This window comes from Apodemus sylvaticus, chromosome 10 (genome assembly GCF_947179515.1).
Source record: "Apodemus sylvaticus chromosome 10, mApoSyl1.1, whole genome shotgun sequence".
NCBI classification, from domain to species: Eukaryota; Metazoa; Chordata; class Mammalia; order Rodentia; family Muridae; genus Apodemus; species Apodemus sylvaticus.
This window is the reverse complement of record NC_067481.1, coordinates 29,004,615-29,147,398: the sequence shown is the minus strand read 5'-3', so window position 1 is coordinate 29,147,398 and position 142,784 is coordinate 29,004,615. Positions and strand designations below refer to the sequence as shown.

The 142,784-nt window shown below is 46.8% G+C and overlaps 3 protein-coding genes across 7 annotated transcripts; 1 reads left to right on the top strand and 2 right to left on the bottom strand.

The window, feature by feature from the left end:
* Positions 1 to 37,002: 37,002 nt before the first annotated feature.
* Positions 37,003 to 66,255, bottom strand: Luc7l3 (LUC7 like 3 pre-mRNA splicing factor). 4 transcript variants are annotated; one of them, XM_052194501.1, is made up of 12 exons: positions 65,992 to 66,254; positions 54,245 to 54,311; positions 51,765 to 51,804; positions 49,476 to 49,620; positions 47,422 to 47,496; positions 45,789 to 45,893; positions 43,862 to 44,023; positions 42,999 to 43,282; positions 41,833 to 41,993; positions 39,073 to 39,213; positions 38,862 to 38,967; positions 37,003 to 37,513 (listed from the first exon to the last, which is right to left on the bottom strand). In XM_052194501.1, the coding sequence occupies exons 1-12, from the start codon at positions 66,088 to 66,090 to the stop codon at positions 37,465 to 37,467; spliced, it is 1,434 nt and encodes a 477-aa protein (XP_052050461.1). In that variant the 5' UTR covers positions 66,091 to 66,254; the 3' UTR covers positions 37,003 to 37,464. The 4 variants fall into 4 exon arrangements, with proteins under 4 accessions (XP_052050461.1, XP_052050460.1, XP_052050462.1 ...); XM_052194500.1 differs by having other exon boundaries at positions 37,003 to 38,967; positions 65,992 to 66,255; XM_052194502.1 differs by lacking the exon at positions 38,862 to 38,967 and having other exon boundaries at positions 39,020 to 39,213; positions 65,992 to 66,251.
* A 5,788-nt stretch (positions 66,256 to 72,043) lies between these two features.
* Positions 72,044 to 85,769, top strand: LOC127694025 (ankyrin repeat domain-containing protein 40). Its single transcript, XM_052195387.1, has 5 exons — positions 72,044 to 72,438; positions 77,759 to 77,907; positions 78,235 to 78,714; positions 82,215 to 82,396; positions 83,560 to 85,769. Exons 1-5 carry the CDS (start codon positions 72,305 to 72,307, stop codon positions 83,704 to 83,706), a joined length of 1,092 nt encoding a protein of 363 aa, XP_052051347.1. The 5' UTR covers positions 72,044 to 72,304; the 3' UTR covers positions 83,707 to 85,769.
* A 1,425-nt stretch (positions 85,770 to 87,194) lies between these two features.
* Positions 87,195 to 137,022, bottom strand: Abcc3 (ATP binding cassette subfamily C member 3). 2 transcript variants are annotated; one of them, XM_052194902.1, is made up of 31 exons: positions 136,927 to 137,022; positions 119,635 to 119,811; positions 119,191 to 119,316; positions 118,845 to 118,982; positions 118,042 to 118,167; positions 117,760 to 117,821; positions 116,961 to 117,092; positions 115,496 to 115,684; positions 112,287 to 112,464; positions 112,029 to 112,190; positions 111,403 to 111,495; positions 109,479 to 109,682; positions 109,224 to 109,370; positions 108,802 to 108,889; positions 108,479 to 108,545; positions 108,129 to 108,255; positions 107,865 to 108,041; positions 105,566 to 105,733; positions 105,102 to 105,279; positions 104,099 to 104,216; positions 103,800 to 103,947; positions 103,514 to 103,721; positions 103,025 to 103,335; positions 101,221 to 101,420; positions 100,987 to 101,113; positions 98,700 to 98,801; positions 95,563 to 95,709; positions 95,287 to 95,445; positions 94,421 to 94,587; positions 89,456 to 89,650; positions 87,195 to 87,699 (listed from the first exon to the last, which is right to left on the bottom strand). In XM_052194902.1, exons 1-31 carry the CDS (start codon positions 136,969 to 136,971, stop codon positions 87,591 to 87,593), a joined length of 4,575 nt encoding a protein of 1,524 aa, XP_052050862.1. In that variant the 5' UTR covers positions 136,972 to 137,022; the 3' UTR covers positions 87,195 to 87,590. The 2 variants fall into 2 exon arrangements, with proteins under 2 accessions (XP_052050862.1, XP_052050863.1); XM_052194903.1 differs by having other exon boundaries at positions 104,099 to 104,210.
* Between the last annotated feature and the right edge of the window lie 5,762 nt (positions 137,023 to 142,784).

Here is a 142,784-nt window from a genome sequence, read left to right as displayed (position 1 = left end):
ACATTCTTACCTACTGGACCATCTTTCCAGCCCTAGGGCTCTTTTTAAAATGCTAGGGCTGTATTATTTTATTCTTTAATGGACACTAATGGTCATGATAGAAGGCTTTTAAAAATATTATTTCAATTTTTATTGTGTGTCTGTGTATGTGAACATATGTGTGTGTGCATGTATACATATGTGTGTATGCATGCATGCATGCCATGGCACATGTGTGAAAGGCTTTGGGAGCCAACTCTCTGCTTCTGGTATAGATTGGGGAATTGAACTCAGATTACTTGATTTGCCCACCAAGCACTGAGCTATCTCACTCACTCACCCAGTCACAGTGGTTCTAGAAACTTCAGGAAGCATGCACAGAAAGGAAAGCAAACCGGATAAAGCCCACTTTTCCTCTGTGGTCCTCAGGGAAGAAGGAATTGCAACATATCATAAGAAATACATTTTGGTGTCTGCAAGATGGTCCAGTGAATAAAGCACTTGCATGTATGCCTGACGACTTAAGTTCGATTCCCGGATATTACTTAAAGGTTGAAGGAAAAAACCATCTCCACGGGGTTGTCCTCTGATGCTCCTTTCCTGGCTACTTTCTTGTCACCCAGACCTGTCCCTGGGGTACATAAAGGCCATGTCCTTCCTTTCTTGCTCCTCTTGATCTCCCATCACAAGCAGAAGTTCCAGACAGCATTTGCTCTATGTTAGAATCAACAGGCAAAGTTATTAAAAAAAAAAAAAAAAGCCCCTGAGTGCCCTGCCCCTCCAATTAAATCAGGGCCCTAGAGAATTGGCCAGATGTGGCAGAGCTGAAAAGGCTCCAGATGAGTCTTGTTTTCAGCCATCATTCTGAGTCACATGTGCAGATCCCGAGACATCCAAACACAATGTCATCGCCACCCGTGTTTCCTTCTCATGTTTCCTCGTGAGCCACTCCATAGCTCAACACTGAAGTCACATGGAGCCCTGCTAATATGAATATAATCTGCATATGCAGCTCCATAACAGGCTAATGAGGAGCAGTTCTGAGACTTTAATGGAATACCAACGCAAGTTTATTGGTTTTGAGATAGGGTCTGGTTATGAATTCTAGGCTGGCTTGGAATCTGTCATCCTCCTTGTGTCAGCCTCCCAAGTGCTGAGATTATAGGTGTGGGTGAGATTACAGGCTATATTTTATTTTACTTTGTTTTGTTTTTTTTTTTTTTTGAGACAGCATTTCTTTGTGTAAAAGCCCTGGCTGCCCTGGACTCAATGTGTAGACCACACTGGCCTCGAACTCACAGAGATCTAACTGCCTGTGCCTCCCCAGTGCCGGGATTAAAGGTATGCAGCACCACAGCCAGGCTGCTATTTTTATTTTCTAATCTCTCTGGAATGCTGAACTACCTTGGCACTGGCTGCTTTCTCACTAAGTCTTCCTCCTTAAAAATAATATATATATATATATATATATATATATATATATATATATATATATATATATATATTTATATATATCCCAAGCTGATTGCGGAAGGCAGCAGGGCAACATGGTGGAGATTCACAAGGTAACTCAGTAGAGGATGAATGAGATTTACCCAGGCATCTGCAGCTGGGCAGCAGGGAAGTTCCCTGACGATACAGATGTGCGATGGATGAGGGTTCCAGGCTCTTCAGCACCGCAGAGCCTCCCTTGCTGGATGAGGACTTCATTTTCCCCTGGGAGGTTTTAAAGAAGTCACCTGATTAGTACCCAAGTCCATCTCCTGGATAATCTCGCCCATAATGTACAGTGGCTGCAAGCCCTGCCCAGTGCCCTGCCCTGTCTCTCTTCTGTGGCAAGTGGAATCGTCACCACGGGTTTGGGGAAACACAAAGGTGTAGCAGGCTTTTCCAGATCTGCATTTGTATTAGATGTCCAAGCTTACATCTGTCTGCTGTAGAGACTGGGACTGCCTTCCAGCTTATTCAAAACCAGACATGGTGTCTTAGTTAGGGTTTTAGTGCTGTAAAGGGACACTGTGACCAAGGTAACTCCTATAAAGGACAACATTTAATTGGGGGGTGACTTACCGTTTCAGAGGTCTAGTCCATTATCATCATGGTGGGGAGGACGGCAGGATCCAGGCAAATGGTGCTCTAGAAGGAGCTGACTGTTCTACATCTTGATCCTCTTCTCCGGTCAGCTGGGAGGAGGGTCTCTTCTACACTGGGTGGGGTGCTAGGAGCCCTCAAAGGCCACCTACATAACCTCCAACAAGGCCACACCTCTTCCAACAAGGCCATGTCTCCTAATAGTGCCTCTTCCCATGGGCCAAGCATATTCAAAGCACCACATGTGGAAATGTGGAAAAGTCACTCAAACGAACAGTTATTGAGCAATGAAAAGAATAAAATCACGACCCAAAGATGCAACATGAATGAGCCTTGAAAACACGCTGCGTGAGAACAGCCATGATCCACCTGCTTGCTTTTGGTGGAAATACCTCGGAGATTGTAGTGAGCCACCTTTTGTTCATCTCTATTACAAGATGGCGCTGGCCACATGCAGCTCCCTGGTAGTAAATTACTTTAGTACATGCGCAGTGTGCTGTATTCCTTATCACACTTACATGCTAATGAAGAACTACTTAGTTCACCAATGAGGAAACGTCTGGCTATCTCCCTTGGCAGACGGCGCTGAGTAGGCTATATAAGGTCAGGCTGGGAGAGAGCTCGGGCCGCCAAAAGAAGAAATAAGCTTAATTCGAGGTTTCCCGAATAAACCATAATAAGGAAGAAACTCCCTGGTGTTGCGTCCTCTTTGCTGGCGAGGGTGGACGTGACATCTTGGTAAATCCACAGAGAATGTGAAGAGAGGGATGGATATTAGGCTTGGTAAGGGGAAGTTGGATGACTGCTAACAGGGGGCAGGTTTCCTTCTGAGGCTTCCTATGGCCGCCAAAAATATAACCTTACCCATGGGACCAAGCGCAGGACCTGCCCGACCCTTTATCTTTTTCATAGTGGGTTGCCAGGGGAAGAGTGACCAGGCAACTGTGGGAAGTCACTCCCTCACGTGCGCATGGTCTCTCGATGCTCTGAGCATCTCCATCAGAAGCCCTCACCATGGAGAGGGGAGACCAGGTTTGCCTCAGCAGCCCTTTCAGAAGAGGAAGCCTTTCTCAAAGGCTCCCTCTATAGACCCCTACCAAGCCTTCTTCCTTCCTAGAAGGATGGGTTGCTAATACTCAGCTCCCTCAGCCTGAAGGAGCCCCAAAGCTTGGGTCTGCTGGTCCTAAGTTTAATCAGCAAGAAGCAAACAACGGATTTATTGTTTATCGTGTGGATTCTGCATTCTACTTACAAAAATCCCCATTCCGTGCCCAGAACAATATTTGTGCTAGCTGCCTTGGTCACACTGACTCCATGTGTGGACCACCTCACCCTACTACTGGAGAAGGGTCTGGGACTAGACAGACTCTAGGCAGCAAGGCTTGGCCCTTGGGGGACTACAATATCTGTTCTGTATGCTACATGTTCCTCTCTGAGAAAGTGAGTGATTCCAGGCTCTCCACTTCTGCCCCTCAGTTTCCCCCTCTTCCTCCTCAGCCTCATTCTGCCCAGACGGGACCATGGTGAGCTTCTTGGCTCCGCTCTAACGACTGCTGTGAGTCAAGTGCCACTCAACACTCTCGCACTTCAGTGTTGACAACCGCTTCTCCCCAAAACTAACTTGTACTGGAAAGGAAGAGGAGTGTTTTTCTTGTTTAATAAACAGCTTTGGTGTTGGCAGGGAGAAAAAAAAAAAAAAAGACCAGAATTGTGTGCAGAGTGCAACTTGAGTCTGTCTTACTGCTTCTGCCATGGTATTTGTTTACCCATTGATTCTTAACCATTTCACATGTCTCTTCCCATTCTGTCTTCATCTATAGTGAATTTTACCTTGGCAAAGATAATAAATGCTCAAGACTCATGACTTCATAATTATTTTCCTACATGCTAAGAATGAAGAATGGAAGTCAAGGTTCTATGGTTGGAAATAATGTCCCTTTTGTCAGATATTAGCAACCCCAGGGCCTGTGCAGCTGCTTGTTACCTTCTGATTCCTCCCTTTCCACCCCACTCCCCTGGAGCAGAGTTCTAAGCTACCCTGGAAGCTTTCAGTCCCTGGCAAGTGCCATACTGTAGGGAGAATTTTGGCTTCTTTAAAAACCCAGTTCTGTTATGTGACTGTGTTTACGTATCCCAGGTGTGTGATATGGAGCTGCTTCAACTTGTCCACAGCTGTTAACTATGATTTGTCTCGTGCTGTAGGCAGGGTGTGATATTGACCAGCTGAGACTCTGAAACCCTGAGATTCTGGGGAGCCCCAGGGCCCCGTGGTGACTGCTGCTGCTGCTGCTGCTGCTGCTGCCACCACTGCTGCTGCTTTTGCTATTGCTAAAATGCTGCTTTTGCTGGATTGCTGGTTGAAGATATCTTGATGATGGAGATGGGATTTGCCCCTAGGAACCTGATGGCCCTAAGCAGCAGGAAGTACTCTAAAGAGGTCTAAGCTCTTTTCCTCTCTAACCTTTCTCTCTTACCTAGTGTTAGGGGGTCGGAAGGGATTTGGGTGGAATAAGGGTTGGAAGAGTGGTAGATAATAGAACCCAATGAAGTAGCCCAAAAAGTATGCCAACACTGTACCACCCCATGTCTGCCACGTGTTGGTCTTATGCTCTTACCAGATTGCTCCTTCTGAGTCACTGCTCTGTCCTGCCTTCCAGGAAACCTTTTCGGCCTCTCTCTAGGATTCTTAAAAATGATTTATTTGATTATTTTTATGTGTATAGGTGTTTTGCATGCACGTATATGCATGCACCATGTATATGCCTGGTGAGGCCAGAAGAGGGCATCAGATCCCCTGGAACTGGAGTTGCAGATGATGAAGGGGCCACCACACGGGAGCTGGGAACCTAATTCAGATCTCAGGTCTTCTGCAAGGGTAGCAGGTGCCCTCCACCATTGAACCACCACCTCTCTAGGCCCTCTCTACAGCAATTTTGCACACTCTTGCCAGATATACTGACTCTGACCTATAATCCCAACACTGGGAGAACTAGAGGATCGCATGTTGAAGGCTATCCTGGGAGATAGATAGATAGATAGATAGGTAGATAGATAGATAGATAGTATAGCTATAGATAGATTGATAGTATAGCTATAGATAGATAGTATAGATATAGATAGATAGATAGATCCATCCTTTGTCAAAAAAAAAAAAAGTTCGAGACCTAGTTAGTGTTCTGTGGCTGTGAAGAGACACCATGACCATCACAAACTCTTATAAAGGCTTACAGTTCCAGATTAGTCCATTATCCTCACGGTGAGAAGCATGCAGACTGTTGGAGAAGGAGCAGAGTTACACCAGGATGTGCAGGCAGCAGGGAGAGACCCTGAGCTTAGCTTGGGCTTTTGAAAACCTCAAAGCCCATCCCCAGTGACTGGCTTCCTCCAACAAGGCCACCCTTCCTAATCCTTTCAAATGTGCCACTTCCTGGTGACTACGCACTTTGAGCCTATCGGGGCCATTCTTATTCAAACCACAACGCCATTGTACAATTCTGGAGATTAGCACCACCCCAGAAGGAAACTTATGCCCCATCTTCCTCTCACTGATCTCTGACAGTCTCTGATGGATTGTAAAATAGTTTATTTATGTTTTTGTGTTTGGTTTGGCTTTGAAACAGTCTCATTTAACTCTGGCTGGTTGGATTCACTTTACAGTCATGGGTGGCTTTGGACTCCTGATCCTCTTGCCTTCACAAATATACACCACAACAACTGGCTCTATTTATTTATTTTGGAGTTGATATGATATATTGTGTTGTAGCCCAAGTTGGTTTGGATCTCATAATCCTCCTGCCTCAGTTTCACTAGTGCTGAGATTATAAGCGACACTCTATCCGTTTTCTTGATTGTTTTTTTGTTTGTTATGAAAGAGGATTTCTTTGTATAGCCCTGGCTGTCCTAGAACTTGCTCTATAGATCAGGCCTGCCTCTGCCTCTGTCTCTGCCTCTGCCTCTGCCTCTGGAGTGCTGGCATTAAGGCATGCACCACCACTGGGCTCAGTTTCCTTTAAGTAAAAAATTATAAATAAACGTAAGTAATCTGCTTATGGGTCTGTAGCAAAGCAGGGACCTGATAAAGTGAGGGCAGAGAATAGAGGGACAGAGGGTGTGGGCAGGACACTTCACTGTCCTTCCAGTCCTTGGAAGACTGTGAGGGGTTATTTATTCTCTTAAAGGTCTAGAGAATGGAATTCCAAAATGAGTCTCCCAGGGCCAAAGTCAAGGGTGAGCTGTGCCTTCTGGCTGCTCTAGAGGAATTTAGTGAGGCTGTGTGGTGGCCAGCCTGGACTCCATAGGGTTTTGCCTCAAACAAAGAAAAGGAAGATTCAGCGATCATGCTGGGTTATGCTCTTCCTTCTAAAGTGTTGGTCCTCCCCTCCGTCTCCTGCTCTGGGAAGGAGCCTAGAACCCTTGACTAAAGTTACAGACCAGCAAGGGCTCTTCCCCGCTGCTCTGCCATGCGCCTCTCCTGCCCTGCCTGCTCTTACCTTCACTATCCATTCCGATCCCCTAAACTACAGCCACCTCCAAAGCCCCACAGATCTGGGACATTTTGGAGGCCATGGCCAAACTCGGAACCATCAGGACAGCAACAACAGACAACAGTCAGCTGGGCTGCAACAGAGCAAAGGAGAGGTCGATGCCTCCAGACCTTCCTGCTGCCTGGATCTCTGGCTGCTCTTTGGCCATGATCTTTTGGCCACAGCCTGGGCCTACTACAATAGAGTTTATTTTGATTTGTCCAGAGCCATCATAGGCAATCTTGCCTCTGGTTAGATGACCTGTCAGGCATGAGCAGAGTTAGCAGTCGCAGCCAATGCGTTCTGAGGGCACAGGCAGCTTTGCTCTGAACAGAGACGAAAGCAAAGTCTTAATGCTGCCTTTGGTTTTCTCTCTGCTACCTGCCACAGACAGAGCCTGTTACTGTGCCAGGGAGTCAGCCAAGGCAGAGGCGGGACAGCACAGCATCAGGGTCCTTGGAGACACCATAGAGCCGCCACCTCGCCCTCATCCTGCCTCCCTCGGGGCTTCTCCGTTAGCATCCCCACCTGAACGGTCTGTGCAGTCTGTGCACAGCAGGCCTCGGGGAGGCACCGTGCCATGGATGCTTCCTGTTGACGCATGCGCAGCTGCGGTTTTCACACGGCTGCTTGAAGCACGCCCCACCTCACCCTCAGTGATTTGGGTATTTCTCCACCACCACATGTCATTCAGTTCTGATAGGACAGAAGCCACCAGCAAGAGCCACAGAACCGAGCCGGGCGGGGTCTGTACACTGGGTGAAAAGGTTGAACTTGGACAAATCAGGGAGGAGAGTTAACTCGGATTCCTTGCTGCCAGTACAATGGAGAGTGTGCTTTAGCTGCAACTGGTCAGACAAGTGGTTCTCTCTCTCCCTTCCTTCCTCCCTCCTTCCCTCCCTCCCTTCGTCATGTCAGAGTAGTCTTCACAGCCCCTCCTATGAACAGAAGTGGTGCATGACTGAGCTGAGACATTTCCTCAATGGTCAAAAGCATCTCCCCACATGTCGGGGTGGGTTAGGACGAGCACACCCCCTCCCCGCCCCACCTCTTTCAGAGGCCACTGTGGGTGAGGCTGTGTTCTGAGGTTGAGGCCAGGCATCTGGGAGCAGTAAGGAGGGTCTGTGAGTAATAGGGAGCCAGGGGCCCCATCAACAAAGGGCCTCAGAGGATCCAAAGGGGGCACTCTGCTCATCCAGGCTGGGAAGCCTGGTCTGCAGCAAAACCCAGCCTCCCTGGGTAAGTGGCAACTGTAACTAATGCAGGCCCCTTGAAATCTTTTGAGATCAGGGTTTCAGTCAGGGTTACTGTTACTGTGGTTTAACCCCATGATTAAAAGGAAGTTAGGGAGGAGAGTTTATTTTGTTTACACTTCCACATACATCACAGTTCATCACTGAAGGAAGTCAGGATAGGGCAGGAACCTGGAGGCAGGAGCTGATGCAGAGGCTGTGGTGAAGTGACTTGTTCCCCATGGCTTGCATGGCCTGCTTTCTGATACCATTCTGTACCACCAGCCCAGGAACGGCACCGCCTATAATGGCCTGGGCCTTCCTTCATCAATCAATAATTAACAAAATGCCCTGTAGACTTGCCTGCAGCCCAATCTTATGGAAGTTTTTTCTTATTCCAGGTTCCCTCCTTTCAATGACTTTAGATTGCATCAAGTTGGCAAGACTACCCAACACAAGACCCTGGAGCGAGGCTCAAGGGCTATCTCAGACCTCGCCCTTTACCTCTCCTCCCAAACATTGACTCAATTCACGTATGTACCAGGCATGCTGGTTCATACTTACAATTCCAATGCTTGGGAGACTGAGGCAGGAAGATCACAGCAGTTCCTAGCAGTGAGACCTGGCCTCAAACCAACAAACAACAAAACCCAAGGGCTGGAAGGATGCTTCAGCAGTTAAGAGCGGTGGCCGTTCTTCCGGAGGATCTAAGTTAGGTTCCCAGCACCCCTGCTGTGCCTCACAAACACCGGTCACACCAGTTCCAAGGGATCTGACACCCTCTTATGACCCCTACTTGGGTACACACATGATACACAGACATGCATGGTTGCAAAACACAAGAAAAGTTACATACGGGTGTGTGTGTGTGTGTATGTTTATATGTAAGCATGTGTTTAAGCACATGCATTTGTGGGTTTGTTTTAATTTTAACTTAATTCTTTTTTTTTTTTTTGGCTTTTTGGATTTTTTTTTTTTTTTTTTTTTTTTTTTTTTGAGACAGAGTTTCTCTGTGTAGCCCTGGCTGTCCTGGAACTCACTCTGTAGACCAGGCTGGCTTCGAACTCAGAAATCCACCTGCCTCTGCCTCCCAGAGTGCTGGGATTACAGGCGTGCGCCACCACCGCCCGGCAATTTAATTCTTTTTTTAAAGGTTTATTTATTATGTATATGAGTACACTGTAGCTGTACAGATAGTTGTGAGCCATCGGTGGTTGCTGGGAATTGAACTCAGAACTTCTGTTCACTCAGGCCCTGCTCACTCCAGCCCAAAGTTTTATTTATTGTTAAGTCTTCAGTCACAACAGAAGAGGGAGTCAGATCTCATTACAGGTTGTGAGTCACCATGTGGTTGGTGGGATTTGAACTCAGGACCTTCGGAAGAACAGTCAGTGCTCTTAACTGCTGAGCCATCTCACCAGCCCCTTAACGTAATTCTCTAAGTCCTTGTGTGTTTTGCCTGCATGCATGTCTGTGTACCATGTGTGTGTCTGACTCCTGCCGAGTAAGCCAGCATCTCTACTGATTCCAGAAGTTTCTCATTATCCTGAAATGAAAACCCAGACTCATTAGTGTTTGCTCCTGGCAACCTCAAACCTGCTTTCTGTCTCTGTGGAGTTTTCTGTCCTGGGTGCCTCACACCAATGGAATGCATCCCTCTTGGCCTTCTGGGGCTGGCTTTTTTCGCGCAGTGGGACGTTTTCAAGGTTTATCCCCAGGAGAGTGTGAATGAATGGGCATTTTGTGCCTTTTTATGGATGAATGATATTCTACTTTATAGTATCTGCTCATTAGCTGATGGAGCTGGGTTGTCGCTTCCTTGGACTGTTTCTCTTTGGAGCCCACAGTCCCGTCTCCAGAATGGACACTCACCACGTTGTCTCTTGTTCTGTATGGCACCGACCGTGAGGCTCAGTAGCATCCTGCCTTCTATCCAGAGAGTGCCCTGGAGCAAAGGCCATCTTAAATGTCCATCATTGTATCTGGCTCGGGGTCAGTGTGCAAAACAGATTCTCTGTCTCTGGATTTTTTGGAGATTTTGTGAGGTTTCATCTCTCCCTCCATCTTCCCTCCACCTCACTTTTGAGACAGGGCCTCACTTTGCAGCCCAGGCTGGCCTGGAACTTTCTGAGATCTGCATGCCCCTGTCTCCCGAGTACTGGAATTAAAAGTGAATGCCACCCAGACTATGTCGGCAGCAGCCAGCGTCTGTTACCTGCCACCAAAGACCAGGCAGGATCCCTGGGCTGGGTTGTTACCTAGGTTGCTATCAATGTCTGAGGGCTGTGCAGAACAAGCCCCACCCCTCACCTGGGCATTGTGGGATAGCTGGCCCTGGATGCATGAAAGCAGAAGAGCTGACCCCACGCCCCAGCCAGCCTCAGTCCTTGGAGAGCAATCCTACATCTGTGTGAGTGAGAACCAGCCTGAGGATCCGAGTGTGGGAGAGCTGGTCTTGAACGAGATACCCACCTACCCCCTCAGCCCTCACCAACTGCAGCAGCAGGGAGACCTGAGCCTGGGGATCATAAGACTGGCAGAACTGGCCCTGTCCTTCACTGATTGCAACACCCAGGGGAACAAGCCCTGCACCTTGCCTGAGCAGCTAAGCAGCACTGGCCCTGGTTGCAAAGGTTTCGGGTAAGCTCGCCCCGAGGGTGAGAAAGCTGGAGGCCTTCCTGGCTGGCCAGCTCTGAGACCTCCCAGGTCTGAATCCAGGGCTTTGGATCCGACTGCCCCAGCATCTATCCCATTGATGAACTGCTAGAGTGCTGGTTGTACGGATTCGAAACTCCAGGATCTCTGTGACACAGGGTAATTAATACTGGGATATTTGAGAGGAGTCCCAGCAAGGTCCAGTATTGATAGCAGAAGCCAGAAGCCTTGAACCAGACCAACGAGTTATTGCAATAAACATTTGCAAGCAAAGAAGTGTGGACCAAAGGGTATACTGTGGGACATACTGTGACACACTACAGCTTCCACAATGAGATCCTTTTTCCTCTCTTTTGGGGGAGTGGAGAGTGGACGGGAGGGGAGGGGGAGATGAATGAGATGGGGGAAATAGAGAGATAGAGAGATGGGGGGGTAAAACGCAGAGGGAGAGGGAAACAGAGAGGGAGAACCAAAAACAAGGGGACCATCACCACCCATCACTTGTTCTGAGTGACTTGGTCTGTTTTTTTCTTAAACAAATTCTCTTTGTTGTCTCAAACCCGTGATCCTCCTGCTTCAGTTTCCCAAGTAGCTGAGATTGTAGTTTTTCACAGCCACATCCAGCTGCAACATAGATTATTTTAATGATTATTTTGCATTTTTTAAAATGTATATGTATGGGGGATGCTCCAGTGTCCTGGTACGAGTGTGGAGGTCAGTCGGTTCTCTCCTTCCACCGTGGGTACCAGGTCTAGAACTTGGGTCATTAGAATCGGTAGCAAGTGCCTTTATGTGAGCCAGCTTGTTACCTCAGAAAATGTCCAAGTGTCCCTACTGTTAGACTGCCCTGCGGCCAGCTTTCAAAATGCCCTCACTGCCCCTTCCAGGCAGAATTTCAACAGACCCCCCCCACCCCCACCCCCAAACAGGCTCCACCCGGTGGACCACACCACACAAACCACGATGTTTACATTTCAGATGTCTGCTGGGAAACAAAACAAAAAACAACAACAAAAACCAGCCACTTAAGGTAGGAGGGTGCTCCTGGGAGAGGACCTCCCAGGATTTTCAGAAAATCAAAACAGATCCTCTGCTTAGGAACAAAATAAGGGAGGGCCTGGAGCCGGGCCACTGTGGGAGAGTGGGCATCCGGAGCCACTCTCTGCTAATTGCGCCGGGTGATTTTTCCGTAAGCCACAGGCCGCAGGGCGGGGAAGAAGCAGGGAGAACTGAACGATCTCAGTCCCGGTTGATAAGAGCTCTAAGAGCTCGCCGGCAGATCTGCCCAGAGCTTCCCGGTAAAAGAATGTCAAGGGCCCTTAGAAAATGCACAAATAAAATCCAAAGCAGAGAAAAGAAAGTTAATTAAATTAATTAAGCTTTTCATTTTTAAATTGTTTACATTTTCATTTCCCCAATAAGCAGTTGTTTTGATGTTTCCTTTGACTAACAGTAGACAGATAGTAGATACAGTAGATATTAGTATTCTTTCTAAATGCCAAATGCCTCTCCTTCCTAAATCTCATTCTTTGTTATTACCTACCTATCATCTATCTATCTATTACAGATAAGGTATGATAGTTAGCTTTGTCAACTGAACACAACCTACAATAACTTGGAGTCTCAATGAGGGATTGTCCTGTGGAAGGCTGTCTCAATTGAGTTAACTGATAGTAGGAGAATCAGCCTACTGTGGGTGGTGTCATTCCCTAGGCACAGGGTCCTGACCGGTGTAAAAGTAGAAATAGCGAACTGACCACAAGAGAGCTGAGCGAGCCCTGTTTCTCTCTGCCCCTGACCTTGGATGTGATTTAACTTCCTGCCACCTGCACTACTGCTGTGATGGACTAAACCTTAGCATTGTGAACTAAAGTAAACCTTTTCTCCTCTAAAGTGTTCTTTTTTAATCAAGGTATGTTATCGCAGGAACAGAAATTAATCTAGGACTCAAGGTCCTGAATGGCTCTTCCCAGATAGCTGAGGATGGCCTTGAACTAACTCCAGATCCCCCTGTCTCCACGTCACAAGCAATGGGGTCACAAACTTGGACCAACACACCCAGTTTTATACAGTGCTGAGCCTTAAACCCTGACTTCCAGGCATCATAAACAAGCACTCTACCAACCAAGCCATGCCCTCACCCCTGCATCCTACCTCTCATCTCCTCTTCTCACCCTCCTTTGCTCCACACCACCCCTGCCACCATCCTACACATCCCTGCCAGTGTATACACTCCCAGCGTCTGTTCTCTCCCTCTTACAACTGCTCTGTTCTTGTAGCTTTCTCTGTGTAGCCCTGGCTGTCCTGGAATTCATTCTGTAGACCAGGCTAGCCTCTAACTCAAGAGATCTGCCTGCTTTTGCCTTCCAAGTGCTCAGATAAAAGGTGTGTGCCACCCCCATGCAGATAAAATCTATTCAACTCGTCTGTGTTCCGCAATCAGGACAGGGCATCTTTGAGGTGACTTCCACAGAGGCCTTGGTAGCTATGCCGCCCAGCTACCTGGAAAGACCAAGATGAAAACTGTACAGTGGGTCCCACGAAAGACACGTGCTTTATTTCCATGTTGCTCCCCCTGGTGGGACACTGGTTATCTTTGGTGAGTAACTTGGCAGCCTCTGGAGCAGGTTCTGTGAGGTCACCAGAGAAGCCTTTCACATGTGGGGCATGCTCACCATCCCACAGATGAGTCCCTCTCTGTCCTGTCTTCTGGCACCTCCATTACAGACTGGGCCCTCCAGCAGATAGGTGATTCTCCTTTGAGCCTGCCATGGAGCCTTGAAATCTGTAGTAGCCGAGTCCTTCCCTACACACACACACACACACACACACACACACACATGCTTCAGAAAGGTTACCCCCCATCAACTTCAGAAGGGAAAACAGAGAAAAGGTTGGGCTCTGGGGCTAGCTAGCTTCCTTTGCTGGGAATCTCACCATTCTGTTCTCTGTGGGCCCTGGCCCCACCCTCCAGGTCTCCATCCCCCCCCCAACTCCTTTCCAAGGCCACCCATGAGGCGGGTGCCCTTCCCGACTACTGTTCAGCTCATCCTTTTCAGACCACAGCTCCTGACGCCAGAAGTTTCAAGGCCTGAAGGTGATCTGAAGGCCCAGTGGGTCGGATAGATTTTTCTGTTTTTAGGTCTGGCTTATCGTTTATTTGATGGCACAGTTCCCTTGAAACCTGAAAAGGCGCCTTATCTGTTTGTTTCCAGTCCATTCCAGATGCCAACAACCACACACAAATGCATTTTTAGAAATAGTTTTCCTGCCTGTCTCTTGGTTCCTTCTCCCTGGGAGAACTCTAAGGGGGCAGGCAGTTCCGGGCCCAGGGAAGAACACTACCTATTCTGACCTTGGGCAAAGTTGAGGCTTAATGGTGCTTTGCTGCTTAAGAGTTTTTTGTTTTTTTTTTAATTCTTTCAAAAATATTGTGTGTGTGTTGTGTGTATGTGTGCCGTGCATGCGCGTGCATATGTGTGTGTGTGTGTGTGTGTGTGTGTGTATTACACGTGTCCTGATGCCTGAAGAGACTAGAGAGGGAGTCAGATCCCTGAGAGCTAAGGTCACAGTTCTGAGCTACCTGACCTGGGTACCGGGCGTCAGAGGCAGAACTCCAGCCCTCTGGAAAAATAGCGGGTGCTTTAAAGCACTGAGCCATTTCTTCAGCCCCCTATTCATTCTTATTTCCCTTCTTCTTTCTGTGCAAGGGCTTGAACTCAAAATCCCGAATGTTCTAACTGTGGGGTCTATCACTGGGCCACTTTACCCCCACCTCTGGGCTCTAAAGCTTACTTAATATGGTTTCCTCTCTGTTAGCATCTAGAAAGACTTGCTCTTCCCAACCAAGACCCCTGGTTTTGTGTGAAGTCTTTCTGTCATTTCTGTTCCCTGTGTAAGTCAGTCTCTTGCCTGAGCCCATCTGGTCCTTGTAAGGCTTTGTCAAACATTGTCAGTAGCCCCTCCCTTGGGTAGATGAGTAACTCTCCAGTTGGACCCAGGGAACAGGTCTAAAGCATGTGGACACCTTACTGGCTCAGCCTTTGATGTGCTCAAAACTGAACAGGCCCAATCTAGATGTTTTCAGTCTCCATCCAGTTCCCAATGTTAGTGCTATAAAAGGCCGGTGGGTGAGGCGGCACCGGAGGGTTTCTCCCCTGAAGCCCTTCTCACTCTGGGAAGTTCTTCCTTACTTCCCTTTGACAGATGTGCATTTGATCTAGTCACTTCTCGTCGGTATTTCCTTTTCCTTCTCAGTCATGAGACTGAGCCTCTGTGGCCACCAAGTGTCTGTCTGTCTTAGTGTTCTACTGCTGTGAAGAGACACTGTAGCTATGGCAACTCTTACAGAGAAATGGTTTTTGTGGTTTGATTGGTTTTCCTAGAGAGGGTTTCTTTGCTTAGTCCTGGTTGTCCTGGAACTCAATCTGTAGACCAGGCTGGCCCTGAACTCACAAAGATTCACCTGCCTCTGCCTCCCAAGTGCTGGGATTAAAGGCATGTGCCGCCACAAAATAGCTGGGATGCATTTAATTGGAGCTGGCTGTAGGAGTGGTTCTGATGTGAAGGTCCTGTTCCCCGGTTGGTTTTTGATCTGTCAGTAAAGAAGCCATGGGCCCATTGCTGGGTGGAAGGAACAGGTGTGACTTCCAGTCCCCACTGGCAGGAGATGACACAGGAAAAAGAGAAATGGAGAGTTCACCATGCTTTTGAGGAAGAAAATGTGACCAGCCATGTGAGATCTCAGGTGGAATGTGGCCTGTGGTATGCTCCTACAGGCCGGAAGTTGGAAGTGTTTAGCAGGGACTAGATGTAACTGAGCAAGTAAAGTTTAGGGCAGGCAGAGGGGGGTGGAGCTAAGAATATTGATAAGGGTGTGCTTCTCCAGGCGGGAGATAAGGAGCGCCCAGAAATTGTACCAAAAAGGCAAGTTGAAATTGAGCAATATGTGTGCCTGTGTTTTTTATCTGTGGATTCAAGGGAATCTGGGTGGGAGCGGGTAGCACAGCCTGTTCCCGGAGCTTACGCAGGGGTAGCAAAAGCTATATACAACAGCTGGTCTACAGTTCAGAGGTTCAGTCCATTATCATCATGGCGGGAAGCATGGCAGCATGCGGCAGACATGGTGCTGGAGGAGGAGCTGGGGGTTCTGTGGTTAGATCTGCAGGAAGAGAGAGACTGAGAGCCAGGCTTGAGCGCTTGAAACCCCAAATCCACCTCCAATGACACACTTCCTCCATCGATGCCACGCCCACTTCAACAAGGCCTCACTTCCTAATCTCTGTCAAGTAGCACCACGCCCTAACGACAAATCATTCAAACATTTGAGCCTATGGCCATTCCTGTTTGAACCCTCACAAAGTCTGACCATAGCTGGCACTCCTGGCTAAAATCATCAAGATCCAAGAGAGCATCCATTGCTCTCAAAGAGCCCACACAACCAATGCTAACTTTTGTTCTGAGTTAAGCGGCATAAACTTATATCAAAGAGAAGTTCCCAAATTTCAGTTGCCAGAAACAATGTGAGTTTATTTCTCACTTTGAAAAGGGAGATCCTGGACTGGAAAGATGGCTCAGCAGTTAAGAGCACTGACTGCTCTTCCTAAGGTCCTGAGTTCAAATCCCAGCAACCACACGGTGGCTCACAACCATCCATAAGGAGATCTGATGCCCTCTACTGGTGTGTCTGAAGACAGTTACTTAGATATAATAATAAATAAATCTTAAAAAAAAAAAAAAAGGCAAAAGAAAAGGGAGACCCAGTCAGATGGTTCATCAGTTAAAGGGACACACTGCCAAATCTGATGACCCGAGTTCTATCCCTGGGGCCCACATAGTGAATGGAGAGAACCCCCACAGTCATTCCTGCCCATCCCTAGTCACAAAATCAAAATAAGTAAAATGTAATGTTCTAAAATGGTGGATAAGAAAAGCTGAGATGCTTTATTGCTTCAACCACTGGGGTGGTCCGGATCCGAAGACCACCAAGGGAGGCTTTGCCATTGTCAATCACGGCCTGGGAATGGAGTCTGGACACAAACATCCAGGCAACTGAAAGAAACGAGAATCAAAGCCGGGCATGAGGGCCAGACACAGTGGCATCAGCTGCATGGTGAGTTAAAGCCAGCATGGGCATGTGAGACCCTGTTGTAAGAAAAGAGAGAAGGGCTGGAGAGATGGCTCAGTAGTTAAGAGCACTAACTGCGCTTTCAGAGGACCCAGGTTCAATTCCCAGCGCCCACATGGCGGCTCACAACTGTCTTGTCTGTAACTCCAACATCTGACATCCTCAGTTAGAGACATACAAGCAGGCAAAACACCAATGTACATTTTAAAAGCAGGAAGGAAGAAAGGGTGAGAGAGAGACAGAGAGGAAGAAGGAGAGAGGGAGGAAGAGAAGGAAAGAAAGTCAGGCATGATGTTCACGGCTCCCATCTCTCAGGAGGGTAAAACAGGAGGATGGTCATAAGTTCAGGGCCACCTTGGGCTATGGAGAGAGTACTAGCCCATCATGAGCTAGCTATAGAGTAAGACTGTACAGAGAGGGTGGGAAGAGACAGAGACAGAGAGAGACAGAGACTTCTTCTTCTTCTTCTTCTTCTTCTTCTTCTTCTTCTTCTTCTTCTTCTTCTTCTTCCTTCTTCTTCTTTGTTTGTTTTTGGTTTTTCAAAACAGGGTTTCTGTTATAGCCTGACTGTCCTGGTACTCACTCTGTAGACCAGGCTGGCCTCGAACTCAGAAATCTGCCTGCTTCTGCCTCCCAAGTGCTGGGATTAAAGGCATATGCCACTACCACCCAGCATTTTGTTGTTTTTGTTTTTGTTTTTGTTTTGTTTTGTTTTCTGAGTACCTTAAACTTCTAATCCTCCCCCGTCTATCTCTTTTGTGTTTGTTTTTGTTTTATTTTGGTTGGTTGGTTGAGTTTGTTTGTTTTTTGATACAGGGTTCCTCTGTGTAGTCCTGGCTGTCCTGGAAGTCACTCTGTAGACCAGGCTGACTTTGAACTCACAGAGATCAACCTAAAGGCATGCGTCATCAAGTCTGCCAGCCTCCATCTCTTGAGTGCCACCATTATAGGCACCCCCTGCCACGTCAGGTTTTTATTCATTTGCAGAATCGGGCAGTGGACTGAGCTTACCGTTGGCCTTGGATAGCATTAGTGTAGCCACGGTTACCTGGATCACAAAGCTTCAGGCCATGACTTCCTGTCCCATTACAGAGGAAATCTGCGGAGCCCTGGAGAGGAGGGTTGGTGGGCTGCGGGTAGAGTTTCATGAGCCAGACCTAGAAGGAGCATTATCATGCGTATCCCATTGGCTGGAACTCAGCCATCTGTCTCTGTTCTCCGTGTGTTCTCAGGAGACTTGCTGTCACTTCCTGTTCTTCCTGGGAGCCTTCCATCCCATAAACTCTGCTGCAAGTCCCACCCGGGCTCCAGTGACCTATGATCCGGCACCTTTAGATCCGATGTATTCCCCAAACCTTACATCTAAATTTCTAGCCGTGGGTGGGGCCTCTTACACTGCGGGATCCCATCCACCAAGCCTGATTTTCCCTGCCTGGCTCGGGACTCGGGAAAGAGTTCATTCTGTCAAGCGCCCAATCTATAAAACCCGGAAACGGCCCTGGCCGTCCCCAGTTCCTCCACGCATGCTCGTTAAATCATTTCCACTTCACGAATCATCCACCCTCCACCCTGTACCGACTTAGGCCAGCTCAGATTCTTGTGTTAACCCCCTCTCTAGTACCAAGGACCCTCATCTCTCCTGGAGTCATCCCACAGTTGTCTGAAGCTGCATCTTCAAACCCCGGTCTAATGAAATCACTGTGCTGTTGTCCTAAAGGGACATTAACACATTGCTTGAGGTCACCCATCTGTGCTGTGGCAGGACTGAGGTGGGGACTTTGGTTTATGAGCCCTTGGAGACCTGTGATTCCACTCCTCATTCCTTGCAGGATAAAGAACCAGAAAGCACAAAGAAAATTCTTCGCATAGCAGAAACCCTCAAAGGGAGTGGAGCCAGCCAGCCACCCCTTTTGCACACACTGAGAATCGTGCACTGGGTGGAGCAACTTTCCTCTGGGGGGGCCTACTGTCCCCCTCCCCCCACCTGTTCTGTTTCTCTGAGATTCCTAATCCCCAGAGCTTGGTAACAGGCTGTTTTCACAAGGGCAGCCTTGTCTCAGAAGATTGTTCTTGCAACCAAAAGGACCCCCACCCCCCACCCCACCTCACCCCACCCCCTACCCCACCCCACCCCACCTCACCCCCGAGGGTCACTATGGTCCACTCTGCCTTTCTTACCTTTCTGAGGATTTGTGAAAACAAATCTGCTTTAGAGGAGTCTGGGATTCAGACTTTGAGACTTTGCTTCTGCCCAACCTTGTTTCCTTGTAGGCACTCACCCGCCTTCATATAAGATGGATTTCTTTTTCTTTTTTTTTTTTTAAGATTTATTTACTATATGTAAGTACACTGTAGCTGTCTTCAGACACAGCAGAAAAGAGCATCAGATCTCATTACGGATGGTTGTGAGCCACCATGTGGTTGCTGGGATTTGAACTCAGGACCTTCAGAAGAGCAGTCAGTGCTCTTAACCATGGAGCCATCTCTCCGGCCCCCAGATGAATTTCTTTCTATGTTTGTTTAAGACAAGGTATTGTCTTACTACGCGGTCCAGGCTGGTCTTGAACTCTTGATCTCTCTGCCTTTATCTCCTGTAGTGGGGTGATAGGTACCACGCCGGCCTTTTACATGTGTTAGCTTTCTGGCTACCTGTCTCCTGACTAAAAAGTCAAGAAACAACTTGGAAAGTAGCCAAGTGTGGCTACTGTGTTTCCAGGCACTGTCTCGAGAAAGCAAGGCCACCCCTTCTCTTTAGGGTTCTCTTCTTTTCAGGGAATCCAGGCAAGTGTCTGGCTTACCACCTCTGGAGCTCACTCACGTCTTACTGAATGAATGAATGAATGAATGAGCGAGCACGGTGATAGAGATGAACCTGTGACTGGTATTCTGCTTCCTCCCCACCCCCAAACAGTGGCAGGCAGTGCTCCCCAAAGCCCCGTGACCACTCACAAACCAGCCTCTGTGTCTAGGGCCTACAAGTCCTTTCCTCTCAGCTGAACTACTGCATCTAGAACAGGGCCTTCCGGGACTGCAGGTGGCAATTCCATTGGCCCACATGTTCAGGTTCAAAGTATCAGCCACATCCCATTCCTGTCTCCTGTCCTCCCCAGCATGGGCAAACACCAGGGTCACAGAGTCCAAGTGTCTCCTGAGGGTGACCGCCAGCTTTACCTCGGTGATGGTGACATTTCCTAACTGGGCCTCTGCTTCCCTCCGCCCCTCCCTGATCCATTCTTCCTTTGCAGACAGGGACCTCCTGACAATCTCAGGCTGCTTCTCCATGGCCTATTGACTGCTTCTGACAACTATTCTTACACTTGGAAGAGAGTCCAAAGACCTCCCTGGATACTACAATATGCACACGTACATGCATGCACACATGCACACATGCACTCGCGTGAACACACATACACATGTGCACACATGCACTCATGTGAACACACACACACACACACATACGCACTTGTGCACACGGCTAGCCCGGTTGACCTGTTGACCTCTCATTCACTCTGGTCTAGCCATCTGTTTCTCAAACCCAGGTTGCTGTTCCAGGTCTTTGGCTCTTTGCACTGCCCTGACCTGGAACTTTCTTTCCCACCTGTGTCCTTGGCTCCCGCTCCTTCGTGAGATCTCAGTTCAAACACGCCAGCCAGCCCTTTCTTCGGAACACTTTTTTTGGTAGCCCTTCCCAGTGTTGGTTTTCCTGTTTATGAGTTATCATTATCTCTAAATTGTGAGTGCGGCGAGCTCAAATCCTACTGTATGCTGGCACACTCCGGGGACTAGAACTGGGAGTGGGCACATGGCAAGCAGGACCTACGCTCTATCAGGACAAAAATGAAAGGGCGCCCAACAGACATTGCTGAGGTAGATCTACTGGGCAAGAGGGAGGGGGCCGGAGCACAGGCCCTTAGGTCTTCATGGTAGCCCTCAAGTTCTCCAATCCCCCTGTCTCAGAGTATACCACCAATTCGGCTGTCTCCCAGTATGGACTCTGGCCTCAGCCATGACTTTCCTTTGGCCAGGGAAATGTTCACAGAGTTCAGGGAGATAAGCTGAGGACTTGTCAGCTCTGGCCCTCGGCCTCACCCGGAGAACATGCCTGGGCATGCCTGCAGCTGTGATGTCCAAGTGCGATCACAGGCCGGAACATCCAGTGCAAAGGTCTGACCAGCAGGTGGAGGGGCCAAGCTGTGTCCGCAGGAGCCCAGATCTAGAAGACCTGGGAGCCAGGCTGTGCAGGCAAGACTGAGCAGTGGATCATGAGACTTCATATTGCCTTGTACCTCAAAGAGACACTAGCACAGGGCCCAAGGAAATGGGGAGGCCAGCGGAGGGGGACAGGAAGAAGACACTGACGCCTGACTGCAGTGTGAGGTCCTAGCTCCTGAGGTGGGCTGAGTCAGTGATCCCACCCACCCACCCCCACACCCCACTTCCCATTCGGAACCCTCTCTCACACACCCCTTTTCTCTCCTCAGACATTCAATGCCTCTTACTTCCTGTTACAGCTTACCTACCTAATCCTTGTCATTGCGGTCAAACTTTAAAAGTAATTCTCAGGGGCCAGAGAGAGTTCAGTGGGTGAGAGTACTTGCTGAGCAAGCACAAGGACCTGAGTCTGGGACCCCTGCTCCCCCTGCTGGGCGTGGCTGTGCTTCCCCTGCTGGGCGTGGTTGTCCTCTAATGGTGACTGGTGGGAGGTAAGTGGATCCCCAGAGACCATGCCTCAAAGAAATAAAGGGAAGAGCAATCAAACAAACCATCTGTGTGTTCCTCTGGCCTCTACATGTGTGTGAGCCTTGGCACATGTATGCACACAAACACACAAACAAATAAATAAAGGTAATTCAAACAAAACAAATATAAGACCCAATGTAATCATCTACACAAAGGTCTAAACCATGCCTGAGACAGCATTCAGTGACCCATGGGGAGAAGGCCCTGGGGAGAAGGCCGGCATAGGAGTTCTCTAGAAGCACTTGACTTGTCTGGGCAGCTTCTCTGAGCTTGGTGAGGTCTCTGACCCACATCTGCAAGCCGTGCTCTGGGGAGCCAGCTGCCCACGGGAGGCAGGTTGGAGACTGCCTCTTGGCAACTGCAAATTCAGGGAAATTACAGAGGTTGGTGTTTGTTGGGTTGGGTTGCTTAGCAGCTACATACCACGGTGGGGGTTGGGCTAATCCAGAATGGGTTAGATCCCCCTGCAGCATCCCTCCGGACAAAATGCATGGGTACCGAACCTGGGCCCGCTGAGAAGCCAGGGCCATCCGAGGTGCAGTTCATTTTCTTAAGTCCCCAGCAGCACCATCCAGGGCACTTGACCCTGAGGCCGGCAGGACTGTCTTCTAGAGGTCTTCCCTGTGGCTCTACGTCAGACTCACCTGTTTCTGGACAATTTAAGAAACGGGTCTTCTAGTTTACCCGGTGATTCTGTGTACTGCTCAGTCGCCCTTCCAGAAACTCTCACTGGGCAGAATTAACCAGGCTGGTTTTCTGCCCTGTGCAACCAGTAGCTCTTCTTTCCTTTTAGCTCCCTTCCACCCCACCTCACCCCTAAAAACCACATCCATCGGCCCTGTCTCCACCCTGCATGTCACCAGGACCACAAACAACCCTGGGGTGCTGAGAAGATGAGTCAGCCTGTACCAGGGTACCTAGAAAACAGATCAAAGGTGTGACAGGCTAATGTTGGAATGGTTACCCAGGCCTCCTTCTTGGTGCATCATCCGAGCCTGTGATGTATCTAACGCCCTAGTTTATCACGGGGATACTGGGGGAGCTAGGTCTCGGCTGCGAAGCATCAGCATACAGAGTCTTGCCTCAGCAAAAACCCCAACCACGGGAGCATTCTCCTGCCCTACCCCAGCCTCAGCACCTGGGGGGTGCCACAGAACGTAGGGGACAGAGATACCAACATCCCTATGAGCATCTCCACATAAACTGGACATGGTGGATTATATGGTTTGTCTGGAAAGAGAAGGACTGAGATAGCCCAGTCCCCTATTTCCTCCTCAAGAGGCTGAGAGAAGGTTCTGGGGTCAGAAGATGCTGAGGATCAATCAGTCTGAGGCCTGGATAGACCATGGACTCTGTGGATGTGCATAGCAATGGTAGACATTGGCAACGATGTATCTGAAATAAAGACATTTGCAAAAGATGCTGGGTGAGGCCAGAGGCCTTCTTTGTAGATGTCCACTAAGAAAAGTAAGCATCCCAAACCAGGAGCTATCTCCACAGCTCTGACCCCAAGGAGGAGGAGGAGGGACACTTAGAACTTACCAAGGCAACCCTGAATTTTTTCAGAAAAATGCTTTCGTGCCATGCGACATGGAGAAAGGAGATAGAGGTTACGATTTCCATGGACAAGCTGGGCAGTGGTAGCACACGCCTGTAATCCCAGCACTTGGGAGGCAGAGGCAGGCGGATTTCTGAGTTTGAGGCCAGCCTGGTCTACAGAGTGAGTTCCAGGACAGCCAGGGCTATACAGAGAAACCCTGTCTCGAAAAAAAACAAATCAAAAAAAAAAAAAAAGATTTTCATGGACAGAAAGTAAAAACGCTCACATGATTGCCTTGTGGGCCTGAAGTCTGCATCCACTATAGAGATCTCACACAGGAAACCTTGCTGCCCCTGGTGCCTATGAAGACGACAGCCAAAGAGTTTTACAGGGAGAGTTATTGAAAGAGTTTGACACCGGGCGCCTGGGATATGCTGGACACCACGCTCAGAATGAGATGCTGCCCCACATTCACATAGTGCTCAGTGCAGTGGGAATTATTATTTTGCTAAGGAGGAAAGCGCAGTATAGGGTATTGAACGAAGGAGTCCGACTGCACGCTTCCCACATCTCAGCTCAAATCACGCAAAGTGGCTGCAAAGATAGGTTTCTGGGACAACCAGGAATACAGCTCTGGAACTTTAAACCCGAAGGTGGTGTTGGGAGAGATGGGAGGTTCCGGAGGGAAGGGATTAACTGAGGCGCAGGTTCCTGGGAAGAACTCGAGAAGGCATAGTGCGACCCCTTGTGGATGTGCGAGGAATGGCAGCCTGGCACATCCCTGTGCATGCATGAGTTGGGAGTTCAGCTGATGCTCCGAGGAAGAGAGAGGAGCATGCGTTTTGTGTGCGGTTGAAACCCAACTCAGCTCTGTGACTGTTCCAGGGGATCCAATCCTGGTCTGGGGAGGGGAATTCTGGGAAGATAGAAAGGAAACAGATCTTCACTAAGTGTTGACTACCTACGAGGAAATAAGATGCAAAAGTGAAAAACGAGGGGCTCGTCAGTTAGAGAAAGTGGCTGCCCAAGCCTGCGGCCCTGAATCTGCACCCGGGTCGGTCGGGGGCAGAACATGACAGAGGACTCCGGAAAGCTGTCCTCCGACCTCTGCAGCCACACTCACTCGGAGGCTAGAGGCTAGAACTAAAAGACTGCATGCGCACAGTCCAGCCTCAAGTTGGAGGCCAGTGGAGGACTAAGGTCTCTCTGGAAACTGCAGAGCTTCAAACTATTGCAAGCCGAATGCCTGCACCCTGCCGGCTGGAGTCATCGCTCCAGGGGCCCAGGTCCTCGGCCTCCTTCTGTAGACCATGGTGGTGAAGTCCACAGAGGAAAGCCTTCAAACACACTTGTTTTCTTCCTTCCGTGTGTGTGTGTGTGTGTGTGTGTATCTGCTTGTCCTCATGCAACATGTGAAGTCATGCAGGAGCCCTTGGACGGCAGAAGCAGGCATCAAATCCCTTGGAAGTAGAGTTACAGGCATTTGTGAACCACCGTGTAGGTGCAGGAAACAGAACACAAGCCCTCTGGAGGCGCAGAGTGTCCTTTAACTGCCGAGTCATCTCTCTTTAGCCCCCCTTTAAAGACTGACTCTCATGTAGTCCAAACTCACCACGTAACCAAGGATGAGCTTATACTTCTAATCCCCCTGCCTCCACTTAACCCTGAGTGCTGAGATTCTGGGGTAAGGGCACGTTGGCATCTATCTTTTATTTTCTAGATAATTTTTAGAAAGGAAAACATTTGTTTATTTAGAAGTTGGGTATTTGTAATTTACTGCTCCCAGGATTTTTATCCTATGTGTTCTTTTCTAACAAATTTACAACTGTGAAGTGCATTAGTTAATACTGTCAGTTTACCAGGATCTAGAATTACCAAGGGGACACATTTTGAGCATGCCAGTGAGGAAGTTTCTAGGTGGGACTAAACTAAGGTGTGGAGACCCCACCCTAAGTGTGGGTGGAGATCGCAGAGTGAATGAACGGGAGGAAGAACACTGAACAAGAGCGTTCATCTCTCTGTGTCTCATGACTGTAGATACGGTGTGACTGGCTGCGTTCTTCTGCCATTTCTTCGCTCCCACAATGGATATCACCATCAACTCATGAGCTGAAATAAGCCCTTTGCTTCCTTGAGTTGCTTTTGCCAGGTTGTTTGTAAGACAGCTCTGGCTGTCCTGGAACTGACGATGTAGATCAGACTGGCCCAAACTCACAAAGACCTACCTACCTCTGCCTCTGCTGAAATTAAAGAGGCTGTGCCGTATCTGGCTAAGAATTCTTTTTTTTTTTTCTTTTCTAAAAGAGATTTGTGAGCTGGACAGATGGTTCAATGGTTAAGGGCACGTGGTGCTCTTGCAGAAGACCCAAGTTTGAGCCTCAGAACCCTCACAGAGTGGCTCACAACTCCTATAACTCTAGCTCCAAGGGATCCAGTGCCTTTGGTCTCTGTGGATACCTAATCACATAGTTAAAAATAAAAATAAAGGTTAAAAATGTGCGTATGTGCTTCTGTGTACATGTGTGGTGATAAAAGAGGGTGTGAGTGTCTCGCTGCCCTCCTTTATAGTCTGTGCACATTCCTTTGAGGAGGAATCTCTCCCTGAACCTGGGCTTAGGAAGGATGCCAGCAAGCCTCCACAATCCACCTGTCTCTGCCCACCTCAGAGCTGCCGTTACAAGCACTCGGAATGCCTGTCTTGTTATATAAATGCTGGAGTTTAATCTATGGTCCCAAAAATTGTGAAGCATATGTTCTTAACCACAGAGCCATCTCTTCAGTCCTTGTGGTGGGGGTGGGGGAGTGGAATCAATGGGACCTTTTTAAATACATGGAAAGAAAGACAAGTGTACTGGCTGGTTTTGTATGTCAACTTGACACAGGCTGGAGTTATCACAGAAAGGAGCTTCAGGTGAGGAAATGCCTCCATGAGATCCAGCTGTGAGGCATTTTCTCAATTAGTGATCAAAGGAGGAGAGCCCCTTGTGAGTGGTGCCATCCCTGGGCTGGTAGTCTTGGGTTCTATAAGAGAGCAGGCTGAGCAAGCCAGGGGAAGCAAGCCAGTAAGAAACATCCCTCCATGGCTTCTGCATCAGCTCCTGCTTCCTAGCCTGCTTGAGTTCCAGACCTGACTTACCTTAGTGATAAACAGCAATGTGGAAGTGTAAGCTGAATAAACCCTTTCCTCCCCAGCTTGCTTCTTGGTTATGATGCTTGTGCAGGAATAGAAAACTTGACTAAGACAAGTGAAAAACACACTAAAAAGAAGACAGAGCAGAAAAGAAGATACAGACACAACCTCCATGATGTTCTGTAGGCATGGGGACCAGTGTGCCAGTCCTTCAGCCCAGCCATCTTGTGCCTAAGAATTTCCCTGTAGAGACTGACACAGGTGTTTGGGTGGACAAGGGTCTGGAAATGTGGGTTTCAATGAGGAATCGGGCAGAAAACACCAGAGTCCCACCCTGAAATACTCTGGTGCAGCCCATGAAAGAACATACAATTCTCTGCTGGGGCTGAGAGTTCCTCCTCAGAGAGAATCTGATCAGCCTGTGTAGGTTTTTCTTTAGTGAGTCTATTGGTTTTTGTGAAGGTCGGAGGACACTCAGATACTGTTTAATTGCTTTGGTCTCATATCCTAAGAGCCGGCTTTTTCTTCTTCCTTTATCTTTTCTTGTCATGGTGACAAGATACCCGAGATGAACAACTGAGGAAAAATTTCTTTTGGCATCTGGTTTCAGAGGTCACAGTCCTTGTTCATATGGCGCCACCACGTCAAGGCAGAATAGCACTGGAGAAGCAAAGGTGTCCTCATGGCTGCCCGGAAGCACAGGTAAAAGAAGCGGTCCCTCTCCCACCTCACCTCAGTGATCCTCTTCCTCCAAGGAGGCTTGTCTCCTAGTTGGCACTCTTATGGCCCAATAACCTCTCAATGGCACCACCGGCTGGAACAATGGGCCTTTTGTGGGGAGACTTCCCATCCAAACCCCAACAAGCTAGTATTTTCTGGATCCAGCCCCCAGGTTTTTCTCTCCACCCCTTCCTGTACTGTTTATCAGATAGAAAGCTGTGTCGGTCTCAGATCCACTGAAGAGGCCTTTGGGGCTAGGTGGTTTCACCACACCACTGGATCTTGTAGGGCCACAAGACTCCCCAGTTGATCTTTTCCACACGGCTTGGGTATTCAGAATGCTCTATGAGGCTGCTTACCAAGCCACTTGCTTCCATACTGACCTTGGCCATTAAAAAAGACATGAGCCGGGCATGGTGGTGCATGCCTGTAATCCCAGCACTTGGACGGCAGAAGGTAGGTGGATTTTTTGGTTCGAGGCCAGTCTGGTTTACAAAGTGAGTTCCAGGACAGCCAGAGCTACACAGAGAAGCCCTGTCTCAAAAAACAAACAAACAAACAAACAAACAAACAAAAGACGGTCCCCCATATACCATGTACCACCAGTTAAAACCACAGGGCTGCAGGCACAGCTCAGTTGGCAGTGTGCTTGTCTAGTGTGCACAAAGTCCTGGGTTCAGTCCCCAGCACCATGTAAGGCAGGTGCGCCACACTCTTGTAATTCCAGCACTTGGTGGAGGCAAGGGGGGTCTGAAGTTCAAGGTTATCCTCAACTATACAGGAAGTTGAAGGGCAGATGGGATACAGGAGACATCTCTAAGTAAATAATTAACAAGAGCTTATAGAGGCAGAACCTTGGGTATAAGAAAACAGTCTTGCAAAAGGTTTATTACTGTTCGTTTAAGCATGATGTGTGTCAAGGTCAGAGAGCAGCTTAGAGCAGTCAGTTCTTCCGCTCACGTGGGTTCCAAGGATGGAGCTCAGGTTGCAGGTTTGCATAGCAAGCACCTATATTGCTAAAGCCACCTTGCTGCCCCATTCCTGAATGAGAGAGTCAGTAGAACAGTTTCTGCTTTCCAAAGCTAACTGGCACAAACATGCTTTGAAAATTCAGTGTGGACAAAGAAAAGTCACTGTGCGCTGCTGCCAAAATGCATTTGAAGACCCATAAAGAATTGCATCCCAGGGGCTAGAGAAATGGCCCAGTAGTTAAGAGCACTGAGCGCTCTTCCAAAGGTCCTGAGTTCAAATCCCAGCAACCACATGGTGGCTCACACCCATCCGTAAAGAGATCTGACTTCCTCTTTTGGACTGTCTGAAGACAGCTATAGTGTCCTTATATATAATAAATAACTCTTAACTAGGAGCTATGAAGGGGATCTAGCTCTCCTGGCTGGGGAAATCACAGCATATTCCTCTCTAATCAAACCCATGATGTCTTAGCATGAGTTAGACCAGACAGTGGGCAGATGAGAGACAGGGAAAACAGTAAAGGTGAATCTCAAATCATCAGGCAGGCGGGGACGTTGCTGGGTGACAGGGTGACACATGGGCAGTGAGAACGGTGTGGGATGAGCAGAGCAGCTGCTCAGCTGCAGCCCCTGTCCCACTGAGCCTGGCTCAACAGGCGGGTGACTCGGGGTGCTTGTGTCCACTCACCTCGCCCTGGCAGCCGGCTGGCCAAAGTACAGTTCCACGCCCATGCCGGGTCAGGCCAGGCAGACCTACCTCCTGTCACCCCTGCCTTCCACGCATGGCAGGAAGTGATCATCAGCACAGCACGGTGGGGAGGCAGACATGCCACCCAAGTCTATTGCCAGCATGTCTAACTGGCCACATGACAGCATTTCATTTCCTTGGGACCTGTTTCCCTATTTGTTCCTTAAGCAATTTGGCCAAGTCAGTGCTTCTCCACCGTAGCTGTTCAGCACACACAGGGGACTTTAACCAGCCCTGTGCCTACACAACGCCCAGACTGTCTAAGGCAGACTCCATGTAGGGTGGCTAGGCAGCCAGTTTCTTGCACTTAGGTGTGCATATGACCAAAGACCAGCTCACTGGATCTAGTGCCCGTTTGCAGTTCTCTGCCTCAGGAATGCTAATGAATTCATGAACTGCCCATTCGCAGGATCGCAGTCTGCGCTTCGCAGCCTGCTTTTGAAAGTCTGGGAGAGCACCCTCACCTCGGACTTTGTCCAGCCCCACCCGCCCTTCCCCAAGTCTCCTGTGCCAGCCTACCTCTAGCACTTGCAATCAAGGGATCACAGTCACTAGACAGCCTGCCCAGAGGCTTCCGGCTTCTTTTCAGTCATGCATAGCAACCAAGGGAGGGGGTGGGGAGGGAATATTCAATCCTAGGAATAAAGGGTTAGACATTTCTTATCCCTGATGTAGATCAACAAATCTCTCCCAAAGAAAGCCTGGTACTCAGACCAGGGCTCCATTCCCACCCTGAATTATATCCAGGGGCCAGAGCCTAGGGGGGAGAAGCCTTGAACTTCAGTCTCTGCCATCACATGGCACACCTAAGCCTGGGTACTTAGCAATAACTATAACCTTGCCCATAGTACAGGGCCAGTAACAGAACATGCCACCTTCCTGCACGTACTTGTGCTGAGGCACTAGGAAACACTGGTTGGGTGGACTCTGATATATAACGTGAGAGGAAACACTGATCTGTCATGGAGGAGCCTGAACAAGATACCAGGGAGAAGTTGGCAGGTGAGTCTGGATCCTGTCCTCAAGGGGAGCTATGGCAGAGGGTGATGGGGAAGGTGGTGGCTACTGCCGTAGGAACAGAGGCCTGGGCCAAGGGTTCTGCCCCAGGACCAGCTAAACAATGCAAGCAGCGGCCAGCATTTGTGGCACTCACGGGGCTAAGGGCCTCCTGAGCGCTCCTCCTCATCACCCCGTGACCTAGCGCTGACTAGCCTCATTTTCCTGATTCCAGGTTCAGGGCTATCACACATCTTGCTCAAGGTATAGAAGTCAGTGTCAAGCAGGGCGGTGGTGGCGCACAACTGTAATCCCAGCACTCTGGGAGGCAGAGGCAGGCGGATCTCTGAGTTGGAGGCCAGCCTGGTCTACAGAATGAGTTCCAGGACAGCCAGGGCTACACAGAGAAACCCTGTCTGGGGGGTGTGGGGGTGTGGGGGTGGGGGCGGGGGAAGAACTCAGTGTCAAAGGATGCACTCAGACCCCAATTTGTTGCCAGTTAGATTTGGGAAAGTTCCTGGATGAGTTAGCAGAAACCCACGACCTATTGCTCTACTTAAAAATGTGAGACACTGCTTGGGACAGACTGGGAGCACTTGACACTGCTATACAAGCAAGGCTTGCATTTGGAGACACCTAAAGCATTCCTGGCTCAAAATTATTCATGTCAACGGCTACCCTGGCAAGTGCGACGCGTGCCCTTCACTCACCTGGCTGGGCACCACAGTGACCCTCCCCTTCCTGCCATCTGTCTCTTCTGTCCTGCAAAAGCTCACTCAACTCTAAAGGCTCGCTCTTCTCTTGTGGTGTTTGGAATCAAACCCAGGGACTCAGGCACGACAGACAAGCACCACACCACTGACCAGTAGATATCCTCAGCCCTCCATGTTTGTTTTTTAAAGATATATATTTATTGCATGTACATAAGTACATTGTCGCTGTCTTCAGACACACCAGAAGGGGGCACTGGATCACATTACAGATGGCTGTGAGTTACCATGTGGTTGCTGAGACTTGAACTCAGGACTTCGAGAAGAGTAGTCAGTGAGGGCACTTAACAGCTCTCTCTCCAGCCCACCCTACAAGGTTTTTAAGGAAGAGTTTCCCTGCATAACTGGAACTTTCTCCTATGTAGCTTCACTAGAGACCTGGAAACAAAACAGTGCATACCAAAAATACCAACAGAAATGTAGATTATAAATATTCCTTTCCCAGATTAGGCACCACTTTATAGACTTGGCTTCCTCTCACGATTTGGTAATTAAGAAAAAAAAAAATCACTTGAGGTTAAAACTAGGGTCCGTGGGACAGCCAGTTGCCACATAAGCCTAAGACCTGAATCCAATCCTCAGAGTCTACTTAAAAGGTTTCACAGAAGCACCATGGCATGCCCCCACCAGGAAATAAATTTATTTTAATTATTATTATTATTATTTTAAAGATTAAAACTAGCCCTTTTCCTGGCCTACCCGTGAAGGGAGAATAGGTTTGGGTAGAGGCGGAGGAAGCGCTCATCTGAACTGCCCCGCACTGGAGCCACTGCTCTCAGACCATCTTTCCTAACTCTCTCCCAGGTCAAAGTCATCAAGGCATGAACCCACAATTGCCGACCACGCCCCACGATGGCGAACCCGACCCAGCAGTCCAGGGAAGGCCTAGGCTCTTGGACCGTGTTGTAACTGCTCACCGGTGGCTCACCCAGCCTCACTTTAGTCCATAGTTCTTGAGATAGTAAACTGTCAAGACTCACATTCAGGGCCATAGTCCCACAAAATATTGAATCATCAGCTCTTAAGGGATGCTGTAAGAATCAGACCAAGTGATTGGCACTTGGCCCAGTAATACATATTTCACAGTAACTTTTGAGGCGGCCAACTAAGTATCCCAACTGCTACACTGCCCATGCCTTAAAATATCCACCGTATGTTTTCCTTTCGTATGTATGGGTGATTTTCTGCCTCTCCCTCCCAAGTGCTGGGATTAAAGGTGTGTGCCACCACTGCATTTCTCTAAGTGCTAAAAATATCACTCAGGGTACACTTGCCGTTCATGTATTTAATCCCCAGTCCTGAGAAAGGAAGACACTACATGTGGTGTGCATGCCTGCCATTCTAGGCAATAGGTACCTGTACACACACACACACACACCCCTACCTCAGTCAGACTGTGCAGCGCTCTGAAGTCTCAGCTCACAGTGCATCTACAAAAGCCTCAAGCCGCTCAATTCTTAGGACCATCTTTGCTGTAATAACTGATGTCAACAATCTTTAAAATGGTTATTTTATCTCAAAGTATTTTTAAATCACTCCATCTTTCCTATCATGTAGGACAAAGACATTCAAAGACTCCAGGACTTCCTGGAGATAGAACTCTTGGTGAAGAGTGGAGACCCTGAGTGGACCCAACACACATTATTTCATACACAGACATCGTGCTACAATTGTAATGCTGCAAAAATGACTTACTAGCTCCAGAAGGGTCTGGAATAATTTTTGTCAATAATGAGGCTAGGCCCATGTGACAATTTGGTTAACCACAATGAACTTTGGAAAATTTAATCTACAACTTCTTAGTAGGAACTGTTTGACAAGCAAGCACAGCTATGGCACCCACAAGAGGCCAGGTTTATTTTGAAGTGCTGTACCCCAATGCTGACACCTGACTGAGCTACATATGGCCAGCTTCACCACTTACCTATACACTGTAATGACTTATGAGCTGAGTAAATTAACTCCTCCAGACTGAGACAACTTGTGAAAACAGCTCCTGTCACTGCTGTGAGTGGCAGCTTTGCTAGCTTAACTCAAAGGCTGGCAGTCACATTCCAAGCTGCTCTTCTTGAGCCCACTTTGGGTAGATATTAAGAACTGTCACTTTAGAAGCACTTGCACCATTCTTTACATAGCCACTGCTCCCTGACTAGGGTCCTCTCTGAGCCCTATGAAGTGGGGGCCCCTCATAGACCAAGGCTCTCTATCTGCATTCCTAGCCACTGAGATTAGAGAGACGGTCCAGGACTCACAGTAGGCATTACCCATACCCAACTACTGTTGGGAGGGCCTTTAAACAGTGGCTCAACAGCTGATTGTGACTGGGCAGGATGGATCCTCAAGTGAAACTCCCTTGGGTTTCACTTTCAATAGGAAAATGTAGGCAGGAGCTCAAGGTTGCTTAGGTTAATTAATAGCTAGAAATCATTATTTGTAAAATGCTGAAGATTGTTTTCAATTAGTCAATTCTAACTGAAAAACAAATTAGTCAAGAGGCTAACGTTAGCCTCTGTCCTAATGGCAGAATCTAGGTGCTATCCAGTGCCTAGTTACAGTGCAAACAGTAATCCCATCATAAAGCTAAGGAGCAAGTTCTTACCTGCTCTAATACGCATACTCCAAACCAGAACGGGATGGGGAGGTGGGCTGGGGCTGAGGATCTCTTAGCTCAGAGGGCTTAGACTTTCTGTGTAGTAGGGGGAATGACCCCAACCTCCCACACACTGGGATTACAGATGCACAGACCCTTTTTTTTTGTCTTAAGACAAAACCTGGGGGTTCTAGAGGATGCACAATTAGGCTTAATTCATATCTTAAATGTACATACAATCTCTGCACAGGGAACAAGTCCATTAAACAATTCCCAGACTGCCTTAAGTGAAATGAACCAGGCAGCACGATCAATGTTAGACTAAGATGCCCCAGTTAGAATAAAGTTGGCACTTCGGATTGCTAGCTGCTCACTACTTGCTTACTGACAACTGAGACTGGAGTAATGCACTTCCCTTGGTACTGAGCTACTGGCAGGCATCCTGGTGCAGCAACAGCTGCAATGTTGTACTGAGAAGAGGGCAGCAGGCAACGGGGGAGGGAGCTGTACCTCTTCTCTTTATGGACCAAACCCAGTATCAAGACCTGTGCCTGCATGTGTGCTGAGCTCATCCCTAGCTCCCCTTGAAGGGACTGAGCCTCACTGAGCAGGGTGTGGGGGGAAAGACACTACAGTAACTAACGCTTGCATATGTGAACCCCACACATCTGCTGGGGCTTTTCAAGTCCTAATCACTTTTCAAAAAGAATAGATGTTTTTGTTAACCTTTCCTTGGAAAGCTGCATATAAGTACCCATTCCCTACCTGCCATCTAAACGGAAAAGATACCACATGTGTATGCCTTGTCTATATAGTGTTCAGGATTCTAAGTCTGGCCAAGTATGGTAATATACTCATAACCCAAGCAATGATGGTAAGATTCCCAAGTTCCAGACTAGGCTGGGCTATACAGTGAGACCATCAAGACTAAAAGGAGAAAGTGTACTTTTAAAATCTGTATGTATTGATACATGCCAGCATGTTTATCAGTCACTACCTACACCAAGACCTCATCCCACTTAAAAAACTTTTATTAAGAAATAGCATATACACAAAAGAACACAAACATACAGTTCAAAAAGAAAAAAGCCCATCCAGTTAGAGAAAGAGCGGTGGCCATTCCTCTGAAAACCCCTTTGCCCTCCAAGGTCGTTCTCAAAACAGCCGCTAAGCGTGATCTGTTATGTCAACTGTTTGTTTCACCGTGTATTTTTTACAGCCTGTTTTGACCTTTACCAAAATGAATCATAATGGATAAATTCTTCTGTGGCTTGATTTTTGGGGACATTATTGAGTCGTGCGTCATCCATGGTCAGATGTGGAGCTGAAGTTCATTCATCTTCACGCCCGTGGAATTCCATGGTGGGGACAGGTCAAGCTAGTTATCCACACAAATGCTGATGGGATCCTCCCAGGGTTTTGTTGGTTTGGGTTTTCTTTTCTTCATTACACAAGATGACATTAAGATATTTGTTCATCATTCTCCTGGCAACATGTAAGAGTTTTTCAAGTATGTACCTAGGGCTGACACTTAACTGTGCTGAACCGTTTCCAAAGTTGCTCCTAAACAAACCTGTTGACAGAAAACTGATCTACTTGAGATGGCTGAGGGAAAGAAATAGATCAACTGTGAAACTTGGGAAATGCATTTAAAAAGAAAATCCATCATTCTGACACAATGAAAATGCCATTTACCCTGTTTCAGCTTACTTGAACCGCACTTTTTAAAAGCAACACGTACAACTTCAAAGTGCTGTGTCCTGTATCTCAAGATAAATGTTTCCAAATATGGTAACTGAAAATGGCAAATTCAGAACATATATGATGGACACCATCATATATAAAAAGACATCTACATATATTTTATTCTCACCTCCCACTTCCTGCCCCCTTCCCTAGTACTTGGAAGGAACAGACAACATCAGGATCTTGATCCTGGATCTAGAAAGGAGCAGTCAGGGAGGGGTAAGGGAAGACAGATGGCTGAATACGTTGCTGTTGCTTTTAAACCAAGAACAAGCATTACAATTGCAGTTATCAAACAAGTTAAAATGCAAAGCCATCCAGGAGGGTTCCTTCACAAATAAACAGAAACCAGTCAGAACGAAGCTCACAAGCCAACCCTGAATGAAGTGTCCCCTCAGTAGCCGGCATCGACAGCATACTCAGACCACATATCAACAATGCATCTATCCACCACTAGATGGGGAGTCAAAGCCTTCTGATTGTACAGCCCTAAAGACTTTAATTTGGTGGTTCAGCTCAAAGAGTATGAGGGTGCGTGTCCTTAGACCTTGGAATGGCCTCTGATCTTCTATGATACGCCTGCAGTCAAGGTGAGAACTGCTATAGAAGAAATTAGGGACACGTGGTTTCAAATCTAACTGAGGTATAGCTGGAGTCTGCTGCAGAGGCTGCCTGTCTAGTCAGTCTACACTCTATAGGAGAGGCCTAAGAGCAGGCTCCAAGTCTCCACCCTCTTGAGAGATACAAAGTAAAGAGCTATCAGTCTGAGAATTACTGAGTAAAAGCTCAGATTTTACAAAGGGAACCCCTCTTTCAGACATAGGTTATATAGCATAACTGAGACCTGCTTGAGAATACATTAAGAGTACACATGCACACACATAAAATACACCCGTGCAAGCCCCCTCCCAATACACGCTGAATACATGCACACACATGAGACTAGCTATAGCTATGAGTATTACTGGAGATAAGTTAACAGAGATTGATTATACTGTCATACTTTCATGTAGTAAAAAAGTTCCCAAAAGGCATTTTTAAAAAGATCAACTAACTGCTTGCCCTGATTTCAAAATTAAGACTGGCTCTCCAAAAAGATGTGACACATAGACACTCACTCACTCTCTCTCTCACTCACTCTCTCTCTCTCCAAATGACAGAGTCAGCTATTTGGTCTACAGAACAGAAATGCATTTCTCATAGTACGTTTCCTAGCCTCTATACTGGATACCCTAAGGAGCAAAGTCTCTCGAATCTTTTATCTGCATCTAAATGTCCAGAAGATGCCTTTTCACAGGAGCCCAATTTGCTGCACCTCATTTATATCCACTGTCAGAGTCTAGAGGAGGCAGAAGCAAGCAGTCTGGTATTTTACTACTTGAACAGACTTCTTTAATCTGCCTGCCTCTGCCTCCCAAGTGCTGGGATTACAGGCGTGCACCACCACCGCCCGGCTTATGTTTCATTCATAATACAACAATGTCATCAGCAACAGAGCAGAGCTTAGAGCTGGATGACTTGGTGCTTGCCAGACTGTTGCTAACAATTAACGTCATGTTTGCCTGCCTCATCTCTCACATCTTCAGAGACAGTTTCCCCACCTACTGCTGCATCTCTAGATAAGCCGGGGAAGCCAGACAGGCTCTTTCCCCAATGACATGTTCTCATACAGTGCTTCTAAAAGTGATGGCTTCATGATTCGTTTAGTAGAGAGTATTTTATTTAACAAATTCTGTGATGACCCCTAACACACACTAGAAGGAGCACAGCAGCACTACAGTTAGAACAGAGAGAGCAGAGAGACCCAGGCTCTGTGCCCTCACAATGATCGACACGAGGCCATTTCCTAGATAAGCCACTTGCTCAGTTTCTTCACCTATAAACTGATGGCAGTATTGAAAAACTACGTCACAAGGAACTGCTATGATATATAACCATTTGTGGCCAGGGATAATCCTTTAATCAGTCGATGGGGCTAGATATAAACATGCTGCTACTTCCATGTGAAATACCTGCTTTATTTCTCAAATACCCTTATTATATACACTACATACTACAAACACAGAAATATATACATTTATAACCAAATAAGACTGGGTTAAAAGAAATTACTGGTATAGGATTTAAAGGAAAAGAAGAAAACAGCTGGAAGTTTCTGCATGTCTGCCGAAATCCTTTTCATAGGTTGCCAGAGGAAGACACTGTGAGGTTATTTAGAACCTTTTACTACTAAAGAAACCTCATGGGTGTAAAAATATATTCCAGTTCACTGTACACCTTTGCTATCAAAAGGAAATCCAAATTTATTCATAACCAGCCAAGATTGAAGCACCATTAAAACATCAAACAGGAAGCTGTATAAAAAAGTATCCTTCAACAGGACAGGCTAGGGAAAGTGTTCACTACACCTGCATTACTAGTGTACCTGTATTTAAAAACAAGGGAGCAGTTGGAGTCGGTCACTTTATTAGAAAAAGAGCAACACTAAAGCCTTTCAATGACACAGACAATCAACTTTGTAACAGAAAGTCAGAGATACTTTATTTTCACTTCTAAATCCAAAGGCTAAGTGTAGCAGAAGTGTAAAAATGGAATCCCAGTCTGCTTCACATGAATACTAAGTTTAATCCTGTTTTCAAAGTCCAAGACTGAAAACTTGCAAGTAAACACTGAGCAAGCCACATGTTTAGGTAATATTTCTTAGAAAGTCTTAAAGAAAAAATATGATACAGGACCTAAGTTTTCAAAGTGGCATATGTGCTATTAACACATGTTCTGAAATCTGGTAGGTCACAACAGTCCTGAATTAATTTTTAATAATAATAAAAAAAACCAAATAACTAACTGAGCTTTATACTTTTTCTACGCCACTATAGCTTTCTTTCACCTCATTTTAATGTTGATCTTCACTTTATTCCGTTTTCAGTATTCTTCAAAAACTCTTCAACAGTAGTCCTACAATGCAAAATTTGGGGAAAATTGATAATTAGACAGCATATACAAGGTAAAATTTTATGACTAAGTGTTGGCCCGGTTGCTAATTGCTAACCATGATACACATGTATGTAAATGTCTGTACTGTTTTCACATCAAGGCATAGGTGTGGCTCTCAAGAGCCATGTGCCTGTGAGTGCTGCCTCTGTGTGAACCGTTCACAGTCATAACTACACTGCCTTTCTAAAACAGGAGCGCCACCAGTAAATCAACTAATTGGTACTTCCTTTCATTAGGAATATTTCATCCCACACCACTAGCCCGAAGACTGAAGTTAGAGGTTTTAAGAACACCTATAAAACCTAGCTTTCAACAGTTCTTTAAGAACCCAACCTCATCCGATAATCAATCAGTTCTTTGTGTCACTGATCCAAGTGTCTGTCCTTGCTAGATGCTGCTGTTTTCAATGAATGTCTCAGCCAGTGATTATTCCTCTGTACTATGGCTGACTGCAAATTCTCCTACACAGTAGGAAACATTAAACACATACCTCTTAAAGACTTGAGAACTGCACTGAATGTAACAAGGCGGGTAATATGAAGTGTTTATTGTATTTAAAATTCTTTAAAGATATCTAATTCTGGGCATCACTGCATCCCTACATACAGTTGAAAAAAAATTCCATTCTGTTAACATAGGATTTGTAAGATTTCACGCAATACACAAAAAACCCCTCTGTGCTTCTTGTATAGAACAAAAAGGATACACAACAGTTAAGCGTAAAGGTCACAGGCAATAGCATTCAAACACGATGTGGGTAGAGAAAGGAGTACCTGGCATGAATACCTGCTTAGTTTGACTGAATCCTTGATTTCTAATTTGGCTTTTCATGGGCCGCTCACAACACCAACGCTGTGTGAGGTATGGTAGTCAGCTGCAATAATTCATAAACCCTACACTTCCATCAATCCAATGCTACTGGCTCTCGAGTTACAGAACAAACTGCATTAGAATGCAAGGCAATAAAGCAAAAAACTAGAAACATCCTGGACAAATAAATACTAGCAGTTTAATTAAAACAAAGTAGTCCAACATGTGCCTCAGAAATAGTTAAGTTTTAAAGCATATGTTTCTGCCAATGTACCAACACAAGATGGACTTAATACCAAAAAGAAAAAAAAAACAGTTCAACCTTTTTATTAAAAAAAAAAAAAAAAGAAAAAGAAAGAAATGACAGCGAAATCCCTAAAAAAAGGATAATTAACTTTTCAATGGCGACTATATTACATACGTGGACAGTAATTTCCAAAGAGGCACACTAATGGGGGCACGAAGTCTGCTACAAAATAGCTGAGACAAAACAATGTACCTCAAAATGTTTTGCAGGACTACACTGTCTTTTCCTTCAGAAGAGGCTTTTGTATGTCTTCTTACTCGGCTTAGCTCCATCTTCATCTGTGCATACTTACGCTGCACTGTCAAACAGTAACAAAAAGCCCTAATCAAAGTGAGAAACAATACACTTACCTCTGTCTGATCTGAGGTCTTATCAGATCAGTTTTAATTGGACTGAGTGTCACCTTCAGATTTAATGTCTTCACTGGTCCCATTGACCTCATTCTTAGTGTCACTTTCCTTCGATTCAGGGTTTGTGTCTTCACTCTGTTTTTCTCGACTACTGGACTTCACACTACTCTTTTTATCATCAGATCCCTTCTTTTCTGCCATAAAAGAAGACATTGACCATGGAATTTAGAGTGAAATACAACAAATCCATCACTATTTAAAACGGGAAACATTGAAAGCACAGAACCATTTCCCAGGGCCCGTGAGAACCGGTCTGCAGAGCCCAGTGCCGTCAGCTGTAGATTGCAGAGGGAAAGAGCAAGAGGACCAAAAGAAACAGAAAGTCCCTCAAACGTGATCAAGTCACCTTATAATTTAATAACTTCAGTAAATTTCATTCTAGATAAAAACCATCTAAAGGCAACAAGAAAGGTACAAAAGACAATAAATACACACAGCTATTAACATGGGTTAATTAAGCTGCAAAGGCAAAATGGCACCCAGAAAGAAATTTCACATTTAAATGACACATTTATTAAAAGAATGTTTATGTATATTTAAATATCCAAGAGGGGGCACATCTAATAAGAAAATGGGATCTTCAAAAATAATCCAAGAACCCAAATTTCTGTTTTCTGTAATGAAATGTAAGAGGCTTTTTTTTCCTAAAGGAAAAATTAAAGCTCAGTTTGGGGAAGAAAGAAAAGAAAGAAAAAAGCAGTTTCCAGCTTTCCCTATAGTTGCATTAGAAAGTTAAAAAAAAGTCCACTTGAGGAGAAGTGTTTATCTGCCTTCCAGATGTACACGTCCCTCTAAAAAAGGATTCTGCAGAAAATATTAAACACACCTTCCATAAAAGCTATTTTCCCCCCTTAAAACTAAGAATAACTAACTAGTCTGGCAAAGCAGGTCATGAAGGGAAGCTGTCTGGAGAGAGGCACTCTTCATGGACAGCCCTTACAGACAATCCCACACACCTGGAAGAAGATCTGAGTGCAAACGCAGTGCTATAAACCTGCATCTTACATAATGGAGTGTGCATCAGGTCCAGCATTTGTAAAACAAGCAGAGCAATGTCTAAGCGGTTAACCGTAAGACTTGCTTCACATCTGTCTGTCCACCTGTGGAGACTAGGCTCTAACTGACCTTGTGGGAAAGTCCTCCCTTTGAGCCTTATGGGCTTCTCCGGTGCACAGGTAGCTTCAATGAGGAAGAGTCGTCTTGTTGCTCCGTAGAGGACTAGTAGTCCAAAAATCTTATCTTCTGGCCTATGTAAATATGGTAGATCTTAATAGTCCTACGGATATCCATGTGTGCTGGATTTTAGAGTTATGGATTAAACAGAAACTCTGAACAGAGTATAGATAGCTATGGGTAGAAGATTACTTCCCCTCTGTGGAATTCTGTTAGGTGCTTCTGTTAAATCCCCTGGAGCAGTGAACAGTCTTATTCATCTGCCATTATTAAATGTTTGTTAGTACAGATGCCTGACGCTCACAGGCCTGGATGCTATCATTTGTATAATCAAAGTGTCTACTACAACTTCCATTAGCCAATACTCATCACTTCTAGAAGTCATTCTAAAATTTAAGTTAATGCTATAATGGCATGCCCAACCAAAAGAGGCCTGCTAAGTTTTTTCAGTATCCAGTCTTTTCCCTAGTCTCACCAGGAAATTTCAGAGTTTTACTAAATTCATCTTGTCACAAGTCAGTAATTCAGGACACCATTTTTGCTTCAACACAAACTTATACAAATGTGTCTATTTAAGTGGCAAGACTGGAAAAGAACAATAAAATAGAAATAAGTAATCAAAAGCCTCACAAAACATGGGTGATTGATTTGATCTGATACAAGAGTGACTCTTCAAAACTTATCTCACTTAAAATAGACCAAAGCCTTTCTAAACAAAACATAGTACAAGAGACTTCTCAAATAAAAGCATTAGCCCTTTAACAACAACTGCATTTTAAATCACAGAAACAATGTCTGAATTATAATAAGCAGAGGCCAAAATAAAAAAAGGGCCCATCTCCCCACTCAGCCCAGGAAAGCCCACTGGTGAGTGAAGTGAAGCAGCTGTGACCCAGCAGCCAAGGACAGACGTGGAGAAAGGACAGGATGGATCCAGGAATGGAGACCAGGCCCTTCCTCTCATTCTTAAAACCATACAAAGCAAAACAGCCCAAATAATAGAAAAACCAAAGATGCCAAATTAAAATTAAGTTTTAAAAGGAGACCTTGATGATTAAAAACATCATCCTCCAATAAAGGCTAAAAGAGATAATTTTATGAAAATAGGCCAAGGGCCAACTTTACAGTCCATTAATACCACTAACACAATAACGCAACAGCTACTGAGAGCTACAGACCCCGGAAGAAAGCAGACAGGAACAGCATGAGGATACAACACAAACACTGCTAAGACACAGTGGGGTGTCCACCTTCTGGGAACACAGAAGCTAGCTCCTGAGTTAATGACTGCTGCACAGTAGGAACAACAAATGATGTGCATGCATTTTGGGAGACATTATGGAATATTGCAGCTTAAAATAAATGTAGCCAAATAAAAGTTAATCATCCTCAAAGGTAACACAAACTCAGAAGAGTCTATACAAAAACCCTACAGGTTACCAACTGAATAATAAGGCCAGCTTCTACTTTCACACATCAGAGCAGGAAGAGAAAGAAAGAGAGCTTAAAACTGAGCTCTGTCCTGGAGCACAGCAGGTAGGGATCCGCGCTATTGCCAGCACCTCTCAGAATAAACCAACCTTTCTCCTTGGACTTTCTATCTTGTTCTCTGTCCCGACTTTTGCTCCTGTGTTTATATGACTTTCGATCTCGGCTTTTTGACCGTCTTCGATCCCGACTTCGAGATCTATGTTTTCTTTCTGATCTGTCATGGCTTCTGCTTCTTCGCCGATCTCTACTTCTTAATAATTTAAAGAAAAAGAAAACATTTCAGCTGATATTACTAAAAGGGTTCAGAGAATCACATATATTACTATTCAATAATAATTTAAAAAATTTAAGTGAAAAATTTCCTTAAACAAACAGGCAGTCGGGCGGTGGTGGTGTACGCCTGTAATCCCAGCACTCTAGGAGGCAGAGGCAGGTGGATTTCTGAGTTCCAGGCCAGCCTGGTCTACAGAGTGAGTTCCAAGGATATCTCCAAGGACACAGAGTCCCTGTCTGGAATAATTTAAAAAGAAAAAATAGCAAAGCACTTTACATTAGATATCTCAAGGATGAAATTATTGAAAATCTTGCTGCTAATCCCAGCAATCTGGAAGCAGAGGCAGGCAGATCCCAGTGAGTTTGAGACCAGCCTGATCTTACACAGCAAACTCCAGGCCAGTCACAGATACGGAAATACTCTGTTTTGAAATAAAACAAGTCAATACCCGACAAGACAAGACAAGACAAGACAAGAGAGATATACTATCTGGTAGACTGAGTCCCTGGAAAGATTACCTCAAACCCAAAATGGAAGAAGAGTCCGTGAAGATGGAAGCTCACCTTTCAACACTTACAAATCTATCTAGCACATAAACATGCAGAGTCTTTTATTAATGGTTCAACAAAATAATCTGATTTTATGATACAACAAAGGTGATATACATCCATCAATCACTTTATTTCAAATTTAGGATTTTAATCACTACTTAGACTAGCAATGCATGCTCTACATACATCCTGATTCTGGGTGGCAACAATCATTCACAGTTCTCCATCAGCTATGTGTTCAATAAGGAGAAGTCACCATCTGTGCTATGAGATTCACTCAACAACAATGCATTTTCTTCAACTTACAACAGTTTCAATTATAACATTACATGAGAGCCCCACCATGATATAAAGCCATTTACTATTTTTTGCTCATAATTAAGCACTACAGTGTTATCATGAACCACACAAAGTCAGCAGATTTGCATACCTGCTCCGCCTTCTGTCTCTACTCCGTGATCTCTTGTGGTCCCGAGACCTGCTGCATCTCCGGTCAGAAGTTCGGCTTGAGTGTCTACTCCGTGAACGACTTCTCTTTCTCCTTTCTCTGTCACGAGCTCTTTCTTTTTCTCTTTCCTCCTCCTCTCTTCGTCTTTTCCTTTCCCGTTCTTCCCTTTCTCTCTCTCGCTCTTTTTCTCTTTCCTCTCTTTCTTGCTTCTCTTTTTTGAGACGTTCATCCCGATCAGGTTCCTCTGTTCTTTTTCTTAACTTTTCCTAAGGCAATCAAATTGGATTTTTAATTGTTGTAGTCCTGGATCAGCCAGAAGGCCTTGAGAATCCTAGGCAAGTCTCATTACATTAATTAATCTTCTCATTAAGCCACCTCCCTAGCTCGAGATAATTTTATAGATTTTAAGACATTTTCAAGCACTCTACGGACTAACTTGTTTATGGCGCCATATCCTGGGGGAATGCAGAAACCATGGCACCATGTATACAGATACAAGACCATCATTTGAATAATCCTTTAAGTTTCAATTTCTGGTATTTGAAAACGAAGTTAATAAAATACTTTGAAATCTTGGTAAATAACAAATTGTCCCAGGAATCATCACTGCATTCCTTCTTTGTACTTTCAGCACTAGAGATCAAACCTAGAGCTGGGTTCTAAACGAGCGAGCTACAGTCTGAACACATCACTGCTTGAAATACAAACATCAACAAAATGCCACTTGAGGTTTCTGGTTTTTGAACAAATTTTAGCTATATAAAATACAGCATTTTTAGTATTAGTTATTAGAAATTACACATTATGTGCGTGTGAATATATATGGATGCTTATGAAAAACTTACTTTTAATTCTTCCACAGTGGCTTTAATTTTGGCATAGCCCATGTGTTGCTTTCCCATCAGATGGTCATCTACCCGGGACTGGGCATCTCCTACTATCAAAAAGGCTCCACACACTTCACAAACTTCCATCTGTTTTTCTTGGGCAGCAAAACTTTCTATAGTCTGAAATGAGAAGCCAGTTGCTATGAGTCTCTGAGGAAGAGAAAATAAACAAGCTCCAAATGGAACTTGGCATCTACCTTCCATCTCTCCAGCCATAAATGAACACCAACTGTTCAAGTTTGAAAGGAAAGGCGGGAAAAGAGCAGCCAACCTGACCTAACTGCTAAGCACCAAATCACCTTGAAAAAGGTAAACTTTCAGAAAGTTAACGTAATAGAAGTACGAGTAGGGCAGTGATGGCGCATGCCTTTAATCCCAGCACTTGGGAAGCAGAGGCAGGTGGATTTCTGAGTTCGAGGCCAGCCTGGTCTACAGAGTTCCAGGACAGTCAGGGCTACACAGAGAAACCCTGTCCCGAAAAAACAAAAAACAACAACAACAAAAGTACAGAGTAAATGGGGAAAATTTTTTTATATATATATATCTCAAGCTCACATAGGCATTTACAATTTAAGGCAAGGCTCAGCAAGTATAGGTTCTTGCCACGATGCTAGATGACACAAAACATTCACATGGAAGGAGAGAACTAAGGCTTCAAGTCGTCCTCATCTCAACATACATGCTGTGACAGGACTACACATAGACATTGAATAAATAAATGTAAAAATTATAGAATGCAGCCTGTTTGTAGTGAGGTAACATGCAGTAATTATTTCTATCCATTGCTCCTTAGTTTCTAACCTTCCTTCACCTTGGTGACTTGGAGCAGACCAAGAAATTTACTGATCGACTTGTCTGATCACAAGGTCCCTATGTTAAAGGGATTCTGCACAACAGACATGGTAAAGATTCTGGGGTGGGGTGGGGTGGGGGTGTCATAAAAAGATCTGGGCAGGCAGGTGGCTGGGTCCCCACTTGGTCTACTGCACTGTATCCTATTCGTTTTGTCTGCTCACATTTCTACCCAGCTGTCCATGTTTCCATAATGCTTATAGAATTAAGTCTCCAATTTGACCCAGAAAAGGGCCCGAGAGCTTCCAGATACCTGAATACATGGAGGTTCCTAGAAGGTGGTGAACCTGAAGAGAAGATGGAAGCTTCGCAACCCTTCTCCCATACCTATGCATCTCTTCTTCATCTGCATCCTTTGTAATATCCTTTATAATAAGCTGGTAAACGTGTTTCAGAGATCTGTGAGGTACGGGAGCAAATGAATTGAACCCGAGGTGAGGGTTTGTGAAAGCTCTCAATTGTTAACGTTAGTCAGAAGCACAGGCAAAACCTGGGACGTGAGTGACATCTGACATACATGTGTCTGGGACTGTATGTGCGCACAGGATGAGAAGGGAAAGGGAAAAGGAGAAGAAGGAAGCCAGAGCAAACACAAGCTCCCAGCATGTTAACTCTAACACTATCTCCATATAAACTGCAGGTACTCAGCTAGTGTCTGGTACTGAGACATTTCCTGCTTGGTTCCAGAGTGAAATCACTAGCCTGGGAAAGAGCTCAGAGATTAAGAGTACTTGTCCGACAAGCACAGCACCCTGTTTGGTACTCAGCACTGCATGTGTGCTGGTGAGTGTTGGTGGGGGTGGGGAACATGGAACACACCAGTGCAAGCTAATTTTGGGGGTTTTGGTTGTTGTTCTGTATCTTTGTGTTGTCTGAGAATACCTTTGATGGAAGGCAGGGCATAACCTATTTAGAAAATGCTTGATCAAGACTAAACTTTGAACAACAGAAAAAGGTATGCCAAGATTCTCTAAGAACAGATTCCATGTAATAAATAACAGGCTTCTTAAGAATATAACAGGTTAAAACTTACCGAGGTTGTAGATCTTAGTAATTCTCTCTCTTCCTTTAACTGTTCAACCAATTTCATCATTCCCTGGGCTTCTTCTACCTTTCCTTCAGATCCTAACTCTTCAATCTAAGACAGAAACACAAAGTCAAAGTTTCCTTTCTGATCAAGCAAAGAATTTGACAGCCACCGTGCTTCATTATGTTCAGTAGATTTGAGCCATTCTGCTTGCTAACATTTGACCCTTGTGATTTTTATTTTATAGCTTAGATGATGTAGATTTTAAGTTCACAAAGATTTTAAGTATGGACACAAGCATATACACAGAAACCATAATTACCAGTTAGATGCTCCTTCCCTACCCCAAATCATCTTAGCACCTCCTCCAACCTCAATCTTAGACATATAACCCAGCAGGCAGTGAATCAATAATGTGCTGTCTGTCAGAAATACAGAGTAGACTGTGTTTTCAAGTTTTATATAAATGTTATTATTATGTGCTTTATAGCCTTTCCTCAGTTTAGCTTCTTTCACTCAGATGGTTTAAACATTTATCAATATTACTGCAAATAGTTAGGTCCCTTTACATTGCAGAGTATTATTTCACTATACATAATTTTGGTTTTCTTAAGACAGCATTCTGTCTCTGCAGCCTTTGCTGGCCTTCTAATCACCAGAGCCAAAACTTGCCTTGAACTCATCCTGAGTTTATAACTACCATGTCTGACTTTCTTACAGAATTGTTGATGAACACTTGAATGTGGTAGTGGTGGCGGGTATAAGTGATTTTATATAAAATTGTGAACAGTGGTGTGCCAAGTTGTATGGACACACTTCTGTATTGCATAATGGAACGTGTACATTTCTTAACTCTTTAAGAAGCAAACTACAAGCACTCTGGGAGGCAGAGGCAGAGGCAGTTGAATTTCTGAGTTCGAGAGGCAGTTGAATTTCTGAGTTCGAGGCCAGCCTGGTTTATAGAGTGAATTCCAGGACAGCCAGGGCTACACAGAAAAACCCTGTCTCGGAAAAAAACCAAATCCAAAAAAACAAAACAAAAAAGAAAAGAAAGAAGCAAACTACACACACACACACACACACACACACAGAGAGAGAGAGAGAGAGAGAGAGAGAGAGAGAGAGAGAGAGAGAGAGAGGGAGAGAGGGAGAGAGGGAGAGAGGGAGAGAGGGAGAGAGAGCAGATTAAATTCTTCTAGACCACCTGTGCCTGAATCATTTTAGACACCCATCAACAATGTCTGATATCTCTAAAGAGCCCAAATCCTTCACAACACTCAAGTACTTTATACAGTTGGGTTTTTGCTGCTATCTTGGAACTTGGTTTGTAAACCAGACTGGTCTGGAATCCTACAGAGTTCTAGGATGTGTGTACCATAATGCCTGGCTACATAACCTTTTTAATTGATGCCAATAAAACACTGTTAAATATCTCCCCCAGGAGATTTCAGTTTGTATTTCCTTTACAATCAATCAAAATCTTTTTACATTTATTTTCTAACCTTATTAATCATTCATCAGTCATTTCTGTTTAAGATAGGGTCATGACCCTATTATCTCCATCAATGTTGGAATTAAAAATGTTTGTCACAGCACCTAGCTCCATAGATTTTCTCACACTTCTACAAACAACTCTCACCTGCTGTAGAAGCACATCAATTTTGTCTGTCAGAACCTGAATTTTTTCTTCATTTTTGCCTGTTGGACCAGCAGCCTGTTAAAAGCAATAAAGTATGTTAGTACTGTGCGACTGATAAGTAAAATACCAAAGAAAACTATTTCAAACTCTTGAGTCCAGGGATGGAGATAGTGGTAATATGCATAGGCCTTGGGCTTGATCCAAGCACCACCCCTAAAGTAATAACATATTCAGGTTCTGATGGAAACAGATGACTATTTCCCCCCCTTTAAAAAAAAGAAAAGAAAAAGATCCTCTGCCCTAACCTTCCAAGTGCTTAAGAACACGGAATTATGCCACCATGCCGGAGAGTGTTTCTAGTTAATAATTAACATCATGGTACATGTCTAAAAGCTCTTTGGAAAGTGAAGGCAGAAGCAGGTAGATCTGAGTTCAAGGCCAGCCTGGTCTACAAAGTGAGTTACAGGACTACAAAGAGAAACCCTGTCTGGGGAAAAAACATAAATAAGGTAAGATTTCAAGATCATCCTAATCTACACAAGTTTAAGGTCAGTCTTTACCACAGGAGACCCTGTCTTGGCAGAAAATAATAGTGCTTAACTACCTGATACTAATCCAATTATCTTTGATCTTTGATAGCCAATTACATACATAGTTACTGACATCTGAAGAGAAAACTCTTAACTGGGCATGGCAGCGAAGGCCTGCCACTCCACTGTTTAGGAAGATACTCAGCAAGAGTATTGCTGAGTTCCAGCTAGCCAGGGCAATACCCATCTCAAAAAAGAGAGTAAGAAAACTTCCTAGCCAAATCATTTACCAATGAAGATTCTCTAAGAACTACAAAGAAGCCCAGCGGTTGGTTTTTATTGGGAGTGGGTGGGTAGAAGAGAAAGGCCTATATGTCTATTTCTGAGCCCCTCTGTGAGCTCCAAACCCAAATAGCTAACATCTGCGGGGCATTTAACCATGTGTGTTACCACTGGTCACAAAACTTGATTTGTCTGATAGCTACTTTATTATTTCCATTTAACAGAGACAAAACCAAGGCACTAGGCCAAGGTTAGTAATTTTCAAAAGTAATACAGTGGGCAGATTTTGGTTTCATGCCTGACTTGCAACTGCAAGCTTATGTCACATCTCACCTCCTACTAAATGTCTCTACTTGGGTATTTAAGGCATTTCAAATTTGACATTTCTAAGATAGAAACTTGAACAGAATTTCTTCCAGTTCCAAGCTACATTGAATTCTGTTAGTCATCTGGACACTCAAACGGAGAACCATGCAGGAAGATTCAATTTCTCTCCCTGCTCACCCAAATCCTCTCCCCAGAAAGCTGTTGGCTTTTCAACCATCTTCACCCAGCCCACCATAACCATAATACAGCCCCCAAATAACTTGCTGCTTCCACTGTACATGCTTCAGACAATTCTCCCTTCTAAAGCCAGAGCGAGCCGTTCAGAAATATACTTAAGATCTTTTCACCTGCACCCTAGTTTTGCCATGGCTGTTTGAACAAATAACCTCCTGTCCTTCTGCTCACTGCACCCCAACCCCAGAGCAGCTCCCTTTGGATTACGCTGGCTACTTAGCTCCTTGCTTGCCTTCAAGGGTCACTGTTATCAGTTTTTTCTACCCACGTTCTCCTCAGAAAATCAATTTCCTTAGACAGTCTTGGCCCCTTTGCTTATCCTATTGCATCGTGGAGGTAAAATAAGTCTCCGGGTTGAGGTTAGTTACTACGATGACCACCTATCCTGGTCTTCCTAGGATGAAGCAGTGGCGAGAGAACTGACACGAAGTGTAGTGGTGGTGCACTTGCTAGCATGTGCAAAGTCCATGGTTTGTCCTCTAGCAGCACCAAACAAACAAATGCTCAAGAGGGGAAGGTGCTTCCTATACTTCAGAACACAAAGAAAAGGGGCTTCTCTTAATTTTATGTAATTTTAAAGGTCAGAGTAATGAATGGAAGACAAGTTTAAAATAATACAAGATGCCCAGATCTACAGAGAACAAGAGTTCTTTACAAAGTCTAAGTTCATGTCATACTTACCCCAGAAGATTGCTGATTTTGAGATAATGCCAAACGAGCATGACCTCGTCTAATTCTACGCTCTACCTCGGCAAGTAAACTCTGTAAGTATCGCAAAAAATCTCTCTCATAGCCAACTTTCATAAAACGAGAACTCTTCTCATACCTGATAAAATGAAAATAAATGAACTTTTAAACATTACAAGCCATATATTCTCTATCACCCCATCTCAAAGCCTGAAGAGTAAACCATCACAGGAAGTAAATTTTTAGATGTTATCCTATCAAAGGGAAAGGCACTATATACTGTACTGCAGTTTGGTTACTAATCAGTTGGTTGTTTACTTTGGTCGTACTATGTATGCATTGAACTCAGCCTGTCACATGTTGGCAAAGTGCTTTTTCACTGGGTTATACCACCCAGCCCTTTGTTTTGGGATGAAGCTCCCATTAAGTGCACAGACGGGCCTTGACTGAACGTGGATCTTACTGTCTTAGTTTCTCAAATAGGTGGTTTTTTTATAGGCCTGCATTACCAGGCCTAAGTAAAAACTCAAGCTTTAAACACAAGAGTTAAGCCATGGCTATACTACTACTTTGCATCTATATTCTGGAATCCAGGACTAATCATATCTATCAAACAGGAGACAGGACCAGTGAGACAGTTCACTCCATAAACATACCCACTGCTAAGCCTGACAACCTGAGTTTGATCTCACACAATACAAGAGAAGTAAAGCTTAGAAGCTGTCCTCTTAGCCCCACAAATGTACCATGGCAATGGTACACTCAAGCATATAGTAACACTAGCTAAATAAAAAAATGTAATTAATGAAATAAAATGTAATTGAGAGGCTGGAGAGTAATTGGAGGCTCAGCAGTTAAGAGTACTGACTGTTCTTCCAGAGGTCCTGAATTCAATTCCCAGCAACCACGTGGTGGCTCACAACCATCTGTAATGGGATCTGATGCCCTCTTCTGGTGTGTCTAAAGACAGCAACAGTGTACCTATATATAATAAATAAATAAATCTTTAAAAAATATAATTGAGAAAATAAAAAGTAGCTGGGCATGGCGGCATATTCTTTAATTATAGCACTAGAGACAGTTGGATATCTGTGAGTTGAGGCTAGCTGGCTTACATAGTGAGTTCCAGGCCAGCTAGGCTACATAAGAAGACACTTCAAATAATAATAAATTTTTAATAAGAAAATAAGCCAAACTTGGTGGCTCATGCCTTTAATCCCAGCACCAGCAAGTATCTCCGAGTTCAAAGCCAGCCTGGGTTAAACTGTGGTTCCAGGACAGCCAGAGCTACACAGTAAGACCTTATCTGGAAGGAAGGAAAGGAAGGGAGGGAGGGAGGGAGAGGAAGGAAGGGAGGGAGGGAGGGAGGGAGGGAGAGTGAGAGGGAGGAGGAACGGGAAGAAGGGGAAAGGGAAGGGGAAAGGGAAAGGAAAATATCCAAGATAGCCAAGAATACAGAGAAACCGTGTCTAGAAAAACCATAAACAGAAAAATGAAGGTGGTGCTGGAGGCTGAAAAAGTGGATCAATGGATAAAGTGCTTGCCATACAGGCACTGAGATGGAAGCTCATATAAGCTGTGCAGATACTTTAGTCACTTCTGGTGCTTGAGGGACTGAGAAGGAGACTCCTGGAGCAAGCTGGCTAAGTAGACTAACCAGAACTAGCAAACAGGAGCCTTCGCCTCAATAAATGAAGTGGAAAGTGACCGAGGAGAAGCCTACTTTGGGTCTCTGCATCCTCATCATGCTCAAAGAGCCTCACTCCACAGGAGCTGGAGGAAAGGCTCAGGGGATTAATTTGTTTCCTGTATATGCATGAGGATCTGAGTCTGGATCCATATAAAGCCAGGTAAAGCAGTACAGGTTTGTAAACTCAGTATTCTTATAGTGACATTGAGAGGCAAAGACAGGAAAATCCCCAGAAGCTTTTGGGCCTGCTAGCCTGAGAAATCAGTAGAGAACAAGAGACCCCATCTTAAACAAGATGGGAAGGCAAGAACAGACTATCAAAGTTGTCTTTTGACTCAAGGTTACAAAACAATTACAATATAAACTTTATAAAGGGCAAACAGGGGAGAAGTAAATATTAAAAAAGCATATAGTATGCATTCATATGGCAGCCAGTATTATTGAAGCTATTAAACCTTACATGGCCAAGCGCTAGTGAGTAAATTTATAAGCAATGCTGTTTTATATTAATTCCGATTATGTCTTCAATGCTTGTCTCTTTAAACAAGTAACTAGATGGGGGGAAATAACAAAAAGAAAATAATACAACTCACTGTTTTCTTAGATTTTCATCATGAATTTTTTCACACGGACCTAAAAGAGAGAAAAGATCATGCATACATTATGTGACATTAAAATCCCTTCTCGAATCATAAAGTTTTTTTGTTGTTTTTGTTTTGTTCTGAAATAGCGTCTTATTATAGTCCAGACTGGTCTAGAGCTTAGGATCCTTCCTCCTCAGCTACCTAAGTGATAGGGAATTTAGAAAGGCAGGTAGGCCACCACACTAAGCTTGTCTGTCTGTCTTCCTTTTAAAAAAGGTTGAAGTCCCTTGATTTGATCATTTTATTTGAGTAGACTGAAGACTCCAAAACTAATCCTACTGAATCATGATGAAAATGGATCTCTTTAGTCGCTAAAGTCAACAAAGGGGACAGGGAACAAAAGTGAAGATAAAGAGAAAACTGTTCCTTACTAGTACCAAACAAAACTTGAATGCTGATCGAAACCACCAGTGACATTAGCTTCAAATACTTGTACATAAAGTTAAGTAAAACAAACGTCCTATTCTCAACACTACATGCAATCATTTTTAAAAGGTTTAGCTATTTCTTCTGAAATTTAACTCCATTATTTTAGAATTTTATGCTGGTTTTTATTAATTATATGGAATAAAAATTTAGGCTGGGTATGGTAACATACCTTTAATCCCAGCACTCCAGAGTTTCAGTAACTTTTGAGTTTGTGGCTAGCCTAGTCTACATAGCAAGTTCCAGAACAGCTAGGACTACTACATGCATGGAAACCCTGTCTTAAGTTTAAAAAGAAGATAGTAAAGTTAGTAAGATTTCTAAACAATTCTAAACAAATTTCTCCTGTATTTCCCATCATTTCTTACCATCAACACCTCTTCCCTTACTCATTTTGTTAATCTAAGTTGAAGGTATTCTTCAAATGTCTGTCTGGTCAGTGTTCCCCGACCAGCAACTTATGTTTTAAAGACTGTTCTCCAAAAAAGGACATTTGATTTCCAAAACTGGAAGAATCCCATAAGGTTGTGAGCTACCATGTGGATGCTAGGATCTGAACCAAGTCTTCTGCAACGGTGCTCTAAAACACTGAACCATCTCTACAGCCTTGGCAACTAATTTTTAAAGAATAATTACAAATTCTGACAGAAAATTATAGAGTGGATAGGCAAAGATTTGTCAGCAAGAGCCTTTACCAAAACAAAAAAACAACTAATTTTTAAAGAGATTCTCAGGAGCTCAGGATGCAGACAAATCATTTCTCTGAAGTATTCACCTGCTGCCCTGTAACTGGAGAAAATATCTAGCTATACCTTTCCAGATGCTTATTAAGAGAACACTACTATTAAGAAATCATTTAAAACATTTTTAAAATCTTAATTTTTATTCAGAATTGCTCTGTGCTGTGCTTAAAAATTTCAAAATTCAGACTCTTCTAGCCATAATACAACCCCCTAAAGCAACTCAGTAATATAAGAGAACAACTCAGAATTTATGTTTATATTTTATGCTTCAGAGAGTCTCCCTAGTCAATTTCTCAAAAACAACAAAACAACAACAAAAACAACAACAAAAACCAAACCAAACATACCTTACCTTTCTGGAGCACTAGAGCAGAAAAGTTAGCAGCAAAAAATATGTAATACCTAAACTAGTGGTTCTTTATTGGGTGCTCCTATTAGATCCCAGAAGACACTCGTCAATGTATGATGACTGTTTTGGTTGCTATGGTAGTATATGTTACTGGAAGCACCAGCTAAAAAACAGGAAAGTTGCCAACACCCTCAAAAATACAGGGGAGAGGATGAATACTGCTTCAAGATGTTAATAGTGTCAAGGCTTAAAATTTCTAAACTCTAAAATCTCTAAATCTCATGATTTAGCCTGGACTTTTATGGTATCCTGGTGCCTCAAATCCTGGCTTAGCCAGGACTCTAAGATCCAACACTTATTTTCTCAGTCCCCTCTGAAGACTTTTTAATGCAGGTTTCTCCAACCTGTTAACAATTGTGCTGATACCTGATGTTACTGCCTATTCCACACATTTAGCATATTTTTCATTTAGTCAGGCAAGGCTGCTTAAACCTATGACCCTAGCATCCAAGAGACAGAGGGAGGAGGACTGCTGTCTCAAGGCTAGCTTGGGCCCTATAAGTACGTTTAGGGATACCCTGGGCTACATTAGAGAAAGTGAGTAATTTTCACTTTAATATTTTACAAGTGTAAATGTGAACAGTTAATTATGCCAGTGTGTCTAATAAGACTTGACATTTATTAACATATTCATAACTGAACCAAGAAATTACTTATGCATATGTTTTGAAGGGAAAAAACTTCAGGATTACAAAGAAAGTTTGAATTTTGTTTGTATACATGTCTTGCTATATAACCTAGGCTAGTCTTCAATTCAGGATTCTTTGCTTCCTGCTGAGATTATGGGCTCATGTCACTATGCCTGGTGAAGGAAGTTTAATTCAAGTGTGATAAACAGAAAAATAACTTACCAAGATCAGAACGGGTATTTGTGAACAATTCCGCAGGACAAAAACCACAGAGATAATATTTACAAACCTATTGAGAGAGGGGAAAAAAGGTACTTAACTTAGTTCTATAAATTCTATTCAAAGGGGTGCAAAATAATAATTCTTTAAAAGATTCATTTATGAAATGTAAATAAAGAGTATATCAAATAAAAAAAAGGAAAAGAAAAAAAAAAAGATTCATTTAATTTAGGTATGTGAGGACTATGTAGCTGTCTTCAGACACCCCAGAAGAGGGCATCAGACCCTTTACACATGGTTGTGCGCTCCTTTGTGGTTGCTGGGAATTGAACTCAGAACCCCTGGAAAAACAGTCTGTGCTCTTAACTACTGAGCCATCTCTCCAGCACCAAATGATATTCTTATGTGTTGATATATTCATCTTTTGATTAAGTACAACTTCATTTGCTAAACTGTGACCTTTATACTCTTAAATTTAAAAAAAAATTAACACAGCTTACAGAATTATCAGTAACTTTCTAGAAATATTAATTACATCTGATTCATTTCCCAGTGAACACCACCTTGTGAGCTAGGCATGGCATTTAGGAGGCAGAAGAATCGATTTAAAAAGGAATCAAAGGAAGGAGTAAAGGGAGGAGTAAAGGGAGGAGTCCCCACAACTGGGTTTCTCTTTGTAGCCCTGGCTGTCCTGGAACTTGTTCAGTAGACCAGACTGGCTTCAAATTAAGAAATCTGTCTGCCTCTGCTTCCTGAGTGCTGGGATTAAAAAGCATGCACCAACCTCCACATCTGGCAATTTTTATTATCTAAAAACAAACAACCTCTAATAGAGATTGGAGATAGTGCAGCACTTAAGAGATGGTACTGCTCTTGCAGAGGGCCTGCCCAGTTTCCAGAAACCAAGTTGGGAGCCTCACAACTACCTTACTCTTCTCTAGCATGTTTGCATATACACATATTGCTCCCATTCACACAATTAGAAATCAATCTTGCAAGGCAGTGGTGGCACAGCCTTTAGTCCTAGCACTTGGGAGGCAGAGGCAGGCAGATTTCTGAGTTCGAGGCCAGCCTGGTCCACACAGTGAGTTCCAGGACAGCCAGGGCTATAGAGAGAAACCCTGTCTCAAAAACAAACAAACAAACAAAACAATCTTAAGGAGGGAAGCAAGAGATGACTCAGAAGTTAAGAGCACTGAATGTTCTTCCAGAGGTCCTGAGTTCAATTCCCAGCAACCACATGGTGGCTCACAACCATCTGTAATCCAATGCCTTCTTCTTGTGTGTCTAAAGACAGCTATAGTGTGCTCATATAAAGTAAATAAATCTTTAATGTGCAATGATCTCATTCTATCTAACCTTTTCTTTTCCATCCTAACTTTTAATTTCCTCTTGAAGTACTTTAGTGCCCTATATAGCAAGTTTTCAACAATCCATGTTCAAACTTTTTAGTAGACTAAACTATTTACAGATTAGGACTTGGAACTCAAGGTCTAAATGAAAAATATCATGCATTTAAAGCAAATTAGCCTTATATTTTTGCTACAGATCCACAAAATGCATCAGACATCTCATATATGCCAATAGTTCACTGAGTGTCTCTGACAGGCACCTGTTATGAGGAAAACATCATGATGATAAAGTGAACTTAATTCTCCCCTGATTTTTTTCCACTGAGACAGTGTCTCACTAACCCAAATTGTCCTTGAACTCAAAACAATTCTGTCTTAGCCTTATAAGTGCTCATATCACAAATTGTGCAGTACCACACACCAAACCCATGGGTATCTTAAAACTCCTCCAGATTCCATATTTAATTTTGTAAAATGGTAACTCAAAGTACATTAATCAAACTATCACCTTTCACACAAAATTTCACTACTACTGTGACTATCTATGTAACTCTAACTCTGAAATAAAATATATTAAATTTAAACTACAGTGAGAAAGGTGGGCATGCAACTCACTCTAAGGTGTTTGCCCAACATGCAACAGGGCTCTGAGTTCTACAGCTAGCACAAAATAAACTGTGCAAATTTTTTGAGTAACTATTTTTTCTAGACAATAGTATTTGGTGCTAAGTATGAAACAGATTTTTCTTTATCAAAGCAGTATGGAGGCCGGACAGTAGTGGCACATGCCTTTAATCCCAGCACTTGGGAGGCAGAGGCAGGCGGATTTCTAAGTTCGAGGCCACCCTGGTCTATAGAGTGAATTCCAGGACAGCCACGGCTATACAGAGTAACTCTGTCTTGAAAAAACAAAAAAACAAAAAACAAAAAAAGAAAAACCCAAAACAAAACAAAAAAACCCAAGCAGTATGGCTTTACAGTTCTGCCCATATACACTGAAGCTGAAACCTGTGAAACCAATCTGGCCAGGTGGCACTGGTCATTAATCCCATGTACTCAGAGGACAGAGGCAAGAGAGAATCTCAAGTTCAAAGCCCGAGATTCTGTCTCAAAAATAAAAATAAAGGAAGACCAAGGCTATAGCTCAGTGCTTGAGTAAAAAGGTGCCCTGAGGTTCAATCTCCAGTAATGGGGAGGAAGGCACAATAGCGCAAACCACCTGAAGAATCATCTGAGTTCCAGGCCAGGTAAAGTTAAACATGCCTGTAATGTTAACTACCTGATGGCTAATGTATGAAGAGAATGACAAATTTGAGACCAGTGTGCATAACAGAGCAAGATCAAGTCTCCAAAAGGCAAAGGCCTGGTGTTAGAGTGGTATATGCCTTTAGTCCCAAAAACTTGGCAGGTGGGTCTCTGCAATTTGGCCTACATAGAGTTCCAGGCCAGCCAAGGCTAGAGTGAGATGCTGGCCCACGAAAAAAACAAAACAAGAACAAAATCACCACTAACCACTACCACCACCACCACCACCACCACCACCACCACCACCACCACCACCACCAAAACTGAAACAAATGCAGGCATGCGAACATACCAGAAACAAAAAAGTGGTCAGTGAGTCAAGAAACCTGGATTCTGGAATCCAGTAAAATAAAAAGGAAAACAGACTCCACAAAGTTGTCCTTTGGCCTCCACATGGCTCACCATGGCAACCCCACCTCCAATACACAATTACAATAATAAATTAGAGGGATGGGGACATGGCCACACTGAGCTGGACAATCTGAGACCATCCCCAGGACCACAAGGTAGAAGAAAACAGACTGAGTAATGTCATGTGCTACCCCAACCCTAAATACACATGTGTTTAAAATTTAAGGAGATTGAGATATCAAGCCTAAATAACAGATTTGAGTTTTGTAACATTAACATGAGATTACTCAATGTCTTTGTGTGTGCACAGGTGTGGTTTTGAGGGTGCTAATGCGAACCTCCTGTCTTGCTTTGTAGCATTCTCTTTAGAATACCAACGCTCGACTTTCTCTGCAACTTAAGTTCCCTGTCACCTTTTTTCTTTGAGACAAGATCTTACTCTTTACCCCAAGGCAGCTTGGAACTAATTATACAGTACTCGTTGGCTTTGAACTCTTTTTGTTTTGTTTTGAGACAGGGTTTCTCTGTATAGCCCCGGCTGTTCTGGAACTCACTCTGTAGACCAGGCTGGCCTCGAACTCAGAAATCTGTCTCTGCTTCCCAAGTGCTGGGATTAAAGGCGTGTGCCACCACTGCCCAGCAGCTTTGAACTCTTAAGTACCCTGTACCCTAAGTAGCAATTATGAGTATGAGCTATCATGCCCAGCTTCTAAGCCTAAACATTATTCTTATATATTGTCTATTTTAATGAAAACTAAATGCTTTAGATGTTAGATATTTAAGATTCATGCCACTTCTGAACTTCTTGGCTGGAGATAGTGCCACAGTTCTGTAACCACAGAACTAATAAAGCAAAGCAGAAGCTCTAAGCTCAAGAATCTCAATGATTTGCCTTGCAATGGCAGTAATAGCCAGTCAGGGTGATTACAACTTATGTCTGAATCAAGCACCTGGGAGACTAAGGCAAGGTGGCTGGGAATTTGAAAACAGGGCTACAGGGAAAAAGAAGCCTGTTCAAAAAGATTAATCCAGGGCTGGCAAGATGGCTCTGTGAGTAAATGTGCTTGCTACCAAGACTAAAAAGCCTTGGTTCCAACAATCCATATGGTGGGACGAGTGCCGACTTCCATCAGTTGTCCTCTGACCCACACCCACACTACCAATTTCTCTAATCAAAAAATATTTTTTGAAAAATAACAAACCAAGAATAAGCACTTTATACCATTTAGCAATACACCAAAACTATATTACTCTATCCTGCATGCTCTCCTTTTAGTCTTGTGCACTCTGCTCCCCACTATGCTAGAATAAAACCCAGAAACTGGAATGTGGCTGGCAAGTTCTAACCATTGGGCTATGTACTTCCAGCCTCTAAACTGCTTCTGATTCTCCCCCAGGAATTGGAGAGCTTAAAAACCAAACACATTAGAACACGAAAAACTGATAGTACATATTTAGGAGTTTCAAATGAACTTATTAATGCCAATAATACAAATAAATCCACACAATCTATTTTATTTATGTTTATTTATGCATGCATATGTGTGCAAATGCATGATAAAGTCAGAAGCGAATGTAGAGTGTTTTCTTCAACATGCTTAGCCATTTTTATTTGTGCATGTAAAGGCTGCTAACATCAGCTGTCTCTTGCAGCTGCTTTCCTCCTTAGTTTTTGGGTCAGTGTTCTTTGCTGAACTTAAGAGCTTGCTGATTGGCTAGTCTGGTTGGTCAGTAATCCTCGGGGATCCATCCACATGTCTCTGACTACCCAGAGAACTGGGGTAATAGTCACTGTGGTGCCTAGCCACATAATTGGTATCTTTCTTTAGGATATAATTGTGGCAACTACTCAAAATTTAAGATATTAGCCGCTGATATCAATCACTGAAAGTATCAATCACTGAAAAACATAAACACTGTTCCAGGACAGCCAGGGCTATACAGAGAAACCCTGTCTTGGAAAAAAACCAAATCCAACCCCCCCCCAAAAAAAACATAAACACTTATCACAAATTAAAATCTGTGCAAGTCCTCTCAAGGCCTACTAATTAATTCACTTGGCCTTCTCCTAGCCTATTCTTTTCTTTATTCAACAATTCTTGACTCCATGTCTACCATGGACCCAGCAATGCAATAACAAAAAGTAGGGATGGGAAGAAGTAACAACTCTCACAATGCAATTATGATCTAGCTTCCTAACCTTAGGAAGGTAGTTCCAACTGTTATGGAAACACAGGGTACTTACTAAGTGCACACAGTACCACTACCACTGAGTTATGCTCTCTTCAAGTTCCATTTTATAAGCAAATCATATAGGAAATAAATGCTCTCAACATTTACTTTTGATAATGTTGATACTATTGATATTAACTACTGTTAGCCAACGGTCAATCTGATATTTGAGAACGTGGCTGCTAATAAAGTCTGTACTATGGCCAGAAACCGCATGCCTATAATCCCAGCTCCTTGGCTTAGGTGGATTTTGAATTTGGGTAAGTATGAACAACAACATAGTGAGCTCCTATCTCAGCTCCCTCCCACAACAAAACAACTTACAACACAAAGAAACCCACTGAATGGCCAACCCTGATTCCTTTATATAAAAAGACTTCAACTGTTGTACAAGCATCAATTTAAAATCCAGAAACACCAGGAAAATGTACTGTAATTTTCTGTCTATCATTATTACTTTAACTCTAGCTACATTCAGCCTAGAACCACATGGGTCTCATCCAACAAGCCTAGAATTTGAGTTCTTTCCCACCTTGGCCTTTTGAGTACTTGGATCTGGAGGGTTGTGCCCACCAAGCCTAGTTAATTTTTTTTAGATACAAGAACTTATGTAAGGGAAAAAGAAAAAAAAAAGTGAAGAAACTTCTCAAAGACAGTTTTAAAAAGGGGAAGGGTCAGTTTTCAGGCTGTGGTTTTGCTCCAGCTCTATACCTTATACCTTGATCATACCTTCAGGTAATGAGTCTGGGTCTCTCGTTGCATTATATACTCCTTTGCTGGTCAGAGTTTCTTACTGTTTACACATTTTGAATGATAAAATTTCAACCAATCTTCCACAGCAGCCAGGCAGTGAACATCTCCACTGCTTAAAAGCCTTCAACTGTTCCCCAATGCAATGAAGTCCAAAGTTAACTCTTATTTATCTCATTCCCTACCCAAGAGCTTCAGTTGAAACAAATTTCCCAACTGTACTCATTTCTTCAGCCTGCCATTTATAGTAACATTTCCTCTCTTTAGCCCTTCCTCAGGCTAATTCTTACCAATCCATTAGGTTCCAGGATTTAAAGGCCACTTTATGCTCCAGGCTCTTTGCACCATTTGGTTTTTTTCATTGTAGTATTCTTACTGTATCACTGAAGTCACTTACCAATTCCTATTTGTCACTCACTACACAGAGTTCTCTAGGGCTGGGTGTTGCACACACACAATTCTGCTCTTTATGTTAAGTGAAATGCATTTCTGTAGAAAGGAACATAGGAATCCCACTATCCTAAGCAGCCATCTATCTCCCTTGGTGAAAATCAAATCTAAGGACAAAGCTGTGTGTGTGCACACACACGCACGCCAAAATATAGCCACACATACTTTTCCTAAGTCAGTTGCTGAGGTTTGAATGAAATGACCCCTTAGCTCATGTTTGTGAACACTTGTCTCCATGTGTTGGTGTTGTCTGAGGAGATAAGCTTATGAAACCTTAGAAGGTTGAGGCTTGTGGGAAGTATGTCTCTGAAGACAGGCTGTGAGGCTTTACAGCCTGGGTCCATCTCCTGTTCTTTATCGTCTTCTGGCTGACCAGTAAAGAAAAGGCCAACCTCATGCTCCTTCTACTATGGAAAACAAGACTGTATCCCTTCTGCAACTGTAAGCCAAACTAAATGCTTTCCTTAATTGCTTTTGTTATAGTATTTCATCACAAGACAGAAATCAAACCAACAGTACAGAAATGTAATATTTTCTTTCAGTATGTATTCATTATATTATGCCTATATATTTGCAGTCTGGTGATAGAGGACATCTTCAAGACTTATAAAATTGCCTCAAAATATGGTGAGTCCCTGAAACCACTCAGATACACTAATGGATATATCCCCTGCCCCAAGCAATAAAAGTTGACAGACCCTTTCAGACCAGAGCTGAGTTGCAATACTCTCTACCAGCCAAGCAGCCTGAACAAAGCAATGGCCAGCCCAGCCGCCTGAGTCACTTGGAAAGGACACTCTCCAATCTGCTAAGCTGCCTGCAGGCATTTCATATTTAGTAGCGGACTACACGTGTTTGGTTGTTTGTGTGTGTGTGTGTGGGGGGGGGCATGCCTATGCTATTGTACACATCTGGAGGTCAGAGAGCTACCTGTCTCTTTTCCAAATGGAATGGCTCAGTAGTTAAGAGTACTTTCTGCTCCCCTGAAAGACCCAAATTTGGTCCCCAGCGCTCATGTCAGGTAGCAGCCCCTAATTCCATCTCCATCCCATGAATTCAATGCCCTCCTCTGGCCTCCCAGAGCACCTTTACAAAGTGTAGCACACACACTCAATTGTTTTTGTAAGACATGTTTTGACATGGACAGTATCAATGACGTTCGTTACTGTATTTGCTAACATCTCAAAAATCATTTAGTTCCATTCTCTTCATAAATTATTAACCTTTAATGAACAAGGTATACTTCGATTAAGTATGTCAGAAAAGCAACTGCAGTCAGTAGGATGTGGAGTGTACTCCTATATGCAAGAGGATTTCAAGGACTGCCTGGAAAACTAAGACCCTGGTCCCAGCAAATAAAGTAACTGCACTTGACTCACTGCAGACAGTGTAAGTTACACCATCCATGAAGAAATTAACTTCTGGAAGCCGTTTTGAATGTAAACCTTAAATGTGAACTACAAAATTCCTTTTATACAAAAAAATATTAATTAGACTCCAAATTAGACTTTGTAATTCCCTACCACCTTCTGTAATATAGCTTCTAATGGCTTCTCTGGTAATTGTTGAAATCTTCCAAGTTGGATCCTAACTGATAGGTACCCCTGCAGCTACAGCCATTGCTATGGTTACTTAGAAGTAACAACAACCAAACCTGGGACAAACTGCCTAACACAAAAAATGTCAGTGACTGCAAACAAACACAAGGCACAAACAAGAGCCAAAGGAGCATGCCAATGAATCACTGGAAGAAATAACTGACGCTGGATGAAAACTCCTCAGTCAGACTGGGCAGTAAAGAGCCTATAAGGCACTAACACCAGTACACTATTCAAGACTCATCAAGAGTGGGCTTGTAGGCGGGCGGTGGTGGTGCACACCTGTAATCCCAGCACTCTGGGAGGCAGAGGCAGGCGGATTTCTGAGTTCAAGGTCAGCCTGGTCTACAGAGTGAGTTCCAGGAGAGCCAGAGCTATACAGAAAAACCCTGTCTTGAAAAAACCAAAAATAACAAAAAAAAAAAAAAAAAGTTTTATAAAGTAACACTCTCTTCAAAGTACAGTCAAAATTAATTTTAACAATGTACTCTACTAGTATTTGGAGGTGAAGGCAAGAGGATCAGGCATTCAAAGTTATCTCAAGCTATAAATCAACAAGCAAACACTCCTCCTATACAAACAAAACACCATAGGAGAGCTCTAGATAGCTCTTGCTACCAAACCCGATGATCAAATCCCTGGAACGCACAAGACAGAATCAACTTTCCTAAGTTGTCATCTGCCCGCCTTACCCCCCCCCCCAACAACAATAAATGTAAATAAATTTTTTTTAAAAACTTACTGTGCTAGAGGGGTACAAAAATATGAATTTAAAACAAATTATTCAGATCAGTCAAATAAAGCTATCTTACAAGTAGGCAGAAGAGATAGCTTAGTAATTGAGAGTACTTGCTGTCTGGGTCCCAGCACTTATATGGCAGCTCACAACCATCCATGCTCAATTCCAGTAGAGTTCTAGTCCCTCTTCTGGTGTCTACACAGTGAATAAACATATGCAGACACTCATATACCACATAAGAAAAATCATGTATGTGTATAAATACACAAATATATTTTAGAAAACCTATTACCCTACTATTAACACTAAGGGAAGGTTTCCTTTCACTTCCCTTCTGTGCCTCAGCAATTAAGAACACTGCCTGTGGGGCTGGAGAGATGGCTCAGCTGTTAAGAGCACTAACTGCTCTTCAGGAGGTTCTGAGTTCAATTCCCAGCAACCACACGGTGACTTCACAACCATCTGTAATGGGATCCAATACACTCTTCTAGTATGTCTGAAGACAGGGGCAGTGTACTTACATATAATAAATCGACTGCTCTCCCAAAGGTCATGAGTTCAAATCCCAGCAACCACATGGTGGCTCACAGCCACCAGTAATAAGTAAGATACGGTGCCCTCTCCTGGGGTATCTGAAGACAGCTACAGTGTACTTACATATAATAAATAAATAAATCTTTAAAAGACAAAAACAAAAAACACTGCCTGTTCTCCAGATGTCCAGGCTTCAATTCCCAGCATCTACACGACAAACCACAACTCTCTCTTATCCCAGTTCTAAGGAATCTGAGGCTCACACATTCATGCAAACAAAGCACATATACCAAAAACAAAACAAAGCAACGCAAGCTCTGGCTAGGCTGGACCTTGCTATATAAAACAGCAGACTGGCTTGGAACTCGAGTGCTTTAGACTAAATAAAGACCCCGCAGTGGTGGTGCACGCCTTTAATCCCAGCACTTGGGAGGCAGAGGCAGGTGGATTTCTGAGTTCCAGGCCAGCCTGGTCTACAGAGTGAGTTACAGGACAGCCAGGGCTATAGAGAGAAACCCTGTCTCGAAAAACAAAACAAAACAAAACAAAAAGAAAGGAAAAACCAAAGCCAAACAAATAAAAAACAAGACAAAACAAACAAAAAATGCTCAGATCTAAGAGTCAAGCACGGTGAGAAGAGAAAGTTCACTGTGACCGAGGCCAAAAAACCTGCAGAAGGCCAAGATGTAAAAGTCTGGACTATACTGCCTACACTGTGACAACCGAAGGGACAATGAACATCAGGAAATTCACACGTTCCAATGAATCACAAATATATAAATCTATGTAAGTAATAACACCATAAATTCTACTCTAAGAACATATTTGAAATCAGGTATGAACCACTTCATACAACTTTAGCCATACACTTTTTTTGGTTTGGTCTTTTTTTTTTTTTTTTTTTGGTTTGAGGCTTTTTTTTGGTTTTGTTTTTTTGTTTTGTTTTTGAGATGCAGTTTCTCTGTGTAGCCTAGCCTTAACTGGCCTGTGAATGTGAGGTAGACCAGGCTGGCCTGGAATTTACAGGTATGCTGCCTGCCTCAGCCTTCCAAGTGTAAGTATTGAAAGAATCCTGCCTGCTACTAGCACAGAACACCTTTTTAACATAAAGAATGTACCCCTACCTTAATTTTTTTCTACATTTCAAAGAGAAATTGTTACTTTACTCAAACTCTGTGTTTAAAAACAACGCATAATCTACTCTCCTAAAAAATTTATCTGTTAGCCAATCGTGGCACCAACTTTAATCCCAACAGTTGGGAAGCTGAGCGAGAAATTTTAAGTTCGAGAACCACCTGACCTACAAAGTAAGGCACTGCTTCAAAAAAAAAAAAAAAGGCCTTTGTTGAACCATTTTCTCACATTTTATTAGCAAGTGATTTAAAACTGCTGTTTGGCCGGGCGGTGATGGCGCACGCCTTTAATCCCAGCACTTAGGAGGCAGAGGCAGGCGGATTTCTGAGTTGGAGGCCAGCCTGGTCTACAGAGTGAGTTCCAGGACAGCCCAAACTACACAGAGAAACCCTGTCTCGAAAGGAAAAAAAAAAAAAAAAACAACCCTGCTGTTTGATTATAACTGCGAGGTAAAAAATCAAGTGTACCCATTCTCCCGTTCAGATCTTAAACAGAGTGCTCCATGTACAAAAGTAGATAAAAAGTACTTGAAATACAGTACAGTATATGCACGAAGCCAACTTCACAGAACGGTGCAGCCTCAACAGTGCTACAAAAATTAGGTTTAGTTTGGCCGATTACCAAGAGACCGCGAATGGGCTGTTCCGGCCTCATCCGTGACCCTGGAGTTATATTTAACCCTTCTAAGAGAGTAAAAGGGTCGAATGAGTTCATGTGAAAACAAAAACTTTGACAACCGCCTGCCTATCTGAGGGACTACTGCCGTCAAACTGCATTAGCGAGGCCTGTTTATGATAAACTGTACCAAGTTACCTCTTTCAAATGTCTACCTTCCCAAGGAAGTGTCGAAATGGAAGCACTCCTAAGTCATGGCGCTACTACGATTTTCTTCCCCACGAATACTGGTCAGAAGTCAGGCTAAATACGACGGCTGCACCCACATAACGGAAGACTGCCTTGCTTTTTCATACGGTAAAAACCCGGAGCTCTGCTGTAATAAAACGAGCTCCTCTTTGCTTTTCCCGCGTTTCCCGGCCTCACCAAGGTGCTTCTTCTGCCCCGCCAAGCGCAATCCCGGACTTCCTCCACAGAACAACAAATCACCCTATCCCCGGGGTTCGCGCGGAATCCTCCCTCCTGGGCCACTCTCCCGCCTCCCTCAGCCGTCAGGTGCTTCAGTCTGCGCGGCCAGGACCCCAAATCGCGCCGCGACCCACCCGGGCCAGCCTCGGCCCGCGCCCTCCCTTCCCTTCAGTTCCCCTCCCCCAGGCGCTTGGGCACAGGCCCAAGGCCCACGGGACTTACGCTCTCGTGGTCCCACCGCACGTTGCTGCGCTTCTCATCCGGGGCGAGGTTTCGGTCCCGGCCCATTAACTCATCCAACAATTGCGCGGCAGAAATCATGGTGCTTCCTCCGGGCGGCTGCTCACGCCAGCCCTAGCACCCACCGACGAAAAACACCAGCCCCTCGGCCGCCGAACCAACCCCTCGGCCCACTCTCAAGCCGAAAAGCCTCTTCCAAAGAGGAGCCGATAAGACAAAATGGCCGCCGCCCGGGCACCTTCCCAGCATGCCGTGCGCCCACGGAGACACGCCTAGGCCCGGGCGGCGATGGCGGCGCGGCTTCGCCGGCGAGGGGGCGGGACCTCCGGCCCAGGCCTGGGGCAAACCCGGGCCTGGCACTGACTCCGCCCCGCCGGGCCTTCCCCCGCGGAGCTGCAGACTCTGGCCGCAGCGGGTGTCGGCTTTTTTTACTTGGAGAAGCAGCAATCTAGCTCTGGCTCCTTTGACACTTCCCCGAAATGGAGAAAATGTCCCTTTGTCCACGTGGTGCCCAGGGTGCCATCTTCCAGTAAGGGAAACAAGGAGAGCGAGCTGCGTTCGTGCTCAGACTCCATTTTCCTGTCGCTGAAGTCACTGCCTCCTCTACTTGGCCTTATGTCTGTCTGCACCCTTCACCCCTCCCCCACCCAGTTCGATGCTGGGGATTGAACCGAGAACCTTAACGCTTAACGCTCTACCATTGAGCTAAATCCTCAACTCTTCTATCAGGTTTTGTCCGGATTTCCTTGACTTTTAGGGAGGAAAATCGAGGAATAGGCTATATGCGTGGAGGAATTAGGTTGTGATACCTCCCATCCAGGAATTTTATCTACCTTCGTTTTGTGTCCAGTGTGAGTGTTACAGTGTGTCCAGAGAAACAGGAGACCAGAAGTCACCCTCTAGAGTCCATTACTCAGAAACTATCCACCTTTGATTGGTTGGTTTTTATTTTGTTTTTCGGGACAAGGTTTCTCTGTAGCTTTAGCTGTCCTGGGAACTCACCAAGCTGGCCTCGAACTTACAGTGATTCCCCTGTCTTAGCTTTATGAGTGCTGGGGTTAAAGGTGTGCTGCACCACTGCTCTAAAATCTAAACTTTCAAAAAGTTAGGAAAACCTAGCTGGGCTTGGTGTTATAGTACACCTTGTTATCTGGGAATGCAGAGTCAGGTGGATTTTGGTGAATTCTAGAGGTCCACCTGCTTCTGCCTCTTGAGTGCTGGGATTAAAGATTAAAAGTCTCAACCCACCGGGCCGTGGTGGCGAACGGCCTGTACTCCCAGCACTCTGGGAGGCAGAGGCAGGTGGATTTCTGAGTTCGAGGCCAGCCTGGTCTACAGAGTGAGCTCCAGGACAGCCAGGGCTACACAGAGAAACCCTGTCTCAAAAACAAATCCAAAAAAAAAAAAAAAAAAAAAAAGTCTCAACCCTATATGATGGTGCACCTCTTTATCCCAGCACTTGGGAGGCAAAGGGCAAGTGGATATCTGAATTTGAGGCCAGCCTGTTCTACAAAGCAAGTTTCTGTATAAAGCCATAGCTGTTATACCGAGAAACCCTGTCTCAAAAAGAAAAAAGAATGTCTCACTGGGACCTGAGCTCTCTGTCAGCCTGAAAGCCCCAAGAATCCCTTTATTTCTCCTTCCCTAGCACTGAAATTATAAGCCACTGTTTTATATGTATGTGCTGAGGATTAAATTCTGGTCTTCAGGCTGAGTGGTGAACTCTGGAATTGCTTTAAAGGTATTAATTCAGCCGTGCAGACTTTTTAATCCCCAGCAATCCAGAGGCAAATTGATCAAGTCCAGCCTGGCTCAAGAATGCAGTTTGAGGCCAGCCAGGGCTACATAGTGAGATATTGTCTCAAAAACAAAATACAGATTCAGTTGGGAATAGTGAAACAGGGAAATCCCCTCACTTGGGAGGCTTGGCCAGAAGGATTATTGTTCTAGACCAGCATGGGTTGCCCTGAGAGTCCCTGTCTAAAACAATTTTTTTAAAAATAAAAAACGGGTTCCAGGACAGCCTCTACTGGTGTGTCTGAAAACAGCTACAGAGTACTTACATATAATAATAAATAAATCTTTAAAAATAAAACAAAAACCAGGGGCCAGTGAGGTAACTAAGCTGAAAGACATCTGGGGACAAGCTGGATGAACTGCCAAGAGTTCCATCCCCCGGCCTCAGAAAGGAGAGAACAAGTCATGAATGCTGTCCTCTGAGCTCCAAATGCTTATCCTCACACACAGACATTGGCACACGGAATAGAATGTAATAAAAAAAGAAAATTAAGAGCTGGAGAGATGCCTCAGCAGCTGTTGGCATTGGCTGCTCTTGCAGAGGACCCAGGTTCAATTCCCAGCACCCACATGGCAACTCACAGCTGCCTAACTCCATAGTCAGATGCCCTCAGACAGACAGACAGACAGACAGACAGACATGCAGGCAAACACCAATGCAAATAAATATATTTAAAAAGTTAAGGTTGCCAGGTGGTGGTGGCGCACACTTGTAATCCCAGCACTCTGGGAGGCAGAGGCAGGTGGATTTCTGAGTTCGAGGCCAGCCTGGTCTACAGAGTGAGTTCCAGGACAGCCAGGGCTACACAGAGAAACCCTGTCTCAAAAAAACAAAAACAAAACAAACAAACAAACAAACAAACAAAAAAAGCAAAAACGTTTTAAAACATGAAATTGATAACAATGAAGAAAACTGTTGGCATGCTAGAAGAGGAACTTTTTTGTTTTGGTTTTGGATTAAAGGCGTGCACCACCACTGCCCGGCTAGAAGAGGAACTTTTAAAAGTGTTCTTTGAGTCTTATGAATGGAAGCTAAACTAGAATGGGTTGGTTGAAAAATTAGAGGGAAGCAAATCCAAAAGGCTAAAACATAACACTTGGGAAGCTGAGGCAGGAGCATCGTCTTTGGCTACACAGTTAAAGGCCTGCCTTGGCAGAATGAGAAACCCCAAAGCCACCTTCCCTACCCCTCTGTAGCTTTCCAAGGTTACAAAGGATCGAAAGGTTGAACTTAGACCTTTCAGTCCTTTCTTAGCCATTCGGTGGCTCTCGAGCCTGGGTGTCACTCATCACTAGTCCCGCCCACTCCCTTGCTCTTCCTCCCACTGATTTCCGTTACTCATCCCCAAGCTCTTTTGAAACTTTCTCTCCTGCCCCTCATTAGAATTTTGAGAGTTCTTCAGCGTTCTGTCTGGCTGTCTTCTCTGGGTACTCACCAACTCCCTTGCGATTATCTCTTCTGCTTGCAAAACTTCAGCGAGCACTTTTTGCTGACGAGTGCCAGATGCCAACCTCCACCTCGGACCTCTTTTCTGAATTTAAGATTCGTGCCTACCCTCTTGACTGGGCCGCTCTACTTACATGAAAGTCCAAACCAGACAGAAACATAGTACAAAGCAAAACAGAAGCACTGCTTCTCGGGCGAGGAGTACAGCTGCACTACAGGTCAAACCCTCCGCACCGAGAAACATAAAAACAGACATATGATTGACAGTTTCCAGTCGAGAGATTAAAAAGTGCATTCAGGGCTAAGGAGCTAGATCAGTCAGTGAGGTGCTTGCCAAGAATGTTTGAAGACCTAAGTCTGGATCTTGTCTTAGTCCCCCCCCCCTTTTTTTTTTCTTTTTGAAACAGGGTTTCTCTGTATAGCCTTTGCTGTAGATCAGGCTGGCCTTGAACGCAGAGATCCACCTGCCTCTGCCTCCTGTGTGCCATGCGCCATCACCGTCCAGCTCTTAGTTATTTCATTTCTTTTTTCAGCTGAGGGGAAGGAGAGAAAGTTTCAAAAGAGCTTGGGGATGAGTAACGGAAATCAGTGGGTGGAAGAGCAAGGGAGTGGGCGGGGCTAGTGATGAGTGACACCCAGGCTCGAGAGCCACCGAATGGCTAAGAAAGGACTGAAGGGTCTAAGTTCAACCTTTTCGATCCTTTGTAACCTTGGAAAGCTACAGAGGGGTAGGGGAGGTGGCTTTGGGTTTTCTCAGCTTGTACTCTGTCATCAAGGGAAGCCAGGGCAGGAAGTGACGACACAGGGCGCTGGTGGCGGGCCAGGAGAGTGCTTGCTTCCTGGCTCACACTTTCTGGCTCTCACTCAGTTGCCTTTCTTTTTAGTTTCTTTCCCTTTTAAGTTTTATTTGTTTCGTTTTGTCTTCACGTGCACGTGTTTTGCCAGCATGTATGCATGCGCATATGTGCGTGCTTAAATCTGAAGAAGTCAAAAGAGGGCATCTGCTGCCCTGGAACTGGAGTTACAAATGGTTGTGAGCTACCATGTTGGTCCTGAGAATCAAATCCTGGGCCTTTTTACAAGGGCAGCAAGTGCTCTTAACTGTTGGCTTATCTCTCTAGCCTCGATATAATTCTTTTAAGGAAAGAAAATTTAGCAAACAAACAAAAAGAACATGAATTTTGGAGTGTACCTAATTTATATCATTGCAGCTGTTGTTGACTTTATTTGTTTGTTTTTTACAGTTCTGAGGAGGAAACCCGGTGCCTTGTTTGGATAAGTACTCTTCCATTAAGCTATGTCATAAGTCCGCTATTGCTGGGTGGTGGTGGCGCACGCCGTTAATCCCAACACTTGGCAGGCAGAGGCAGGCAGATTTCTGAGTTCGAGACCAGCCTGATCTACAGAGTGAGTTCCAGGACAGCCAGGACTACACAGAGAAACCCTGTTTCAAAAAACCAAACAAACAAACAAAACAAAACAAAAACCAAGTCTGCTATAATCTTTTTAAATTGCCCTTTTTTTTTAAAGACTGCTATTTCTTGTCCTTCAGACTGTGTTAAAAGACTGAGTTTCAATGCCCTTCCCATCAGCCTTGGATGGAGTACCATGTCGAAGCTGAGAATTAAATTTTAAACTAGGGAAACAAATACAAATATAAGCTCAAGCAGAGTTCCAATTTGCCACTGGGACCAATTTAAGTGTTTAGTCAGTTGATATTGGTCACTCCTGGTGTGCAGTGTGTATACTGTGTGAATTACTGTAAAGTAAGAAACAAACTTGTTTTTTCTTAAACGGTAACAAGACAAATGCATGCTGTGTGCCCTCGGCAGCCCCGAAAAATGGAGATAAAGACTCTCTATAGCTAAATGTATCCCTCCGTGTTTCATCTTTATTCAGGCCCTCTTCTCTGCCTCCCCAGGGCATTTTCCTTAATCTCACTCCATCTGCAAAATTCTCTCACTAGTGTCACACCAGGGATCTCTCCAAGGCACCTGGGCTCGGCAAAACAATATTTTCTGTTTCTCCCATTGGGTGGTAGAACAGTGCCAACCAAGGCTCTGAACCTCATTAACTAGATTAGGCAAGGAGTACTGCTGCACACGGCTGTTTATGAACACACCATAGCTCTACCCTCAGTGCCTAGGATCAGAGGATCAGGACCTGGATGACTAAGCAGCCCCCCCTGCCCCCCCCCCCCTCTTTCCTTCCATGACTTTCAGAATAATTACAATTTATAAGCTATAATGAGTTGCATTTTATGAACTAGAATCAATGTTAATTTTCATGAAAGCCAAGTTGGAAGAATTCCTGTCTAAAAACCATAAAGGGTAAAATAAAACAGTAACAACTGAAATAAATATTCTAGCTGAATAGTCCCAAGCACTGACAAAAATAAGACAGAACAGTGTCATCTATCTCTGCAAATAATGGGCATATTATAGTAGGATCGTTTTCAGTCTATTTCCCCGTCCTGCTGGGTAAAAATTGGCTCAGATAGAAAAAAGCTAACCAAACTTGGGGGAGTGGGGGTGGAAACCCACCAATTATTTTTAATGCCTGCTAAACAGCCTGCTCCCGAGGATAAGGCTTTTCTGGCTTCTAAACATGTCGGATCCCTCCGCCCCCCAACTATTCCTGTGTCTGTCCTCCTCCCTGGAAGCTGCCGGGTGGGAGGCCTAAAAATAGCCAATGAATCACAGCAGATAATCCAGTGCAGTGGTTACATAAACAGCCGGCCGGGGCGGCGGCGGGGCCGCGGGTGGGAACGAAAAGTATCTGGGTCAATGTTGTCACACCGAAAAGGGTCCCCCGGAGCCGGCCTTCGGAGGCGCGGCCGGGGAGGAGGCCTGGGCCTGCGGGCCGCGAGCAGCTAGGGATCTGCCGGTGGGCGGGAGGGAGCTCAAGGCCCCGGGCCGGGCGCGGGCGGAGGCGCGAGTGGGGCGGGCGAGCCCGGCGCTCCCTCCTCATGGCCGGGTGCGGGCCGCGGAGGCGGCGGCGGCGCTGACAGGCTCAGGGCGGGGCGGCCTGGGGCCCGGGGCCCTGGGGAAGATGAGCGCCCTCCTAGAGCAGAAGGAGCAGCAGGAGAGGCTGCGGGAGGCAGCGGCCTTGGGGGACATTCGGGAGGTGCAGAAACTGGTGGAGAGCGGGGTGGATGTGAACTCCCAAAATGAGGTCAACGGCTGGTAAGTGGCGAGCGGGGGAGGCCTAGGGTTCAGGGCTGCTAGCTCGGGGCGTGGAGCAGCCAGCCGTGACCCGGGACGCAGGCTAAGGTGAAGCCTGGTACCTCAAGCCTCTCAGGTTGTGCGCTTTCCAGACTATCCCTGACCCCATTGCCTCGCGCAGTCAGGAGCACATCCTCCCCAAATCATACCTTGTGTGGTTCACCGCGGCCAGCGCCCTCCGGGACACTGGAGCCCACGCCATCCCCCGCGCCCCCTGGCTAACTTGGCCCAAATGGTGATGCTAGAGGCTTTGATTCTCAGCGACTCTGCTCTGGATTTCATCAAGCTTGAATTATTTTGCCATGGGCGCTTCTGAAGAACAGTTCGTGCAGAGATGAAAGCGTACGCAACGGAGCAAATGCCAATCTTAAAACCAGCACGATTTCTTTAGCCAAGACCAGGAGAAAAGGAACAACTCCAAAACCCTCACCACTTGCATAATAATTTTGCCTCTGCTGTTAAAATACCACAGTGATTGGCTGTTGCCTACAGCTGCCTGTTGAGGGGAGACTCATTTGTTGCCCTGTAGAGTGGTTTGTTTTCTTAGTACAATTTCCAATAGAGAAATTCACTCAAGGCTTTACAAGTCGGCTTGCAGATTTGTTCTCTTCCCAATACGGAGTATGTCTCATTTAGTTTCAAGTTACCGAATGTGGTACCTTTACCCTTTTTGACATTTTACAATTTTTTATTTAATCCAGGTAATGTTTATCTAGTCTCTTTTGCTAGCTTAAAGTTAAAATGAGTTTTAACCCCCTCCCCACACTGCCCCCCGTAAATCGAGTCATACATTTTGGAATAGAAAGGGCACTGGATATCATTTGAATCCTCGAGAGTGCCCTGGTTGCACAATTGTCAATATGATAACAGAGTCAGAAATGAAATTTCCTAGTTTCCAAGAAAGCTACCTGACTCCTCTTCCTAGAGAAACTAGCCCGAACAGTTGTCCACTGCTAGGGACAGAGGACTCTAATTTTTAGCTTTTTTTTTTTGAAGTGTTTGCAGTCAAAACACTTATAGTTGTGTTTGCCTTGCCCTGACATCCAAAAGCTGTGAGTTCCTGCTTTGGCACTGGGAGGCAGTGTTTTCCAGAGTAAGGATCCTGGTCTTGCTGCAGTTTCTGTCTGCCCAACTGTGTGGTCTTGCCTAAGTTACTTTGTTTTCCAGTTATTTCAGAAGTATTGACAGTGTTTATTGAGATGAAGGATAGTGAGTAGCTACCATGTGTGGAACTTGCTATGGCACAGATGTGGTTCTAAAAACGTAACATCTCAGGGTTATCCGGAGACATTTGTTATTTTTCTTCATCTTAAAGATGTTAGAGCTGAAAAAGAAATCCAACATCTGACTCCCTAGGCACAGTGCCTGCCATGTGCTAGATACACAGTGTATGTCAGGTGAGTTTGGTTAACATGGTGGGGCTTCCTATAGAATTTAGGAATTCTGAACTCCTATAGAGTTTAATTCCGACTCCAGTCAATTCAATCCAAGAGTGAATTCCTAGATTCCCTTTATCCCGCCTTATGCTCTTGGCCTAATACTTTCGGTTCTCCTCCTGCCCTCTTAGAAGACCAGACCACAAAGCTTAGCCCTGTCCTTGGTCTCTGTCTTTCCTTCACAAACTGCATACAGTCAGCCAGTTCTGGTGCCTCTATGTTCAGCTAGGATCTGACTACCTCTCTACACTGTGACTCAAAGCCAGCACCATTTGTGATGCAGGATCATTCCACAGTCCCCTTAGCAGCATCCTTACTAGTCTCCTTGCTTACACCACAGCCTTACCCTGACTTGGGGAACAGTTGGAGCACTTCACTCAAAGTTCTCTAGTGGCTCCCGCACCACTGTGAGAAGCCAGGCTGCACTCCTTTCCCTGACCTTTGGGCCTCATCTCTGGAGACTTACTTCCTTGTTCACGTCTTCCCCGGCCTCCTTGCTTTCCCTGGAACAGCAGCACATCCCGGATTCTAGACTTTCGCCTTCCCTCCTGTCTAGAAAGCTTTTCTCTTATCTACCCCATGGTTTGCTCACTGTCCTCATTCAGATCTTAGCTTCATGCTAAGGCTTTTCCTTACCTGTCAGTTAAAAATTATGCAACTCTCCTCCCAACCCTGCCAGCCCTAATCTCTTGCTCTGCTTTATGGTCACACAGAGTTCAATATCCACCTAACACACTATATAATTTGCTTATTTGTTTGCTGATTACCCCAGCTTCATGACTGAACAATGTTCACAATAGTAGATTTTCTCATTGTTCTCTCTCTCTCTCTCTCTCTCTCTCTGTCTCTCTCCTCCTTCTCCTTCTCCTCCTCCTTCTCTTCCTCCTTTTCCTTCTCCTTCTTCTTTTTCCTCCTCCTCCTCCTTCGACTTGGCCTTGCTGTGTTGCCTGGGCTGGTCTTAACCCTTGTCCTCAAAGTTACCTTCTTCCTACCCTGGTCTACCGAGTAGCTGAGGCCACAGGCAGATCCCACTGTACCCAGCTCCTCAGGGGATATTTTGAAGATTAAACAAACGGAGCTTTTAGAACAGTGCCCAACATGTAAAGTATTATGTTTGTGTTAGGTATTGTTATTTTCTTATTATTAGGCAACATGTTGGAAGACATATAAAGTTACCCTGAAAAAAGAAAAAAACAAAAAAACCCAAGTCTTTTCAACATTGAAAAGCAGACTGATGACTGCTTTCAATTCTTGGTTGCTCAGTAACCACAGTTTTAGCAGTGATGAATGATACCCAGTTGATGAATGATGCCCAAAGCCTCTGGTCTAAAATACTTCCCAGTTCTAATGGGATATGCTGACTGCAAATATAAAGTTTAAAGAGTTGAAGTTCAAAAATAGAGTTTCCACATCAATTGTAATCCAAGTGTCATGTGTCCCCTTTGGCTTTAGAAATAAGTATAATGGCTTATGAAGAAGTTGACAATGCTGCCTGGCTGCAATGGTTCTGAGTTACAGCTGCTAATAGTCACCCGACTCCAGTCTGCAAAGGATGGTGGCTGGGGTGGCCAGGACACGCTGCGTTCACTTAAGCCCTGCACACGCTGGTACTCTAAACCAGTTGGTTTGTCTCAGAGTCTCTGACCCACTCATGGTAAATTACTCTCTCACTCTCCAGTAAGAACTTCTTTCCAAAAAGGAGGCTATTTTTGTATTTTTTTTCCTCAGCCCAATCCATTCAATTTTGAGTGCTCACTTAATATAATTATTCACTTTTCAAGCCTATGCCACAGACAGCTCCACCCAAACACATTCTCAGCTGCAGTTTGCTCAGAATCAAGGAAAATTTGGATCCCCCTATGCTAAGCAATGTCCATTTTATCCTAGGTTCACTAAATGATAAGAAATAAACATGAGGGTTGGATACGTAGCTCAGTGGTAGGGTGCTTGCCTAAACTATGTTGAAGACATCAATTTATTCTCTGGTACCACACACATATGCATACACATACACACACATGCAAATACATATACGTGCATATACCTAATACACGCACATGCACGCACGCACGCACGCTCACTCGCTCCCATGCACACACCTGTATATGTCAGGTCCTTCCTTCTGTTTACCCTCTGCTGGGGATGTAGCAGTGATCAAGCACTTGCCTAGCATGCGAGGCCCTGGGTTGCAGTATCACAAAACAAAATAATTTTAAAAGCCTCTTCTCTGTTTTTCTCACATGGGCAGTAATTTTTTAGTTTTTGTTTTTTGTTTTTCGAGACAGAGTTTCTCTGTGTAGCCCTGACTATCCTGGAACTCACTCTGTAAACCAGGCTGGCCTTGAACTCAGAAATCCGCCTGCCTCTGCCTCCCAGAGTGCTGGGATTACAGGCGTGTGCCACCATTGCCCGGCTGGCAGTAATTTTTTTAGTGTCAAAGTGTACACTAAAGGTACCTGGATGGTAAATGATGGTGTAGACTGTCATTCTGATAGGTTAGTCATTCAGGCAGCATTCTCTAACCCATTCATGTAAAGGCAAATCAGCTTTTCCTTGAACTCAAATAAATGTTACAGATGGTTTCCCAGGTTGGTGACCTCTCTTCTGAGCCTCTGCTCTCTTCATTGTCTTATAGGGGTTTGGCCATAAGCTCTGGAGATGCTTGTCTTGGTTAAATTAGAGAGTTGGTGAATGAGGATATTCAAAATGGGAAAGGAATGAGGAGTGAGTGAGCTCATAATGGGAAGAATGTATTTTCCTTCCATAATATGCTTTGCACTTGAAGATGCAGTTCTGTTGAGGTGGCGTGTTTGAGGGATGCTGATTAAATTTCTATAGTGTTAAAGGAATAGTCCATTAGATCGTACAGTACAGCACCTCTGTATACAATATTAAATAGTTTTGCTTAAGTGAGGCTGTTATGTTAGAAGGGTCTGTTTTTGAACCACTTAGTTGTTCATACTTTCTCTTTTTGGTGCCTCCAGAATAAAATGTTGTGTGCAGTATTTCATTTGAGCAGATGCGGATATGTTTGTAGCCTTCTGGAGAGATTGAGAATGGCTAGCAGTTTGAAAAATGGAGGTTTGGAAATCATGTATGTGTGTAGGTGTGTGTGGGAAAAGGGAGTAAGCAGCTAAGATTGATGTGGTACCCTGCTGCAGTGATGGCCGGCCCGGCAGAGCAGCCTCACATAGGTGGTTATTAGCCTGGCAGTATTTACTCTTTGGTTGTCACTTGATACATGTGGGTTTTCATAGTTTCTAAAAGAGAAGAAGTAACATAGAAATATCTTTCAAAGAGACCAAGATCTAATGGATGTTCCTGATAGAGTAGCATCTGGAAGTGTTGCAGTCAGGAGCCGGTAGTCTCTAGAACCTTGGAAACTGAAGCTTCTGGGATAACCTGATGTTTCCGGTGGACTAGAAAGTACATCTTTCTTTATTTTACAGTGCTAGGATTGAACCTAGGTAGGCTTTGTGCATTCTAGGCAAGCACTTGATCATTGACAGCTTCAGACTCAAGAATGAAACTTAAAAATAAAATTTAAGAATATTAAGATATTATTCTCCCTCAGAGTTCACGAGGGAACTCTGTCTGGCCTGGAACTCACTCTGTAGATCAAACTTCCCTTAAATTCGAAGACTTCACCTGTTCTTGCCCCCCAAGTACTAGGATTAAAGGTGTGCACCACCATGCCTAGCTATGTTCATATTCATGTTTTGAAGCAGGCCTGGCTTCTGGGCTCCTGCTGAAGTCTAACAAGCTTCTGCACATGTATTTACTGATGTTTATCATTTGAAACCTTGAAGCACTTTTTCTCATTCTCTCTCCTTTCATTGGGACAGGACCTGTTTGCACTGGGCATGTAAACGCAACCATGGACAGGTGGTGTCCTACCTGCTACAATCAGGAGCTGACAGAGACATTCTTACAACCAAAGGAGAAATGCCGGTACAATTAACATCAAGGAGAGAAATCAGGAAGATTATGGGAGGTGAGTCTGTCTGAGGAGCCTTTAAGATGTGTGACTATTGGCCACATTGGTACTGATCAGATAACTAGTCCTATTTTTATAAGTTAATACCAGTGTTGTGACTGCATTTTTTTTGTTGGAGGCCAATATTATGTTTCTTTTTTAATTTGTAAAATTGACAATCGTAAAAATGGTAGCCATAAGCCTAATGAAATGTTCTTTCTCTTTTGACCTGAAGAGGCAGTCAGTCCTGACTAAAGTGTGGGTCACATCTCAGGTGACAACATTAGCTTCCACCATGCTCCTTTCTTTAGTAAATTTTGTGTTCTGTATTTTTCTATTTTCAAGTGGAAGAAGCCGATGATGATGATGAAATCCCTCAGCTGAAGAAGGAGTCAGAACTGCCCTTTGTTCCCAACTATCTGGCCAACCCAGCCTTCCCTTTTATCTATACCCCTGCAGCAGAAGACTCTACCCAGTTGCAGAATGGGGGCCCCTCCCCACCTCCAGTGTCACCCCCTGCAGAGGGCTCACCTCCATTGCTTCCCCCCACAGAACCCCCTCTGCTAGGGGCCTTTCCTAGGGACCACAGCTCGTTGGCACTGGTCCAGAATGGTGACATTTCTGCCCCCTCTGCCATACTGAGAACACCAGAAAGCACAAAACCTGGTCCTGTCTGCCAGCCACCAGTGAGTCAGAACCGCTCCCTGTTCTCTGTCCCATCCAAGCCACCGGTGTCTCTGGAGCCTCAGAACGGGACGTATGCAGGGCCAGCGCCAGCATTCCAGCCATTCTTCTTCACCGGAGCATTTCCATTTAATATGCAAGGTAACAGCAGAGCCTCTGTAGCAGGAGAGAGATGCTTATTTGTTTATTTAGATAGGGAATACTTACAAAATTAGGGAAAAGTTCCAAGACCTGTCTAAGGAAGGAACTCTTTACAGTCAAAATTCAAAAGCTATATACTTTTACCTTAAAACATGAAAGTATTATTCCTTTTCTATCATTCCTAGGAACAAGAATTTTCTCTTATATAGCTATAGTACAAGTATTCAATTTAGGAAATGCAATTTTGATTTAATACTGATCTAAACCAATAGTCCATGTTTAAATTCTGCCAGTTGTCTCAGTGATAGTGTGCTCAGTCATTATGCCGGTCCATGCCTCATCAGTCTGAGCCATTACCCAGCCCTTTATACACATACCCTCCCTTCCTCCTCCCTCCCTCCCTCCTTCCTCTTCCCTCCCTTCTTCCCCCCCCCCCCCAAGTGCTGGAATTAATGGTGTGCACTACAACCTTCTCTCTTTTTAAAAGGAAATTTATTCAGACCAGGTCTACTAGCGTGGCACATGCCTTTAATTCCAGTACTCAGAAAGCAAAGGCAGGCAGATCTCAAGTGAATTCTCAGCCAGCCTGATCAACTGAACCATCAGAACAACAGTGTCCTAGAAGTGAGTTCTAGGACATCCAGGGCTGTTACATAGAGACACTCTGTCTTGAAAAACAAACAAACACACACACACACACACACACAAGGAAAAAGACAAAACCAGAAGAAATAGACAGAAAAAAAAATGTATCATGGGTGTCAGCAGTTTAAGACCAGTGCTGCTTTTGCAGAGGACTCTGGTTCCAGTCTCAGTATCCACACTATAACTCACAACTCTCTGTAACTTCAGTTCTAGGAAATCCAATGTCCTCTTTTGTTTTTAAAGATTTATTTTTATTATATATAAGTACACTGTAGCTATCTTCAGACACACCAGAAGAGGGCATCCAATCTCATTACAGATGTTTGTAAGCCACCATGTGGCTGCTGGGATTTGAACTCAGGACCTTGGGAAGAGCAGTCAGTGTTCTTAACTGCTGAGCCATCTCTCCAGCCCATCCTATCCCCTCTTTTGCACTGGATATACATTGTACACATACATATATGTAGGCATAACGCATATAAAATAATTTTGAAAACGGGATTAATTTAAATTTTTTTGTATGTATAGTAGTGTTTTGCCTTTGTGTAAGTATGCCACGTATACACAATATCAGAGACCAAAGAGGGTGGCAGATATCCTGGAACTGGAGGTGTAGGCAGTGTGATCTACTTGATATGGGTACTGGGAACTAAATTCTGTCCTCTGGAAAAACAGCAGGTGTTCTGAAAAGTCATCTCTCTAGCCATCTCTCTAGCCCCATCTTTTCCCCTATCATTCTTGACCTCTATAGTTTTGAGGGGTTCAGAGCAGTTATTTGGTGAAATACGGCTTACTATCATTCCTTCTCTGTTTATTACTTGGTGTTATGCTAAAAAAAAAAAGGGGGGGGGTTAGTGGTTAAGAGCACTGGCTGCCCTTCTAGAAGACCTGAGATCAATTTCCCGCACCCATACGGCAGCTCACAATGTTATGTAATTCCAGTCTGGGGGAATGAAATAAAATAAAAACAAATGTCAGTAGAGAAGGACTTTTCCTTCTCATTTATAACTGTGTGAACTTACAATCCTTTCTTTTTGGGTTTTTTTATTTTTCCTTTTGGGTGTTTTGCTTTCATGTATGTCTGTATGCTATATATATGTCTGGTGTCCTCAGAGGCCAGAAGAGGACATTGGATCTCTGAAATGAGTTACAAACAGTTGTGAACCACCCTGTGGATTCTGGGAATTGAACCTAGGTCTCCTAGAAGAGTAGCCAGTGTTCTTAACTGCTGAGCTGTTTCACCAGCCTGGACTTGTGATTCATATTACACTCATTGTGTTGTAATTTGATGCAGTCACCCTTTTAATATTCAGATTATTCCTGATTTAGCCTGTGAGAACCCCTTTCAGCTAGTTCTGTCCTGTGGGCACATCCCCCTTATTCTAGTGCAACAAGACGGGCCTCATTTATAGTGTCTTTTCCCCAGGCCAGCAGTGCAATCACCATTTCTCTTGGGAGTTGTGGTGGTTTTGTTGGGGGCCAGGGAATTGGATTTAGAAGCCAGGATGTGGGCATGAGGTGTCCTCATTGTTATAGGTGTGACAGTTCTCCAGTTTAAGTAGAGAGACTAAGAAAGGGGAAAGGAGGGGCATGGAGAGGGAAAAGACTGGAGAGGAGGCAAGTATTTGTATACATATGCTGTATGTATATAAATACATCCATTATTTATATATATCCGTATGTATATTTCTCTCTTTGTATGTGTTTGTTTTGGGGCAGTATCTTATTATGTAGTTCTGCCTGGTCCAAAGCTCACTATGTAGAATAAGCTAGTATTGAATTCATAAAGATCTGAAATGCTAGCCTTAAAGGAGCACACCACCATGCCTGGCCTTCGGTGTCATTTTGAGAACATTGGAAACCAGATGTTCTTACAGACAGTTCTAATTCCAGTAGAATCCATAGAGCCCAGTGTGCACTTACTTTTTCTTTTCACTTATAAATAACTTACTTCCTAGTTTTGAAAACCTAGTACTATACCTGCTAGTATCGGTGACCCACGGTACTGTGAAGAATCCGTACTCTAAGAGACAGACAGAATTGCCAAATGTGTGTAAATAGTTGGCTTGAAGCATCGTGACTCCTGGGTTTGGAATATGAGGACAGATCACTTGTAACTGATTTATGAATAGTAAGTAGGGTTATCTGCTCCCAAGCAAGACCGTCTCCCTCATTAAACTGTAGTATTTCAAGTCAGGCTTAGATGTAGCTGTTGCTCTTGTTCCTTTGCTGTTTTGTTTGGATTTGAGGTTGGTTTTTTTGTTTGTTTGTTTGTTTTGTTTTTGTTGATTGGGTTTGTATCCTAATCTGGCCTAGAACTCACTATGTAGACTGAGCTGGCCTGGAACTCACAGAGATCTGCTTCTTTCTGCCTCCTTACTTACAAAGATGAATTGGTTTGGTGTTTTGAGGCAGTGTCTCACTATATAGTCCAGGCTGTCCTGAAACCTCTGGTTCTTCTCCCCACCTCCTGTTACTGGTATTGTAAGTGTGAGCCACAACCCATGCCTGTCTCCTTACACTCTGTATTTCAAGAAGCGTTGTAAATTTCCTATAACTTTAGATACATAATCGTGGGTCCTGTCAGAGTCGTCATGTAGCACATCCTGCCCTTGCCATCCTTTTGCTGCTCTTCTCTCCTGCTCCTGTGTAATTGATACTCAGAGGTCATTGCACACACCTGCACCTTATAGCTTGGTGAACCGTAGCAGAGAAGATGGTGCAGGAAACTGCCCAGCAGAGCCGCGGAAGGCTGTAAAAAGCCTGCTGACTGGACGAGGTTTCCTCTATGAGTGCTGCAGAGCTTAAAGTACATGCTCTGTGCTCCATTACCATGTTTCTCCCTCTTGTTCTAGAGCTGGTACTTAAGGTGAGGATTCAGAACCCATCTCTTCGAGAAAATGATTTCATTGAAATTGAACTGGATCGACAGGAACTCACCTACCAAGAACTGCTCAGAGTGAGTTGCTGTGAGCTGGGTGTTAATCCAGACCAAGTGGAAAAGATAAGAAAGTTACCCAATACTCTGTTAAGAAAGGTAAGGAAAGTCTGTTCAGTGAGTGGTTGCTATTTACATTTCAAACACACCTAACTTCTTTATATGAGCACACTGCAGCTGTCTTCAGACACACCAGGAGAGGGCATCGGATCCCATCACAGATGATTGTGAGCCACCACGTGGTTGCTCTTAACCACTGAGCCACCTCTCCTGCCCACACCTAACTTCTTCCTTGGTTATTGAGTCAGAGCTTAGCGGGGAGCCAGTAGTAAAAAGGCCTGAGGAGAGCTGAGGCCATGGCTCAGGTTGAAGCTTGTGCTTGTTTTGTGCAAGGCTCTGAGCCCCAGCTCCAACCTAACTGTAACCCAGAGGCTTTCTTCCCTTTGTCTGGCCACAGAGAAGCCCAGCTTACTCATTTATTTATTTTGAAACAGGGTCTTGATGTGTAGTCCGAGCTTGCTTGGTATTTGTTGTGTGTCCCAGGCCAGCCTTGGATTTATGGCAGTCCTCCTGCCTCTGCTTCTTGCCTGTTTGGATTAAAGGTGTGAACTATCATACTCTAATATGCTGGCACTTTTGAAGATTGGAAGATAGCAGGATGTTACTCGGGTCTGTTTCGGTTGTTCCCATGGTGACCTGTGGGCTTACCTTATGCCATATGATGATATGCGGCCCACCTGGCATCTTTGTGATGCTCCAGCCAGCTATGGGCACTCCAGCATCAAGCTTCTGGCTTCTCTAAGTTCCTGAGGAAACCTGACGCTCACCTGCCTGTCCCTTTAAGGCATTCTTAACCTGCAGCAGAGACTGTTAGAACTTTCTCTATCTTGTCCAGGTTAAATGTTGGCCCTGGTCACTGCTTAGCTGTCTCAGGGATTTAATTTTCCTTCTAGATTAAAGATGAACCAAGACCCTGGAATTGATACAACCAACCAAGCAGAGACACAGCTGCTGCTATTGCTCTGTTGCCTTGGGTTGGCACAATGGCTCAGTGGGTAAAGGCACCTACTGCCAAGCCCGAGGACCTGAGTTCTGTCCCAGGGCCCCACATGATGGAAGGAGAGAACCGATTCCCACAGGTTGCCCTCTGATCTCCACATGTGCATTATGACACAAATGGGTACACACAAAATAAACAAATGTAATAAAAGAGTTAATTAAATGAAGAGAAAATTTTAATTAATTGCCCCATTTTGTTTTAGGACAAAGATGTTGCCCGACTCCAGGACTTCCAGGAGCTAGAACTGGTTCTGATGATAAGCGAGAATAATTTTCTGTTTAGAAACGCTGCATCCACACTGACTGAGAGGCCTTGCTACAACCGGAGAGCTTCAAAACTGACATACTAATGCAGCAGGGACTTTATCACTGAGTATTGTGACAGTATGTGTCACCTCTGGGCCAAAGGACAAGCCATTGATCCCAAAGCCTCGGATGCCCACCAGGGCCCTGGTGCCACTGCGTAGTGTTCACTGACATCCTGCCTCGGCAGCTGGGAACCCGGCCCAGCAGCGGTGCCACTCTTCCAAGCCTCTTGGTGCACAATAAACTACTGGTGAATCTGAACAGCGGGAAGTAGTCTTGAGAGGCAGCAGCCGAAGGTACGAGAGCCAGTGTGGAATGCGCGGAGTCTAGAGGGCTGTGAAGCAGACACTGAGAGCGCAGACCTATTTCTAGCCACTCCTGCTGACAGTGGCCTGAAGGGCCGGGCGCTTCTCTGGTGTTGCATACTTGTGACACTCATGGAAGTTTGAACTGAGGGAGGGAGACTGGGGAAAGCAAGCAAGCAAGTAAGCACAGGTACTGGACAGAGGGATTCTGGAGTGCTCTGTGGCTGCAAGGTCTCATATAGCGTATTTATAAATGTTACTCAGGTTTAAAGTATTCAAAATATAGTTACCTAAGTGTAAATAGGCTGTTAACCAAAAGAGCTTCCCCTCCCCCAGTTTTCTTTTATGACCACTCATGACTGCGGCTGTCTCAGGCAGTCATCTTCGCATCTCCTCCCCTCCACAGTCACTAGAGGGCTCTCTGATGCTTTGTAAAGGAGCCACCACCCGCTCCAGGCCACTCCTGTCACCCCTGTTTAATTGCGCCATTTAAGAAGAGCACAAGTCTGCTGGACGTGGAGTCCACCGCTCTCACCCCCAGGAACGAGGGCAGCTTCTGAGCCCAGATCGGTCGCTGTTTTAAAGGTTATTGTGGGGAACTGAACTAAAGGAGTTAGCATCTTTATTTTTGTATCAAAGATAAAGGTTATTTTGGAAATTATTAGGGTTTTTACATAACTCTGAAATCTGTTGCTTTTGTAAACAAATTGTCCAATCTTAGGAATTCCCCGTTACCTCCACAGTCAGTTGTGAGGACCTGATTAGACTCTGGAGCGTGGTATTCGAATCTTCCCCTCCTCAGCATCACTAAAGATGGAGAGCCTCTGATTGCTTAACTGTAGATAGGACCTGGCCCAGGAGGAGTAGGAGAGCAGGGCTGGAGTAGCCGCTGATGAGGATCCCTGCTGTCTTAAGCTTTTTCCCCATAGTGCCTATAGTTTCCAAAGAAACTTAACTTCCTGGGTATTAACTCAATTTCATTAGAACACTGCAGTTGACGGAAAACACACAGATGTACCGGGAGAGACCCTTGTGCTCAGGAAATGGCTTCCCACTGCCGCCTGAGTGCTGAAATGAGCTTGAGGTGGTCTTCAAAGCCAGTGTCATGGGGTCACTGTGAGGCGACTGCTTGGTACTTCCCCTGTAGAGTGTTTGCGTAGCAGAGTGGTGGCTCATCACCCCTTTTCCCAAGTGCTTTAATGAAGAAACCTCCCTTGTGTTTCAACCAATCAGAAATGACTTTAAATGTACTAACCTTCCCTCCCCCATTTGCTTTGAAAAAGTTTAATAATTGAATTAAGTGTGATTCTATCTTAGAAGAAATAAACTCAGTATTAATTGGTGTCTAAATTTCTGGGGCTCAGACTCCTTCAGCCACCCTAGTTGATTAGGGATTCTGAGAAGCAGTGGGATCTGGCTGGGCGGTGGGCCACAGAGGAGCGAGCGAGTGCTTCAGAGTGGCCAAAGGTCCTGTGTCCCACATGGCTCTGCCCAGTGTCCTGCCCTTTGCTACAGTCCTCTGGGGCCAGTGTCTCGGGCCGTAGGATGAAACTGCACGGTTGCTCTTAGGTGAGTCCCGAGTCTTAATCTATGCATTCAGAGAAATATTTTTATATGCGTTGTGTGATTTATAACAAGGGGTTTTCTTTTAAGCTTTGTTAACTGAATGCACCTCTCCTCTTCCACTGCATATTTAAAGCATGTTTTCACACTGTGTAAACATTCACAGAAGACTTTTCCTCGTGTGTTGTTGACTCTTTAAACATAACAGGCATTATTAAACTTAACTGTTAACTGACCAAGTCCGCTTTCTCTCATTTTGCCCTTGTAAACAGCTCTGTATTCTAATCATAGAGGGTTCAAATGGCTGTGAAGTCCCATGGGGCTGGCGCTGTGGAGGACAACAAGGACCAGCTCCCCAGCTGAGTGTCTGCCACCCCACTGCTGTCTCTGTTCCGGCAGCACTCATGCTGTCGTGAGTGTTACTGTCTCACCCTGTGGGTAGCATCTGGAGATGGATTCTGTGTGACGTCTTCCCTCCCGGTTCACAGCAGTCACTTGGTTTCCCTGGAGTCGCTGAGCCAGCTAGATAGAGGTCATCCCCTATTAACCACAGTTTTTGATTATCCTATTTACTTGACACAACCGAACCTCCCCTTGGGCTGACAGCACCTGTCATGGCCTCAATGAGTGCAGAAGCCAACTCCCAAGACAGGAGAGGAAGGCTAGCCTCACACCTTTAGATCTTCGGCTGGGAAGGATGTTGAATGAATCTCCTGCTTGGCTTAGGCCTCCTAGCACCCCACAAAGGCAGACGTCATGCCAAATTGGCCTAATAAATCAGACAGCACAGCAGAGACCTTTTCTTAGCACCAAGGAGAGGCAGAATAATTTGGACATTTGTGCTCTCATACTTGCTCTATCAGAAGGATGGAAGTCGCCTTCCAAACACTCATAAACATCCTGGGCAGAAATAGCCTGTCCCATCCCCCCCAAAAAGTGATTAACCTTTAACAAATGGTCCTGCAGCATAGGCCAACCCAGGGCAGATAGAAAAAGCAGATCAAAGGCGCCATCTCCTTGGTGACAGCCAAGCACTTAGGGTGGGGAAAGAAAACCAGCCACCACCCGCACACACTCGTCACTTGTCACCAACAGGAAGGGTACAGACGAGGGTGAGTGAGCTCAGAGGCTGGGAAGGCGATGGGTTCCTTTCAAGTGCAGTCCTGGGACCAGATAGAATATGCAGAAGGCTTTCATTGGCTTGTTCAAATTGTCCACGGGGCCTGGGGAGGAGGCAGGAACCTCCTTCTGACCTTCTGTTCACCCAGCTTGACCGGAGGAGAAGGAAAGAGCAGTGGCCTCCCTGCTGAATGGGCATCTAGTGGAGCCAGAGGGGCGGGCGAGCTCTCGAGCTCACATTCACTTTAGCCCCTGGTGAGACCCAGAAGTGTGCTCAGCAGCTCTTCCAAGAAGGCCAGGCCTCACTCTGGCCAAGCCCCAGGGCCTTTCTTACCTTTCCCCAGCAGTGCTGGAGGTACGGTAGTTTGGCTGTGAATTTTGGCTATGAAGATGGTATTTACAACCACAGGTGTTGGGTCTGAAGGTTTCAGATAACTGCAGACACACAGAAGTGTAGGAGGGCCTGCATCATGCCCTGGTTCTTCACGAAGGCTCGAACCCCCAGACTTTGCAAACAGGCAGAAGAAGGTAACATGTGGCCCAAAGGCTGTTGACCTCAGCTTTATTTCATCAGTGGATTTACACAGCACCAGTTCAGGGACTCTGTTCCCCGGGACAGACTGACCTAGCAGTCCCTGGGCCAGGAGAGAGAAGTTAATTTAAAAAAAAAATGGAAAATAAGAATATGTAGAGGCAGAAGCAAGGTCTCTTTAAAAGTACAGTACAGGAATAATGGTAGATTAGGAGCAGGAGACCCAGGCACTGGTCTGAACTTGTCTTTGAACTGGCTGTGACCTCCAACTCACTTCCTCATTCCACTGTTAAGTATGGCTAGTCTGTGAGGCAATCTGCAGAATTAAAAAAACAAACTCAAAATGTCCCCACTCATGGCCATCAAGTCCATTCTGACAAGGAAAAAACCCTTGGGACAGACACATCGTCTAGGCGAGTCCAGCATCCTTGGCCATCCCGTAGAAGATGCCTCCAGCTGCAATGAGGTTGACTGGAGAATCAAATTCAGCTACGACTCCTTTGTCCAAGACCAGGACCCTGGCCAAGGAAAGAAAGAGTAGTCAAGTCTCCCAGCCCTGGAGGCCTGCCCTGCCCTTGGTTACCACTCAGGCTCCGCAGTGACATGGCAGCCTACCCACGTCAGTCAACCTACTCAGCCCGACCGATAGGCCACATATGCACACTTGCAAGGCTGGTTATTTTCGCTATTTTGTTAGCTGAGTGCATGGAGCAGTTTTGAGGATCAAACACAAAGTCCTATTCATCTCTGCCAGTCTGGGCTTAGAAATCCTTCCCTAATGAGCCTTTCCTCTTGCTAGGGTCGCAGGGCTTCAGCAGGCTGTGTGCAGGGAACCATGGACCTGCATGCTGGGTCCTGGGTCCTGTGTCCATCTATCTGCTTTGTGCTAGCTCACAAAGGCACACGGCAGGAAACCAGGCTGCAGCAAGGCCAACGCTGCAAACCAGGATTTGGGCTGATGCTGCTGCAGCATGGATTAACTGCCCCACCCCAGGCAAACCTGAGCCTGGAGTTAGTCTCCTAGCAACCATACTACACGGGATACACCTGGCGTGAGACCCATAGGCAGCTGCACAAGGGTAAGGTGGGAAGGGTGCCCACCCACAAGCCTGGAGAAAGAGCCTTTTGTGAGACAGGCAGGTTGCTTTCTGAACCCCACATGTTGGGCTCCTAGATCTGTGTGCTGGGCAGGAGTGACCATTACCTCCTGGACACTGCCTAAACTTGCTGAGGAGGCCATGTCATCCAAACTCAGTCTCTAGTGGCTTCTCCTGGCCCTTAACTTGAAGACCAACTGAATCTGTAAGGTCTTCCTTTTGTGGCCTGTTTCTCTCTCTGACTCTGCCCACCAGCCTCAGTGTTCCCTGCCTTGGGGCTGTGCTGCCTCTGAGGTATGCAGGCCCCTCCCTTTCTCTTTCTCCTCTCAGTCCTTTCCTATCCTTTGGGTCTAGCTGGCACTTTCTTAGCAGTGAGGGTCTTCCTACCTTGTGTTGCCTCCTCTGCTTGCACACAGGGACCCCTGCTTCCTTCCTTCTGGCAAGCTCTAATTACAGGTTCTGTACCTGACTCATAATGTCTGCCTGCTCTTTTAGAAGGTGTGAACTCCCAACCCCCAGGATGGGGCCCAAGCCTCCCACCCTAGGGCTGTTGGGGACTGCCTCTGGCCTCCAGAGGCAGGGCCCAGCATTTCCAGCTCCTGGAACTCTGCTCCCAGTGGGGCTCTGAATGGGAATGGAGGAGAGACATGGAGAAGGGATGGGTCAGACACAGGGAAACATCAGGCGCGCGCCCATAGTCACACAGCAATCAGGGCTCAGGGCTCTAGCTCAGACACGAAGTCTGCACCACAAGCATCAGCTCTTTTTGGCACTGTTAAGAGTCTAGCCCTCAAGGATGGGAATCTTTCAAATACCTCCCAAGCAGCTTTATGGGGTGTGGCCCGTGTACTTCCCTGTCGATAGCAGTGTGGTACACAGGGCAGATGATGGGACTCCTCCGTGGCGGCCTGTGCAGTTTCCAGTGTCTAGGGAGCCTGGTGCACTTCCCCCCACGTCAGCCATTCCAAAAGGATCCCGTGTCTTTGCATGTGTCGTTGCACCCGTTAGCCCTGCTCTATTCTAACTTGTAAGTGAGGTTTGGGAATCCCACTCCGTGGCCCCATACCATAGCCAGTGCCAAGAGTCTCTCTCACACCCAGATACTTTCCACGGCCCTGCCTCTTCCTGACTCCCAGGTGACAGCTGCGGATCCCCTCACTTGGCTTCCAGGGCTCACCTGTCGTAGTCCATGATTGTGTTGAGCCGGTGGGCGATGGTCAGTACAGTGCAGTCTTCAAACTGGGTACGGATGGTGCCCTGGATGAGGTCATCAGTCTCCAGGTCGATGGCCGCGGTGGCCTCGTCTAAAACCAGGACTCGGCTCTTTCGGAGCAGGGCTCGGGCTAGGCACAGGAGCTGCCTCTGGCCAACACTGAGAAAGAAGGCACGTGTTTCCAGCTAGGAGCCCAGGCTACCCTCCTTTCCAACATGTTTGTCTCCACTCCTTCTCAGCAGCCCGTGGTAGACCAGTTGTCTACCTTTCCCGGTTCTGCTGCAGCTCTCCAGGAGCAGGTACAAGGGCTTGTACCAGAATGAGGGACCAGGAGGGCTAGATCCAGAGTCAATCCACTGTCACACCACAGTGACAGCTCTGCTGTAAATATTCCCAGGTCTCTTCTTCCTGTGCTTCCTTCTCCATCACTCAGCAACTAGTCCCACTGTGTGTCTTCAGTGCACAGTATCAGCCAATCACACTTTAGTAAGAATATATTGGGATTGCTCTTCCTGGATATTTACATACAAGCCACTCATGCCATCTTGCTAAAACTATGATTTATACCATCCTGATGCTCATCTCCTACCTACACAGGGAATAGAGACCACGGGTCTATTTGGGAGACACGTAAGGAAAGAACCTGGGGATGCCCCATCTTTGTTCACTGGGAACCAGGAGAGCTGATCCTTATCTTCAACCTCTGGCCTTGAAAGCCAGAACCAATAAACAAAGCAAGGCTCTGTTCCCAACCACAGAGGCCACAGCAACCACCCCCCAACCCCCCACACACCCAAGGACAAATACCTCAACCCTTCCCAGAGGGGTGAGTCACAGCCAGAGTAAAGACCGGCCTCCCTTCCTGGCCTCTCCCGCAACTAATGAAGGTTTTGGCAGCAGAATGAGCTGCCAGATAGAACTCAGGGCTGATTAATGGTGGGCCTGGCACAGCATACAGGTTATACTTAAAGTGACCACAGTCTCACTGAGGGAGAAGGAGGGACCGTTTCATTCTCTGATCCTGATATGAAGGGCTACAGACACTCTGGGGGAAGTGCTGGGGACCAGCAGACAGCCAAGAGGTCTAGAGACAGGGATTAGAGAGCCCCAACTGCCACCAGCCACACCCCCAATGTGCTTATATAAGTAAAAGCCAATTAAAGGTACACATTTACCCTTAGAGACTTTTTGGAGGAGGAGAGAAGGCACTGTACTGGAAACTGAACCCAGACCTCACATTCACTAAGTAAGAGCTACATCTCCAGCCAAGGCTGGCCTTGAATTTTGAATTCTCTTGGGGCAACTAGTTGGGATTACAGGTGTGTGTCATCAGACCCACAGCACATGTTTTTGATTGGAGAGAGCCTTGTGATGAAGCAAAGACAGTAATTGGGGACAAAAGTCTCACACTTCCCTGAGTCCCCTGCCCTGTCTCTGGCTGCCCATGCAATTTTGGGCAAGTAATTCCATTTCTATTTCCGGTCCACGGGGCAACAGTAGAGATTAAATGAGATGGTGGAGGCCAAAGTACTTTGAATATTGCAAAACATTAAGCCCTGGTTAGATGTGACCTTTTGTTTGTTTGTTTCAAGTTTTGAAACATGAGTATGTGCTGAATATAAAGATGGAGGGGAAAGGGTTAGGAATGTAGGTTACAGAAGAGTGTTTCTGAGCATGTGCAAGGTCTTGGGTTCGACCCCAGCACCAAAAGGGAAAAGTAAGAAAGAAGAGAGGGCAGAAAGGGGAGAGAACTCGTTGATGTTACACAGGAGTGCATGCAGGCTAAGAGCTTTTCACAGAAAAGACCCAGGACGGCTTCCTTCAAAGTGTAACCACTGACTGCTCACAGTTGTTTCTTTCAGACTTGAATCTTAGCTACTCTGGACAGAGCTGTGTTGAAAGTGGAAAATACAACCAGGTGTGGTATCTCATCTTGGGAGGCATAGGTAGAAGGATCGAGAGAGAGAGAGAGAGAGAGAGAGAGAGAGAGAGAGAGAGAGAGAGAGAGAGAGAGAGAGAGGAGGGAACGGGGGGGGGCAGAGACAGAAAGGAGACAGACAGACAGAGACAGAGAGAGAGAGAATCAGAGAGAAGAGAGGAAGAGAGGCAGAGGTGAGATCTCTCTGAATTTTAGTCCAGCCTGGACTACTTAAAGAGATCTTATCTCAAAAATCAAACAAAAACAACAATAGCAAAACAAAACAAAACAAAAAGAAAATGGAAAATACATACAAGATTCTAAACTGTGAAAAATATGCAAAATGCAAAATATCCATAACAACATCCTGTAGCCCAGAGTGGCTTTAAATTTAAGATAATCTTCCTGTTTCAGACTCCCAAGATCTGAAATGACAAGGACACATCACCTAATAGCTTTTATACTGATGGCATGATGAATGTCATTTAAAATACATTAGCCTGAATAAAATGTGCTAGTAGGGGCTGGAGAGATGGCTCAGCAGTTAAGAGCACTGACTGCTCTTCCAAAGGTCCTGAGTTCAATTCCCAGCAAGCACATGGTGGCTCAGAACCATCTGTAATGGGATCTGATGCCCTCTTCTGGTGTGTCTGGCAGCTGCAGTGTACTCATAAATAAAATAAATAAATCTTTAAAAAAATGTGCTATTAGAATGTATTCCAGGGCCTGTTTAGTTAGGTTTGCAGTTCTCAACCTGTGGGTTGCAACCCCTTTGGGGGGGGTCGCATAACAGTTATTTACATTACATTATGATTTATAATAGCAAGGGTTTATGAATTAGCAACAAGAGTAACTTTATGGCTGGGGGTCACCGTCACATGAGGAACTGTATTAAAGGGTGGTTGCATTAGGAAGGTGAGAACCACTGAGTCAGACGGTTCAGTAGATAAAGGTACTGACCACTGGGACTGATGGTCTGAATTTGATCCGCATGGCCTATGTCTTAGAAGGAGAGAACCAGCTCCTGTTAAGTTGTTCTACACATGAATGTCACTAAACAAATACTTAAAACTTTAAAAATATTTATTCTACTGCATATGGTGGTGTGTCCCGATAATTCCGAGTTCTAGGCTAGTATGAACTACATTGTGAGACTGTCTCCAAAAGAAAATGAGGTAAGTAAATTAAAATTTTAAAAGATGTATTTTTATTTCTATGTATGTTGGGGTGTGTGTGTGTGTGTGTATCATGTATAAGCTGTGTGTAGGCAAGTGTGGAGGTCAGAGGACAACTCTGTAGAGTCAATCCTCTCCTTCTCCGGTCACCAGGTTTGTGTGGCAAGCACTTTTCCCCACTGAGCTGTGTCATCAGCCCATGCCTCTTTTTAAAAAGAATTTTTTTTTATTTCATGTACACTGTACACTGATAGTTGTGAGCCACCATGTGGTTGCTGGGAGTTGAACTCAGGACCTCTGGAAGAGCAGGCAATGCTCTTAACCACTGAGCCATCTCTCCAGCCCTAGCCCATGCCTCTTTTGAGAAGGGCTACTACCATTGTGGTGGTTTGAATAGGTCTGGCCCCCATGGATTCATGTGTTTGAATGGTTGGCCCACAGGGAGGGGCATTGTCAGGAGGCATGGCCTTGCTGGAGTGAGTCACTGCTGAGGCAGAATTTGAGATTATAAATGCTCCAACCATGGCCAGGGTAGAGAACAGTCTTCCTTTTGGCTGTCGTGGATCAAGATGTAGAACTCTTGTCTCCTCCAGCACCATGTCTGCCTGCGTGCTGCTGTGCTTCCTGCCATGTGATAATGGACTGAACCTCCGAAACAGTAAGCCAGCCCCAATTAAATGTTTGTCTTTATAAGAGTTGTCATGGTCATGGTATCTCTTCACAGCAATGGAAACTGTAACTCAGACAATTATGCTGCCCCTTAATGTGGTTACTAGAAAAAACATATCTATATATATATGTGGCTTGCATTATATATATTTGTTATTTATTAGTTTATTTATATAAGTATTTTGCCTACATGCATGTCTATGTGTGCAGTGCCCACTAAAGCCAGAAGAGGAGGGTGGATTCCCAGGAATAGGAATTACAGCCAATTGTCAGCTGCTGTGTAGCCATTGAATTGAAACTGGGTCCTCTGGAAGAACAGACAGTGCTCTTAACTGCTGAGCCATCTCTCCAGTCCTCTTCTTATTACCAGGGAGTGCAATGTGCACAGACATAGATTATTATCATCCTTATTTTATAGTGAACGTAAAAGAGACAGAAGAGTTCAGCAACTTGCCCCAAATCACACAGCGAGGGCTAGAGATACAGCTTAGCAGTAAAGGGTTTGCCTAGCATTTGTGAATTTAGCACCAGAAATGAAGAAACTCAAATAAAATATAAAAGAAAATCTAGGTATCTTGACGCTTTGGACTCAGTAAGAACAGACTGCCGATTCCTGGAACACACAGCCCTGTGGCTTGGGCCGTGGAACCGAGGGTAGGGGGTGAGGGCGGTCACGGGGCGGGGGCGGGGTCACAGGAAATGCAGAGAGAGCCCACTTTGTACATTCCTGAGCTGACCGCCTCCACCCTGGCAGCTAGCTTTCTCTTTCTAGAGCAGCATGGCCTTCCTTTCACTTGCTCCACAGATACGGGACTCTGGAGCCCAGAAGATTCCAGCAAGGCTGGGATTGTTTTGTCTGAATGTCACTGGGGTTGAATGAGACGAGAGCAGAGCCGGTTCAAATCCCAGCCGTGCCTTCTGTCATCTGGGTCACTTTGGCTAACCCCCTGACCTCTCCGTGTCTTTCCTAAACTACAAAGCGAGGCTTCTGTGAAGAGCCTGTGGGGAGGCACCCTCTGCCTGCTGAGAATATACAAAATAACAGCCCTGTGCAACTCTGGCTGAGGGGCGTGCCTGCATGGGTCAGTGGTCACCTGCTTTCTCTCCAGCACCCACGGGGTTCCCAGGGTGGGGCCGCATTCGTGACCTGACCGCTCCCAGGCCTACCTGAGATTATCCCCTCCCTCAGCGCACAGGAAATCCAGGCCTGCTGGCTGGCTGCTCACGAAAGCGTTCAGGTGGGAGAGCTCCAGGGCCCTCCAGAGGTCCTCCTCCGAGTAACGGCCAAAGGGATCCAGGTTCAAACGCAGGGTGCCCGAGAACAGGATGGGGTCCTGGAGACATCAGAAGATCAGAGAGAAGTAGCTTAGATCCTGTCAGGACTCCCAGAAGCCCGAAGAAGAAAAGCAGCGGAAGCAGCTGCTCTGTCCCCAGTCCTCCCCAGAAAGAGGTCTTTACCAGGGTGATAAAAACTGTCTGTCGGGGGAGTGATAAACCGCAGCTTGGCCAGTTGCTAAGTCCCCTGCTGAAGCAGGAACCAGTGCCACTAATCTGTCTGAAGTGTCTATTCAGCATTTAAAACACACACACACACACACACACACACACACACACACACACACACACACACACTAAGGAGCCAGAAAAGGCTGTGCTATTTGGAACTGTGCAACTGGGAGAGAAAGACACGATACCACAGCACTGCTGTGCTCGGGAAGAGCCTGTTGTCCTCAGTTGCTAGTTCAGGAGTCCAAGAACAATCCTGACTGGCCAAGGTGCCTGCCCTTCCAGATTTATGCTTAGGGGTTCTTGTGCTGACTGTGCTCCCTGCTCTGGAGCACAAACAGGCCTCAAGGCCCAATTCTTAAGTTCCTGAAGGTATTTTTGGGGGTGGGGGGAGGAGGGGCCGAGGCATGACTGATGACAGGATGGAGGGAGTTGGCGGAGGGCACATGGGGGCAGGATGAACGGACAGGCACACAACACCAGGACGACACACGACACGGGACACACTGGGCTCAGCTGGCTTCTACCTGAGGGATGATGGTGAGCTGAGAGCGTAGGTCATGGAGGCCGATGTGTGCCACATTGAGTCCGTCAATGAAGATCTCACCCTCCGCGGCCTCCAGGATCCGGAACAGGCAGAGAGTCATGGAAGATTTGCCAGCCCCAGTGCGGCCCACAATGCCTACCTGTGGGGCATAGGTGGGGCATGGGAAGGGCTGTCGGGGGAGGGCACCTCCAGGTTTCCATCAGATACCCCAGATCTCCCCACAAGGGGCTGTGTCAATGTCCCCAGGCACAAGTACCTTCTCCCCACCCTGCACGCGCAGAGTCAGGTTCTTCAGGACCAGCTCGAGGCCGGGGCGATACCGCACTGAATAGTTCCGGAACTCCACCACTCCTCGCGTGGGCCAGCCTTCTGGAGCACGGTTGCTCTCCACTACCCAGGGGGCCTAGCGGGAGGCAATTGGGTTCTCCTGTTCTCACTGGGGTGGTAGTATCCAAGCCCTTCCCTACTGTTCAGCCCTACCTCTTTCCAGACACCTCAATCCTCACCCACCAGGGTCCCTTTCGGGGAGACCTGGCACCCTGTGGTTTGGTGAATCATTACATCCTTTGACTTTTTTCCTAAAAGAAACCCAGGGTCTCTGCAGCACGAGGCAAGCATGTTACCACTGGGCCACACCCCCAGCCTTTTCCCCTTTGATTTCACTCCCCCTAGATTCTCCAAAATCTGGCAGTCCTGCCCCTGCTGCCCTGAAGGTCTCTCCCTGCCTGCATTAGCCCCTCCTTTTGCCATATTTATTTATTCTTTATTCCTAAGTGTCACCAGTGAGACAGAGCTCTTGTTCTGGAAGGCTTTCGCTCCAGCTTGCACAGGAGCATATATGATCTACACATAAGCAAAGCAAGAGAGCTCTTGGGCCCAGAACAATTTGGAGTTGCTCTTTTATGAATTATAAAGATAGGAGAGAGGTAACCTGAAGGAGTTGGGGGAATGAGGCAGGTGGCTCTCTGGAGGAAGCGCACGCATGACTGACAGGAATAGCTTCTTCTATTTGTATTCTGCAGGACAGGGACAGGTACTCTGTTACCTCCCAAGTCCTGGGACGACAGGCTTGAGCCGCCCCAGCAGGGTTATTTAGCGTTAGGGACAGAACCGAGGGCTTGGTGCATGGGGCCCTTCCAAGAATGGGAACTCGTGTGGTGACTCAGGCTGCACAGCCATGAAGCAAGCCACCCTTCCTCCTGGATAGGGAAGCCAGAGAGGAGGCAACGAAAGCCGTGAGGGAAGCTGAGCACGGTGCCTCGCACCTGGAAGGACAATCTCCAGGAGACAGGAGCAGGATTGTGAGTTGTCGCTAAATAGCAAGACTGTCTCCAAAAAGCCCAAGGGCTTGGGATGTGGCTCAGAGGCAGAATGTTTGTCTAGCATCTGTGAGGTTCTGGGTTCCAGTGCCAGCACTGGGAAAGAAGAAAAAGAGGAAGAGGAGGGGGAGGAGAAAGGGGAAGAGGAGGGGGAAGGGGGAAGAAGGGAGTAGGAGGAAAGGGGGGAAGGGAGAAAGAAGGGAGAGTGGGGAAGGGGGAGGGAAGAAAAGGAGGGGGTGAGGGACCATCAGAACCAACAACAGCAGTTCACACAGAGCGCTGTCTCAAGGAGACGGAGACGCTAAAGGCAGAAATGGACAGCAGGACTGAGAGCAGCAGTATCTAGAATAAAGCAATTAGTTGTGTGCATACACAGGACATGTTGGCTGTAGAGAGACATAGAGGCATGGCTGTCTCAGGAATCAGGTGTTTGTGGTGGTGGTGGGGAGGCAGAGGTTGTAAATGGAGGCCAGGTGGTAAATGGGTGTGGGGTGTCATCGGAGGTCCACTAACAGACCCAAGGTCACAGAAGATCCCAAGCAGAAGAGTGGGTGGCTTCATCTGGATGTTGCTGATCTTGAATCAGAATAAGGGTTCTTGAAAGAGAACAAAGGTCTCTTAGACTGGAGCCAGGTAGGTTATGAGCGAGCTGTTTTCCTGGAAAGGTTTCAGTAGGCAAGATCTAGGCTAAGGAGGGTGTAGATCACAGCTTTAAATGAATTCATGGGGCTGGAGAGAGGGCTCACTGGTTAAGAGCACTGACTACTCTTCGAGAGTTCGATTCCCAGCAACCACATGGTGGCTCACAACCATCTGTAATGGGATCTGATGCTCTCTTCTGATGTGTCTGAAGACAGTAACAGTGTACTCACAATAAATAAATAAATAAATAAATAAATAAATAAATAAATAAATAAAAATTTAAATGACAAAGAAGAACTCAGAACCGAGGCAATGTGATTCAGGGGAAGAGGCAGGGTTGTTTGTGTGTGGGATAAAGATGCCTCCTGCGGCCATATGATATGATAGAAGTGGAGGGGCTGGATTCTGAAAAGAGAAGGGAAAACCATCACCTTAAAGAGAAAGGAAGGCGGACACCCAGGCAGGACTGAAGAGTTGATGGAGAAGGGAGTTCACATCTTTAACCTCTTTTCTCATGGAAGAATCCGGTGAGGTGGAGGGCTGAGCACGGAGAAGAGATGTGGTCTGAGAACAGAGAATGCTCCCAAGCAGCCATTTTGAAAATGGGAGCACCTACTTCTTGGTAAATGAAGCAGGGATATCAGCGGTAGAGGGTGGTTAAGAACTTGAAGGAGAAGTAGTGATTTTGATCACCATCTACACGTTAGCTGCCCTGTGCAGGTATGATGCGGACACGGGGGGTTCTGTAGGTGAGGACAGACATGGGTGGAAAGCATCCCCTGGTGGAGCAGAGAAACAATCTAGCCTACAGGAGGTGAAAAGGGCAGGAGGTGATGGTGAAACAAAGGGAGATCAGAGAGCTGGAGTCCCATACAGGGCAGAATACTGCAAGCGAGCGTGGACCACACAATCGGGGCTCAAAAAAATGGGCTGCTTAACACCTAAGAGCTTAGGAATGGTGCAGCTTCTGGGCACAAAGAGGTCTGAACTATGACCTCTTTGGAGAAAAATCTGTAGCCACCTAGGATAAAACAATTCTTTTTTTCCCTAGAAAAGGGCGCACTACCCTGCCTCTGTTCCCTTGACTGGCGTCTTTGGCTGGAATGCTCCCAGCCCCTCCCCCTCATCTGTCTAAACTTGCACATCCTTTGACGGTTGGTCACTGACTCCACCGCCCCCAGCTGCTCTGTGCACAGCCCCAGAGCCTAGCCATATCTATATGCCTTGTGCCCACTACTGGCTCAGAATCTCTTGCTCAACTCCGAGCCCTCTACACTTTCATCAACCACGGCTTGATACTCTGAGAGATGGATGGATGGATGCATGGATGCCCCTTAAACAGCTAGCCTTGAAATTCAGTGATTACAGGCCACCAAGCATCCTTCCTCCGGTCACCCAGGTACTCTGCTGCAGGGCACCTCTTGGAACTCACCTCTGTCTCTGTGCTAGAGTACTCCTTGACTCTCTCCACGGCTATAATATTAGACTCCAAGTCGGATATCGTTCGTATCATCCAATTCAAAGCCACGGTCACCTGAAAGGAGGAACTGTGTTATGGGAGGAGTCCAGCACTGGCTTTCTCTCTTTTTCTTTTCTTTCTCTTTCTTTCTTTCTTTCTTTCTTTCTTTCTTTCTTTCTTTCTTTCTTTCTTTCTTTCTTTCTTTCTCTCTCTCTTTCTCTCTCTCTCTCTCTTTCTCTCTCTCTCTTTCTTTCTTTCTTTCTTTCTTTCTTTCTTTCTTTCTTTCTTTCTTTCTTTCTTTCTTTCTTTTTTTGAGACAAGATTTCTCTGTGTAGCCCTGGCTGTCCTGGAATTTACTCTATAGACCAGGATGGCTTCAAAATCAGGAATATGCCTGCCTCTGCCTTCCAAATGCTGGGACTAAAGGTGTACACCACCGTACCCTGTTCATAACTTTATTTTTTCTTTTCTTCTTCTTTTTTTTTTTCCAGTTTTTTTCAAGACAGGGTTTCTCTGCATAGCCCTGGCTGTCCTGGAACTCACTCTGTAGACCAGGCTGGCCTCCAGCTCAGAAAGCCACCTGCCTCTGCCTCCCAAGTGCTGGGATTAAAGGTGTGGGCCACCACTGCCCAGCTATAACTTTATTTCTTTCTTCCTTTTTTCTTTTTTTGTTTTTTCCAGAATGGCTATATTTCTTGATCAGTGGAATCCCATTCTGTCTAAGACCTACAGGTGTTTGCTGATTAGGCGTCTAGTCACAACTGTGCCTCAGGCGGTGACAATGCAGACTCGGTGGAGGACACTCTCTCTCAGTGCTTCTCAAACGTTAATATGTATTAGTTTTCTCCGAGCATCCTGTCAAAAGGCAGTGTGTGAGTCAGTAGCTCTGAGACTCTTCATTCAGAACATGCGCCCGGAATATGTCAATGTGGCCAGTGCAAGGACTGTCCTGTGTTACCAAGAAACCTTGACAGAAATGCAGAATCCAAGCTGGGGCTCAGAACTGAACCTCTTGAGTGAGGATGAACATTTTAACAAGATCTCCAAATGAGTCACATGCACATTAAGGTTCGAGCAGACGGGCCTGTCAGCTTCAGTTTTGTTTACCAATGCATTCAGATCCAAGCCACCTGAGACCTCGACAATGTGATTTGCTTTACAAAAATCCCATTTGCAGGTTGTATAACTCTTTGACCATACAGGCTGGTGTCAGGGTGACCTCCAATTCCAGGCTCCAGTCACCTGATCTGCCTCCAGTCATCCCTTATTCCCCCACATCCACAGGGTATTGGTTCTGGGACCCTGGAATATACCTTCATATAAAATTGCTTATGATTCACACGAGAGCCACTCACAGCCTCCTGATGCTGTAAATGTGCTCTAGATTACTTAAGGTGCCTAGCACAATGCCTTCCTGTCACTTCCTTTGCGTGTATTCAGAGGCACAGTGAAGTCATCTTGGTTTTGGTTTTTGTTTGTATTCTGGGTTTTGGTTTTTTGTTTGTTTGTTTGTTTGATTGATTGATTGTTTTTAGACGCTTCTAGAATTTTTTTCCAGATTGTTTTGGGAAAGGTTTTTGCTTTGTTTTGAGAAAGGGTCTCACTCTGTAGGCCAGACTGGCACTGAGTTCACAGTAATCCTCCTGCCTCTGCTTCCTCCCAAGTGCCAGGATTCCAGGCACACACTATCGTTCCTAGCCATTCTCAAGGGTTTTCTATCTCTGCAGTGGGTTGGTTCTTCAGCGAGGAGACCAAGGACACAAAGAGCTGGCTGTGGCTTCCCTGAAGGCAGGCACCACACCATGGAGTCTGGCCACACACGTCCTGTGTCCACACCTCAGTCAGGTTGACCCACATCTCGCCCAGACATGACAGTTCTGTTTGGACCATGCTCCAAGATCATTTCTTCAAGATCTCAGACAGGGAAATTCCTTAAAGGTCTGGGTACATCCCCTCCTTCCCTCCCTCCCTTCTTTCCTTCCTTCTTATACTTGGATTTGAACCTAGGGCCTTGCACATGCTAGGCAAATGTTCTACCAATGACCCACATCTTCCTGCCTTTCGCCACCCTTTCTTCTCCTTGCCAGGAGGACCTCCCCAGCCTGTGTCGCCCTTGCCGGCAGTGCCTGGCCTAGAGATCCAGGCATTTGAGAACCCAGCTGGGTTGATCCCCCTGTGGAGCAGAGGAGGCCACTCAGCCAATGCTGGTGAGCCCCCACCTCAGTGGTATCCCTGCCTAGAGCTCCAGGCCCTGCCTTACCTGTAAGGCATAGGACACAGAAAGACCCACAATCCCCGGATTCAAACTGTCTCTCCCAATCACTGCAAACAGTGCAGCAAAGAGCACCACGCAGTTCCCCACGAACTCCACACGGATACCCAGCCACCTGCAGGGACCGACAGGGAGGAGATGAACAAGAACGGGGAGTGTCAGAGTCCACCCAGAACCGAAGCGCACCCGTGGGCACCTGTAGAGGGAAGGGAGGCTCCTGACCGGTTGGAGGCGATGTAGGGATAGCTGCTCTTCTGGTTGTTATCTACTTTAGTGTCACTGAGGACCATGAAGTCTTGGACTCGGCCGTAGGCCCGGATGACACTGGTGCCCGTCACTGTCTCCGAGAAGTGGGAGAAGATGGGCGAGCGGCTGATGGACTCCAGCCGCTTCAGCTGCCGTGATGTGGCCACATAGAAGCGCTGGCCAGGGATGGGGAAAGAACTCCAGTCAGGAACGTCATCCAGCCACCAACTCAGCCCCACGTGTCCTCCACACAATCTCCTGTGCTTCTCCCTCCTGGCCCCGTTCTTCCCACAGGCCTTGCTGCTTTTTCCCATGTTCCCTTGGAGAACAGATTCCAGACATACATTACACACTCCCCCTCTTATCAGCTCTGCTCAGCCAATCAGTCAGACCACCTCTTCCATGAAGCTCTCTCTGATTCCCTATGTCCTCCATTTTTTTGTTTTTGTTTTTGTTTTTGTTTTCCGAGACAGGGTTTCTCTGTGTAGCCCTGGCTATCCTGGAACTCACTCTGTAGACCAGGCTGGCCTAGAACTAAGAAATCCACCTGTCTCTGCCTCCCAAGTGCTGGGATTACAGGCATGTGCCACCACCACCTGGCTTCACTATGCCCTCCTGTCTCATCATCTTTTATAGTCTATGATATCATCTTGTTTAATTCCCCCCGAGGCAGTGAGATTTCTTGTTCTACTTAAAGATCCTAGACATGTGATCATATTCAAACGGCTTTGCAAAGATCATTTTGTAGTTTTTTTTTTTTTTTTCTGAAAATGCCCCTCTTACCCTACCTAGTTGTTTAAGGGTTAATGTCACAAAACCATGGTTCTGCTTTTATCTTCCAGCCTGTATTATGTGGGTCCCAAGACAGCCAGGCCCACACAGGACGGGTATACAGAGGGCTCTTTACCCAAAGGCTGCACTTCCAGCTCCTTGTAGGAACAAATCACCTCCTCAACAGAAAGACCCCAGTGAGCACAAGCTGTCTCTGAACGCTGAGCAACTCAGGTGACACATACATGTTAGCAGTATGTATACAAAGGACACGGTCTCCCAGACCGTTTACGGGGATTTACTCAAATAATACCAATAGGTATAGGAGACCGAGGAGAAAGCTCATTCAATAAAGTGCACGTCACACAAGCATGGAGACCTGAGTTAAGATTCCCCAGCACCCACAGTAAAAATCCAGGCATGGCAGTGCACACCTGTAACCCCAGCCCTGGGGAGGCGGGGACAGGCAGATCTTGCAGCTCATTGGGCAGTCAGCTAGCTGGAGAGGTGGAGCTCTGCATCCAGTGAGATTCTCTGTCCCAGAAAACAACGTGGGGCGTGATTGAGGAAGACACCCGACATTGACCTCTGGTCTCCACAAATACACACACACACACTTATGCACACACACACACACACACATGTACACACACATCCCACCCCCACATCCCATACATAAATAAATAAAATAAGAGACAGCCAATCAAAAAGAGCCCCAGGGCTGCCAGTTTACAAACACACATTTCGTCCTCACATTATCCCTATGAAGTAGATGCTAAGGGTCTATTTTTCAAATTAGATAAGTGAATTTCAAGGACGTAAAGCAACTGTCTACAGTCCCTGATCCAATCTAGGAACAGCCTAGCCTGCAAAAGTGCCTGGCCCACATCAGAAGCTCCCCCAACACTCCCCGCCCCCAACACCACCACTCCCTGCCCACTCTAGAGCTCTGCCTGCCCCACTCGCTCCAGCGCCCCTCCCCCTCCCCCGTCCACGTCCACGCTGGCACCTGCACAAAGCCATAGAGCACAGCCAGAGGCAGGACAACTACGATGAACAGCGGCGTGCTGGCCACGATGACCACAATGGTGGAGATGGATGTGAAGAAGGAATTGAACAGCATGAGGATGGTGGGGGCCAGAACCTCGTCGATGACGTAGATGTCCTTGGAGAAACGGTTGAGGATGCGACCCGAGGGCGTCGTGTCAAAAAAGGACTGAGGCGAACGCATCTTGTTGTGCAAGAGAGCTTCATGCAGCAGGCGGGCGGCCTGGATAGCGCCGATCACCATGGTGAAGGCTGAGAGCATGACCAGGAGCCCTTATTGGGAGAGACATAGGACGAGTCACTCACCCCAGGGGAGAAAACCGGGACAGAAGGGAAGAATGAGACAGGGGATGGCCAGGTGGACTTATGGAGGTTCTGAAACAGGGGTATGATTTTGTGGCTTGGGGAGTGGGCAGTGGAGAGGAAGGGGTGAGCGCCCCCATGTGGTCACCTTGCAGCAATCCCAGGGCAGCGTAGACACCTAGCCTTACGGAGGTGTTGTTCTGCCGGCTGTGTTCCATCGCGTCGTTGCTCCAGGCGCTGAGCCACACATTGGCCCCGATGGCCGCCGAGCTTTGGCCAGCGTACAGGAGGCAGATAGATAGCGTGGTGCAGAGCCCCACAGACTTGGCGTAATCCCAGTACACGCTCAGCTTCACCTGTCAAGAATGGCCACACCATCTTCACGAGCCCCAGGGACCTAATCATCCTCCCCAGCCCGTGCCCACCCTGCTCACATTGCCCGTCTCTGCTGTCTCCTCTTTGATTAATACACCAGTCTCCTTAGTCTTTATCACCGGCATCTCCTTCTCCAAAGAATTCGTGTGTCTCCTGGGCACGGGCCGGTTCTGGCCCTCCCCTTCGGAAGACAAGGAGCTCATCTCTCTGTGGAGGCAACTGGTCAGACCCAGGCAGGAGAGACTCCGGGCACCCTCCCAGGTCAGGTCCACTTGTAGTCTCCCTGCGGGTGCTGGGCGGTGGGGGGCGGGGAGGGTGATGTAGCCTGTTGGGGACTGGAGAACTCTTGGGAATCTACCTCATGAACTGCTTGCGGACCTCGTATATGGCTGGCTCGGTGTCCGTCATGTCTGTGTGGGTGCTCAGTGTGTCTTCGAGCAGGAGCACCTCCTCATTTGCACTTTGCAAGACTGTGGCTGGGAAGGAAAAGAACTAAGGCTGACCGCTCCTTTGGGCAGTCCCCTCGAGAGCCTGCCCTCCATGCTGGTGGGAGGTCTGGATGGTGGAGCAGGGGCAGGAGAGGGTCTGAAAGGCTAGCTAGAAGGAAATGGGTTTAGGTAACCACACAAAACAAAACAAAACAACAACAACAATAATAGTAAAAAACCAAAACAAAAAAACAAAAAACCCTTTCCTTTGGAGACTGACCAGTCACAGGATTAAGGAAAGGATGTGTGTCCTTGGTTTATCAAAGGACATGGCACTTGGATAATGCTCAGGCAGGTTGGCTGTCTACACAGCATTAGTCAGGGACCAAGAGAAGGACCGAGAGCAAGCCCAGAGGGGGAAGGGAGGGAGCTCTGCCTAGGCAACCCAGAGGGGAGCGGTGCCTTTGGTGAGCTCAGACACTGCCCCGGGTGGGGGGGTAGGGGGGAGGGGCTTCCTGATGAGAAAGGCTTTTTGTTAGTCTCCTAGCTGAAATAGTTCCAGGTCATAGTAATTATTTAATAACTCTTGCTGATAAATAAGTGATTTTGCCAAGTATTTATATACTTACAACACAAGTCAACCCTAAGACAGCTTCAGAATATATTCAGGGTCTGAGCTCACATGTCCTTTTAACACATGGGAAAATAGAGTCTGAGACCCATGCTGCTACTGCAGTGTCCCACGGTTAGAGGGCAGAAGGTAGGGTCTGAGAACACCCTGTTTACCTATCACACACGTGGCTCTGGTTTCCCAGAACAAGGTCCCCAGTACCACACTAGGCCAGGCCAGGGGTACTTGGAAACCCCAGCCCAGGCAGGGGAGAGGGGAGGGGCCGGGAAGGCCAGGGATGGTGGGGACTAATTTTTAGCCACCTTCATGGTCCTCCTTGACCTCATCTGGTGCGTAGTTTCGGAGGAAGTTGGCAAAGGAGCCATCATGCTGCAGGAGGGCCGAGTAGTGGCCCATCTCAGACACCTGTCCGTCAGCAAGTACAATGATAAAGTCCGTCTGAGGCAGGAAACTGATGCCATGAGTTACCAGCACCCGAGTCTGTGGAGAAGGCAGCAGGCTCTGAGCTACAGCGTCCTTGGGCATACATACCCCAAGCACTGACACAGAGCCATGGGGGTAAGCAAGAGGGGTCACAGGCCAGGCATATCCACAACGTATCCCACCCCAGCCAGAGCCTACTCTGCACCTCTGGAGTGTGCGTCCCTATGGGATTCCCCCGATCATTCCCTACACCTCCAGGTCTGACCCACCCTGTTAGCCTTCCGTCTGTTTTCCCCCACGACCAGATCCCATCTTTGCTCCTAGCTTCTTCCTGTGTCCTCACCTTGCCTGCCAGCACGCCTTCTGGTCCAATCACTTGGTCAAAGATATGCTTAGCCACATGAGAGTCCACAGCTGACAGCGGGTCATCCAGCAAAAATATGTTGGCATCACTATAAACGGCTCGGGCCAAACTCACCCGTTGTCGCTGTCCTCCAGATAGGTTAATGCCCTAAAGGGAAGAGAAGGTGGGTGATCTATAATAGTAGACGGAAGGTGTCAGATGGGCCTATGGGAGACAGAACCACTTATCACTCAGCAAGGCACATTCAGGTACCCGTATTTCACAGGACACCTGGGCTCCATGACTTTGTAGCCCATACAGAGCTGTAGCCCTCAGGGGAACCAGTGTTGGGTTTTAGAATCCCCTGGGGCAGAGGAGCCCAGGCAGTACCCTGCCCGATGCCAGTGTTCATGACAGATGAATGGGCAAACAACAGGTGGTCTACCCATAGACTGGGATACTATTTAGCCCTAGAAGGAAAGAAACACTGGTGACATGCTACAGCAGGGATGAACTCTGAGCTCATTACACCAACTGAAATGATCCGGACACAGAAAGGTAAATGCAACTCCCAGGGGTGTCCGGGGAAGCCAGATTCTGAAAAACAAAGCGGTGGTTGCCAGAGGTCTCCCTGGAGAGGGAGGAGGGATTGAGAGCTGTCCAATAAGCAGCCACAAGGCAACGAGGAGGTCTGAGTGACATTTGGAATGACCCTGTTCTAGCAAGTATTGCAGAACATTGTGAATGGACACAACGGGGGGACTGAACTGGGCACGGAAAAGATGGTCGAGGTGGGTACATTTAATGCTAGGAGACCTTTACCGGAACTCTTAAAAAAGAAATACTTTTAAAATAAAATCAAGGGATGGCAAGGGAGCTCAGCAGAGAAAAAGGTGCTTGCCACCAAGACTGTGCGGACCCGAGTTTGATTCCCGGTACCCAAAAGTAGAAGGAGAAAATGGACTCCATGTGCATGCTGAAGCGCTTGTTTGCTCTCCCATATACCTCTCTCACATATTCATGTAATAAAACACCCCTCAAACCCCCCAAAACTTCCACGGGGGCTCCATGTTTTATAATTTAAAGGCCCTAGTCAAACCAGGCACTGTGATGTACGCCTTTCAGCCCAGCACTCGGGAGGCAAGGGCAGGCAGAGCTCTGAGGGTTCCAGGTCAGCCTGGTCTACAGAGTGAGTTCCAGACACACAGGGTCACTCGGGTCAAAGTGCACCAAACGGCCACCCACTGCCTCTAGGGCCTTCTACCACTCTAAGTAAAACCTGCAGGGTTCCAAATGTCCCCGCTGCCTGATAACCTCGCTCTCGCCCCCCTTCCCTCTCTTCTCCTGACCCCTGGATCACGCTGCTCCAACCAAGCTGGTCTCCTCCTTGGGCTAATGCCAGTCACACACACCTGCCTGAGGCTTTGAACACTCTGTTCTCTTCACCTTAGATGACCCCAGACCAGATCCCTAGATAGCCAGGGCTCGCTGGCCTCATGCAGGACCGTTCCTTCTGTATAGGTCTCTATTTCTCAGTGAGAAACATTACTAACAAAACAGCCCAGCACATATTTTTATATGCTGCATTTATATTAACTGCATTAATCTCCCCTCTTTAGTATTATCTAATACATATTTGGCTTATCTTGCTTATTGACTTTTCTTTCCTCTGCTAAAATGTAGGGTATATAAAAGCCGAGATTTTTATCCTGGTATGTTCACCACCATATAATATTCTCTGGCATATAGTAGATGCTTAATAAAAACCTAGTGAATGAATCAATGAACAATGAATTTCCTCTTTCTTGTTCATTAAGAGTCAGCTCAAGGGACTGGTAATATAGCTCAAAAGTTAAGAGCACTGGCTACTCTTCCAGAGGTCCTGAGTTCAATTCCCAGCAACGCCATGGTGGCTCACAAGCATCTGTAATGGGATCTGATGCCCTCTTCTGGTGTGTCTGAAGACAGCTACAGTGTACTTACATATAATAAATAAATAAATCTTTAAAAAAAGAAAGAGTCAGCTCAAAAGTGATGCTTCTCTTCATACAGACCCCCTGCCTCCTGCCCTTCTTCTACCCTGCATAGACCTTTGCCATGATCTTGGGAAATTCTGTGGCTCCCTGTCTGTTCATGAGTTGTCCTCCCTTGAATACAGAGTGATGTCTCCCCAGTTCTTGGCACAGAACTGGGCATGTTGGTTTACATGAACCCGTGAGTGAGTAAGGGGATCTGAGACTGGGCTCTGGCTAGCAGCCTCCTGAGTTGGCCCCTCGGGGATGAGAAGATGGCTCCGTACCTTCTCTCCAATCTCTGTCTGGTCCCCACCAGGAAGCACATCTAGATCGGCTAGCAAGGCACAAGTCTCCAGAGCCTGTTGGTAGCGCTTGGGTTTCATGGGTTGGCCAAACAGCACATTTTCCTGAAGTGTACAATTCTGGATCCACGCCTGCTGAGGCACGTAGGCCACAGAGCCCTGGCCAAGGAGAAGGGAGAAGGTCCCTTAGGGCTTGCCTGAGGCTGGCCAGACTTGATGGCTTTTTAGAGACCCTCTCCCTCTTACCTTTACAGACACCGCACCTTCCAGCTTCTCCATCTCTCCAAGTAAGGCAGACACCAGAGAAGACTTCCCACAGCCCACAGGTCCCACCACAGCCACCAACGCCCCCTTCGGGATTTGAATGTTTAGGCTAGGAGCAAGGGACAGTGACCGGTCAGTGGTGGGGCTTGGGTTTGATGCAAGCCTTCCATCTGCAGATCCAAGGCCTCCTCCCTCCCCGACACCACCCTGGCAAAAAGCAGGTTCTTCTTGCATTCCCTGTCAAAGCCAGCGGCAAGGAGAGAGGGCTATGTTTGATCCAACCCCTGTCCACTTTGGATAGCTGGCGAGTGAGTGAGAGAAGACGATGTTACCTGTGCAGGGTGGGTGGCAGGTCCTGGGCCCAGGTGAAGGTGCCATTCTGTATGGTGATGGCATGGCCTAGAGGACCAAGATGCATAGGGGTCAGTGAGTCTAGGACATTGGAAGAAGCCAGGGAGGCTTGGGAGGAGGTTGGGCAAGGGAGAGGATCCCTGGAGCACCGACAGAGGGAGGAGCATGAGGAGCCCTCAGGGGAAGGGGTAAAGGAGAAGAACTGATCAACAGAGGGGCTTCAGAATTCAGAGAAGAGAGGGGGTCAAAGGAGGAGTCTTAGAAAGCTTGGGGCAGGAGCGCCCTGGAGTAAGAGTGTTGGGACCTGGGGAGATGGTCTTTCTTTCCACACACTGGGGATCAAGTTCATCTTGGTTCAGGAAATCCTGGATCCGTTTCAGAGATACGCTGGTCTGCAGGAGGGTGTGGATTAGCCTCACCATGGCTCCGTGGGTCCCCAACTTCTGGGGCTAAGCAGGGCTCCCTAAGGATCAACTCACTAATGCTGGAACCCCTCCTATAACCAAGTCTTGCATGGCTCCCACTGCCTAAAAAGAAGGTCTTGTTTGCTAAAAGGACGTTCTGTCAGAAACTCAGGCCCTGTGACTCCAAACCACCCGTGTAATTAACCTTCATGGCTTTCCCTGATGCCCTCTCCCCGACGATTATCTGTCGATCCTAAGTGAATCTCGCTTGACTTCTCCACATATCCTAAGTCTAACAGACACCCCGCTTGCCTTGCGTTACCTGCGTCAGGCCACTGATTAACTGAGGCAGCATGTTGAGGGGCATCTTTAAGATATTGAACAATGACAGGGACACGAAGGCCTTCTCAGCATCCAGCACATTGTTCTCATCCACACACACGTACACTCCGAGGGTCATCAGGGTCACCTGGGTAACATGGGAATGAGTGTCATGGCGGAGTTCCCCGAGGGGACCCCCAAGACCTGGGCTGGCCTACCGACCTTCGAGGAATCCCATACCAGTGGAGAACCTCACCAGAAACGGGGTGCAGATCCAGATGAAGGTGGAGATAGCCTGCAGGTAGGCCCCCTTCCTCAGCAGCTGGAGCTCATTCTGCCTGATGCCTTCTACCTGCTCCAAGAAGCTGGGCTCCCAAGCGTAGAGCTTCAGCACTTTGATGCCATTCAGAATCTCGCTCATCAGCTTGATGCGGGAGTCCTTGAACTTCATTTGCTGTACCTGTGAGGAAAGGAACAGTGGCTCACCCTCTCCCCTCCCCAGACCTCCTACCCACTGGTCTCACAACTCCCGTACTGTACCATCTATTGTAGCTATTCCAATGTTGCTCGGCATGCCTCCCCACCCCCACCTCAAATGCCTCCCCACCTCTGTCCCCACACAGCCTGTGTCCTCTGACTCAGAAGAGCAGTTCCATGTTCAGTGAGTGTCACCACCACCGACCTTACCAGGCATCATCCTTTGGCCCTGACTTTCATTCCCATCCCTACTTCTTCACACAATGTGCCCAGTCACACTATGAGGCTCCCACGGGCAGGGTTTGTTTTTCTGTTCACTCAGACCCTAATTTAAGGCCTGACATAACCATGGTGATTTATACACTCAGCTCTTGTTTACTGAGTGGCTATGTGTCAACCCAAGTGCCAGATGCAGGGTATCATGTGGAGCAATTCAGAGGAGACCTGGCCATTGTACAGTTGACAGTCTGATGGCAGAGGCAGGCAGAGCTCTGTAAGCTTAAGGCTATCCTGGTCTAATGAGTGAGTGCCGGGACTACATAGAGAAGCACCTGTCTCACAACAAACTGGGCCCACACTATTCCATACCATCTCATCTATTTTAGTTATTACATGTTGCTCAACAAATATTTACCAAAATAGATACTTAATTGGAAATTGATTGTGTGTGATTCAAAGGGAAGGAACAGGATACAGGTAGGGGATAAACAGGTGAGGGCAGGGGAATGACCTTGGGGTAATCAAGGTGGTTCTCTGAAGGAAGTGATGCTTATGCTGAGGTGTAAAGCAAGGGAAGGAGTTAAAGAGGCAAGGAGAGTGAGGAATATACCAGAAAGAGAATGGTCCACATAGTGACCCAGATGTACACACATCTGGAATGTGGTCATCCCATGAGGATTAGGAATGGAGACATGCAAGGACCAAGGGAGCCTGGAGGTGGTCGTGGTGGTTTGAAGGAGAATAGCATCCTCTCCCCATAGGCTCCTACGTGTGAATGTGTAGTCACCAGAGAATAGCACTGTTTGAAAGGATTAGAAGGATTAGGAGGAATAGCCAAGCCCAGTCTCTCTCTCTCTCTCTCTCTCTCTCTCTCTCTCTCTCTCTCTCTCTCTCTCTCTCTCTCTCTCTCTTTCCTCCCCACCCTTGGATAAGGATATAGCTCTTAAATACTTTTCTAGCACCATGTCTGCCAAGCCTATTGCCTTGCTTCCTACCATGATGATAATGGACTATGTCTCTGAAAACTCTAAGCAAGCCCTCAGTTAAATGCTTTCTTTTATAAAAGTTGCCTTGGTCATGGTGTCTTTTTCCAGCAACAGGACAATGACAAAGACAACGGTCTCAGGCTGTTTGTCATTTATTCTATGTGTAGAGAGAGCTGCTGAAGAGGGCGGTAATCATTTGCAGATGGATACTTCACTGTCAGGTTATTAACTCTTATCCTCATGAAATGGGCACACATTTGAATCCCTTCCCTACCTGACTCTGGACTGCCTTGGTTACTCTGGGCCTTGGTCTCACTGCTGTGAAATCAGACTGTCACTACAGTGATAAGGATTGAGGGGGTAAGGTTTGTGCAAGGGGCTGTGGCAATTCACATTTGGTAGAGGGAGTGGAGAAGCCCGGAGAGTAGAAGGTGAACACTGGTTCTCAGCACCACCACCCCCCAACCCCAGCCGGTCTAAAGAAGATGCCTCACCCACCTGGTAGGTCTTCATCTTCACGGACACAGCTCCATTGAGTGGTATCAGCAAGATTATCACAGCCACTCCAGCTAGGACTGATGGGCCCAGGATCTGAGGAGGCACAGACAAGTGGAGGGTCAGGTAAGACAGAGCTCAGCAGAGACTGGAAGATTTGAAGTATGATGGGCAGGAGGAGTAAGACACCAGTCAGGTAAGGAGAAAGCCACAAGCACATCAATAGAAGCAGCCACCTATCAGATGATGACCACAGATGGCCAGTGGCACCCATGGAGAGGGATGTCCAAGCTCCTTGTGCTGCCACAGGTCTGGGATTCTAGTACTTAGATGGTTTGAGGTCTGCCTGGGCTACACAGTGATTTCAAGATCAGCCAGAGCAACTTAGTGAGATCACCTCCCCTACCCCATCTTGAAATAAAAATTCAAAGGGCAAAGGTGTTAGTAGCAGAATGTGTGTCCTCCAAGTACTCCTTGCTTTTGAGGAATAAATCTCAGCCTAGGATAGGAAGACTGAGGTAACCAAAATCTCCTATGTAGGGGATGGTCTTATGGCCATGACACCGTTCATCTATAAGCATAGATAGATGTGATCAGAGGAAGGGGTGGAGCTCAAGTCTAGGAATTACCTGCCAGAGAAAGTATATAGCCAGGATGACCTGCAGAGGTGCAGACCACAGCAGGTTGATAAAGGGGGAGACATCCATGAAACGCTGGGCATCCACTGACATGAGGTTGACCATTTCTCCCACCGTGGACTCACGTTTGACTGAGTTGGTGATGACCAGAGCCTGCAGATGAAGAGTTGGGGAATGGACCAAGGCCAGGAGCTTCTCCCAAGCAGCCCAGAACTGACCTCTCCAGGTACGTGTCCCACCCTGACTGACCTTCCTGTAGATGACACCTATGATCGCAGTCCGGAACCTCAAGGCCATCACAAAGATGCAGTGGTGATATTGGTGTAAGATCAATGTCTGCATGGTGGAGCTCACGAACATCAGCCCGGCCAGCACGAAGCCCCACCAGGTGGGGGCCGTGGGGTCAGAAATAAACCGGATGAGTATACTGCAGAGGGAGACCAGGTATGAGATAGCCTGTCTCTCATGCAGTAGCTCTTATCATCAGCCTGCTTGTCCTCCTTGAATGTCATGGCAGGCAGAAGAGGCAGCTTTTCACTGGCTAGATCTTCTTACTCATTCTCCAGGGCTGCTGGGGGCGCTAGAACCCACCACAGGGCCACAGGAACTTTCATTCCACAAATCCTTCCACAGCTTGACCCCTGTCAAGCTGTCTATCTGCTGTCTTCACTGGGGCTTTTGTCCGCCTCTCCTATGGCTGCCTTCATCTTTGTCCCCTTACCTCCTGGCCTGCCCCACTCCTCACCACTCTCAACAGCTCCCCCCATCTTTCCAGTTAACGGCCCACTGACAATTCCCGGCTGTTCCCAAAGCTCCCAAGCTTTCCCAAGCTCATCTTTTGTTCCAGTCTTATAAAAGGAGTTGTTCGTGGACTGGTGGTGGCGCACACCTTTAATTCCAGCACTTGGGAGGCAGAGGCAGAGGCAGGCGGATTTCTGAGTTCGAAGCCAACCTGGTCTACAGAGTGAGTTCCAGGACAGCCTGGGCTACACAGAGAAACCCTGTCTAAAAAAAAAAAAAAAAAAAAAAAAAAAAGAAAAGAAAAAAAAGAAAAAAAGAAAAAAAAGAAAAAAAAAAGAGTAGCAAAAGGAGTTGTTCTGACTTTCCAAGCCCTATCTTGTCTCCCTAAGCCCAGCATTCAATCTTCCTGTTGGGAAAGATCCAACAGAAAGTTTGGATCCAAACATTGGCATGCCATTGCTGCGTGACATTCAATAGCGTCACCTCTTTTGTGCTTTCCCTTATGAACACAGGCAAGACGCATCATGTTATAGAACAAACCTCCTCTCGACCTCATGGAGTTTCCCAGCCACCATCAGAGTCAAGCCTATTGTTCTCCTGGAGGCTGATTTGTGTCTTGGCCCTCTGGTACCTATGAATGTGACCTCATGTGGACATGGAATCTTTATAGCTATGTCTTTATCAGAAGAGAGGGAAATTTGCACACGCACACACAGAGATAGAAAGAGAGAGAGAGAGAGAGAGAGAGAGAGAGAGAGAGAGAGAGGAGGTATGTGGTGGAGGCATAGATCTGAGTAATGAACTTTCATGTTAGGAACACCAGGGACTGCTGACAACCACCAAAGCTAAAAGATAGGCTCAGGAGAGACTCTCATCCAGAGTCTTTTTCAAAAACAAAGTCTGCGTCAGAGCATGGAAACAAATGTCTAAATCCCAGCACTGAAGGCCCCGGAACAAGACTCAATTTCAAAAAACAAACAAACAAACAAACAAACTAAGTAAGTAAGTAAGTAAGTAAGTAACTAACTAACTAACTAACTAACTAAAATCTGATGCAGGGGTAGTGATACATGCTTTCAATCCCAGCACTCAGGAGGAAGAGGCGGGAAGATTGCTCGTGTGTTTGAGGAACACAAGAGAGAGTTCCAGACCAGTCAGTGCTATGTAGTGAGATCATGTCAAACCAAACCAACCAACCAGTTAATCAAACAAGCAAACAGAACCCATCACCGATCCTGTCAACACATCTTGATTTTGAAGAGTGGTGCAGACCTGAAGGAATAATCTCTATTGTCTCAGGTTGCCCACGTGATGATAACTTGTTAGAACATCACCATAAACCACAAGGGCATTTTGAGACTTTGGTTTCATTGCAGCCACTCTGCTGCTCTGAGGCCTTCTTCCCCCCTCTGCCCCAGGCCTCAGCCTTTGCAAAGCTGCTGACCAACTTATCGCTGCCTTCCCAGAACGAAGTTAGCTGGTTAATTTTCTGGAAGCCTCTCTTTCCCCCTAAAGCACTCTCTTGGGCCCATCTTGTATCCCCGGCTCTGGACCTTTAATCCTGAAAGTGCTATCTGTCAGGACTGCTAAAGCTCTGCTGAGGCCTTCGGGCTGCTCCCTCTCACAGACTTTCTAGGAGAGCTGAGGCTCCTGAAAGGCATGTCTTCTCAGAGGGCCCACCTAGCCAGCGCCTAGCTCTGTGCCTGCCCCCTTTCTCCCCCTGAACTCATCAATCAGGGGAAGGTCCGCAGTTCCTCAGAGGCACTGGCTGCCCTTGACAGAGTAGCTCCTGAGTCCTTGTTTGCCCTACTCCTGGCTTGTGCTGCTCTCTGACCCTTGGCCTAGCCTACATCTTACCACTTTGCCCCACCCTTGGCGCAGGGCCCAGCCTTTGAAATGTAAACAAGGTGCCTCTCTCTGGTTTTCCCTCCCCCATCTTTACCCCACCCTTGGGTAGCTTTCTCCAGCTGTCCTGAACTCCCCGAGTCATGCTGTCTCAGCCCTGGGTGACTCAGCCAGTTGCACTCCCCCTTCTCCCTCATTCACTAGTTCTTCAGAGATAACCTCTTGAGCCGGCCACGTGTTCTCAGGCACGTGGCAGGCTGACTTCCTGGCCTTCCCAGGCCCACCTGTGACCCATTGTATTCTTCCTGAATACCTTTGGTTTCTCCCACAAGACCCTAAGACTCTAATTTATGTGTACGTCGTCGTCGACTGGAGGCTGCTCTCAGCTCCAGTGAATGTTTGTATTGATGGATAAACAGAAAGCAGTGGGGGAAGGGATGCGGGACTTAGAGCTGTGTCCCCACCCTGTCATCTGAGAGCTCCCTCCAGTCCAAACCTCTCCAGTGACGACAGAGGCTGTCAGAAGCGGAAAGAGCTCTACAGTTGGACTTCAGAGCCCCGGACTCACATCTGCCTTGTCTCACAAGCTGTGGGCTTCACCTGAGTGTGTGTCTGCCTTCGCATTTGTAAAAAGAGGAAAGATGGGTACTTCCCTAAAGAACTCCTGAACAAGATTGGGGGGGGGGGCACTTATTACTGACAAACATGTGGTATGTGCAGACACACGTGAAATGGGAATGGGAAGCTGAGGCAATGCCCCAGGCCAAGGGTCACCCAGAAAACAGACAAAGCCTCTTCGGTGCCTAGTGTAGGGCAGTCAGCCATCCCTCCTCTGTGAGAAAGGGCTGCAGCAAGAGGGAGTGTGGTCAGACCTGAGCAGCTGTGGGTTGATGAAGGAGAGCAGGTCCTGGATCAGCTTGAAGCAGGCACCCATGAGCAGGCTGGAGGTGAAGGTTCTCACCAAGGCCCACAGAAAGGAAGGCTGCTTGGACTTGGGTCGGGCCCTCAGTAGGACCTCATCTTCCCCTGGAGTCTTGGGATCAACTGCTGTAGTCTGGCGCCTGTTTAGGAATAAACAGCAGTGGGTAGGAGTGATACGTGGTTCCAGGAAGCCATGGGCCAGTCTAGGATGGGCAGGTAGAAGCGGGATGGGGAGGGGGAGGCAGTGAGGGTGGAGTTGGGGGTGGGGGTGGGGGTGGAGGAAGCAGCTGTTTCTTGGCTTTCAGAACTGGAAGCAGGCAGGGCCGTGGTGGTGCACGCCTTTAATCCCAGCACTTGGGAGGCAGAGGCAGGTGGATCTCTGAGTTCAAGGCCAGCCTGGTCTACAGAGTGAGTTCCAGGACAACCAGGGCTACACAGAGAAACCCTGTCTCAAAACAAGCAAGCAAGCAAACAAACAAAAAGAACTGGAAGCAGGATAGACAACATCATTCCCCGGATGACAGTCTCCAGGTGAACTGAAGGGAGAACTATGTACCCAGCTCCATGGTCTCTTCCTGCCTCCCAGAGCTGGTTTTAGTACTGCTATTGAGACAGGGGAGATCAGAGTAGCTGATCAGGGTGGTATCTTGGTATCGGGGAACAGACTCGGGGTAGAGCTGGCAGCTGGGGGTTCCGTTGGCCTCTCTAGAGGCCCCAAGGCAGGGAAGCTACAATACTGGTATCTAAGCCCTGTCCTTCCCCACCAACAGCAAGCATTCCAATGGTCCTGGGATGACCAAGCACTGACTTCTAAACTCTGGGTTGTGGGCAAAAGGGAAGAGAGCTTGGTTGTGGGTCCTGGATGGGAGGCTGCCAGCTCCAAGGTCCTCATTCTGGCCTCCAGACAAGAGGGGCAGGATGGAGAGGGCTGGCCCTGCCCTCCCTAGGAAAACCCCTGCGATTTCCAATTCAGATCAAGCACAGTAGAGATCTGATTAGGGCCTCTGGGCCAGCTGGGTGTGGAGTATTGCTCTGTCAACATCGGTGGGGAGACCTTGGCTGTGTCATTAAACCTCTAAGCTTCATTGCCACTTCTCTGGGTCAAGGGACGGATAGAAAGAATGATGTTAGATTGCTGAGAAAGCGAATGAGGTATTCTATACGCTAAGAGCTGTGTCTACTATACACTGAGTGGGGGCACAAGTATTAGCATCCACTGGTCCTCAGCTGCTCCAGGGAGGACAGGTCCCCACCCAGGCCTTACTCCCTCCTGCAGAATCCCAAGGCTGCTGAGACATCCCCTGCGTTTGCTGCTCTTCCGGCTCCTGCCTATGCATCCAGGTCTTTGAGCAACACCACAGGTGCCTGGGGATTGCGGAGCTGGGAGAGGGACCTGGGTGCACCCAGTGGACTCACCCTGATGCTTGGTTTTTCTCTCTTTGCCATGCTTCCAGTAGCCGGTGCACCACCTTGTGAGAGCAGTCCTCTTCAGACAGAGACCAGAGGTCACGGTCCTCCAGGGGCCGCCGGTAGCCAAGAATAGCAAGCCTGGAGGAGGGAGGTGGAATCCCCACACAGGCTCAGAAGCCTAGAGCAGGGGCTGACATTTCTAGGGCCTCAGGTTAGGGAAGGTCCCCCTTAACTGCAGTACCAAAGTCACTCCCATGGTGAGAAGGGTCCTTCTTGATTTATACCTCTCTCTGCCTATCTCCTGTGTGTCCCCAAGATGCTCTATCTGTCTAAGGCCCCCTGGCAATGAAACCCACACTGACTAGGCCTGAGTGTGCACAAGGCGGGAGGGATTCAGGCCAGCCTCAGGTGTATGTGGTTAATGAGTTGCCTCTCAGGTCACAGACACAATTATCCTGCTCAAGCCTCAAGCCACTCTGAGCAACAGCCAAGGAGATGACAAGCTAGAAGCTTATCCCAAATGGAAAAAGCTCAGAGCTAATTACAGTCTCCTTCCAGCCTTCTGCATCTGTCCCTGTGGCCTGCCAGATGTAGGGATGGCCTGTAGCCTTCAACCTAGACTGGGTCAGGCTCAGCCTCTGCATTCAACCCCCAGCCCAAACAGCCACTCTTGCCCACCCTGGCCTGCCCACCTGGTTACTGGGGTAGCAGTATGGGGGGAGGGGGCAAGTCAGGCCAATTCCTGGGATTTCTGGACTTCCTGTCTCACTCCTCAGGTCTAAGCTAGAGCAAGATGCCAACTCACTTTGTGAACCACCAGAAAGACAAGCGGGAGAAGAAGCCAGCGCTGGCCTCTGGGCAGGGATTCTAGGAAAGAGAATGAAACAAGGAGATGGGAGAGTCCCACACATCTTAACACCTAGGACAGACAGGGCGGCCACTGCTCCTTCATGCATTCAGTGCACTCAAGCTGTGGAGGTGGCATTCCCTGCTTTGGGTGACACTGGAGGGATGGGGTTGCTGGTACCATTTGGGCTGAGACACAAACTGTTGAAGCCCCTGCACCCTCCTGGGGGAGCAAACTCACTGTGTCATGATTCTCCGGGGAGAACAGAGGTGGCTTCTCCTTGAAGCAGGACAGGATGAGGGCACAGAACACAAGGGCAAAGTAGATGTAGAAAGTGGTGAATCGGAACGGATCCAAGATCTTACCCTGGGGGAGAGTGGAGAGGAACCTCAGAAGCTTTTGGGAAGGCTAGCCTGCCGCTCAGCATCTTGGGGTACCAGGTTTTCCTGGAGCATCCAGAGGATGCCCCGTGGTGGAGAAAAAGTGCGTGGTGTGGGGGCAGTGACATGGTGAGCATTTGCCATGAACCAGGCATTGTACTGACTCGAAATTCGGCAGCTGGCTCTTTTATCTGTGTCCTCCCCCAGAGAGGGAGATGGGGGCCACCATCTTTGTGGTCCATCCCACCCACCATCAAAGAGCAAGGCCAGACTGAAGCAGGTGGGAAGAAACTGAACGGACAAACGAATGGGTCTTCACACACATCGGCATGTGTATTCCTGATAGTCCCTGATGCCCACAGTAGGCGGAGGTCCTGCCCTCCCTAGGTTATTGAACCTGGTGTGGCAGTTACAGAATTAACTTCCCCTCCTTCACCCTGGCACTCCCAGGAGCATCTAACCACAGTTAGATCTTTGACCTATTTCTTTGCATTGCTCAGATCTCCTGCTTCCTGCCACCAGGCAGTGATGTAGCAGGTAGAGGAACATCATAAAAGGTGCTGAACAGAGGAAACCCTGGGACTGAGAAAGTCGGGAATCAGCAGTAACCTTGAGCCTTGAAGCCATGCCCCTGAACAGATCTGGAAGGGCTGAACCTCTTACCTCTGCCACAGCTGAGAGGATCTTGGAACGGAAGGGGATGATGGCACAGATGACACACAGGAGCCAAAATATGATGAGTACCCCTGAAGACTGCACCCCTCGAAGCCGCTCATACTGGATTAGCAATGTGGCCAGCAGCTATACGGTTAGGGCAGGAAATACTCCGCTGAAACACACACATCTAAGCCTGCTCTCATCCCTTCTTGTGTGTCCAGAAGTTTTTTGGAGCCATTTCACCCACTGACAACGGTCATGTGTCCACCCTCTTCCTCAGAGCCCATGGTCGTAGCATACCCCACAGCCCACCGGAGTCCTCCCAGCACAGCGTCCTGGGGCCCACACTAACCATGGTGATCCCCACCACCAAGGGTGTGACAAAGAAGACAGGAGCAGGGGATGAGCCGTGGATCAGGCCATGGAAGGAGTAGAACAGGTCCACCCATGAGATGCACCAGAGCAGAACACCAAGGGCCTGCGGAGAGTGCACAGGTTGAGTCTCCATCCCTAATGGCAGTACCAGGCCCTGCTGGGGGGAGGCCCCTTCTCAGGCAGCCATCGTAAGCTACCAGACCCGTCTGGGCCTACTCAGGGGCTTCTAGGGTGATGGGAAATTCTGTTGTTGAACATTCTACAACTTCCAAAACAGGGAAGGTCTGCAGATCCAGCTGATAGGCTTCTATAGCCCAGAACTATGCAGGCAGGGACAGGCTAGGAACACTGGTTTAGCTGCCAGATGGCACAAGAAGTTCATTAGATCCCCCCACTCCGAGGACAGCCCTGGGTCACTGACCGTCTTGAGCCTGGATAAGCGTGAGAGGACTATGTAGCCAAGCTGATGGTGCCTCAGGTAGAACAGGTAGCAGGGCAAGGCAGCCCACAGATAGATGCAGGGGACCCAGGCCAGCAAGGAGTTCTGGAAACAGGGTGTGAGGTCCGGAGTGTTGGTATATAGAGACAGGTTGGAGTCCTGGGAACAGAAACACAACCGTTTGGCATTGTGATACCCTCCTGCAGGCATAGTTGGCTCTCAGGGAGATGGCTGGACTAGGCATCCACTCTCTCCACACAGGGTGGAGGTGGGCATGGGGTGGAGGATGGGTGAGGGCAAGAGACTGAGCGTGCCCGTGAGTGCGTGATCAGGGATACTCTGGGGTGAACTCCTAGGGCACCTGAGGTCGCCTCATTTCCTTATGCTCTTTCTAAGTGAGGGGTAATTTAAGTGCAGTATAAACTGCACCCATGTAAAGTGCACAGTTTAATGAGTTTGACAGTTGCATAACCCTCAAAGCCACGGCCACAATAAAGACATGATATTTCCATTATCCTACAAGGCCACTTACGTCTCTCTGCACTCCACCCTTCCAAGGCTACAGCCATGTTCTTCAATATTCCTAATCTTTGTTTCCACATTTTTCCCCAAAATCAAATCAAATCAAAACAAAACAAAACAAAACAAAACAAAAAAGCAAAACCTCTTTCTCCAGACCTTTCCCAGGCAAGGAGAGAGCTTCCTGGGTCCTTAGGTGCTTTTAAGATGGGGTGGCTAAGACTAGGTAGATGGGCCGGGCAGTGGTGGCTCATGCCTTTAATCCCAGCACTTGGGAGGCAGAGGCAGGCAGATTTCTGAGTTCGAGGCCAGCCTTGTCTACAAAGTGAGTTCCAGGACAGCCAGGGCTATACAAAGAAACCCTGTCTTGAAAAACAAATAAACAAATAAATAAACAAACACACCAGGTGGATGGTTTTGCTGTATCAGCTTAGAGACCTGAGTTTGGATCCTCATTTATTTATTTATTTTCTCTTTTTTTTTAAAAACAATCCAGCATGCTGGTCCACTGTTGTAGCCCCAGTGCTGGGGTGGCAGCCATGACAGTGGGGGCAAGGGCTGAGAAGGGGGAGACAGGTGGATCCCTAAGTTCTCTGGCCAGCCAGTCTAGTGGAACTGATGCTGCTCAACTTCACTGATTCTGTCTCAAAAGATAAAGGTGGAAGACCAGCAAGATGGCTCAGCAAAGGGGCGAGCCGCCAATCAGGACCTACAAACAGAATGCCATCCCCAGATCTGCATGGGAAGGACAGAACCAACTTCCTGAAAGTTGATCTTTGACCTTCACATATGCTCTGTGACAGTTGTACACACCCCTCAAAATAAATAAGAAAGAAATAAATGTACATAACAATCAACCCTGGATTTCCAAATGCACACACAATAATACACACACACACAATATAATGTGTATATATAAATTATATAATATATGTGTATATATTTCTCCATCTCATTTCAAAATCAGGACAGTGCCAGCTACCCCTACAGACAACCTCCACCTCCTTCCCCCCTCTTCCTTCTCTTCCTCCTCTCATTCTTCTTCTTCTACCTTTACGTGTGTGCACATGCACATATTCATTTTTATAAGATTTATTTATTTTTATGTATATGACTACACTGTCTTCAGATACACCAGAAAAGGGCATCAGATCCCATCACAGATGGTTGTGAGCCATCATGTGGTTGCTGGGATTTGAACTCAGGACCTCTGGAAGAGCAGTCAGTGCTCTTAACCGCTGAGCCATCTCTCTAGCCCACATACACATATTCATGTGTGTGAAGGTCTACACATGTATGTATGAATACCTACACATATATGTATGAATATCTAATGTCATCCCTCAGGCACAATTCCTAAGGTATCACCCACCTTTATTGAGATAGGGTCTTCTAGTAACATACATCTCACTAAATAAGCCTTTTGTCACCTCCCAGCCCTGGCATGTATATATAGGTGTATGTGTGTGTGTGTATACATGTGAATATATATATTAATATATTCTCATACACACACATATTATAGAGAAAAAGATGGGGTGATTGTTCTCTGCCTCTAGCTATCTCTACCTACCTCTACCTACATAGAGTGATGTGAGATTCACAGGTGTTGGGGATTGGTTCTAATGATTTGTCTTAGTTTGGTTCCCAAAATCACATGGGAATCTATATGTCCAGATGCTGAGGGTCTTTGTACCCAATTGATTTTTGATTACTCAATAAAGATCCAACAGCCAAAGGCTGGGCAGGCTGAAAGAGGTAGGACTCCCGGCAAGAAATGCAGAGGGAGAAGGGGCAGAATCACCAGGACACGATTAAAGAGAGAGATCAGATTTAAGAGCTGCAGGAGAGAAATCATCCAGTAATGTAGGTGCAAAGGGAAAGCGGCCCCATGGGAGGGCTGCCCAGAAGGAAACAGGGCAGCAAAGATAAAACAGAGATTTAGAAAGTGTTAAAGTGTTAACTCAGGAATCCCAGAGGGGAGTGTGTGCTAGCCACAGGGAGGTTTGGCCATTGAGCGGCCAGCCATTAAGCTGGTCAAAGCATACACAAGTCACAATATAAAGGGTGTGTGTGTGTGTGTGTGTGTGTGTGTGTGAATCCAGAGCTCTTGGGCAAGTGCAGAGCTGTGCACATACCAGCCTGGAGTCCAGAGTGGATTAAGAGGTTTCCACTACACACTGGTGCAAAGGGATGAGCAGAGAACTCTGCAGATTACAAAGTGAAGAGTGAGCAACTCTCCCTGTTCACCAGGAAGTGCCCTGAGTAGGTCCTGCAGGCGACTCAGGGTGGATGGTCACCCTGGCGTTCCAGCTCTTCCTTGGACTAGACCTATACCTCCATACGTTTTGAAGCTTGATGAGGTAATAAATTCATGCACCAATGCTCTGTATTCAGATTGCTTCCTCCAAGGTGGCTGACAGACTCATCTTTCCTTCTCACAAAGTATTAGACGCTTTTTACAAAAGGCCCCCAAATACAAACAAATGAGAAAACCCACCTCTCTCCCATCCCCCAGAGACAACTGCTGCCTGAGGAAATCCCGCCCACCCTCTAACAACCGTTTCATTTTTATGCGAGTTAAACATGCACATAAATCTGCTTTTCGGGAAGCAGATTAGTTTTCTGTTACTGGAATTGAAAGATTCTCTCAAATGTGTGTGACTCCAGGGGCTTGGCTGCTTCAGGACTTCCAAGTGAGATAAGAAAGCATTAAGGGGTGCCCTATGGATTTGGGGTGGCGTTTGATGGGTCTGGGGAGGCGCAGTGATTTTTTTTCATTCTTCTTTTTTAAACCATGTCTGCTGCTCTGCACTTATAATGCCAGAGCTGTGAGGTGAAGACAGGCTTACTCAGTGAGCTTCAGGCCACTAAGAGACCCTATCCCCCAAAAGATGGAAGATACCTAAGTCATGGCACCTGAGGGATAGTGCCTGAGGAGTGACATTGCAGGTTGTCCTCTGGGTTGCATGCATGAATACATGTATGTGGACCTGCACACACACAGGAACATGTGCATGTGCACGCATACATGTAAAAGAAAAAGCAAAAGAGGAAGAGGAGGGAAGGGGAGGAGGAAGAACAGGGGAGGAGGAGGAGGAAGAGGAAGAGGAGGAGGAAGAAGAAGAGGGTCTCTGCAGACATGGCTGGCACTGGCCTGTCTTTGAAAGGAGATGGAGAAGCAAGCTGGGTGTCTAAGTTTCCCTTCCTTCCTCTTCTCCAGTCCAGCCCCTCCCCCAGCCTCCTGCAGCCCCCCCCCCCCCCGAGTTTTCTCAGACTCCGCAGGGAAATGGCTTCAGCCGTTCTCATGCTTTGGTACCCTCGACTCTTGGCAATGGCTCTTTCCTGCTCTCCCACTTCCTGGCAAGCATTCCTCACTGGCATTTTGTTCTCTTTGTCCCGGTGAACTCTGTGTGCACAACCGCAGCCCTTGGGTCGTTGCGCATCATTGTTCACAGACCTCACCGAGGAGCAGCCCGGAAGCCGAGTCACTAGCTCCAGTCTCTTGTGCCAGTCAGTGGCTCTCAGCCTTCCTAACGCTGCAACCCATTAATACAGTTCCTCATGGTGTGCTGACCCCCCAACCATAAAGTTAATTTTGTTGCTACTTTATGACTGCAATTTTGCTACTTTTATGAATCATAATGTAACTATCTGACATGCAGGATCTGGTGAAAGGCTTGTTTGAGACATTGCAAGCCACTGTCCTAGGGCGTATGTGGCCTCTCCCCCTTGTCTCTCAGATGACATTCTCATCTTCCTCAGCTACCTCCTGGTCAACACCTTTTACGATAAACTTGTTTATTTCCTGAAAGGGATAATAAACCCCACTGGTGCTCCCTGTCTGTCAAAGCCACTACCAAGTTTCTGCTTCCTCGAGAAGCACTTCAACTGGACCCTTCCTGGGAGGAGTAACTGGATAGGCAGGTGTCTGACTCTGGCTTTCACCTCTTTTAAGCCCTGTGATCTGATCTCCTCTAGAGGGCCTTGGCTTCTTCTGGGTGAAATCCTTGATGATGATGATGATGATGATGATGCCTCCAGGTTGGCCACTCCCACCTGGCTCCTCCCACTTACCCTCCAGCTATCACACCAGCTCTTGCCTCTCAGAGCCTGCCAAGGGGCTCTGCTCTCTTTTCCTTTGGCACCTCAAGGATGTGGATGCTGGCCCTGCTCTTTCTTCACGGCCATGCCTCATGGCCTCTTAGCTGGCTCCTTCTCTCGATGTGAGTGCGCGCAGGCTCAGTCCTTTCTTTCCTCTATCTGGGCTCACCCTCTGCTGATCTCTTTGGGCCTCCTAGTTCCGGGCCATGTAGATATCAATGACTTTCAGGCTCATCTCTCTGGCCCATTGCTCCTCCATCAGCAATGCTATAATCACCTCTTAACTAGAAACCTCCATTCTACACACCTGTAGCCTGTACCGTGTCCCATCACTCTGACCTGACTTCTAGGACCGTTTCTCCTGCCTCATGGCAGCCGCTGACCTTTTGGCTGTTCCCGAGCACATTCTAAGCAATTCCTGCCTCAGGGTCTTTGCACATACCATCCTCTTTTTCTAGAGTGTTCTTCCTTACATGCTTAAGTCTTTCCCTTTCAAAAAGGCCTGTCATGACTTCCCCTGTGTAACACTAGCCTTCACCAGACTACAAACACACACACACACACACACACACACACAGAAATGAAATCATTCACAAAGAAGATAATATAATCTTCAGTGGCTCCACATTACCTAGAAGACAAAGTTAAGTGTCTTCTTAGAGCATATAAAACCTCAGCTGGCCTTGACTGATTGAAGGAACTTTCTAGGAGTCTGCATTCTCCACCTGTGTTTCTAGGGAAGGCTATTACACCCTACTTCTCTTTCCTTAACCTCTCTTTCCCCTAATCATCTCTGGGTTGCCTTCTGTCCTCCAATGCCCTGGCCCAGTGGCTTCTTCCTGAAATACAGCTTTGTCCCCTTGTCATGTGCCGGCAAAGTGACAGTGGCTCCGGATGTTTCCTGAGCCCAGCCCACCTTGGCTGGCAGGTTCTGCAGGATTCTCCTCCCACCTTCCCCCCACCCCGCAGTCCCTTTACTCTGCACTCTGAGTCTGCTCTGAGGTTGCCACTTGGGCACCTAGACTAGGCACCTTCTCCCTCTTCTTTCAACTCTGCAAATCCCAGCACCTCTGCTGAGCAGTGCTGGGCAGGCTCAGAGCAGCCTCTCCCTCCCCCCCCCACCTCCCCCCTTCTCCCCTCCCCCCCAGCATCTGTTCACATCTAGAATCAGCACCTGATGTGAGTGACACTTCTTGGGGAAGCTTTCCTTGCTTTGGAAAGAGTCCAGTGCTGCAGACACAGCAGCCTGGCAGCCTGCAGCCAGGGGCATTCAGCCTGGAGCCTCCTCCCTCGAGCATGTGTGCTCCTGTTGGGTAATCGCTAGCACATACATGTTGCACTCTAAATCCCTATGCAGGACATAGCCGGTACTCATTTATTCTTTATAATTCCCTTTTCCCTTCTCTCCTGCCTTTCTTTCCTTTCTTCCTTATTAGGAAATCAAACGGGGGCGGGGTTGGGGGTTGCACATGCCAGGCAGATGCTCTACCACCGAGCTATAGTTCAAGATACAGGGTCTTTTGAGACAAGAGTTCAGGCTGAGCCGGGGGTGGGGGGGTGGGGGGTGGGGGGTGTACGCCTGTAATCCCAGCACTCTGGGAGACAGAGGCAGGCGTATTTCTGAGTCGGAGGCCAGCCTGGTCTACAGAGTGAGTTCCAGGACAGCCAGGGCTATACAGAGAAACCCTGTCTCGAAACAAAACAAAACAAAACAAAACAAAACAAAAAAAGAGTTCAGGCTGGCCTCAAACTCCTGATCCTCCAGGTGTCAGCCTCCCATGAGTGGGGATCACACACAGGTAACACCATGTCTGGCCCACTTGTCTGTCTTCTCTCAGACTATGTAAGCTAATGCCCCCCCCCCCCCCCCGGCCACCACCACCACCACACACACTCCCGCTGAGCTTCTGCCTTGTCAATCACGAGCTGGGTCTGACACTAGTTATCCTGATCAGGGAGATGAATAGGGAGGGAAGACAGACAGACTGTCTAGCCCCAACTATGTCTTTTCTTCTCCACCTCCCCCACCCACCACTTTCTTCCTTGTATTATTTTTTTCCTTTTATGGTAGGGTCTCTAGTAACCCAGGCTGGCCTTAAATTCCTGATCATTCTGTCTCTGCCTCCCAAGTACTGGGATTATGAGTGTGTACCACCATTCCTGCCAAAACCCATTTTAAAAGCATTTTTTTAAAGTTCAAGTGTGACATAATCATAGGGAAACACACATATCTCTGAAATAGAAACCTCCACAGCACCCCCGCCCCCCACAGGTGTATTTAACTGTGTAAACAGCACCCACATCAATAGATAGAGCACTTGTGACAGAAGAGGCCCCGGGCCCTCCTCACCACCATCCACCACAGAGAACCCACCCTGATCTCTCAGGCAATGGATTTTCACACAGTTGATGATCCAGGCCCAGATTGGAGTTTGCCATAAATGAAACTGCCTGCTTTTCTCAGCCAACAAAGTGTGGCGGGGTATTTATTCTGAAGGGTCCACCTTCAATTCTGTGTGTTCTAGGATGTGAACTTTCCATTGAGAACACACCCCATCTGTCTCCAGGAAGCTCCTGACAGAGACGAGCAGATCTCTGGATTTCTACACGAAGAAGCCTCTAGGCATTTCAGCTGTGGCTTTTGTCTTTGATTCTGGCCCTGGGGATTGAGCCAAGCATGCTAAGCCCAGGACCCCGATACCAATTCAGGTTATGAGTTTTTAAAAAGATACCTATTGGGGACATGGGAGATGGCTCGATTGTTAAAGCACTTGCCACACAGGTGTGAGAACCAGAGTTCAACTCCCAGACTCCACGTGCAGAAGCCACAGCTGTAATCTTGGTGCACCTGTGGCCAGGTGGGAGGTGGAGGCAGAGAATCCTTCAAAACGTGTGAGCCAGTTAGCCTAACAGGCACCGCTGCAGACAAGAGACATTGTCTCCAACAATATGGAAGAGGAAGACCAACACACCACATTGTCCTCAAATCTCCATATATGCTCCATGGCACACACACACACACACACACACAGTCTCCATAGCTACATGGCAAGCAAATGTTCTCCCTGTTACAGTTGTAATGTACAGATATGCAAATGAGAATCTTCTTCTTTTTTTGGGGTGGGGGGCTTTTGAGACATGGTTTCTCTGTGTAGCCCTGGATGTCCTGGAACTCACTCTGAAGACCAGCGAGAATCTCCTTTCAGTTCAATATATACCAAGCTTTCAGAACTGCGTGTTGAGGGTTTGGGAGATGGCTCAGCAGGTAACAGCACATGCTACGAAGTCTGACGATCTGAGTTCGGTTCCCAAAAACATACATGGTAGAAGAAGGGAACCAACTCTTTAAAGCTGTCTTCTGACCTCCACACAGGTACCATGGCATGTTTTCACCCCCCACCCACCCACCCAAAAATTGCCCTGTATGTTGAATGAGTCTTCCCCGTTTTGGTGGCAAAGGATATAGAGCCTGGGATCCCACCCAAGCACTCTCTCTACCACTGGGCTATATCTTCGTGTTTGATTTATTGTTTATCTTGAGGCTCGCTAAAGTGCCCAGGTTGGCCTCGAATTTTGGGCCATCTCACCTCTACTGTTGCCGTACCTGGATTGCACCACACTGGGGCCCTGACTTTGCTAAGTCACGTACAGCCTCAGCGACCGGCTAGGTGAGGGGAACAGGTGCCACAGAGCTTTTCCTGCAGGTTATTGTTGCCCTGGGAAAGCTGCTATCCAGGTGCTATCTCAAAACAAGTTCCTGAGATAGAAGACAGGGGTGTTGTTGGGTTCAGTCTACACAGGAAAAGTGACAGCACCAGCTTTGGCAACAGCTTCAGGGACAGTTGACACTGTGGAGCCAGGGCAAATATCCTGGCTTTGGAGATGCCATGTGATGATAGTTTCTTCCAGTCCATTCTCCCTGGGCACGTGTACCAGAAACACTTTCCCCTGAGCCTTGCAGACCTTTAGCGGGGTACCCCTTAGCCTCCTCTTGTTCTCTCTTGATGCTGCGTCCCCCTCCACTCAACTCCCAGCACAAGTCCTGCTGCCCTGGAGCAGACCAGAAGCTGTTAAATAAGCGACAAGGACCGTGGGGTGAGAGAACCTATGTACAGGTCCATAGTACACTAGGACACGTCACTGTCTTTAAGGCCACCAGAGGGACCAACCTTGGTGTTGTCGATGTAGTATAGCTCTATCAGTCTGCTTGTTGGTCTGGGGCCAAGTTCTTGTGTAAGGCAGGCTAGCCTTGAACTATGTAGCCTAGGCTGGCTTTGAGCTCTTCATCCTGTTGTCCTCACCTCCCGAGTGTCATCGTTACAGGCATGTACCACTAATCTCAGTTCTGCCACCTTTGAGTCATGAGATGGTGGCTGGTTCCCACAACCCTCTGAACCTTAGATGCAAACAATGACAGGCCCACAGCCTCCTTCCCTGCAGGAGTAACGGACGGGAAGATACCTAGTTGCTACCTGGTCACACTTTGGAAAGTGGGTGATAGACAGGACATCAAGCTGTTGGGAACCTGTTTTATGACATGACACAACCAAGCAACCTTGGGGACTGAGGACTGGACGGTTGCTCTGAGCTCAGGAAGGTCCTGTCTGGGTGACTATCCTTGTGAGGGATGTGCTCTGATTGGGTACAGTCTTCTTGGAGACAGCAGGTACCTGTTCATTCCTGCATTCCAGATTATTCCCTCCCACCCCCAGAGCTATTGCTAGAACATCTATGGGACATATCAACCACCACAGGTCTGGGATACCTCTTCTTCTTCTGCCGCCTGCCTACCTTGGTGACTGGCAACGCCTTCCTTTCTTCCTCCCTCCATCCCTCCTGATCTCTCCTCCACCCTTCTTCCTTCCCGAGCACCCCAGTTTTCTCTTTCCTCATGTCCTGAATCTTATCCATCAGTAAACCCTGTCCACCCTGTTCAAAAAAAAAAAAATCAGGTGGGAATTCAGGTGTAGCGACACATCCTACTACGCTAGCTCGGAACAAGCCTATCCTAGTCTACATAACAAGATCCTGTCTCAAACAAAAACAGCCCCTCTCACGTACACACAGAGGTTAAACAGAACTCTGTGGTGATGCTATATTTGATTAACCTTATCCATAGACGGGGAACCTCATCTACTTACCCTGATCTCTCCTGAATCCGGCCTCTTCTCCACCCTCTGCTTTCCTGACTGGATTATTTCCAGGGCCCTCCCTCTGGCTTCCTACTTTTGACCCAGCCTCTTGTCCCTCTATTCTCTCTCCTAGAACAGCAATGAAAACCTATTGGAAGCCTGAGCCAGACCACACGCCCATCATAGGCTCTGCCTTTTTACCAGCATTAAGGAAAAAGCAGGAGATACCGCACAGCCCTCAAACTCATGGGCAGCTTCCCGACTTGACTTATGTGATCTTCTAGCCTCAGTCAGCCTTGGGACCCTGGCCTGGGGCCTGGCCCCCTTTAGCTGTTCCTTCTTCACTTGCCTCTGAACCCTCACTGCCAGTGTGCAGGTTCAGCTGAGATTAGCTGTCTCATCAAAGTTCCTCTTGACTTCCTAATTAGAACTGTGAGCCACCGCAGACCTCGCATTGACCCTGCATCTGTCCCTTACCCATTTTGTTATCCCCACAGCCCTTACAGTCATTTCTCATTTGATACAAGTGAGTTGTGTTTCAGTTAGGGCTTTCCTACCTTCTCCTGCTACAGTAGGTGTTCCCTGAGGACAGGTAGGCTAAAGGACAGCTTTTGTTGACCACGATGCAGCTCACTGCCTAGAGTTTGCTGCCTGCCCACCTCAGCCATATGACTTCGGCCCTTCTCTCAAGGAAAAGCACCCAGGCAGGGCTTCCAGAGATCAGCTTTGCCTTTCTACCTGCCTGTCCACTGCTTCTGGGCACGTAGCCCAGAAGGCACATACCCTCTATACACTGAGCAAAAACACACGAGTGAATGAACTAATGTGCTCTCCCGGGTCCCAGCTTCTGTAGCTGAACACCATGACAACGTCAGACAGTTTCTGTGGCACTTAGGCACCATCCTAACAACCAAAGGCACCATCCTAAGGTACTAAAGTATAAATGACAGAGAGGACAGAGTCAGTTGTGGTCATTTCCTGGATTCCCTCAGGCAGGGTGGAGGGTGGCTTCTTAAGGTTCCCCCCTTCCATCCCTGGTCTGAAGAGCACCAGCTGGGAGGCAGCCCAGGCCCACAGCCCCGCCTGCTGTCATCTACTTGGTTTCCACAGCAACAGCAGCTTCCTTAATACTGTGATTAAACAGCTGGATGGAGCCGATAAGGCAGAAGGTCCAGCACCCAGAATGGACCACAGGGCAGATGCCCCTTAATGGGCACTGAGGCTAAGATCCCTGTAGACTCTGACCAGTGGCAGGGGAGGGGAATGAGGGCTCCAGTGTTCTCTGTCCCACTTCTGCCAGCAATCTCTCAGGCCTCAGGCTGCTGACAGGCTCTGTCTAAAGAAGATTCATTACTTCCTCAATCCAGTATGGTGGGGTGGTAGGGGCCATCTGTGCTAGACAGCTCCCGAGGTCACTGGGAAGGGACCGATTGGCAAGCTCATATATCTCAGCAGAAATTGGAGAGAAGGGAAGCAGGCACCTCTGATTCCCCTCCACCCTCTAAGACAAAAACAGGAAGCCCGAGAGGCCACAGAGGGCTATGCTGGGCCAGCCTATAGCTTGAAGGCCAAACACACCTCTCCCTCCTGTATATGACTTGGCATCCCAGAAGGACTTTGGTTATTGAGTGCTGCTGTGTGCCAGGACTTCTGGGACCCATGGATAGCGTGGAATTTAAGCTCTGGCAATGCAACCCAAGTTCTAGGCCCTGCTCTTGGGTTCGATTCTCCTCCCTAGTGCCCTGTCAGCGCCAGTGTGACATCGACGAACTCAAATCACCAGTCATTGTTGACTCAAGCTGCCTGCCCTCCCCTCCTGCAGTTCATCCATGCACCTGAGGCCAATACCAGGCAATGGACCTGCTGAGTTCTGGGAGTAAACTTGATTAGGAACTGGCATGTCTGGTTTGGAAGAGAAATTTAATCTAGGCTTGAGACCCCATTCCCACCCACACCCTGCCCCACAGCACAGCTCCCTGGACCAACTGCAGAACTAACAGATCTAGGTGGGCAAGAGGAGAGCACAGCAGAGTGTTCTGATCGCCTCTAAATTAGGCCATTTGTACTCCAAAGCCTTTTAGTTTGCTATTGTTTTAAGATTTATTTTTATAATTTTTTTTCTAGTCATGTTTTCTCTGTGTAGCTCTGGCCATCCTGGAACTCACTCTGTAGACCAGGCTGGCCTCAGAGAGTGGCCTGCCTCTGCCTCCCAAGTGCTGGTATTAAAGGCATGTGCCACCATCGCCTGGCCTTATTGTTACAATTTTTAATTATGTAAAGGCATGCCTGGCATATATCAGTGCATGAGACTGCAGGTACCCAAGAAGGCCAGAAGTTGGATTCCTTGGATCTAGAGTTACAGGTGGGCATGAACAACCTGTATGAACCACCTAATGTGGGCTCTGAAATTGAATCCCAGTCCTTTGGAAAAGCAAGAAGCATCCGGAACCACTGGGGCATCTCTCTAGTCTCTATTTGTTTTGTGAGATGGGTCTTATATAGACTAGGTTGACCTCAAAGTGCATATGTACCTGAGAAAGACCTTGAACTCCTGAACCTCCTGCCTCCCAAAGCCAAGTGCCAGGATTTACAAGTGTGGTGTTTGTAATCGAACACCAGCTTTACAAATGCTCTGCTAGCCTTCCTCCGACTGAGCTGCATCTTTAACCCTTTGTTTCTTTTGAAACGAGATCTTACCATCTATGGCCAAGGATGGCCTCAGACTCACAGCAGTCTCTCAGCTTCAGCTTTCTGAACGCTGGGATTGCAGATGCAGCTATGGAGACCATGTCGGGGAGTAGGGTGGGGAAGGAAGCCAGTCGGTTTCACAAAGTTTCCTCTCCTAGATTACATCCCCGACTCACTTCCTTTCCTAGGTTTCTCCCTCTAGCTCAGGCCCAGGGAACAGGAGGAGACGGTCTAGGACCACACAAGGGACTAAATCTCCTACCCAGAAGCCAAGAACTCAGAGAGCAAATCTAATAAGCGCGAGGTTTGATATCTCCAGCTTTAATGGAAAGGGTTTTCCAGGCCTCCGGCCTGGCAGGGAAGATGAGGTCCCTGGAAGGAGATGGTATCTGGCAGGCTTAGGAGTGGGCATCTTCCACCCATCGGTCTATTCAGCAGCCATTCAGATCCCAGCTTCTGTGCATGCCGGTGTCTTCATTTGGAGGCCCAAATACATTGAAACTTGAACCTTTTGTGCCTCTTGATGGCTGCTACTTGTGTTGGGCAAGGACTTAAGAGGAAGCCTTGGGATCTATAATACCGTTAGCCCTAAGGTTTAGAGCACTTTATTTATGGGCCTGGACCATAAGCTCATCTTCCCAGAATCATCACCAGGCAGCTACAGACCTGAAGCCTCCCCAACTCCCCAAAACCATCAAATCTCAGCTAGACCCAAAGAAGGTGAGTGACTTCCTCACAGTTACTACCTAGTCAATGACAGGATCAAGACGAGCCAAAGCAGGAGCCGTGGGAATGGGTCTTTAAGGCACCCGAGCTTAGTTCCTCCTTAGGTGGTGGGATACTTATCTTTTCTACATGGGCGTGACCCTCGTGGAACCCATGGGACCAAGAGAAAGCCAGGAAACAAAGGGTCCAGGAATCAGGGAAGAGGAACTGGAGGAAACGTCCGTCCCTCTTCCCTAACTCACAGAATCTGACGTGAGGACCAATCTGCTCTCCTTGCTTCGGTTTTCTTCCTACAGAGTGGTTACAAATCAGGTAGGTACTTGAACACCTCAAGTGCCAGCCAACCAACTGCTTTTTAGGCAGTCTTGAAAATTCTGTATACATGCAAAGTGAGCCTCTGCATTTCTATGCTTCCCGAGGGCCTGGGATCAAAGTTATTTATGCACACAGACTAAACTTTTTGAGAACAAAAAGTCCAGGCCTCTCTATGCACTCTCTTCACCCCGGTGAGGTCTGTCTAACCTGTTTCAAAACAAACACTGAAGCTCTGGGGCATGGGGCAGTGTGTCAGAACAGAGATAAACCCCAACCCCCCTGCCCTTGGTCTCTTGCATCTGAACTCGCTCTCCAATTTTTTTGATGTGTTTGTTTGTTTTTTTGCTTTTTCCAGAAAGAGTTTCTCTGTGTAACTCTGGCTGGCCTGGAACCCACTCTGTAGATCAGGCTGGCCTTGAACTTATAGCGATCCATCTGCCTCTGCCTCCAGAGTGCTGGGATTAAAGGCCTGTGCTACCACTGCCAGGCCTTGTTTTTTGAGAGGGGTTCTCATGTAACCCAGGTTGACCTCAAATTTGCTGCATAGCTAGGTGCTATTCTGTCCTGATTCCCCTGCCTCTACTTCCCAAGTACGGTATCATAAGTATGTACTATCATGTCCTGTTTGTTGTTTGAGACAGAGTCTTCCTCTGGCCTTCTTCTTTTGGAACTTATTTCTACACAAATTTAAGGTATATTCAGAGATGTTGCCCAAAGAGATGGGGACAGGAAGAGTGAAGGAGATATGTCATGGCGCTAGCATGTGGTACGTGTGGAACATACAGGTGTAGGTATGTCTACAGGATCACAGGTCCCCAGATTCCTACCCTTAGGGGGAATGAAGCTGAATCTGTAGCAGCCATTAGTTTCCTGCTCCCCAGAAACCAGAGCCTTTGTCCCAGCAGCCTGCCAGCCCTGTTCTCACAGGACCAGGGCTTTAACACGCATGCATTCCGACCCCATCCCTTGTTGTCTCCCCACCAGTCACTAGGATTATCCAGGCCTGCCAACAGAGCTTCTTGCTTCTCAACTTAATTTCACATTCTCTATTTCATTTGATCTCCATAAAAATCTTGCAAGGTAAGTGGCAGGTGGCTTATCTCCTCATCTTGCAGGTGAAGAGGAAAAGGCCATCAGAAGCTAGGGAAAGTCTAGGTAAACAAATGACCCGGTCCCTTCCCTTTTCTTCTCTGTTCTGGTTTTCCTGGCCACTCCCAGTCACTTCTCACTACAACTCCTAAGGTTCAGAGTGTAGCTGAATTGTATCTGATACAAATGAGATGCAAAGTGGCCATACAAAAAAACCAAACAACAACAACAACAACAACAACAAAAGAGTAGTCCAGAAAGTCAGGCTTTTGAGTCACTGAGCTCTGACTGAGGCTCCAGCCTCCTAGAGGGGAGACCCTTCCACATCTTAGCTCTGCAATGCACCCCCCCCCCTTCCGCTGGGCTGAACTCTGTGATGCTTCCTGCTTTCTCATACCCCAAGATGAAGCCACTGGCAAGTACAGCCAGGAATTGTCTCCAGAAGCCACATCTGGAAGATGGAGGACGTTTTCAGTCTGGAATGGGCAGAGGAGGAGTCAGTTCCCTGTCATTGAAGTCATCTAAGAAGAGAGACAACCCCCTACCCCAAAGGGTCACAGTAGAGATGAGATCCAAGCCACATGGCCTCGTGCGCAGTATTATGTTCCAGGGCCAGGATGCCTGAGGCTCAGAAGTGCAGCCAGGCAGTGGGAAGGTTGGCACTCTGACACAGGCATCTCGCCTCTTAGACCCGCATGCTGGGACAATACGGTGACCTCACCATGGCTATACCAGCCAGGTGTCCATTTCTCCCCAAGTCTCTACCTTGAAAGGCTGGGTTAGCTAAGCCCCTGTATCACATATCTCTGAGCTTGGGACAGGAGGGAATCCTGAGGCTTCTGTCTCCAGCCTCTGGGGAGCAACATTGCCTCCTAGGAACCAGGAAGGTTGTACCTGAAGATTGACACACCCTCCCTCCTGATCATCAACCATTTTTGCCTAGTCACTGTGATCATTACCATGCTGTAGTCACACCTGCCAAGTTCAAGTGAGCAGAGGCCGGAGGTGCGCCGATAAGCCAGGGTACCCCCTCTGGACCTTCAAGAAGAGTGACTGCGCCACTCTATTTGATGAGGACATGCCTCAGGCTTTGAGCTAGAACCAGTTAGTGACCCAAAGAAAAGGGGTGGTCTCCAGAGGCATTTTTTTGTTTTGTTTTGTTTTGTTTTGTTTTGTTTTGTTTTGTTTGGGGATAAAGTCTCATGCATCTCAGGCTGGCCTTGGCACTTATCCTATAGCCAAGGATAACCTTGAATTTCTGGTTCTACTTCCAGCTCCTGAATGCTGGATGCCAGGCTGTGTAGCCACATCCAGTTTCTTGACATTGGGACGGAGGGAGGGGAGGGGAGGAGGGAGGGAGGAGGACTTAGGCCTTTTCACTTTTCTCGAGCCCATGTTGCACCCAGCCGAGTCCGAGATACCTTAAATGACAACACTAGAGCATGACTCTTGACTTTGACAGGCATATCTGTTCACACACAGGTGCCTAGCACACGTCTGTGCAAAACAGCTCACCTTCACCCCCGCACACCCATACCTGCACACGCATACCTGCACACGCCGGATGCATACACACAAATACTCACGATGGGAAAAACACACACTGGGATTCTGAGTCTCCATTTGAAACCAGCCTCGGGTGGGCAGCCTCTGGGTAATCAGAAAGTAGCCCCCTATGAAGTCTGCCTGTGAAGCTGAGATTGTATCCTCAGTTGCCCTGCCTGGTAGAGGAGTGCTGAGGCTGCACACCCTTCAGACACTAAGGCTGACTGATACAAGGATTTGATGAAAGCCACAGAAAGTTACTTTTCCTCGAGCCAGCGAGTGCGCATGCGCATGCGCGTGCGAGCGCGCACAGGCTACTGAGTTTTGAGCCCAGAGTCTCGAGCCCAGAGTCTCCTGCAAGCCAGGCAAGTGCCACGCCCCTGAGCTATAATCCCAATACAAAAGGCTTGCTTTAACTTTATTATCTGGTTTCATGGAATTGGGTGCTTTGGAGTAAGTCCCTTCCTCTCTGGACCCCCATTTCCCCTATCTATCAATGGAAAGATTTGGGCTAGGAGACCTCAGACCCTCCTCTCTCTCTCTTATGTCCTGGGTGTAGATAGGGCTACCTCACAGACATGCAGGTGGATCCTCCCCACAGAAACAGTAGTCTCCCGAAACAGGACCTGGAAAGTCTAGCGGTACCAAGTCCCAATGGAGTAGTAGGCTCTGGATGTCCTAGGGTATAGGGAAGGAAGATTGGATGTGCAACCAAACCACAGTTAGTGGGTCGGGTAGGGTGCTGGGGGTGGGGAGTTCATTCATTAGGGTTGCAGGCAAAATGCAAAATGTTCCTTCTGTACCCTGGGATCAACCAGACAGAGAGACTTACACCAACAGGCAAATGCCTGTGCTTCTCTGTAATTGGTGTCCTGCAGCTACAGATTCCAGGAGTCTCCTTTCTCCCTAGCTTCTCCACGTGGAGTCAAGGCACCGCAGCATCGTGGCTATATACCCTTCTGCGCCCATTTTTCCTCCTTTGGAGCCTAGACCCTCCCAGTTCTGACTATGCACCCTCTCCTTCCCAGGGCATCAGCTGCTGCTCCGGCACTCCCATGGTGCCTCCTCCGGAAGGCTGTGTTGGGGCGGGAGACCAGACTTCCCATAGTTGACACCTACTTCCTCCGTAGCACGGATCCCAAGAGACGCTTCTTACCCAGAACTTGGAGCCCAGCTCCCCGGAGCCGCACAGGCGGTCCATGTGGCTCTGGTGCACCGCAGGACTTGGGATCTCAGTTCAGCTCAGCTCCAGCAGATATGCCCCGGAACCGCCTCTGACTCCCAGCTCCATCGGCACTCCTCCCCGCCCCGCCCTCTGGGTCAAGTTCTCCCCGTCCCAGCGATTGCAACACAGCCTCGGTAAAACTGCTGGTACCTAAAGGGACTGTAAGAAAGGGACTGTAGATTCTAGACCCCGAAGATGATGGACCTGGAAATGAGTCTCACTGTAAAAGAAGTCCTTTATAAAGGTAGGGTCATTTCTGGCTTTATAAATAAATACAAGATCCATCGTCTATAGTGTGTGAAGTGCTTGTGAGCCCAATATCTCTTTTCATATGTTACCAGAGAACTGATACCAGCACATTTATGTGATGTGTCTATGTGCATGCGTAAATCAGGAGAGTGGGGCATGAAGTGGGTCCCAGCACCAAATAGATGGGTGTGTGACTTCCCTGTGGATCCCTTAAGTTGCTGTCGTCTGAGGTTCTGTGGCTCCGAGTCTTGCCCAGGCACTTCTCTTCCCCACGTTTGCACTGGTGAAGTATGGATAAATCATATTAGAACCCTTCACACTGAGCTTTCTGAGGATTCAACAGAAAAGTATATAACGCTTATGTATCGCATGTAGATATCAAACCTATGTTAATTCCCACGAGGCCCCAGGAAGAGCCCTCACTAGCACCTTTATCCTTGGTTGTTGCTGTTCTGTTATGTTTGTTTGCTTGCTTGCTCAAGACAGGGTTTCTCTGTGTAGCCTTGGCTATCCTGGAACTTGCTCTGTGGACCAAGCTGGCCTTGAACTCAGAGACCTGAGTGCCTGTGCCTCCCAAGTGCTTAGATTAAAGGCATGTGCCACCACAGCCACCCAGCTAGCACCCTTGTCTCAAGGCTGAGCCTCCACATTGTCAGTCTATAAAATGGCCTTCCCAGCTTGGCTATATTGGGTTCTCCTCCATCTCTCTCTTCCCTAATAAGATCCCATCTCACCGCCCCTCTCTGGAGTGAGCAGAAATCCTCTTGGTCTAATTTTCCCCTGTCTCTACCTGCAAGCTCTTGGTGTGTGTGTGTGTGTGGCACTTGTTTCCCAGTCGGGACAGGGTATTTCTAGCTTTCTAGGTTTAGTGTAGGCATTGAGGGGATCCAGTAGGACAATGCAGACCATCCCCTGCCCCTCTGAGCAGGCAGGAAGTACTGGAAGTCAGAATAGGGATGAGCCGGTAGAGTGGGGTGGGCCAGTTAGCCTGGGGACCTGTATGAATTCTCTGCCCTCTGCCCCCTTCTTCTCCTTTTCCCCATCCTGTCTTCCTCCAGCCTCTGCACAGAAGACTTCATGGGGCTTTTGTATCTTGTCAGCCTTTGGTCTAAAGACTCTGGAAGGTCCTCAAGGCAGCCACCACCAAGCCATGCCCATCTCCCCTCCACGCCTCAGGTAGTAACTATAGTGCCCTATGTAACCTCGACAGGCTCCTCATGTCTCTGGGACCAGTTTCACAGACAACGTGAGCAAAGGACCATGGGAAACCCTTTTCCTACCCTGTAGTCTAAGCATCTGAGATCAAAGCCTCTGGGAACCAGTCACGGAGCCTTCTGCTAACCTTGAACATGACTTTCCCAGCACCCCTGCCTGGCATTTTACTACTGGCTGGCCATGGATAAACCCAACAGTGTGATTCTGAGCTTGAGGAAACTAAGGGACCTTCCTCTGGGACCCTTTAGGAAGATGAGCCTCCCCTGGCCCCAGTGGACCCTTCTCGTTCCCTGGGACCTTCTGGTACAAGGTCAGCATGGAGTTCTCTGGTTAGCTTTCCAATTTGAGAGCAGGAATCTGGGTTCAGCACTGGAGCAAAGCACCATCCTTCTGTGACATCAGCCTTCCGTTCCTTTCTCCCACCCACACAGGGTGGGAGGTTCCAAAGTCATGACGCATTCCTTGCCTTCCCCCACCTCTGGCAATGCTCCCCAGGTGTCTCTGATTGGTTAGTAAAAACCTACGACTGGAAGAGGAGATAGAAAGGTGGAACCTGCAATTGACTGAAGGGGTCCTCAGGAAGGGACCATGGGAGAGGAAGAAAGAAGAAGGAGAAGGAGGTTGAGTGAGACAGGATGGACCATGGTCAAGAGGAGTTTGCCACGAGGACAGACAGCTGTAGCAGAAGGAGCCCAGGTGGGACAGACTGGCAAGTTACTCAGGGCACATGGCTGGGAAATAGCAAAATAGCATAGAGGTTAAAATACACAGCTTTCTGCCCAGCTCTAGTCCCAGCAGCTTGTTAATAAAATCACCAGGTCTCTGCATCATTTACTTTGGAGCTAACTGGGCTAACTGAGCATAGAAATACCCTGCAACTGTCTGAACGCAAAAAGGGGGTGTAGAGTGCCCCTCCACAAACTTACTACTATAATAGTGGTTGTAAGACATCGTGGTTTTGATTGCTTGTCTCACCCAAGCAAAAGAGCTCAAGCCTTGGGGCCTCCCACAGTTTGCCCAGGGCCTCAGAGCTCCATCTGGGACAGGCACCAAGAGCCTTCTTCTCAATGCAGCTTCCACACACGGCTACTCCAGGCAGCTCCCCGGACAGAATGTATTTCCTGGACCGTTGGCTACTGTACCCCTGCCCCTACCCCACCTCCCAAGCTGCCCAGCAGAGCCCTTCCTAACTCCCCTGACCCTCTGCATCTGCCAAACTGTTTATCCGTCTAGATATTTGTCAACACTATGCATGGTAGAGCATAAGTCACAAGTTCAAGGCCAGCCTCAGCTACGCAGAGAGTGTGAGTCTAAGCTGTATGAGACCCTGTCTAAATCAACAAGAAGTCTCTTCCCTATATCACAATCGCTACCTCCCCAGAGGTCTGTGAACACTGAGTATAGGGACTAAATCTTTTTTAATCATAGCACCCTGGGCAGTGCTTGGCTGAGCACCCAGGGAGTGTTTGCTGACTGACTAACCAGTTACTCTCATGAAATAAGAAAGACCATTTCCTGGTACATTCCTTCAGTTCCAGTGTTTCCATGGAAAAGGTGGTAAACACAAGAAGAGGGTTTCAGGCAGGAGTCAGACGGGCAAGACCACACCTGGATTTGAAATTCAATAGAATTTGTCAGGCTGTTCTTGGGTAGCAGCTCATGGTCTGACTTTAACACCCACACTAGGATCTAGAGAGGTCCTGCAGGAGAAAGAACAGATGTGGAGCCTGGGCCCTGATTAATGAGGGGTGAGGGAGGTTCTGACTAATTGGGGAGAAGGAGATTCCAGCTATTGGTTGGATTCTTGAAAGAGTTTATATAAGGCCATTAGTTTTTGTAAAATCTCTTGCTTCTTAAGATGTCTTTCTGCAGTTTTGGAGAGGGAAATTGAGAGGAATAATTTAAAATTTTTAAAGCTAATCGCTTGAGTGAATTGTTCCTGAGCAGCCAATCCCTTGCCCCTACCTTTCTGTTTGTGTATTTGATTTTTGGTAATAAATAGACTTGTTCAGTTATGGCTTGTCCTTGGCGATTGTAGAGAGTGCCCTGAGACATTGATAAATTTTCCAAAATGGTTAGGAAGAGAGAGATTTTAGCTATATAAGCGGGACCCTTTGTATTTGTTTTGGGATGCCCATTACAGAGAGGGAGTTAACAAGTGTCTACAGACAGCTCGAGCAGACTCACGTGTCTGAGAGGTAGCTAGGACAATGCCTGAAAAAGCATGAATGCAAGCGTGGACATTTTTTTTTTTCAATGAACAGAGACATTTATATGAATTACACCCGTTTGCCAAAGATCATTAGGTAGAAGACCCTAGGAATTGGCTGCTCTCGACTAGGTGATGGAGGAACCCAATGATTGATAGGAGGCTTTTGGATAGAGCTAAACACTGATAACAATAAGTCTGATGTATGAGCCAAGGTGGCTTTCTGATGGCTTAGGTATCTATCTTGGTACCCACTAGATGTTTGCCTGACTCCGTTCCCTGGAGGATAAGTTCCTAGTAGCCCTCACTCAGTGGCTTAGGCCCAGAAATGTACAGCTGTGACCATCTACTTGCTATGACGTGACTAACTGCTTTTTGGCTTCTGTAACTTGTTTACAAGGACACAAGGTTTACTAAGGGTCGCTGTGACCACTTAACGGAGCAGACCATTTTTGCTTGCCTGTGTAGATATTAAAAGTCTTGTGATTTTTGTCTTTAAAAATACTTCCTTGCTAGGCAGTGGTGGTACATGTCTTTAATCCCAGCACTCAAGAGGCAGATGCTGGCAGATCTCTGAGTTCAAGGCCAGCCTGGTTTAAAGAGCAAGTTCCAGGACAGCCAAAGGTATAAAAAGAAACCTAGTCTCACAAAATAAATAAATAAATAAATTTAAAAAATAGCCAGATGGTGGTGACACATACTTTTATTCCCAGCACTTGGGAGGTAGAAGCAGGTAGATCCCTGTGGATAGACCTTTGTGAGTTTGAGGCCAGCCTGGTCTACAGAATGGGTTCCAGGACAGCCCAAAGCTACACACAGAGAAACCCTGTCTTGAAAAAACTAAACCAAAAAACAAAACAATATAAAGCAAAAAAAAAAAAAAAAAAAAAAAAAAAAAACAACCAACCAAAATAAACCCCCAAATCCAGATGAATGAAAAAACCAAAAACCTTTCCTTCATAACATGCATGAAATTTGGCTTTAAGGCTGTCATTCTGATAGCAACTAATCAATAACTCCTTTAATTATATTGGATTAAGTCTATGGTCTTTTCCGAGAGGTCATGACCTCCGTAACATCCAGAAGTGAGAGTGGGATGGCTTGAGCCCCTTAGTGAGAATTGGTCCATAAATGGGAAGACTGAGCAGGGATTGGAAGGCAGAAAGGGCAGGGAAAGTTCTGCCCCTGGGGGTGGGTGGGGCAGTTCTGGGAGGGCATCACCACACCATGGGATGGCTCCATCTGAGAAATGATCAATGCATCAGAAATAGGATGTGTACTTGTGGTAGAATAGGCTTGTAAGGGATGCAGTGTAAATTCCACAGAGTCTTCATAGGAGGGAGGTGAAGTGATATTTGTGTACCTCCTCACCCACCCCCAAATCAGGAAACATTATTTCCCATTCTTCTGGGGTCTGCTAGAGAAAGTTGAATTTGTCTTGAGTTATAGAAGAATAAAGATTATCAGCAACTACATGGTGACTCACAATGGGATCCAATGCCCTCTTCTGGTATATCTGAAGACAGTGACAATGTACTCACATATATTAAATAAATAAATATAAATAAATACATACATAAATAAATTAATAGTAAGAAAGAGAAAAAGAATATCAGGGTCTTGTCCAGTGAGTTAGGAGCTTCTGGTTCTGCTTCATTGAATAAGAGTGACTTTTTTTTCTCCTGAGCAAACATTTTTTTGAGTAACAAACCATTTTGCTTAGGTGTATGGGGAAGAAACAACTGTTTTTAAAATGCCCATAGACGAAGTTGGATATAAGTGCCTGTGAAAAGTTGTCTTTGATTCAGAGCTGGAATGTCTAATTGTGATTGTTGTAATGCAAGGAGTTAGCCCATGGGGTGAGTTTAAGTCAGTGTCTCCTTTAGGAGACTAAAGAAGGAGAGGAGGCCACATTGGGAAGACCCAAGTGAAACAGAAAAACATTGACAGTGCCTGAGAGCCATTGAGGAGAACTTAGCATTGGCTTTCTTAGAACACATGACTGTGACCAGTAAAGTTTAAGAGAAGGCAGGAAGGGCGGCGGAAGCCCTGGCCACTGGGTGGGCACTGCTCAGAATGAGTGACGTTTGCCCACAAGAGCTGCTGTGTGGAATGA

Coding starts and splice junctions, on each gene's coding strand:
- Luc7l3 (XM_052194500.1), bottom strand. CDS start 66,090: ATGATTTCTGCCGCGCAATTGTTGGATGAGTTAATGGGCCGGGACCGA. Junction 51,805..54,244: donor AAATACCCGTTCTGATCTTG/GTAAGTTATTTT, acceptor TCTCTCTTTTAG/GTCCGTGTGAAAAAATTCAT. Junction 49,621..51,764: donor GATGAAAATCTAAGAAAACA/GTGAGTTGTATT, acceptor TCATTTTATCAG/GTATGAGAAGAGTTCTCGTT.
- LOC127694025 (XM_052195387.1), top strand. CDS start 72,305: ATGAGCGCCCTCCTAGAGCAGAAGGAGCAGCAGGAGAGGCTGCGGGAG. Junction 77,908..78,234: donor AATCAGGAAGATTATGGGAG/GTGAGTCTGTCT, acceptor TCTATTTTCAAG/TGGAAGAAGCCGATGATGAT. Junction 78,715..82,214: donor ATTTCCATTTAATATGCAAG/GTAACAGCAGAG, acceptor CTCTTGTTCTAG/AGCTGGTACTTAAGGTGAGG.
- Abcc3 (XM_052194902.1), bottom strand. CDS start 136,971: ATGGACCGCCTGTGCGGCTCCGGGGAGCTGGGCTCCAAGTTCTGG. Junction 112,191..112,286: donor TAGGTGTCATCTACAGGAAG/GTCAGTCAGGGT, acceptor CTTCATCTGCAG/GCTCTGGTCATCACCAACTC. Junction 103,722..103,799: donor AGACAGCAGAGACGGGCAAT/GTGAGCAGGGTG, acceptor CATTCTTGACAG/GTGAAGCTGAGCGTGTACTG.